Source organism: Drosophila biarmipes, unplaced genomic scaffold (assembly GCF_025231255.1).
Source record: "Drosophila biarmipes strain raj3 unplaced genomic scaffold, RU_DBia_V1.1 ptg000019l, whole genome shotgun sequence".
NCBI classification, from domain to species: Eukaryota; Metazoa; Arthropoda; class Insecta; order Diptera; family Drosophilidae; genus Drosophila; species Drosophila biarmipes.
Window position 1 is genome coordinate 5,645,960 of NW_026114537.1, and position 144,179 is coordinate 5,790,138.

Consider the following 144,179-nt stretch of genomic DNA (forward strand, 5'->3'; position numbering starts at 1 on the left):
TGTTGTAGACGGATTTTCCAAATTCGTTTGGTTATATCCAACGCATTCAGCAGGCAATGACGAATAATTGAACAGGCTGGAAAAACAATTAGTAATTAGCAGAATCCATGCATGGAGAAATAATTGCAATTGTAAATCGCGAAGGCCACTATGGCACTAAGAAGACTCGAGAGCTAGTTGAAAAATGCTATTACATTCAAAACTTTCAAGATAAAGTGGAGAGGTTCGTCAAGAGTTGCGTAGATTGCTTGATAATAGACTCAAAGAGAGGAAAAAAGAAAGGATTTTTGATGCCAATTGACAAAGTCCAAGAACCTCTGGGTATTTACCAAGTTGATCATGTCGGTTCTCTTACGGAAACCAAAAAGAAATACAACCACATTTTAGTTGTTGTAGACGGATTTTTCAAATTCGTTTGATTATATCCAACGCATTCAGCAGGCAATGACGAAGTATTGAACAGGCTGGAAAAACAATTAGTAATTAGCAGAATCTATGCATGGAGAAATAATTGCAGTTGTAAATCGCGAAGGCCACTATGGCACTAAGAAGACTCGAGAGCTAGTTGAAAAATGCTATTACATTCAAAACATTCAAGATAAAGTGGAGAGGTTCGTCAAGAGTTGCGTAGCGTGCTTGATAATAGACTCAAAGAAAGGAAAAAAGAAAGGATTGTTGACGCCAATTGACAAAGTCCAAGAACCTCTGGGTACTTACCACATTGATCATGTCGGTCCTCTTACCGAAACCAAAAAGAAATACAACCACATTTTAGTTGTTGTAGACGGATTTTCCAAATTCGTTTGTTTATATATAACGCATTCAACAGGCAATGACGAAGTATTGAACAGGCTGGAAAAACAATTAGTAATTAGGAGAATCCATGCATGGAGAAATAATTGCAATTGTAAATCGCGAAGGCCACTATGGCACTAAGAAGACTCGAGAGCTAGTTGAAAAATGCTATTACATTCAAAACTTTCAAAATTAAGTGGAGAGGTTCTTCAAGAGTTGCGTAGATTGCTTGATAATAGACTCAAAGAGAGGAAAACAGAAAGGATTGTTGACGCCAATTGACAAAGTCCAAGAACCTCTGGGTACTTATCACATTGATCATGTCGGTCCTCTTACCGAAACCAAAAAGAAATACAACCACATTTTAGTTGTTGTAGACGGATTTTCCAAATTCGTTTGTTTTTATATAACACATTCAACAGGCAATGACGAAGTATTGAACAGGCTGGAAAAACAATTAGCAATTATTACACATAACAACAGGTATGCCGAGAGGTAATGGACAGGTCGAAAGGATCCATAAAATTGTTTTACCCATGCTATGCAAACTTTGTCAGAATAATCAAGCGAACTGGTATTGCCGCGTGGATAAAATCCAACAAATCATTAATGACACACCTCCCAGAACGACAAAATACTCTCCCTTTAAAATCCTTACTGAATTAAATTTGCTAAAAAAGATGACGACATTAGAAAGCTTTTCGACGACATTGGAATCGATGAACTAAACTATGAAAGAGATGAAATAAGAAGAACAGCTCCTTATTTTGAATTTTTATTGCGCTCCTACAGTCCGTTTACTATTTTGTTGTCCAATACTAATAATCGACGAGCAAAGTTGCGGCACCAGAGAGAAGCGGATAGTAGAGGTGGTACCATAGGAATTTGGCTATCAGAGATGCGCTACCAGAGAAGCGCTGCCAGTCGAAACTTTGCAACTTGTCACACCTGTTAAGAGACGGACTACACCAGAAGCACTGCCGAGTGAGCTTCATCAGACGAAGTCCTGCAGTCCTATACGAGAAGGGCTACCAGGGAAGACCAACCAGAGAAGCGGCTCCAATCGGGTCTAACAGAAGGACTTGAGTCTCTCCAGAAGCGGTCCTGCCAGTAGAGATCGTACCGAACCAGAGAAGCATTGCCCTAGAAGAGCTGGAAGAAGATCTGCAAGAGGACGTGATTGCAAGAGCTGTGCCGTCGAGGGCGCACAGAAACAAATGTTCTTTCAAGACGAAGTGCCAACTTGCTGAAGTTGGAACAGCTGACGAAGACCACAGTGCTACCCAGTGCTGCAACGAAATCTTGAGTACTTTCTTTCCATTCATTTTAACTTCTTCACATTTCGACAAAAATTTGTTTATGTAAATTGATTTTGTAGAGAATAAGTATAACGATATCTTATCGTAACCATAGACGCAAGATCTATTTTAGCGCTGAAAGTACCTCTACTGAAAGAAAAGCTGGGTGAGTTGGGCTTGAGTACGGATGGTAGGAAGAGCACATTGCAAGATAGACTTTTAGATCATTTCCATGTGCCAGATACTGTTAATGTTGATGAAGGAAATAATGCAAGCGAGGTTGGTTCACAGAGTACTGAATTCCAAGATGCTGTCAACTCCTCGAGTTCCAGGTGTAACAGTTGGTTGGGATAAGCTACAAAAAAAAAATACGCAAAACTTTTAAGCGGAGTAGCTAAGCTTTTTATTAGAGTTTGACGGGAGTGCGCGGTTGGAATATACTAAAATCTGAGCTACTAAAGGAGTTTGGAAAGCAGTTGTGTTCAGCCGATATTCACAAAATGTTAAGGCATAGAGAGAAGAAAGCAACAGAGACATGCTCGAGTATTTGTACAGTCTGATGGAACTGAGCAAGCCCATTAAGCTAGAGGAAGAGAGTTTGGTGTCTTACTTTATTGAAGGAGCTCCTGACAGCAGATCAAACAACGCTGGCTTGTATAGAGCAAAAAACGGTAAAGGGCTTAAAAGTTGAGATTGAAACCTATGAGAAAGTTAAAGGCAATGCTTTACATAAGGAAGAAAAGAAAGTATATCAGCACAATACCCAAAAGCAAGCAAAGAAGGTTCAAAACACTTCATCAAGAAAGTGCTACAAGTGCGGAAAGGAGGGTCATTTTGCAAAACAATTCGTCGATGAAGTTATTTGCTACAAGTGCCACAAAACTGGGCACATTTCTAAACAGTGCGGTGAAACTCAGCAGTCCTCTTCGGGCAATAAGGAAGCAACGAATGTCCTTGAGAATGTCCCCAAAAGCAGGTCTTATTTACAAAAGCTTCAGCGCTCAGAATATTTCTTTTAGAGCCATGGTAGATTCTGGCAGCGATCTGAGCCTCAGAAGAGAAGATGTGTTCAGAAAATTCGAAGGTCCTAAGCTTACGAAAGATATCAAATATCTTAAAGGCATTGGGAAAGGAGAATTGATTACCATAGGAAGTTTTGACCTTGATGTTTTCGTTGACAATATTAGCTTTACAATAACCTTCCACGTAGCCAAACGGGATGAGTTTGAGTATACAGCTATCGTTGGAAATAATATCCTCCAGAAAGTTGAGATTTTGTTCAGCACAAATGGAATTCGCTTCACTGCAAAAACTACCGAAGCTGAATTTACTGAAACTTTCAAGGCGATGTGCGTCACAAAGATGATTGAGGAGCAAAGCGTAGTTGACAAAATCGGTTTGAGTCATTTGGATAGTCTCAAAAAATAGGATGTAGAAAAAATTATCAGAGGATACGAACCGAAACAGACAATTATGTCTCAAGTCGAGATGAAAATAATATTGGAAGATAATGTACCAATATTTCAACATCCGAGGCGAACATCTTACGAGAATAGAGTTCTAATTGATAAACAAGTTCAGGAATGGCTAGATGCTGGGATCGTTATTCCAAGTTGCTCAGAGTACGCATCATCTGTGGTGTTAGTGTCGAAGGAAGATGGATCGAAACGTTTCTGTTGCGATTATAGGAGTCTCAATCTGACGATAAAAAGGGACAACTTTACGATGGCGTTAATCGATGACGTGCTAGATCGTTTGCAGGGTTCCAAAGTTTTCACCACCCTAGATTTAGTCAACGGATTTTTTCACGTGCCAATCGAAGTTGAGTCCATAAAATGTACTTCCTTCGTAACACATAACGGATAATATGAGTTCACGCACGTCCCATTTGGTATAAGCAACTCCCCCGCAGTATTTTGCCAGTATGTAAGTGCGGTGCTAAGAGACCTGATGCAATCCAACAAAATCGTCGTCTACGTGGATGACATTATCATACCAACAGCAGATGAGGAATCAGGACTATCAGTATTGAAAGAAGTCTTAGAAGTCGCATCTAGGTTGCGCATCAAGTGGAAGAAAGGTTAGTTTTTGAAGCGAAAAATCACATTTCTTGGATACCTAATCGAAAACGGAACGACAGTTTCAACAGACGACAAGGTCAAGGCAGTTGTTAACTACCCGGCCCCGCGAAGCAGAAAGGCACTTTAGCGATTTTTGGGATTAACATCTTATTTGCGTCGTTTCATGAAAGGCTATGCTCTGGAAGCAAAACTCTTAAGTGATCTTAAGTGAGAAACATTCAGCTCGACGATCAGTGCTTAATTAGCTTTGAAAATCTGAAGAGCCTTTCAGTCACTGCCCCAGTTCTTAGACTGTACGATCCTTGTGCAGTAACTGAAGTTCATACGGACGCGAGTAAATTCGGATTCGGTGGAATTCTCATGCAAAAGGACTCACAAGATCAACTACTTCACCCAGTAGAATTTTTGAGCGGAAAGACTACACAGTGCGAAGAAAAATACAGCGCGTACGAGCTTGAAGTATTAGCTGTCATCAACGCTGTTAAGAAGTGGCGCATTTACCTCTTGGGAATAAATTTTACAATTGTCATCGACTGCGTAGCATTTGCGATGACCATGAAAAAAGACGATGTTCCACCAAGAGTCGCCAGATGGGCTATGTACTTACAAGAGTTTAAGTTTACAGTACAGCACAGAGCGGGAAGTCAGATGAAACACGTCGACGCGCTCAGCCGCCTAACTAACTTGCTTTCTTATCGAAGATTCGACAAAATATCGTTTAAAAGAAGCACAGAATAAGGACGAATGGATTAAGGCCGTGAAAATAGTTCTAGATAATGCAGAAAGTTACGAGGATTTTTTCGTTAGAAACAACATTCTGTATAAAGATGTTGCAAAAGAGCTTCTAGTCGTCCCAGAATCCATGCATGGAGAAATAATTGGAATTGTAAATCGCGAAGGCCACTATGGCACTAAGAAGACTCGAGAGCTAGTTGAAAAATGCTATTACATTCAAAACATCCAAGATAAAGTGGAGAGGTTCGTCAAGAGTTGCGTAGAGTGCTTGATAATAGACTCAAAGAGAGGAAAAAAGAAAGGATTTTTGATGCCAATTGACAAAGTCCAAGAACCTCTGGGTATTTACCAAGTTGATCATGTCGGTTCTCTTACGGAAACCAAAAAGAAATACAACCACATTTTAGTTGTTGTAGACGGATTTTTCAAATTCGTTTGATTATATCCAACGCATTCAGTAGGCAATGACGAAGTATTGAACAGGCTGGAAAAACAATTACTAATTAGCAGAATCTATGCATGGAGAAATAATTGCAGTTGTAAATCGCGAAGGCCACTATGGCACTAAGAAGACTCGAGAGCTAGTTGAAAAATGCTATTACATTCAAAACATTCAAGATAATGTGGAGAGGTTCGTCAAGAGTTGCGTAGCGTGCTTGATAATATACTCAAAGAGAGGAAAAAAGAAAGGATTGTTGACGCCAATTGACAAAGTCCAAGAACCTCTGGATATTTACCACATTGATCATGTCGGTCCTCTTACGGAAACCATAAAGAAATACAACCACATTTTAGTTGTTGTAGACGGATTTTCCAAATTCGTTTGGTTATATCCAACGCATTCAGCAGGCAATGACGAATAATTGAACAGGCTGGAAAAACAATTAGTAATTAGCAGAATTCATGCATGGAGAAATAATTGCAATTGTAAATCGCGAAGGCCACTATGGCACTAAGAAGACTCGAGAGCTAGTTGAAAAATGCTATTACATTAAAAACTTTCAAAATAAAGTGGAGAGGTTCTTCAAGAGTTGCGTAGATTGCTTGATAATAGACTCAAAGAGAGGAAAAAAGAAAGGATTGTTGACGCCAATTGACAAAGTCCAAGAACCTCTGGGTACTTACCACATTGATCATGTCGGTCCTCTTACCGAAACCAAAAAGAAATACAACCACATTTTAGTTGTTGTAGACGGATTTTCCAAATTCGTTTGGTTATATCCAACGCATTCAGCAGGCAATGACGAAGTATTGAACAGGCTGGAAAAACAATTAGCAATTATTACACATAACAACAGGTATGCCGAGAGGTAATGGACAGGTCGAAAGGATCCATAAAATTGTTTTACCTATGCTAAGCAAACTTTGTCAGAATAATCAAGCGAACTGGTATTGCCACGTGGATAAAATCCAACAAATCATTAATGGCACACCTCCTAGAACGCCAAAATACTCTCCCTTTAAAATCCTTACTGAATTAAATTTGCTAAAAAAGATGACGACATTAGAAAGCTTTTCGACGACATTGGAATCGATGAACTAAACTATGAAAGAGATGAAATAAGAAGAACAGCTCAGGAGAATATTGAAAAGGTTCAGCATAAGAATAGAAAATCGTTTAATGGAAAAAGAACGATTGAAACAGATTACAACTTAGGTGATCTAGTAGGTATAAATCGCACTCAATATGGAGTAGGCATGAAGCTAAGACCAAAATTTTTCGGACCCTATAAGATCATAAAGAAGATGAAACATGGGCGCTACGAAGTACAAAAAGTCGGCCCCTCGAATTTAACAACTACAGCAGCCGAATTCATGAAGAAATGGAGTTTACTCAGGGGCGAATAAAATTGTAGGATGGCCGAATGTAGGATTGGGGAATTTAGTATTAGTGTATAACCCTTGGCGTAAGAGTAACAGCGACATCAACGGTTTAGGCCCTGTTCCTTATATTTAAAAATAGCGACGCTACCAAGAGAGTGCAGCAAGTCGAAAAGTGAAGAAGTCATCCAGTGCGTGGTTCCGCGAAGAAGTCGGTTTTAAAGACATACATATACATTACATAAAGAAACAATTCGTTCATTAAAGTTTTAAGTAACATTCTGTAACTATTCCCAAAATAAACTAAATTTGTATTATCCCACACTTCTGCATCACCTACGGCTTACAGGAATATGCCTTTGAACGGAAATAATGTTTCTTTGACCAATTGAATCAAAGCTCCCTAAAAGAACATTAAGAGATTTAGGTAGCACTCCGATTGTCCAGTATGCGAATAGTTTTAAAATTGTGTGTAAGAAGCTTTCAAAGTGTAACTACCAAAATGGACTGCTATTTTGAAATGTTTTTTAATACTTTCATATTGTTGCAAATTGTTCTATAAGATAAAATGTAAAGATATGCCTTGTTTATTTTAAGCAATATCATTTTTGCTCTTTATAAGAAGCCTTAAAGTTTTAAAAACTTTACCAAATGTATGTATGGCAATATCGCGAAAATTTAATTTTTCTGACTCATGGATAATTAAATGGTATAAAGCAAAACCTCAAACAAAATACCTCCTAACGAGGTACTAGCTTATATTTCACTAATTTGCATTTTATATTTAAGAAATTTATTTTATTATAACTTTGTTTCGATAGGTAATATATTATAAAAGGACCATTTTGTAGAACTGAAGGTTTTTTTTTTGTTCACTTAAACATTATCATAGAACATTAAGTGAAGCTAGCTACGGCACAATGAAGTTTCTTTATATTGCTTGTAGGTCGTTGCCGTTGGATGTTTGCCAAGTATGAAATATAACGTTATTTCTATAGTTTGACAATCGTTTTTAAGCCTATATAAGTCTTCAGTTTTTTTTTAAATTTTACTCGAAATACTAAAATATTTCATGAATTGTATTCCCAAGAGTTGAATTATAGTTTCTTTTACAGTTTCGTTTTCAAAACATAAATATTTTGGGTTATTCCTATATGCGATGTACGATATATACCGCGTTCTGGCTTTCAGTTCATGAAATGGGCCAGTTCGTATGTTCATTAACTCATTTCATGACAAGACACAAGAGTTGGCTCCCTAAGTAGACTTTATATTTAACAAGATTTTTATTCATTATATGGCAATGAAAGTTAATTTACATGGTTTATTGTGACGATTTAAAAACGTAATCATAGTTTGCAGACACTTGTTTTTTAACTCAAGCAAGCTTAATGTCCCTCAAATTAGCATCGGCCTGTTAGCAACAAATGTTCCAATTTTAATTTTAATTTTCTCGCTATTTCGAAAAATTGGAAATCTTTAATTGTTTAAAATGAAAAGATCTATTGGTTTAGGTGGGTTTAAAATAAATCAAAAGATGTATTTGAAAAACAGTGTCCCCACCTTTTTTCACGGTCCGTTGTCTCTGTCTGCTGCGATTGAATAACAGCATAAATTCGACCGTGTAACATAAACTGAAACAACATTTTGTTTATGCTTTCAAGGAATAATGAAATCCACACGGTTCTTTTGGGAAGCTTTCATATCAATAGATTTAAAAATAGGAAAGAATAATTTTTTAAGAGGAAAAAAATTAAAAAGTAGCTTTTCACACAAGTTTAGATTTTTCAGTAAGTATGCGAAGTATTGTATTAATCAGCCGGCATTTAATTTACCTTTCTATTGATGCCATGATGTACAAGAAGTAATTTCAAATTATGAGTATATTTAACTTTCGTTTCGTCAAAATACTTATGCGAAATAGGAATTCTTTTGAATAGTTAGATTATTAACTTCACGTAATTTCCCGGGTAAATATTGAGTGGGCCGTATAAGTATCGAGTTTCAAATTTATTTCCATTGAGTTAATTTCAACTAAAATAAGGAACACAAAATATTTTTGAATAAATAAACATGACTAAGTAACTTTTTAGCTGAGTAAATGATGATAGTCGAAGCACTCGACTTGGTTGTATTTAAAAAAGCAAGAAAAAACACCTATATCTATTACGCTTATTCACAAAATAAAGAAAATTCACCAAACTTAAAAGGCAAATAGAATTAAATTAAAACAAATACTCTTGCTTACATAAAAGGTCTTAAAAAACATATATTTTCATGTAAAATATAAAAGAAAATAAAGTTAAAAAAGTATTTGTGTAGGACGCAGTCTATCAAGTTACTGCGCCAAAATCGCCGACAGATTTTTATTTCGTTTACTGGCTACATAACTAGGTCTTAGGAAAGTACTTTTAGAACTGAAAAAGTCAATGGTACTATCGATAATATAAATGGTTGGGCCATGATCATCCTTAATCAATTTTCTAGTTCAGATTTGCGTGGTTGCCGCTTTGATATTGTCGAATATCTATTTGCTTTAGCGATTCTCAATGTGAACAGGAGGAATACAAGGCATGGCCCAGTGTAAAAAGATTTTTGGAGTAATCGGGTTAATACGTTGCCATACATATAAAATGTCGAAAATATGACACAAATATAATTATGCGATATTTCGATATTTTAAAAATATAGCGATAATAGTATTTATGATTATGCCTTTGCTGTCTTTACAGAAAAAACAAGGAAGAACGCTATAGTCGAGTGCCTGGACTATCAGATATCCGTTACTCACCTTAAGCGAGCAAAAGGTTAACAAAGGTATACGAGTATAAGCAGAAAAGCGATATTTTAGGGCGCCACCTACCGGCTTTTTCAGTAGATGTAATGTGAGCAGCAGACAGATTTAAGCGTTTCAACTGTTTGTGGGCGTTATAATGGGCGTACCATTTTTTTAGGTCAGTAGATAGGTATTAATAAGACAAATACATTTCAGTAAAAAGTTTGTTTTTATTATAAAAACTGTAGGCGCTACAGGTTTTCGCGGATTGTGGGAGTTAAAGGAGGTTTTCCTCATTCTGTGTCTTATAATTTGCCTACCCTCAGTGCTGAGAGAAAATCTGGGGCCAGTCCTTGCTTTTTTTTTGCGTCTCCGTTATGTTCAGAGAGAAACCAAAAGTAGAAAAAGACTTTGTTCTGTTTGAGTTATGTATGAAAGGAGAAGCAACAGACTGTTGAAGTTGTGCGCTGCGATACATTTTGATTTATTAATAAATGTGATATTTATACCTGTCGACGGTCGAACATTGTAGTCGATAGGTAGAATAAGTATTCTATGGGAAAACTAGTATTTGTTAAGTTATCCGACCTCGATGATTTCTTGGCCCTTGAAGTGCGGGCCTACTAATATCGGTATAGTGAATGCAGCCAAAAATGTGCTTCTCATTGTCTTGTGAATTGTAGGAGGGCACACTGCAGTAAGATTAAGTTAAGCTTGAAATTTATAAGGCTGATTTGAATTGTTCTCAGAATAAAACGTCGACCGCACGACCGCGCGTACGCCAGGCGCACGCCCTTGAAGTAACCCTCTCTTCGGACCTACGCGTGTAGGGTAGTCGTTTAAGGCAACTCCATACGAAGCAAGACAACTCCTTTTATTCGCAGTCCTAGGGAGACTGCAAGGGCAACTTGCGCTGGAGGACGGCTTGGCGACCAGCTAGACAGTTGCCAGGAGCATTTCCTGTACCAGTAGAGGAGTCGCAGACGGCGACATAGAGGAGCGCAGACAGCGCCGAACACTGGGTACGGAGGGAGACGCAGGCAGCGTCAGTTAAGGAGACCGCAGTCCGCGGTCTGGAGGCGCAAGGAGCGCCAAGAACGGTGTGTGAACATAACCGCGAGTGAACATAACCTCGGTGGCGGCCTTTTCTAGCCCAGCCAACTCAGGAGTACTGCTGTCACAGCTGCGAGTTCAGAGCAAGAAATGAGCCAGGCCCTCACGTCGAACCTTTTGAAAAGGATTGCGGAGTTAGAGGAGGAGCTGAAGCAGGTTAAAACCCTGAACAGCACCGCCAATCGTAGTTGGCCCAAGCGCAGATGGCGCCAACAGTGGGTCGTCGGGGCGGCCGGTGAGGCCTCAACTAACGGTCCCACATAGCGGTGTCGGTGCAGTGGGGCCTGCACGAGCAGTGGGGCCTGCACGCTGCCGCCATCTTGGAGTGGACCGCCATTTCTAACGACAAGTAATCATCTTGTGGAGCCACTGTGTGCTATAAAAGTTGCGCAGACAGCGCATGGATTCGTGGGCCAAGGAAGCTTCCGGACCTGCCTGTATTTGGAGGGCAGCCCGAGGAGTGGTCGATCTTTAACTGTGCATTCGTGGAGGCGACCCAAGCATACAACTGCACAGACTTGGAGAACAACCAGAGATTGTTGAAGCCGCTGAAGGATGAAGTACGCGAGACAGTGAAGTCGCTGCTGATTCACCCTGGGAACGTCAGCGCCGTGATGCAGTAGCTGCGCTTTAGGTTTGGCCGACCGGAGCAGCTTATACGCAGCCAGCTGAACAGCGCGCAAGAGGTGCCGCCGATTTTCAGCAGCACCTGGCGAGGATCGTTCCCTTCGCAACCCGAGTGAGTAACCTCACGGCCTTCTTGCAGTCAGCGAAGGCGGAGCAGCACCTGTTGAACCCAACGCTAATGGAGGAGCTTGTATCGAAGCTTCGTACGAGTAAGCGAGTAGACTGGGCCAGGCACTCTGCATCAATCAAATCTTTTCCCACTGTAGCGCACTTCAGCGCGTGGCTACAAGAGTACGCAAACGTCGTGTGTACGGTTTTGGACTTCGGGGGAAAGGAGCCGAGCCGACGAGTTCTGCATGTGAGCGTCGACCAGAACGGATGCGATCAACAGGATGATCGGCATGGAGGTTGTCCCATTTGTGGAGGACAACATGCTGCGACGAGCTGCAGGGAGTTCATTGGAGCTTCGCCACCGGGTATGTGGAGCATGGTGAGGAGGTATCGGCTCTGCTTCACATGCTTACGGAGTGGACATACGACCGGGTCCTGCGATGTACATGGCGAATGCCAGATCAAGGCCGCAGATTGCATCACCGTCTGCTACATGGCGCGGACGAGCAGCGAAGATGGCCGTTGCAGCGAGGTGGCTTCAGGAGCCACAACGGAGGAAACCAGCAGTCAGCAGTTTTCAGGCGTGACCCGGGCAGGAGGTCTGCGCCACGAGGTGGTTACAGGAACCACGAGGGGAGCCAGCAGTCGGCAGTCCCCAGAAACAGCCTGGAAAGAAGGGACCGACCGGCCGATGGAGGCCGACTTTTGTTCCGTATACTGCCAGTAACGCTGTACGGAGCTGGTCGCCAGGTGGACACATATGCGCTCTTGGATGAGGGATCCTCCGTCACGATGATCGATGACGAGCTACGGAGGGATCTAGAAGTGCGAGGCGAACATCGACAGCTGAATATTCAATGGTTTGAAGGAGGGGCCAGCAGCAACATGGTGAGCATGGAAATAAGTGGAGCTGGGAAGCCCACTCGCCACGCTTTGAGGAACGTGTACTCTGTTTCGAACCTGAGTCTGCCGATACAGACGTTAGGTCGAGAGATGTCCAGGGCGTGCATAAAAATGTGCGTCTGCCAGTGAACCCCTACATCAATGAGGTGCCTGAGTTGTAAAGCTCGCGCCACAGGTCGCAGGCAGCGATGACGCGCAGGCACAAAGGATCCTCGAAGACACCACGGTGAAAGAAGGGGGGTCGCTACCAGACGGGGTTACTCTGCAAGATGGCGCACAGACGGCTGATCAATGTCGACAAGAAGTTGAAGCGCAACGGACAGTTGGCGTTGGAATACGATCATCAAGGATTACGTATCCAAAGGATATGCGAGGAAGCTGCAGCACGATGAGGTCGCGGTGACGACCGACGGGCTATGGTATTCGCCACATTTTGGTGTCGAAAACCCGAACAAGCCCGGTAAGGTCCGGCTTATGTTCGATGCTGCAGCCAAGGTTGGAGGAACCTCGCTAAATTTGGCGCTGGACAAGGGGCCTCAGCCATACAAGCGTTTGTCAGCCGTGCTCTTTCACTTCACGAAAGGAGCAGTCGGAGTCTGCGGTGACATTAAGGAGATGTTCCACCAAGTACTGATCCTACCCGAGGATCGGTGTTCCCAACGATTCCTTTGGAGAGATGGCAACGACGATGGATACCCGGATGCGTACGAGATTAACGTAATGACGTTTGGAGCAGCCTGCTCGCCGAGCGCTGCGCATCACGGAAAGACGGTGAATGCCCTGAAGTTTCGGGATTCGGATCCGAGGGCAGTTAAAGCCATCATCGACCACCACTACGTCGATGACTATGTGGACAGTTTCGCTACAGAGAGCGAACCTATCAGTGTATCTACCTGAGTGAAGGAGATATATGCGGAGGCTGGATTCGAATTATGCCAGTTTTCATCCAGCTCACCCATCGTTGAAGCGGCGTTGGGACCACCTGGACAAGTCAAGAGCGTCGGATGGGGTGGGGCTGAGCTGATGATCCTTGGAATGCGCTGGCAGGTAGCCACGGACGACTTCAGATTCAACGTGGAGTATCACCGAGTGCCAAGAAGCGTTCTAAGTGGAGATCGAGTCCCTACAAAGAGGAAGTATTTGAGCTTGCTGATGTCAACGTTCGATCCATCAGCGAAGCTGATGTTAAGAGAGATTTGGTGGCAGAAGATCCAGTGGGACGAACCACTACCGGAGGAGATAGGCCAAGCCTTTGCCGCCTGGCGCAGGGAGATGGACGCTGTGGGACAGTTCCGATGCCCTCGTCACTATTTTGAGCATGGAGCAGTTCGGACCATCGAGCTGCACGGGTTCGTGGATGCAAGTCAATCTGCATTCGCGGCAGTGGCCTATTGGAGGGTCATGTACGAGGTAACAACGTGCTGGTTAACTTCGTGTGAGCAAAAACGACGTGCGCGCCGATGAGAACGATGTCGATCCGAAGGTTGGAGCTGCAGGCAACGGTTCTTGGAACCAGACTTATGTATACAGTCAAGAAGGAACATAGTGTGGACATCAGCGAGACGGTGTTGTGGACGGACTCAAAGACGGTGCTGAGATGGATCGGCAGCACCCACTGCCGGTACAAGCAGTTTGTCGGCAACCGAGTGGCGGAGATCTTGGAGTCGTCGAAGGTTTCCCAGTGGCGATGGATACCTACAGTTAACAACGCAGCGGATGCGGTCTCAGAATAAGGCGGACCTTAGCCCGGAATCACGTTGGCTAAGCGGACCCGCATTTTTGAGGAAGCCAGCGAGCTGCTGGCCGGCGCCTGAGGAGGGAACTAAGCGTGTTCCAGATGCAACTGATGAGATGCCCAGTGAGTTTGCATTGATGGCCGCCAATGAATTTGTCATTCCGTTCCAGAAATTCTCGAGCTTCAGTCGTCTGGTGGGTTCCACAGCCTGGGTCTTGAGGTTTGCGCGTTGGTGTCGCAAGCAGAGAAGCGAGCTTGAGGAGTATGGACTCACTGCGACGGAGTGTGAGGCTGCGGAGACCCTGTTAGTCAGACAGGCCCAATTGGAATCTTTTCCCGACGAGATGAGGTCGGCGGAATGCGAAAAAAACGTCGCGAGCTCGAGTGAGATTCGAGGTCTGGCGTCTTACATGGATGAACACGGAGTTCTGCGAGTTTATGGCAGAGTTGATGCCGCACTGTGCATGCCCTACAGTGCGAGGAGGCCCGTAATACTGTCACACAGGCACAGTCGTACGGAATTAATCGTGAGGCACTTTCACGCCCAGATGAAGCATCAAATCGTGGTTGCGACGATTGCTCAGATAAGGACGAGATTCTGGGTCACGAAGATGAGACCAGTGATGAAGGAAGTAAGCTCGTCGTGCAACGAGTGCAAGTTGCAACGAACGCGGCCGATGTCGTCGATAATGGGACCCCTTCCAGAGGATCGACTGGAAGCGGGGAGATGGCCATTCAAGTACACCAGATTGGATTACTTTGGGCCACTGCTGGTGACTGTATACCGCCACAAAGAGAAGCGTTGGGTTGCCTTGTTCACGTGCTTGACGACAAGGGCGATTCATCTGGAGCTGGCGCATGACCTGTCGACGGGTTCCTGCATAATAGCGATCAGGAACTTCGTCTGCCGTAGAGGTCCAATATTAAGACTGCGGAGTGATAACGGCAAGAACTTCGTGGGAGCTGACAGGGAGGCCAGGCGATTTGGAGACGTGCTCGAGATGGAGAGCTTACAGAGTAAGTTGTCCAGCAGAAGCATTGAATGGGTCTTCAATTGCCCATCGAACCCGTCTGAGGGTGGAGTATGGACCCTGAATACCCTGAAGGAACTCGCGCCGAGGGATCATGTGTTGGACAGTGTTCCTGATCGAGGCGGAGAATGTGGTCAAGGGAGCAGCTAACCTGCCGAATACGCCTGGATTGGATGCGGAGCTGCCCAAGGAGGGTTCTACGCGAAAGCAGTGGAGGATTGCTCGCATGCTGCGAGACCGTTTCTGGAGGAGGTGGGTCCTGGAGTACCTGCCTACGCTTGTGCGACGCGAGAAGTGATGCCGGAGGACGGAGCCCATCCGCCAGGGCGATATGGTCTTCGTCTGCGATCCTGCCTTGCCCAGACGAAAGAGGCGCAAGGGCATCGTGGAGGAGGTTTAAGGCAACTCCATATGAAGCAAAACAATACCCTTGCAGATTGTATAATGATTTCAGTCAGAAGTTTGCAACGCAGTGAAGAGACGTTTCCGACCCCATAATGTATATATATTCTTGATCAGCGTCACTAGACGAGTCGATATAGCATTCTAAGCTTGGATATAACATTTTTAATTTAGTTCTGGATTTCGAATTAAATTTTTCAAAATCGGACGACTGAATTATATAGCTCCCATAGGAACAATCTGAAAATTAGTGGTAAAATAATATTGAAAAATTATATTTTCTGATATTCTTGGACTTTACTAATTGCCAATTGTATATTCCATTATATTTGTTTTTGGCCCGAAACTAATGCCCCGACGATTGCCGATAACAGCCAGAAGATTCTGAGAATACAACTTATCGGCGCGGCAAATGCCGCTTGAATGAACCGAGACGCGCAGCGTCAGTGCGCGGGCTTCCATATAACTGCAAACTTTTCTACGCGCTTAAGACAGCGAAGAGCTGCGCCGTACCGCACCGCCCCAGTGCGCGGAGAACTTAAAGCTTTCATTCTGAGAAGTCCCCCAAAAAATTTTTATTTGCTGGCAACTAATGAATGGAGTAGCGAATTTAGAAATAAGGTGCTGTTCAACACGTATTCTAAGAGTACTTAATGAATTAAATGTGCAAATTTTTGAGTTTTTTAAAGTCTTGGTATGCAAAAAATTCAAAAGATTTTAATTTTTTCATGTATATATAGTAGGCGCTTTGGCACACTTTCATTTGTGGACCGCCATCCTCTTGCCTTCTCCCTTCGGATACGGCATGCTTATGCCGATCAGCTGTTCGCTTTATTCACATCAGCTGAAACCGCTTAAAATTACATAAGCGATTTTAAGCAGCTGTGTGCAGAGGTTGTTACTTATGGTCCGTATCTTATCCGTGTCGTTAACTAGAAAAAGCTTATTACAATCTGTGGATTTTGGTCACTTAATTAATTAGACCAGCCATTTCGTACGTAGCGTTTCGAGAAGTCAATTGTATCGGCAAATTCTTAAAACATGGCTGACTTGAGCACGCAGTGAGTACCTCTGAATATCAAGGCGGCGTACGACTGACTGCCCTGAGCGACTATTACAGGGGCCGCAAGGAAAAACAGCCCGCAGTTAGCATTTTCGATAACAGGCAGATATTTCCCGAATTCCGCTGCGGACCTTTGGACCAGTACCGCCAACGGGCAAGTTTCTGCTACAAGCGCATGAACGTGCTGCTCGAGGGCGAGGATTACATCCGTATGAAGGTTTGTAATGCAGGCAGTGGAGTCAAAGTACAGACTTCTGTGATAATCATTATCGGAACTGCAGCTACTAAGTCTAATCGGTGCTTATAGTCCCATTGAGTAATCTGTTCATGTGCCCATCTGTATTTAGCACAAGGTGTGGCAGTGGATGGAACAGCACCCCGACTTCCAGAGGGAGCCAGAAGTGTCCAGCCTGGAGCGAATCCGCGAGTTGGCAAACAAACGCCAACATCTTTGGCAGCAACAGTTCTATGGCGCGAACGAGGTGGGATGCACACTCTACTGTTGAGGGGCTGTTTGAATGTCTTTTGTTTTTAGTACCTGGTTACGCCGCACCTTCTGCTAGCTTTTGGTCAGGCCATTTTTAGTTACGACTTTAGCACTTCAGTTAAGTTCGGCCTGTCATCGGGCATGTTCCCTACCACCTTGATATCCAACGGATCTGCCCGCCTAGGCAAATATGTCACCAAGATAGCGGACAACCGCATTCTAGGAGCCTTCGCCCTGACTGAAATCTCTCACGGAACCAACGTACTTGGCATGCGCACACGGGCAACATATGATCCTAAAAGGCAGGAGTTTATTATCCATACGCCAGACTTTGAGGCCGCAAAGTGTTGGGTTGGCAACCTTGGCAAAACCTGCACGCATGCTATCGTTTACGCCCAGCTATACGTTCCTGATGACGAGCACCAGGGTCTGGAGGCGTTCCTTGTTCCCATCCGAGACGATCGTACTCTGCTTCCCTTTCCCGGCGTAACAGTAGGCGATATGGGCGAAAAGATCGGCCTTAACGGCATCGACAATGGGTAATTATTTTCTTGTTTCATTAAAGTTTCAACAGAATCTATTAATTCGGTTCTGGGCATTGCAGCTTTGTGATGTTTAACCAGTATCGTATTCCTAAGGCAAACCTCCTGACTAAAACCGGTGATATCGATAAGCTAGGCAACTACACCAGCCAAATTAAGGACGATCGTAAGCGTCTCGGAGCCTCTTTGGGCGCCCTATCCGTGGGACGCGTTAATATTACAGCTATTGCATACGTGGCTCTGAGCAAGGCGGTGACTATCGCCATTCGCTATGCGGCTAGTAGGAGGCAGTTTGGGCCGACGAACAACTTGGTGGAATGGCCAGTTATCGAGTATCAATCACAACAATATCGGCTTATACCGCATTTGGCCACCACTATTGCATTGCGAGTTGCCACGCTTTGGTTAGGCAAAGAGATCGTAAATCTGACCATAAAGGGTTTCAGCGGAGAGGACACATCGCGGGAAGGCACGGAAATCCACGCAATATCTTCAGCTCTCAAGCCTGTCGCAACCTGGGCGGCAAGAGATGGCATCCAGGTAGATTTTTTTAAATATTTATAATAAAATTTTTTAATTTATAATAATGACTTGGCAATGAACACAAATTACCCGAGGTATCGTAGGTTTTTACGAACTTGTTTTTATTTTTAAAATGAAAAATACGAACATTTGTTACTTTTAATAATTGATTTATCACAAGAATGTTTAGTTTTTATCTTTTATGACAAATTACGGAAATATTTTCCTTAAAAAATATATAACGCAAACTCTTCTCATTAAATTAGTGTTGCATGGTTTTGAAATTCAAGTAAGCATGAAAAAAGAAAAAGAATAGAGCATTTGTTATCGCTTAATATTTTCTAAACCGTAGTTTATAAACCAGAAAGTTTGACAAATCTCAAGGACTCTAAAGTTTAAAATTTAAAGAGAAATCGATCTATTCAATTTTGAAATAATAGTTTTAAAGAACTTGGCTATAAATTTATATTTATATTTATATAAATTTATATTTATATTTATATAAATATAAATTTATAGCCAAGTTCTTTAAAACTATTATTTCAAAATTGAATAGAATTGAATGAATTTAAAATTTAAAGAGAAATCGATCTATTCAATTTTGAAATAATAGTTTTAAAGAACTTGGCTATAAATTTATATTTATATTTATATAAATTTATATTTATATTTATATAAATTTATATTTATATTTATATAAATTTATATTTATATTTATATAAATTTATATTTATATAAATATAAATTTATAGCCAAGTTCTTTAAAACTATTATTTCAAAATTGAATAGATCGATTTCTCTTTAAATTTTAAGTATAAGCAGCGCAATTTTTCTAGTGTTTTTCAAAATGTTAGGAGAGTTAATAAGAAGCTACCTAATATATAGAGAATATACCTTCTTAATGTAATGCAATCTTTATCTGTTTTTGTAACATGCTCTTATATTTCTACTGGATCCGACTTAATAATTTGTCCATTTGCAATAAAAACTGTTTTATCTCATTTTTCCGACAGGGATCTGTTAATTGTTTTGGGAGATTTCAAACTCCCTGATATTATACGGTTTCCTTTCACTGACTCACTGGTCTCTAACCCTTTATTTGTCCATGACTTAGTTTACGGTCTGTTAAAATTATCAATACACCAAGTAAGCTTTATACGTAATACACTAAACAGACAGTTAAATCTTGAATTTGTTTTTCATCCGTCTGAAGTTACGGTATGTAGAATTGACTCACCTTTTACGCCAGAAGACCGATATCATTCCACTTTGAAACTAACTATTTGTCTCCCCTGCGTTGATACACTGCCTCCATTACATTCTTTAACAAGTAGATGCTTTCGTAAATGTAACTATAATATTCATGATTTCTCAATATATTTAGACAAATTTATATAATCGCTTGGATATTGAAAGAGGTACGGGACTATTTTATTGTGGCCCTAACTTTTTTTTTTAATGAATGTTTTCATAATAGTCTTCGCCCAAAGTCAGACCTTTTTGGCTTACCAATGAGCTGCAAATACTTAGAAATCTTAAAACAAATTGCTATAAACAGAACAAAAATTCAGGTAGGCCATACGATTTTTTACTAAATGTGGTGGCCTTGACTAATTTTAATGTACTTGACAGTCATTACTATTCCCATGTATTAGAACCGATGTAATTTTCAAAGGATCCGAGGCAGATTTATAACTTTGTTAATGCTAAACGAAAGTCTTCAGCATTGCCATCATCGGTACGATTAAATTCTAACTAACATAATCACTTAAATAGGACAAATTGTATTTTTATACCCTTGAAGAGGGTATAATAATTTCAGTCAGAAGTTTGAAAGGCAGTGAAGGAGACATTTCCGACCCCATAAAGTATATATATATACATTCTTGATCAGCGTCACAAGACGAGTCGATCTAGCCATGTCTGTCTGTCCTTACGTTTCTACGCAAACTAGTCTCTCAGTTTTAAAGCTATCGGGCTGAAACTTTCCCAAAAGTCTTCTTTCTATTGCAGGTAGTATATAAGTCGGAACCAGCCGGATCGGACAACTATATCTTATAGTTCCCATAGGAACAATCGGAAAAAAAATTTAAAAAAAATTATATCTTTGGTGTTTTTTGACATACCTTTCTGAGCTTGGATATAACATTTTTAAATTAGTTCTAAATTTCGAATTAAATTTTATCAAAATCGGACGACTATATCATATAGCTCCCATAGGAACAATCGGAAAATTAGTGGTAAAATAATATACAAAAATTATATCTTCTGTGTTTTTTTTTACTTATGGAAAATAACATTTTTTATTTGGTTTTCAATTTCGAATTAAATTTTATCAAAATCGGACGACTTTATCATATAGCTGCCATAGGAACGATCGAAAAATTAGTAGGAAAACATGAAATAAAAATTATATCTTTTGTGTTTTTTAACATATAACCTTATAAGCTTGAAAATAACATTTTTTAATTAGTTCTGAATTTCGAATTAAATTTTATCAAAATCGGATGACTATATCATATAGCTGCCATGGGAAAATTAGTGGTAAAATAATATTGAAAAATTATATCTTCTGTGTTTTTTTTTTACTTATAACCTCCTACGCTTGGAAATAACATTTTTTATTTGGTTTTGAATTTCGAATTAAATTTTATCAAAATCGGACGACTTTATCATATAGCTGCCATAGGAACGATCGAAAAATTAGTAGGAAAACATGAAATATCGAAATATCGAAATATATCTTTCGTGTTGTTTAACAAGTAACCTTCTAAGCTTGGAAGTAACATTTTTTAATTAGTTCTGAATTTTGAATTAAATTGTATCAAAATCGGACGACTATATCATATAGTTGTCATAGGAACGATTGGTGCGAAAATAATATGAAACAAATTCAAGCTTTGGGCCTCTTTTAGGCTTGCCGAAGTTAACTTCCTTTCTAGTTTCTCCTGTAATTACCGAAAGTTCTCTCTTAAGGGGGTTGTCCCGTTTTCAAGACGTGAAAAATCTAATTTTTTTTATTGCATAAATCATATCTAAAACTTCTGTAGAATATGTGGTTAAAGGTATTTTTCGATATTCGATACCGTTACAACGTTAAAGTGCTGAAAAGGAATACCTTTTTCTTGAAACTACATTAATCTGTCTATCAAGATATCTAAAAAACGACTTGACCGATCGCTTTGAAAATTAAAGGACATGTTAGCACAAGTATGGCTATGGCCGGTTGTAAAATAATTAAAAAGGTGGAGTCGTTTTTTTTACACCACCAAACAGATAAAAAAACATATTTTTCTAGAATTTTAGATTTAAAATAATGTATAAACTGTATCCTTAATATTTTTCAATCTTTTACTATGCGCCATATACCCTTTTATACCCTTTACTCGTAGAGTATCTGTAACGCCTTTAGTTTTTATGATAGAAAAAAAATTTTAACTGAATTTCATTTACCACGCCCCCAAACGGCTAAAAAAAATGCTTAAATCAGTTAGCCGCCCAACATATACCAAAATAGACGGTAGGTGGCGCTTTAGAATATTTTTTTGCTTCTATATAATATCTCCATTTTGAATTTTCTCCCTCAAGCTGAGTAACGTGTATCTGACAGTCGAGGCACTCGACTGCAGCGTTCTTCCTTGTTTCAAATCGAATCACCCGTTTAGTCGGAATCCTGATGGCCAGCGGAGTAATTTTTTTCAAACCCCTATTTCATAGTTTTTTTATTGTTATTCAAAAAAATAAACCATGAACTTACAAAAAAATAACCAAAATATAATTACTTAATTACATTTTAAAAAAAAATTAGAATCAGACTGTCACAGATATGTATAATTATTTATAATCCCTGGAAAAAACTTAAATCAGTTACAGTCCTTTTATTTTTAAAAACATTACGTCAGGAGTGTCGCGAGGCCTGTGGCGGTCATGGCTACTTAAAGTCTTCTGGCTTGGGCGATCTGAGAAACGACAACGATGCTAACTGTACATATGAGGGTGAAAACAACACTCTTATTCAACAAGCATCCAACTGGTTGATCAGTCTACGTTGCAAAAATGCTGACTTTGTAGCCGTATCTCCGCTAGAGACAGTTTCGTTTCTAAAGGATATGGATGAGCTTTTGCAAAGCAAAAGCCAGGAGGGTACGCCTGCCGAAGCTATGGATGTTCGCAGTGAGTATTTAATTATATAAATCAAAAAGAAGATACTAGCTAAAGTCGAGTGCTACTTGAGCCGATCGGGTTACTTTTTGATAAAAAAAAAGGAAATTGCTCTTGTAAGCTGACAAGACCACACTAAATTGCTCATGCGTATTATAGGTTATTTAAAAAAAAATTTTCATGGGCTGTTATAATTTTAGTTATTAGATTGCCACGCAGTAAAAAAGTCGTGTCCGACCCCTTAAAAGTATATTTATTTTTGATCAGCATCACTACAATATTCTAGTCATATCCGCCTGTTCGTCGTTAAAGCTATCGGGATGAACTGTTTCCAACAGTCTTGATACCCTTGCAAAGGGTATAATGATTTCAGTCAGGAGTTTGCAACGCAGTGAGGTAGACGTTTCCGACCTCATAAAGTATATATATTCTTGATCAGCGTCACTAGATGAGTCTATCCGTCTGTCCGTTTCTGCGCAAACTAGTCTCTCAGTTTCAAAGCTATCAGGCTGAAACATTCCCAAAAGTCTTTTTTCTATTGCAGGTAGTATATAAGTCGGAACCAGCCGTATCGCACAACTATATCTTATAGCTCCCATAAAAACTATCGGGGAAAAAATGTAAAAAAAGATTATATATTCGGTGTTTTTTAGCATATAACCTCCTACGCTTAGAAATAACATTTTTATATTAAAAATTATATCATATAGGTGTCATAGAAAAGATGGGAAAATTGGTGGGAAAATAATATGAAACAAATTATAGCTTTGGGGCTGTTTGCATATTATTTAATAATATTAATCGGACTACTCTAACATATAGATTTTTAATATCACTGAAGTTAGCAACAATCCTTAAGAATTTCATATGGTGTTACTAGAGATGATTATTTGTTATAACTGCAAGGGTATACAAACATCGGCTTGCCGAAGTTAACTTCCATTCTTGTTTTTTTTTTGTAGTTAGTATATAAGTCGGAGTGCCTCGACTATCAGTTAACCGTTATAATAGTAAAAGGAACTCTAGGGTGATTGAGATTTGCAAGGAGCAAAACAATTTTTTCAGAGTCTGCAGAGTGCACTTAAGGACGTTTACAATATTTGGTCATAACTTAATGAGATCGTCCGATTTGAAGAATTTATAGGTAGGTATTAAAAAACAAAATTTAATTTATACTTTTATTTAAAAAGTGGGCAGCACAAAGAATATAGACTTTTAGGCGTAGCACTTTGCTTTGCAAGAATCTCAAATAACCTGCATGGTCTATCCCAACATTCTATCTTTTATAGTTTTATAAAATTTTTTTTAGGTATTGAGGAAAGCAATATGTGTCCGTTAAAAATTGTTTTTTAGCATCAAAACTACCGTTTGCAGAGTAATGGGTTTCTCATAGCCGAGGGTAGCAACCATTGCGTTTTTCCTTGTTTTCGTTTAAAGATGCTGTTACTTAAAAATATTTTTTCAATCAAAAAACTTTCGCCAGTTATTTTAGTTTTACTTTTAACAAGAAAGGAAATTAACTTCGGCAAGCCAAAGTTTGTATACCCTTGCAGTTATAAGAAATAATCAACTTTAGAAAATACTTTTTTTCATATTATTTTCCCACTAATTTCCCGATTTTTTCTATAACAGCTATATTATAAGTCGTCCGATTTTGATAAAATTTAATTCGAAATTCAGAACTAATTAAAAAATTTTATTTCCAAGCTAAGAAGGTTATATGTCAAAAAGCAGAAAAGCTATAATTTGATATATATTATTTTCACACCAATTTTCCGATCGTTCCTATGACAGCTATATAATATAGTCATCCGATTTTGATAAAATTTAATTCGAAATTCAGAACTAATTAAAAAATGTTCTTTCCAAGCGTAGAAGGTTATATGTTAAAAGCCACCGAAGATATATATTTTTTTAATTTTTTTTCCGATTGTTCCTATGAGAACTATAAGATATAGTTGTCCGATCCGGCTGGTTCCGACTTATATACTACCTGCAATAGAAAGATGACTTTTGGGAGAGTTTCAGCCCGATAGCTTCAAAACAGAGAGACTAGTATGCCTAGAAACGGACAGACAGACGGACATGGCTAGATCGACACGTCTAGTGATGCTGATCAGGAATATATATACTTTATGGGGTCGGAAACGTCTCCTTCACTGCGTTGCAAACTTCTGACTGAAATTTTTATACCCTCTGCAAGGGTATAAAAATGCAGGAAACAGGAGTACGTTTTGGAAATATGGAAAGAAATTAGTTTTACTATAAAAGCATTCTTATAAAAAGAAAAACGTATCTTTAGCATCTTATTCTTCCATTAACAGAAGTTGGAAACCGTCAGAAGAGCAATTAATATCATATATTATTAATAAGTAAAATATTGCAACAACTTTTGTTTTGAGAAAGGACCACAGTTCGTGCAACATGAAACATTTTGATAAGCACTTTAAACGAAAAGTTTTTCTGAAACACACAAAATTAATGTGGAATCCGGACCACACCTGAATGGCTTTCTTATAGATCTTCTAAAAGCGCTTAACTGGCTTACTGCCTGGCAGCTGGAGACGACTGTTAAACGGGTCGAAGAACAGCAGCGTGATGGAAAGAATGCGTTTGAAACGCGAAACAATATTCAGGTTTTTTATGCCCAAAAGCTTTCTATAATATACGGCGAGGTGAGATTCTTACCTTCCATACGTAGAATAAAACTAATTGTAAAAGACCTTTTATAGCGCACAATTTACCATGTTTTTTACAAGTTTGTAAGCTGCTTACATGATTCTGTCGAAAAAAAGGTGCTTGAGCAGTTGCTATCATTTTACGGAGCTCATCTAATCACCAAGTACGCCTCTGTTTTTTATCGAGGTGGCTACTTTCGCGAAAACTCACACGAACTGAAATTATACGAGAAGGGCATTCTTGGCCTGCTTTCCGACCTTAAGGATGAAGCCATTGCTCTGGTGGATGCCATTGCACCCACAGATTTTATTTTGAACTCTCCCTTGGGCGTGAGTGATGGAAATGTAAGTGACTTTTAATTATACCCGTTAATCGTAGAGTAATAGGGTATATTAGATTCGTTGAAACGTATGTAACTGGTAGGAAGAAGCGTTTCCGACCCATAAAGTATATATATGGCGAGTCGATCTAGCCATGTCCGTCTGTCCGTATGAACGCTGAGATCTCAAAAACTATAAAACCTAGAACAGTCAAACTTTTTTATACAGATTCTTGGGCTTCCTGCGCAGCGCAAGTTTGTTTCAGCGGGGTGCCCGCCCACTCTAACGCCCACAATCCCCGAAAGTCTGTAGCGCCTTCAGTTTTTATGAAAGAAACAAAATTGTAACTGAAGTCTGATTGTCTCATCAATACCTAACGACTGACTTAGAAAAATGGGCGTGGCACATTTTTTAAGCAGCAAAGTGATATTTGAAGGCGCCACCCTTCGGCTATTTCAAACGGACTTAAGCGTTTTAACCGGGCGTTCTAACGCCCAAAACTGGTTAAAACGCTTAAATCTGTCTGCCGCCCACATAGCATCTTCTGAAATAGCAGGTAGGTGGTGCCCTAAAATATCGCTTCGCAGCTCCTTTTTCCTTTTGCTCTCTTAAGTTGAGTAACGGGTATCTGATAGTCGAGACACTCGACTATAGTGTTCTTCCTTGCTTTTAAACTCGATATTTTTCCATCAAATCTATTCATTATGTAGGTCTACCAGCATCTTCAGCGCGCAATTGTTTCCGCTCCGGGTGTCTTCGAGCGACCTCATTGGTGGCGTGACGTGACTTACAAGGATTACCTAAAGGGATCAAATTTGTAGGTTAATTAAATTATGATGTACATTACATATCGATCATCGCTTTTAAAAATAATTATATTTCAATGAAACTATTATTAAAGAATAAGTGTGTTGACATGATCTGATCTTTCTATCTCGACCAACTTAATCCATTGTAACGAACTGATTAATTTGCCTTATGCTCTGTACGAGAATTGTGCAGCTAGCTCAGTAGATTCTGTGTGTTCGTCCCACCAAATTTATACAAACGTGACTGTCCAGTAGTTCAGTGGGAATGCACAGAATTCACAGGTTTGTAGTAGGTTTATTGCGGGTATAACTACAGTCGGCCTTATAATTTGCTTGACCTCGTTGTCTCCGACGGTACGGGCTGTCTCGATGTTCTCTCGCCACGTTGACACGTTGTTCTAGTTTTGTAGCTCCCTGAAGATTCTTGTCCGCTGCTGACGCGTTGACTTGGTGACTGCTTGGCAACGATTCTGTCTCTTTATGGGGTCAGCCGTGCGGGCTTAGGAGATTGTCACCGTTCTCAGACTAGGGTGAACAGACTGACGAGTTCTCCAGGATAACTCCTCTCGACACACGACCGCCTGTCCCTTGCTGTGTCCCGGATGGTCCCACTGGGGTTTCGGCTCAGATCGTTCGGACAGTCAAGGCGAAACGCCAGAAAGCTGCCTCGCTCTTCACTTCACTTCTACGCTTTGTGGCCGGGACACGCCAAAGTAGTGCTTGGGGCGAAGTACACTTGTGTTCGACAGGCTTACCCCCTTACCCCCGGCCATCACTGCTCCAAGTCTGATGGACCGTCCAGGCGTAACGCCAGGACTTCGTTGGCAGGAATAAGCAGACCGTCTTGACTTAGCCGTGTGGTGCCCCTTTAACGTCTCGACGTAGCAATCTTGCTCCCACGGCACTGCTTACGGCGACTCGCCTTGTTGGGGCTCCCAGTTGGTTGGTTTTCAGTTCACTTGGTATCTGATCGACTGCTTGTCTTAACTCTTCGACTCTTCTCGTGATCGACTGACCGTCCTCGACTGATCGTAATCGACTGATCCTGCTGCCAGCGCCTTGCGGGTTTATATAGGGCCTCCGGGAACCGTTCTTCTCTTATGCGCACGGCCCGCCGAAACTCTCCACACCGGGTCCAAAGTCCATGGCTCCTGTTTGACCTTCTTGTCCTTCATGCGCTGCTTTCCGCCGACGTCCAGCCCGATACTGCCGTCCCGTTGATTCCCGTGATGCATATGGCATGCTTGTGTGCCGCTCCGCTGCCGAGATGTGGCACCTTCACTCTTGGTCCAAAGTTCACGGCCGCTTTCAAAGTCCGGCGGCGTACCATTACTTCCTTTTGCTCACGGCACCGTCGACCCGCCCGCTAAGTCTCCTCTCTCTCTTTCTCCATCCTTGATCTCCAAACTCTCTTGGTCTCCAAACCCCCTTGCTCTCCATACTCTCTTGCTCTCCAAACTCCTATGTTCTTCAAACTCTCACGTTCTCCAACTCTCACGTTTTCCGTCCTTGATCTCCAAACTCTCACGTTCTCCAACCGATCTTCGCCGCGCCGTCACTACGCGAATTCGCCGGGTACCTGGTGAACGGCCGGCCATCTGCTGCTGGGATTTGTGAGGAGTTAATCAACTCCTCACATCCCCCCCTTACTTCGGGAAAGATTTAAAAAGGAAACATCGGTCCCACTCTCCGGCGTTCTAAACTTTCGCCAGTTATTTTAGTTTTTCTTTTAAAAATGCAGGAAACAGGACTATATTTTGGAAACATGGAAAGAAATTAGTTTTACTATAAAAGCATTCTTAGCATATTATTCTTCCATTAACAGAAGTTAGAAACCGTTAGAAGAGCAATTAATATCATATATTATTAATAAGTAAAATATTGCAACAACTTTTGTTTTGACAAAGGACCACAGTTCGTGCAACATGAAAGTTTTTCTGAAACACACAAAATTAATGTGGATCTTTTAAAAGCGCTTAACTGGCTTACTGCCTGGCAGCTGAAGACGATTGTTAAACGGGTCGAAGAACAGCAGCGTGATGGAAAGAATGCGTTTGAAAAGCGAAACAATATTCAGGTTTTTTATGCCCAAAAGCTTTCTATAACCTACGGCGAGGTGAGATTCTTATCTCCATACATAGAATAAAACTAACTGTAAAATACCTTTTATAGCGCACAATTTACCATGTTTTTTTTACAAGTTTGTAAGCTGCTTACATGATTCTGTCGAAAAAATGTGCTTGAGCAGTTGTTATCATTTTACGGAGCTCATCTAATCACCAAGTATGCCTCTGTTTTTTATCGAGGTGGCTTCTTTCGCGAAAACTCACACGAACTGAAATTATATGAGAAGGCCTGCTTCCGACCTTAAGGATGAAGCCATTGCTCTGGTGGATGCCATTGGACCCACAGATTTTATTTTGAAATCTCCCTTGGGCGTGAGAGATGGAAATGTGAGTGACTTTTTATTATACCCGTTACTCGTAGAGTAATAGGGTATATTAGATTCGTCGGAACGTATGTAACTGGTAGGAAGAAGCGTTTCCGACCCAAAAAGTATATATATGGCGAGTCAGTCTAGCCATGTCCGTCTGTCCGTATGAACGATGAGATCTCGAAAACTATAAAACCTAGAACAGTCAAACTTTTTCATACAGATTCTTGGGTTTCCTGCGCAGCGCAAGTTTGTTTCAGCGGGGTGCCCGCCCACTATAACGCTCACAATCCGCGAAAGTCTGTAGCGCCTTCAGTTTTTATGAAAGAAACAAAATTGTAACTGAAGTCTGATTGTCTCATCAATACCTAGCGACTGACCTAAAAAAAATGGGCGTGGCACATTTTTTAAGCAGCAAAGTAACACCCTTCGGCTATTTCAAACGGATTTAAGCGTTTTAACCGGGCGTTCTAACGCCCAAAACTGGTTAAAACGCTTAAATCTGTCTGCCGCCCACACAACATCTTCTGAAATAGCATGTAGGTGGTGCCCTAAAAAAACGCTTCGCAGCTCCTTTTTCCTTTTGCTCTCTTAAGCTGAGTAACGGGTATCTGATAGTCGAGACACTCGACTATAGTGTTCTTCCTTGCTTTTAAACTCGATATTTTTCCATCAAATCTATTCATTATGTAGGTCTACCAGCATCTTCAGCGCGCAATTGTTTCCGCTCCGGGTGTCTTCGAGCGACCTCATTGGTGGCGTGACGTGACTTACAAGGATTACCTAAAGGGATAAAATTTGTAGGTTAATTAAATTATGATGTACATTACATATCGATCATCGCTTTTAAAAATAATTATTTTTCAATGAAACTATTATTAAAGAATAAGTGTGTTGACATGATCTGATCTTTCTATCTCGACCAACTTAATCCATTGTAACGAACTGATTAATTTGCCTTATGCTCTCTACGAGAATTGTGCAGCTAGCTCAGTAGATTCTGTGCGTTCGTCCCACCAAATTTATACAAACGTAACTGTCCAGTAGTTCAGTGGGAATGCACAGAATTCACAGGTTTGTAGTAGGTTTATTGCGGGTATAACTACAGTCGGCCTTATAATTTGCTTGACCTCGTTGTCTCCGACGGTACGGGCTGTCTCGATGTTCTCTCGCCACGTTGACACGTTGTTCTAGTTTTGGTCCCACTGGGGTTTCGGCTCAGATCGTTCGGACAGTCAAGGCGAAACGCCAGAAAGCTGCCTCGCTCTTCACTTCACTTCTACGCTTTGTGGCCGGGACACGCCAAAGTAGTGCTTGGGGCGAAGTACACTTGTGTTCGACAGGCTTACCCCCTTACCCCCGGCCATCACTGCTCCAAGTCTGATGGACCGTCCAGGCGTAACGCCAGGACTTCGTTGGCAGGAATAAGCAGACCGTCTTGACTTAGCCGTGTGGTGCCCCTTTAACGTCTCGACGTAGCAATCTTGCTCCCACGGCACTGCTTACGGCGACTCGCCTTGTTGGGGCTCCCAGTTGGTTGGTTTTCAGTTCACTTGGTATCTGATCGACTGCTTGTCTTAACTCTTCGACTCTTCTCGTGATCGACTGACCGTCCTCGACTGATCGTAATCGACTGATCCTGCTGCCAGCGCCCTGCGGGTTTATATAGGGCCTCCGGGAACCGTTCTTCTCTTATGCGCACGGCCCGCCGAAACTCTCCACACCGGGTCCAAAGTCCATGGCTCCTGTTTGACCTTCTTGTCCTTCATGCGCTGCTTTCCGCCGACGTCCAGCCCGATACTGCCGTCCCGTTGATTCCCGTGATGCATATGGCATGCTTGTGTGCCGCTCCGCTGCCGAGATGTGGCACCTTCACTCTTGGTCCAAAGTTCACGGCCGCTTTCAAAGTCCGGCGGCGTACCATTACTTCCTTTTGCTCACGGCACCGTCGACCCGCCCGCTAAGTCTCCTCTCTCTCTTTCTCCATCCTTGATCTCCAAACTCTCTTGGTCTCCAAACCCCCTTGCTCTCCATACTCTCTTGCTCTCCAAACTCCTATGTTCTTCAAACTCTCACGTTCTCCAACTCTCACGTTTTCCGTCCTTGATCTCCAAACTCTCACGTTCTCCAACCGATCTTCGCCGCGCCGTCACTACGCGAATTCGCCGGGTACCTGGTGAACGGCCGGCCATCTGCTGCTGGGATTTGTGAGGAGTTAATCAACTCCTCACATCCCCCCCTTACTTCGGGAAAGATTTAAAAAGGAAACATCGGTCCCACTCTCCGGCGCTCTAAACTTTCGCCAGTTATTTTAGTTTTTCTTTTAAAAATGCAGGAAACAGGACTATATTTTGGAAACATGGAAAGAAATTAGTTTTACTATAAAAGCATTCTTATAAAAAGAAAAACGTATCTAGCATATTATTCTTCCATTAACAGAAGTTAGAAACCGTTAGAAGAGCAATTAATATCATATATTATTAATAAGTAAAATATTGCAACAACTTTTGTTTTGACAAAGGACCACAGTTCGTGCAACATGAAAGTTTTTCTGAAACACACAAAATTAATGAGGATCTTTTAAAAGCGCTTAACTGGCTTACTGCCTGGCAGCTGAAGACGATTGTTAAACGGGTCGAAGAACAGCAGCGTGATGGAAAGAATGCGTTTGAAAAGCGAAACAATATTCAGGTTTTTTATGCCCAAAAGCTTTCTATAACCTACGGCGAGGTGAGATTCTTATCTCCATACATAGAATAAAACTAACTGTAAAATACCTTTTATAGCGCACAATTTACCATGTTTTTTTTACAAGTTTGTAAGCTGCTTACATGATTCTGTCGAAAAAATGTGCTTGAGCAGTTGTTATCATTTTACGGAGCTCATCTAATCACCAAGTATGCCTCTGTTTTTTATCGAGGTGGCTTCTTTCGCGAAAACTCACACGAACTGAAATTATACGAGAAGGCCTGCTTTCCGACCTTAAGGATGAAGCCATTGCTCTGGTGGATGCCATTGGACCCACAGATTTTATTTTGAACTCTCCCTTGGACGTGAGAGATGGAAATGTAAGTGACTTTTTATTATACCCGTTACTCGTAGAGTAATAGGGTATATTAGATTCGTCTGAACGTATGTAACTGGTAGGAAGAAGCGTTTCCGACCCAAAAAGTATATATATGGCGAGTCAGTCTAGCCATGTGCGTCTGTCCGTATGAACGATGAGATCTCGAAAACTATAAAACCTAGAACAGTCAAACTTTTTCATACAGATTCTTGGGTTTCCTGCGCAGCGCAAGTTTGTTTCAGCGGGGTGCCCGCCCACTATAACGCCCACAATCCGCGAAAGTCTGTAGCGCCTTCAGTTTTTATGAAAGAAGTCTGATTGTCTCATCAATACCTAGCGACTGACCTAAAAAAAATGGGCGTGGCACATTTTTTAAGCAGCAAAGTAACACCCTTCGGCTATTTCAAACGGATTTAAGCGTTTTAACCGGGCGTTCTAACGCCCAAAACTGGTTAAAACGCTTAAATCTGTCTGCCGCCCACATAACATCTTCTGAAATAGCAGGTAGGTGGTGCCCTAAAAAAACGCTTCGCAGCTCCTTTTTCCTTTTGCTCTCTTAAGCTGAGTAACGGGTATCTGATAGTCGAGACACTCGACTATAGTGTTCTTCCTTGCTTTTAAACTCGATATTTTTCCATCAAATCTATTCATTATGTAGGACTACCAGCATCTTCAGCGCGCAATTGTTTCCGCTCCGGGTGTCTTCGAGCGACCTCATTGGTGGCGTGACGTGACTTACAAGGATTACCTAAAGGGATAAAATTTGTAGGTTAATTAAATTATGATGTACATTACATATCGATCATCGCTTTTAAAAATAATTATATTTCAATGAAACTATTATTAAAGAATAAGTGTGTTGACATGATCTGATCTTTCTATCTCGACCAACTTAATCCATTGTAACGAACTGATTAATTTGCCTTATGCTCTCTACGAGAATTGTGCAGCTAGCTCAGTAGATTCTGTGCGTTCGTCCCACCAAATTTATACAAACGTAACTGTCCAGTAGTTCAGTGGGAATGCACAGAATTCACAGGTTTGTAGTAGGTTTATTGCGGGTATAACTACAGTCGGCCTTATAATTTGCTTGACCTCGTTGTCTCCGACGGTACGGGCTGTCTCGATGTTCTCTCGCCACGTTGACACGTTGTTCTAGTTTTCTAGCTCCCTGAAGATTCTTGTCCGCTGCTGACGCGTTGACTTGGTGACTGCTTGGCAACGATTCTGTCTCTTTATGGGGTCAGCCGTGCGGGCTTAGGAGATTGTCACCGTTCTCAGACTAGGGTGAACAGACTGACGAGTTCTCCAGGATAACTCCTCTCGACACACGACCGCCTGTCCCTTGCTGTGTCCCGGATGGTCCCACTGGGGTTTCGGCTCAGATCGTTCGGACAGTCAAGGCGAAACGCCAGAAAGCTGCCTCGCTCTTCACTTCACTTCTACGCTTTGTGGCCGGGACACGCCAAAGTAGTGCTTGGGGCGAAGTACACTTGTGTTCGACAGGCTTACCCCCTTACCCCCGGCCATCACTGCTCCAAGTCTGATGGACCGTCCAGGCGTAACGCCAGGACTTCGTTGGCAGGAATAAGCAGACCGTCTTGACTTAGCCGTGTGGTGCCCCTTTAACGTCTCGACGTAGCAATCTTGCTCCCACGGCACTGCTTACGGCGACTCGCCTTGTTGGGGCTCCCAGTTGGTTGGTTTTCAGTTCACTTGGTATCTGATCGACTGCTTGTCTTAACTCTTCGACTCTTCTCGTGATCGACTGACCGTCCTCGACTGATCGTAATCGACTGATCCTGCTGCCAGCGCCCTGCGGTTTTATATAGGGCCTCCGGGAACCGTTCTTCTCTTATGCGCACGGCCCGCCGAAACTCTCCACACCGGGTCCAAAGTCCATGGCTCCTGTTTGACCTTCTTGTCCTTCATGCGCTGCTTTCCGCCGACGTCCAGCCCGATACTGCCGTCCCGTTGATTCCCGTGATGCATATGGCATGCTTGTGTGCCGCTCCGCTGCCGAGATGTGGCACCTTCACTCTTGGTCCAAAGTTCACGGCCGCTTTCAAAGTCCGGCGGCGTACCATTACTTCCTTTTGCTCACGGCACCGTCGACCCGCCCGCTAAGTCTCCTCTCTCTCTTTCTCCATCCTTGATCTCCAAACTCTCTTGGTCTCCAAAATATTGCAACAACTTTTGTTTTGACAAAGGACCACAGTTCGTGCAACATGAAAGTTTTTCTGAAACACACAAAATTAATGTGGATCTTTTAAAAGCGCTTAACTGGCTTACTGCCTGGCAGCTGAAGACGATTGTTAAACGGGTCGAAGAACAGCACCGTGATGGAAAGAATGCGTTTGAAAAGCGAAACAATATTCAGGTTTTTTATGCCCAAAAGCTTTCTATAACCTACGGCGAGGTGAGATTCTTATCTCCATACATAGAATAAAACTAACTGTAAAATACCTTTTATAGCGCACAATTTACCATGTTTTTTTTACAAGTTTGTAAGCTGCTTACATGATTCTGTCGAAAAAATGTGCTTGAGCAGTTGTTATCATTTTACGGAGCTCATCTAATCACCAAGTATGCCTCTGTTTTTTATCGAGGTGGCTTCTTTCGCGAAAACTCACACGAACTGAAATTATACGAGAAGGCCTGCTTTCCGACCTTAAGGATGAAGCCATTGCTCTGGTGGATGCCATTGGACCCACAGATTTTATTTTGAACTCTCCCTTGGGCGTGAGAGATGGAAATGTGAGTGACTTTTTATTATACCCGTTACTCGTAGAGTAATAGGGTATATTAGATTCGTCGGAACGTATGTAACTGGTAGGAAGAAGCGTTTCCGACCCAAAAAGTATATATATGGCGAGTCAGTCTAGCCATGTCCGTCTGTCCGTATGAACGATGAGATCTCGAAAACTATAAAACCTAGAACAGTCAAACTTTTTCATACAGATTCTTGGGTTTCCTGCGCAGCGCAAGTTTGTTTCAGCGGGGTGCCCGCCCACTATAACGCCCACAATCCGCGAAAGTCTGTAGCGCCTTCAGTTTTTATGAAAGAAACAAAATTGTAACTGAAGTCTGATTGTCTCATCAATACCTAGCGACTGACCTAAAAAAAATGGGCGTGGCACATTTTTTAAGCAGCAAAGTAACACCCTTCGGCTATTTCAAACGGATTTAAGCGTTTTAACCGGGCGTTCTAACGCCCAAAACTGGTTAAAACGCTTAAATCTGTCTGCCGCCCACATAACATCTTCTGAAATAGCAGGTAGGTGGTGCCCTAAAAAAACGCTTCGCAGCTCCTTTTTCCTTTTGCTCTCTTAAGCTGAGTAACGGGTATCTGATAGTCGAGACACTCGACTATAGTGTTCTTCCTTGCTTTTAAACTCGATATTTTTCCATCAAATCTATTCATTATGTAGGACTACCAGCATCTTCAGCGCGCAATTGTTTCCGCTCCGGGTGTCTTCGAGCGACCTCATTGGTGGCGTGACGTGACTTACAAGGATTACCTAAAGGGATCAAATTTGTAGGTTAATTAAATTATGATGTACATTACATATCGATCATCGCTTTTAAAAATAATTATATTTCAATGAAACTATTATTAAAGAATAAGTGTGTTGACATGATCTGATCTTTCTATCTCGACCAACTTAATCCATTGTAACGAACTGATTAATTTGCCTTATGCTCTCTACGAGAATTGTGCAGCTAGCTCAGTAGATTCTGTGCGTTCGTCCCACCAAATTTATACAAACGTAACTGTCCAGTAGTTCAGTGGGAATGCACAGAATTCACAGGTTTGTAGTAGGTTTATTGCGGGTATAACTACAGTCGGCCTTATAATTTGCTTGACCTCGTTGTCTCCGACGGTACGGGCTGTCTCGATGTTCTCTCGCCACGTTGACACGTTGTTCTAGTTTTCTAGCTCCCTGAAGATTCTTGTCCGCTGCTGACGCGTTGACTTGGTGACTGCTTGGCAACGATTCTGTCTCTTTATGGGGTCAGCCGTGCGGGCTTAGGAGATTGTCACCGTTCTCAGACTAGGGTGAACAGACTGACGAGTTCTCCAGGATAACTCCTCTCGACACACGACCGCCTGTCCCTTGCTGTGTCCCGGATGGTCCCACTGGGGTTTCGGCTCAGATCGTTCGGACAGTCAAGGCGAAACGCCAGAAAGCTGCCTCGCTCTTCACTTCACTTCTACGCTTTGTGGCCGGGACACGCCAAAGTAGTGCTTGGGGCGAAGTACACTTGTGTTCGACAGGCTTACCCCCGGCCATCACTGCTCCAAGTCTGATGGACCGTCCAGGCGTAACGCCAGGACTTCGTTGGCAGGAATAAGCAGACCGTCTTGACTTAGCCGTGTGGTGCCCCTTTAACGTCTCGACGTAGCAATCTTGCTCCCACGGCACTGCTTACGGCGACTCCCCTTGTTGGGGCTCCCAGTTGGTTGGTTTTCAGTTCACTTGGTATCTGATCGACTGCTTGTCTTAACTCTTCGACTCTTCTCGTGATCGACTGACCGTCCTCGACTGATCGTAATCGACTGATCCTGCTGCCAGCGCCCTGCGGGTTTATATAGGGCCTCCGGGAACCGTTCTTCTCTTATGCGCACGGCCCGCCGAAACTCTCCACACCGAGTCCAAAGTCCAGCTTTCCGCCGACGTCCAGCCCGATACTGCCGTCCCGTTGATTCCCGTGATGCATATGGCATGCTTGTGTGCCGCTCCGCTGCCGAGATGTGGCACCTTCACTCTTGGTCCAAAGTTCACGGCCGCGTCCAAAGTCCGGCGGCGTACCATTACTTCCTTTTGCTCACGGCACCGACGACCCGCCCGCTAAGTCTCCTCTCTCTCTTTCTCCATCCTTGATCTCCAAACTCTCTTGGTCTCCAAACCCCCTTGCTCTCCATACTCTCTTGCTCTCCAAACTCCTATGTTCTTCAAACTCTCACGTTCCCCAACTCTCACGTTTTCCGTCCTTGATCTCCAAACTCTCACGTTCTCCAACCGATCTTCGCCGCGCCGTCACTACGCGAATTCGCCGGGTACCTGGTGAGCGGCCTGCCATCTGCTGCTGGGATTTGTGAGGAGTTAATCAACTCCTCACATCCTCCCCTTACTTCGGGAAAGATTTAAAAAGGAAACATCGCTCCCACTCTCCGGCGCTCTAAACTTTCGCCAGATATTTTAGTTTTTCTTTTAAAAATGCAGGAAACAGGACTAAATTTTGGAAAAATGGAAAGAAATTAGTTTTACTATAAAAGCATTCTTATAAAAAGAAAAACGTATCTAGCATATTATTCTTCCATTAACAGAAGTTAGAAACCGTTAGAAGAGCAATTAATATCATATATTATTAATAAGTAAAATATTGCAACAACTTTTGTTTTGACAAAGGACCACAGTTCACAAACACACAAAATTAATGTGGAATCCGGACCACACCTGAATGGCTTTCTTATAGATCTTTTAAAAGCGCTTAACTGGCTTACTGCCTGGCAGCTGAAGACGACTGTTAAACGGGTCGAAGAACAGCAGCGTGATGGAAAGAATGCGTTTGAAAAGCGAAACAATATTCAGGTTTTTTATGCCCAAAAGCTTTCTATAACCTACGGCGAGGTGAGATTCTTATCTCCATACATAGAATAAAACTAACTGTAAAATACCTTTTATAGCGCACAATTTACCATGTTTTTTTTACAAGTTTCTAAGCTGCTTACATGATTCTGTCGAAAAAATGTGCTTGAGCTTGTGGTTTTTTATGCCCAAAAGCTTTCTATAACCTACGGCGAGGTGAGATTCTTATCTCCATACATAGAATAAAACTAACTGTAAAATACCTTTTATAGCGCACAATTTACCATGTTTTTTTTACAAGTTTGTAAGCTGCTTACATGATTCTGTCGAAAAAATGGGCTTGAGCAGTTGTTATCATTTTACGGAGCTCATCTAATCACCAAGTATGCCTCTGTTTTTTATCGCCTGCTTTCCGACCTTAAGGATGAAGCCATTGCTCTGGTGGATGCCATTGGACCCACAGATTTTATTTTGAACTCTCCCTTGGGCGTGAGAGATGAAAATGTAAGTGACTTTTTATTATACCCGTTACTCGTAGAGTAATAGGGTATATTAGATTCGTCGGAACGTATGTAACTGGTAGGAAGAAGCGTTTCCGACCCAAAAAGTATATATATGGCGAGTCAGTCTAGCCATGTCCGTCTGTCCGTATGAACGATGAGATCTCGAAAACTATAAAACCTAGAACAGTCAAACTTTTTCATACAGATTCTTGGGTTTCCTGCGCAGCGCAAGTTTGTTTCAGCGGGGTGCCCGCCCACTATAACGCCCACAATCCGCGAAAGTCTGTAGCGCCTTCAGTTTTTATGAAAGAAACAAAATTGTAACTGAAGTCTGATTGTCTCATCAATACCTAGCGACTAACCTAAAAAAAATGGGCGTGGCACATTTTTTAAGCAGCAAAGTAACACCCTTCGGCTATTTCAAACGGATTTAAGCGTTTTAAAACTGGTTAAAACGCTTAAATCTGTCTGCCGCCCACATAACATCTTCTGAAATAGCAGGTAGGTGGTGCCCTAAAAAACGCTTCGCAGCTCCTTTTTCCTTTTGCTCTCTTAAGCTGAGTAACGGGTATCTGATAGTCGAGACACTCGACTATAGTGTTCTTCCTTGCTTTTAAACTCGATATTTTTCCATCAAATCTATTCATTATGTAGGACTACCAGCATCTTCAGCGCGCAATTGTTTCCGCTCCGGGTGTCTTCGAGCGACCTCATTGGTGGCGTGACGTGACTTACAAGGATTACCTAAAGGGATCAAATTTGTAGGTTAATTAAATTATGATGTACATTACATATCGATCATCGCTTTTAAAAATAATTATATTTCAATGAAACTATTATTAAAGAATAAGTGTGTTGACATGATCTGATCTTTCTATCTCGACCAACTTAATCCATTGTAACGAACTGATTAATTTGCCTTATGCTCTCTACGAGAATTGTGCAGCTAGCTCAGTAGATTCTGTGTGTTCGTCCCACCAAATTTATACAAACGTAACTGTCCAGTAGTTCAGTGGGAATGCACAGAATTCACAGGTTTGTAGTAGGTTTATTGCGGGTATAACTACAGTCGGCCTTATAATTTGCTTGACCTCGTTGTCTCCGACGGTACGGGCTGTCTCGATGTTCTCTCGCCACGTTGACACGTTGTTCTAGTTTTGTAGCTCCCTGAAGATTCTTGTCCGCTGCTGACGCGTTGACTTGGTGACTGCTTGGCAACGATTCTGTCTCTTTATGGGGTCAGCCGTGCGGGCTTAGGAGATTGTCACCGTTCTCAGACTAGGGTGAACAGATTGACGAGTTCTCCAGGATAACTCCTCTCGACACACGACCGCCTGTCCCTTGCTGTGTCCCGGATGGTCCCACTGGGGTTTCGGCTCAGATCGTTCGGACAGTCAAGGCGAAACGCCAGAAAGCTGCCTCGCTCTTCACTTCACTTCTACGCTTTGTGGCCGGGACACGCCAAAGTAGTGCTTGGGGCGAAGTACACTTGTGTTCGACAGGCTTACCCCCGGCCATCACTGCTCCAAGTCTGATGGACCGTCCAGGCGTAACGCCAGGACTTCGTTGGCAGGAATAAGCAGACCGTCTTGACTTAGCCGTGTGGTGCCCCTTTAACGTCTCGACGTAGCAATCTTGCTCCCACGGCACTGCTTACGGCGACTCGCCTTGTTGGGGCTCCCAGTTGGTTGGTTTTCAGTTCACTTGGTATCTGATCGACTGCTTGTCTTAACTCTTCGACTCTTCTCGTGATCGACTGACCGTCCTCGACTGATCGTAATCGACTGATCCTGCTGCCAGCGCCCTGCGGGTTTATATAGGGCCTCCGGGAACCGTTCTCCTCTTATGCGCACGGCCCGCCGAAACTCTCCACACCGGGTCCAAAGTCCAGCTTTCCGCCGACGTCCAGCCCGATACTGCCGTCCCGTTGATTCCCGTGATGCATATGGCATGCTTGTGTGCCGCTCCGCTGCCGAGATGTGGCACCTTCACTCTTGGTCCAAAGTTCACGGCCGCGTCCAAAGTCCGGCGGCGTCCCATTACTTCCTTTTGCTCACGGCACCGTCGACCCGCCCGCTAAGTCTCCTCTCTCTCTTTCTCCATCCTTGATCTCCAAACTCTCTTGGTCTCCAAACCCCCTTGCTCTCCATACTCTCTTGCTCTCCAAACTCCTATGTTCTTCAAACTCTCACGTTCTCCAACTCTCACGTTTTCCGTCCTTGATCTCCAAACTCTCACGTTCTCCAACCGATCTTCGCCGCGCCGTTACTACGCGAATTCGCCGGGTACCTGGTGAGCGGCCTGCCATCTGCTGCTGGGATTTGTGAGGAGTTAATCAACTCCTCACATCCCCCCCTTACTTCGGGAAAGATTTAAAAAGGAAACATCGCTCCCACTCTCCGGCGCTCTAAACTTTCGCCAGATATTTTAGTTTTTCTTTTAAAAATGCAGGAAACAGGACTACATTTTGGAAACATGGAAAGAAATTAGTTTTACTATAAAAGCATTCTTATAAAAAGAAAAACGTATCTAGCATATTATTCTTCCATTAACAGAAGTTAGAAACCGTTAGAAGAGCAATTAATATCATATATTATTAATAAGTAAAATATTGCAACAACTTTTGTTTTGACAAAGGACCACAGTTCACAAACACACAAAATTAATGTGGAATCCGGACCACACCTGAATGGCTTTCTTATAGATCTTTTAAAAGCGCTTAACTGGCTTACTGCCTGGCAGCTGAAGACGACTGTTAAACGGGTCGGCGTGATGGAAAGAATGCGTTTGAAAAGCGAAACAATATTCAGGTTTTTTATGCCCAAAAGCTTTCTATAACCTACGGCGAGGTGAGATTCTTATCTCCATACATAGAATAAAACTAACTGTAAAATACCTTTTATAGCGCACAATTTACCATGTTTTTTTACAAGTTTGTAAGCTGCTTACATGATTCTGTCGAAAAAATGTGCTTGAGCTTGTGGTTTTTTATGCCCAAAAGCTTTCTATAACCTACGGCGAGGTGAGATTCTTATCTCCATACATAGAATAAAACTAACTGTAAAATACCTTTTATAGCGCACAATTTACCATGTTTTTTTTACAAGTTTGTAAGCTGCTTACATGATTCTGTCGAAAAAATGGGCTTGAGCAGTTGTTATCATTTTACGGAGCTCATCTAATCACCAAGTATGCCTCTGTTTTTTATCGCCTGCTTTCCGACCTTAAGGATGAAGCCATTGCTCTGGTGGATGCCATTGGACCCACAGATTTTATTTTGAACTCTCCCTTGGGCGTGAGAGATGGAAATGTAAGTGACTTTTTATTATACCCGTTACTCGTAGAGTAATATGGTATATTAGATTCGTCGGAACGTATGTAACTGGTAGGAAGAAGCGTTTCCGACCCAAAAAGTATATATATGGCGAGTCGATCTAGCCATGTCCGTCTGTCCGTATGAACGCTAAGATCTCAAAAACTATAAAACCTAGAACAGTCAAACTTTTTCATACAGATTCTTGGGTTTCCTGCGCAGCGCAAGTTTGTTTCAGCGGGGTGCCCGCCCACTATAACGCCCACAATCCGCGAAAGTCTGTAGCGCCTTCAGTTTTTATGAAAGAAACAAAATTGTAACTGAAGTCTGATTGTCTCATCAATACCTAGCGACTGACCTAAAAAAATGGGCGTGGCACATTTTTTAAGCAGCAAAGTAACACCCTTCGGCTATTTCAAACGGATTTAAGCGTTTTAACCGGGCGTTCTAACGCCCAAAACTGGTTAAAACGCTTAAATCTGTCTGCCGCCCACATAACATCTTCTGAAATAGCAGGTAGGTGGTGCCCTAAAAAAACGCTTCGCAGCTCCTTTTTCCTTTTGCTCTCTTAAGCTGAGTAACGGGTATCTGATAGTCGAGACACTCGACTATAGTGTTCTTCCTTGCTTTTAAACTCGATATTTTTCCATCAAATCTATTCATTATGTAGGTCTACCAGCATCTTCAGCGCGCAATTGTTTCCGATCCGGGTGTCTTCGAGCGACCGCATTGGTGGCGTGACGTGACTTACAAGGATAACCTAAAGGGATCAAATTTGTAGGTTAATTAAATTATGATGTACATTACATATCGATCATCGCTTTTAAAAATAATTATATTTCAATGAAACTATTATTAAAGACATGATCTTATCTTTCTATCTCGACCAATTTTATCCATTGTAACGAACTGATTAATTTGCCTTATGCTCTCTACGAGAATTGTGCAGCTAGCTCAGTAGATTCTGTGTGTTCGTCCCACCAAATTTATACAAACGTGACTGTCCAGTAGTTCAGTGGGAAAGCACAGAATTCACAGGTTTGTAGTAGGTTTATTGCGGGTATAACTACAGTCTGCCTTATAATTTGCTTGTCCTCGTTGTCTCCGACGGTACGGGCTGTCTCGATGTTCTCTCGCCTCGTTGGCACGTTGTTCTAGTTTTGTAGCTCCCTGATTCTTGTCCGCTGCTGACGCGTTGACTTGGTGACTGCTTGGCAACGATTCTGTCTCGCTATGGGGTCAGCCGTGCGGGCTTAGGGAAGCGTCACCGTTCTCAGACTAGGGTGAACAGACTGTCGAGTTCTCCAGGATAACTCCTCTCGACACACGACCGCCTGTCCCTTGCTGTGTCCCGGATGGTCCCACTGGGGTTTCCGCTCAGATCGTGCGGTCAGTCAAGGCGAAACGCCAGGAAGCTTGTGTAAACGAACGGTCCACCTCACCCTTTCGCTTATTGTCCGTACCGTCCCTATGGGCTCGACTTTCCTTGCGGGGCTGTTGCGGTGTGGCGTCCTGCTTGCTGATGGCGGTGTCCTGCGAACTGCTCCTGACTGGGTGGCTCTACGTAGCGTGACTTTTGGTGTTGGGTTCTCGGGCATACGCCGATCCGGGAGTTCTCTGGCTCGTTACTCTCGGGGTTCGGTCTCGCCGCTCCGGGACTTCACAAATCGGAACCGTAGGTCGTAGGTCTCCTGGAAAATTCCATTCGAGACCGTAATGGTCGACCGTTCTCCCTTCTGGCTGACCGCGCCAGGATATGCTCAACTCCACTTGGCGCACGGGGCTAACGCCGGGACACGCCAATGTATTGCTTGGAGCGAAGTACACTTGGGTTCGACAGGCTTACCCACGGCCTTCACTGCTCAAAGTCTGATGGGCCGTCCAGAAGAAACGCCAGGACTTCGTTGGCAGGAATAAGCAGACATAGCCATGCGGTGCCCCTTTAACGTCTCGACGTAGCAATTTTTCTCCCACGGCGCTGCTTACGGCGACTCGCTTTGTTGGGGCTCCCTCGTAGTTTACTTGGTTGGCCGTATTCGACTGATCGTAATCGACTGATCCTGCTGCCAGCGCCCTGCGTGTTTATATAGGGCCTCCGGGAATCGTTCTTCTCCTTATGCGCACGTCCCGGCGAAACTCTCCACACCGGGTCCAAAGTCCATGGCTCCTGTTTGACCTTCTTGTCCTGCTTTCCGCCGACGTCCAGCCCGATACTGCCGTCCCGCTGATACCCGTGATGCATATGGTATGCTTGTGTGCCGCTCCGCTGCCGAGATGTGGCACCTTCACTCTTGGTCCAAAGTTCACGGCCGCGTCCAAAGTCCGGCGGCGTACCGTTACTTCATTTTGCTCACGAAACCTCGCTCCGCCCGCTAAGTCTCCGCTCTCTCTTTCTCTATCCTTGGTCTCCAAACTCTCTTGGTCTCCAAACCCTCTTCCTGAAGGAAACAGGACTACATTTTGGAAACATGGAAAGAAATTAGTTTTACTATAAAAGCATTCTTATAAAAAGAAAAACGTATCTAGCATATTATTCTTCCATTAACAGAAGTTGGAAACCGTCAGAAGAGCAATTAATAGCATATATTATTAATAAGTAAAATATTGCAACAACTTTTGTTTTGACAAAGGACCACAGTTCGTGCAACATGAAACATTTTGATAGGCACTTTAAACGAAAAGTTTTTCTGAAACACACAAAATTAATGTGGAATCCGAACCACACCTGAATGGCTTACTGGCTTACTGCCTGGCAGCTGGAGACGACTGTTAAACGGGTCGAAGAACAGCAGAGTGATGGAAAGGATGCGTTTGAAAAGCGAAACAATATTCACGATTTTTACGCCCAAGAGCTTTCTATAATATACGGCAAGGTGAGATTCTTACCTGTCGAAAAAATGTGCTTGGGCAGTTGTTATCATTTTACGGAGCTCATCTAATCACCAAGTATGCCTCTGTTTTTTAATCGAGGTGGCTTCTTTCGCGAAAGCTCACATGAACTGAAACTAAACGAGAAGGGCATTCTTGGCCTGCTTTCCGACCTTGCTTTTAAACTCGATATTTTTCCATGAAATCTATTCATTATGTAGGGGTACCAGCATCTTCAGCGCGCAATTGTCTCCGCTCCGGTTGTCTACGAGCGACCGCATTGGTGGCGTGACGTGACTTACAAGGATTACCTATAGCGATCAAATTTGTAGGTTAATTGAATTATGATGTACATTACATATCGATCATCGCTTTTAAAAATAATTATTTTTCAATGAAACTATTATTAAAGAAAAAGTGTGTTGACATGATCTGATCTTTGTATCTCGACCAACTTAATCCATTGTAACGAACTGATTAATTTGCTTTTTGCTCTCTACGAGATTTGTGCAGCTAGCTCAGTAGATTCTGTGTGTTCGTCCCACCAAATTTATACAAACGTGTCTGTCTAGTAGTTCAAAGAGAAAGCACAGAATTCACAGGTTTGTAGTAGGTTTATTGCGGGTATAACTACAGTCTGCCTTATAATTTGCTTGTCCTCGCCTCGTTGACACGTTGTTCTGGTTTTGTAGCTCCCTGAAGATTCTTGTCCGCTGCCGACGCGTTGACTTGGTGACTGCTTGGCAACGATTCAGTCTTGCTATGGGGTCAGCCGTGCGCGCTTAGGGAAGCGTCACCGTTCTTAGACTAGGGTGAACAGACTGACGAATGGTCCCACTGGGGTTTCCGCTCAGATCGTGCGGACAGTCAAGGCGAAGGAAGCTGCCTCGCTCTTCACTTCACTTCTACGTTTTGTGTAAACGAACGGTCCACCTCACCCATTCGCTTATTGTCCGTGCCGTCCCTATGGGCTCGACTTTCCTTGCGGGGCTGTTGCGGTGTGGCGTCCTGCTTGCTGATGGCGGCGTGACTTTTGGTGTTGGGTTCTCGGGCATACGCCGATCCGGGAGTTCTCTCCCTTCCGGCTCGTTACTCTCAGGGTTCGGTCTCGCCGCTCCGGGACTTCACAAATCGGAACCGTAGGCTCTCCTGGAAAATTCCATTCGAGACCGTAATGGTCGACCGTTCTCCCTTCTGGCTGATCGCGCCAGGATATGCTCAACTCCACTTGGCGCACGGGGCTCATGCCGGGACACGCCAAAGTAGTGCTTGGAGCGAAGTACACTTGGGTTCGACAGGCTTACCCCCGGCCTTCACTGCTCCAAGTCTGATGGGCCATCCAGGCGTAACGCCAGGACTTCGTTGGCAGGAATAAGCAGACTATCTTGACTTAGCCCCTTTAACGTCTCGACGTAGCAATCTTGCTCCCACGTCGCTGCTTACGGCGACTCGCTTTGTTGGGGCTCCCTCGGAGTTTACTTGGTTGGTTTTCAGTTCACTTGGTATCTGATCGACTGCTTGCCTTAACTCTTCGACTCTTCTCCTCGTGATCGACTGACCTTATTCGACTGATCGTAATCGACTGATCCTGCTGCCAGTGCCCTGCGGGTTTATATAGGGCTTCCGGAAACCGTTCTTCTCCTTATGCGCACGGCCCGCCGAAACTATCCACACCGGGTCCAAAGTCCATGGCTCCTGTTTGACCTTCTTGTCCTTCATGCGCTGCTTTCCGCCGACGTCAAGCCCGATACTGCCGTCCCGCTGATTCCCGTGATGCATATGGCATGCTTGTGTGCCGCTCCGCTGCCGAGATGTAGCACCTTCACTCTTGGTCCAAAGTTCACGGCCGCGTCCAAAGTCCGGCGGCGTACCGTTACTTCCTTTTGCTCACGAAACCTCGCTCCGCTCGCTAAGTCTCCGCTCTCTCTTTCTCTATCCTTGGTCTCCAAACTCTCTTGGTCTCCAAACCCTCTTCCTGCAGGAAACAGGACTACATTTTGGAAACATGGAAAGAAATTAGTTTTACTATAAAAGCATTCTTATAAAAAGAAAAACGTATCTAGCTTATTATTCTTTCATTAACAGAAGTTGGAAACCGTCAAAAGAGCAATATAAATATTATTAATATATTATTAATAAGTAAAATATTGCAACAACTTTTGTTTCGACAAAGGACCACAGTTCGTGCAACATGAAACATTTTGATAGGCTCTTTAAACGAAAAGTTTTTCTGAAACACACAAAATTAATGTGGAATCCGAACCACACCTGAATGGCTTACTGGCTTACTGCCTGGCAGCTGGAGACGACTGTTAAACGGGTCGAAGAACAGCAGAGTGATGGAAAGGATGCGTTTGAAAAGCGAAACAATATTCACGATTTTTACGCCCAAGAGCTTTCTATAATATACGGCAAGGTGAGATTCTTACCTGTCGAAAAAATGTGCTTGAGCAGTTGTTATCATTTTACGGAGCTCATCTAATCACCAAGTATGCCTCTGTTTTTTAATCGAGGTGGCTTCTTTCGCGAAAACTCACACGAACTGAAACTAAACGAGAAGGGCATTCTTGGCCTGCTTTCCGACCTTGCTTTTAAACTCGATATTTTTCCATGAAATCTATTTATTATGTAGGGGTACCAGCATCTTCAGCGCGCAATTGTCTCCGCTCCGGTTGTCTACGAGCGACCGCATTGGTGGCGTGACGTGACTTACAAGGACTACCTATAGCGATCAAATTTGTAGGTTAATTGAATTATGATGTACATTACATATCGATCATCGCTTTTAAAAATAATTATATTTCAATGAAACTATTATTAAAGAAAAAGTGTGTTGACATGATCTGATCTTTGTATCTCGACCAACTTAATCCATTGTAACGAACTGATTAATTTGCTTTTTGCTCTCTACGAGATTTGTGCAGCTAGCTCAGTAGATTCTGTGTGTTCGTCCCACCAAATTTATACAAACGTGTCTGTCTAGTAGTTCAAAGAGAAAGCACAGAATTCACAGGTTTGTAGTAGGTTTATTGCGGGTATAACTACAGTCTGCCTTATAATTTGCTTGTCCTCGCCTCGTTGACACGTTGTTCTGGTTTTGTAGCTCCCTGAAGATTCTTGTCCGCTGCCGACGCGTTGACTTGGTGACTGCTTGGCAACGATTCAGTCTTGCTATGGGGTCAGCCGTGAGCGCTTAGGGAAGCGTCACCGTTCTTAGACTAGGGTGAACAGACTGACGAGTTCTCCAGGATAACTCCTCTCGACACACGACCGCCTATCCCTTGCCCGGATGGTCCCACTGGGGTTTCCGCTCAGATCGTGCGGACAGTCAAGGCGAAGGAAGCTGCTTCACTTCACTTCTACGTTTTGTGTAAACGAACGGTCCACCTCACCCATTCGCTTATTGTCCGTGCCGTCCCTATGGGCTCGACTTTCCTTGCGGGGCTGTTGCGGTGTGGCGTCCTGCTTGCTGATGGCGGCGTGACTTTTGGTGTTGGGTTCTCGGGCATACGCCGATCCGGGAGTTCTCTCCCTTCCGGCTCGTTACTCTCGGGGTTCGGTCTCGCCGCTCCGGGACTTCACAAATCGGAACCGTAGGCTCTCCAGGAAAATTCCATTCGAGACCGTAATGGTCGACCGTTCTCCCTTCTGGCTGATCGCGCCAGGATATGCTCAACTCCACTTGGCGCACGGGGCTCATGCCGGAACACGCCAAAGTAGTGCTTGGAGCAAAGTACACTTGGGTTCGACAGGCTTACCCCCGGCCTTCACTGCTCCAAGTCTGATGGGCCATCCAGGCGTAACGCCAGGACTTCGTTGGCAGGAATAAGCAGACTATCTTGACTTAGCCCCTTTAACGTCTCGACGTAGCAATCTTGCTCCCACGTCGCTGCTTACGGCGACTCGCTTTGTTGGGGCTCCCTCGGAGTTTACTTGGTTGGTTTTCAGTTCACTTGGTATCTGATCGACTGCTTGCCTTAACTCTTCGACTCTTCTCCTCGTGATCGACTGACCTTATTCGACTGATCGTAATCGACTGATCCTGCTGCCAGTGCCCTGCGGGTTTATATAGGGCTTCCGGAAACCGTTCTTCTCCTTATGCGCACGGCCCGCCGAAACTATCCACACCGGGTCCAAAGTCCATGGCTCCTGTTTGACCTTCTTGTCCTTCATGCGCTGCTTTCCGCCGACGTCAAGCCCGATACTGCCGTCCCGCTGATTCCCGTGATGCATATGGCATGCTTGTGTGCCGCTCCGCTGCCGAGATGTGGCACCTTCACTCTTGGTCCAAAGTTCACGGCCGCGTCCAAAGTCCGGCGGCGTACCGTTACTTCCTTTTGCTCACGAAACCTCGCTCCGCTCGCTAAGTCTCCGCTCTCTCTTTCTCTATCCTTGGTCTCCAAACTCTCTTGGTCTCCAAACCCTCTTCCTGCAGGAAACAGGACTACATTTTGGAAACATGGAAAGAAATTAGTTTTACTATAAAAGCATTCTTATAAAAAGAAAAACGTATCTAGCTTATTATTCTTCCATTAACAGAAGTTGGAAACCGTCAGAAGAGCAATATAAATATTATTAATATATTATTAATAAGTAAAATATTGCAACAACTTTTGTTTCGACAAAGGACCACAGTTCGTGCAACATGAAACATTTTGATAGGCTCTTTAAACGAAAAGTTTTTCTGAAACACACAAAATTAATGTGGAATCCGAACCACACCTGAATGGCTTACTGGCTTACTGCCTGGCAGCTGGAGACGACTGTTAAACGGGTCGAAGAACAGCAGAGTGATGGAAAGGATGCGTTTGAAAAGCGAAACAATATTCACGATTTTTACGCCCAAGAGCTTTCTATAATATACGGCAAGGTGAGATTCTTACCTGTCGAAAAAATGTGCTTGAGCAGTTGTTATCATTTTACGGAGCTCATCTAATCACCAAGTATGCCTCTGTTTTTTAATCGAGGTGGCTTCTTTCGCAAAAACTCACACGAACTGAAACTAAACGAGAAGGGCATTCTTGGCCTGCTTTCCGACCTTGCTTTTAAACTCGATATTTTTCCATGAAATCTATTTATTATGTAGGGGTACCAGCATCTTCAGCGCGCAATTGTCTCCGCTCCGGTTGTCTACGAGCGACCGCATTGGTGGCGTGACGTGACTTACAAGGATTACCTATAGCGATCAAATTTGTAGGTTAATTGAATTATGATGTACATTACATATCGATCATCGCTTTTAAAAATAATTATATTTCAATGAAACTATTATTAAAGAAAAAGTGTGTTGACATGATCTGATCTTTGTATCTCGACCAACTTAATCCATTGTAACGAACTGATTAATTTGCTTTTTGCTCTCTACGAGATTTGTGCAGCTAGCTCAGTAGATTCTGTGTGTTCGTCCCACCAAATTTATACAAACGTGTCTGTCTAGTAGTTCAAAGAGAAAGCACAGAATTCACAGGTTTGTAGTAGGTTTATTGCGGGTATAACTACAGTCTGCCTTATAATTTGCGTGTCCTCGCCTCGTTGACACGTTGTTCTGGTTTTGTAGCTCCCTGAAGATTCTTGTCCGCTGCCGACGCGTTGACTTGGTGACTGCTTGGCAACGATTCAGTCTTGCTATGGGGTCAGCCGTGCGCGCTTAGGGAAGCGTCACCGTTCTTAGACTAGGGTGAACAGACTGACGAGTTCTCCAGGATAACTCCTCTCGACACACGACCGCCTATCCCTTGCCCGGATGGTCCCACTGGGGTTTCCGCTCAGATCGTGCGGACAGTCAAGGCGAAGGAAGCTGCCTCGCTCTTCACTTTACTTCTACGTTTTGTGTAAACGAACGGTCCACCTCACCCATTCGCTTATTGTCCGTGCCGTCCCTATGGGCTCGACTTTCCTTGCGGGGCTGTTGCGGTGTGGCGTCCTGCTTGCTGATGGCGGCGTGACTTTTGGTGTTGGGTTCTCGGGCATACGCCGATCCGGGAGTTCTCTCCCTTCCGGCTCGTTACTCTCGGGGTTCGGTCTCGCCGCTCCGGGACTTCACAAATCGGAACCGTAGGCTCTCCAGGAAAATTCCATTCGAGACCGTAATGGTCGACCGTTCTCCCTTCTGGCTGATCGCGCCAGGATATGCTCAACTCCACTTGGCGCACGGGGCTCATGCCGGGACACGCCAAAGTAGTGCTTGGAGCAAAGTACACTTGGGTTCGACAGGCTTACCCCCGGCCTTCACTGCTCCAAGTCTGATGGGCCATCCAGGCGTAACGCCAGGACTTCGTTGGCAGGAATAAGCAGACTATCTTGACTTAGCCCCTTTAACGTCTCGACGTAGCAATCTTGCTCCCACGTCGCTGCTTACGGCGACTCGCTTTGTTGGGGCTCCCTCGGAGTTTACTTGGTTGGTTTTCAGTTCACTTGGTATCTGATCGACTGCTTGCCTTAACTCTTCGACTCTTCTCCTCGTGATCGACTGACCTTATTCGACTGATCGTAATCGACTGCTCCTGCTGCCAGTGCCCTGCGGGTTTAAATATTATTTATTATTATGAAACTAAACGAGAAGGGCATTCTTGGCCTGCTTTCCGACCTTGCTTTTAAACTCGATATTTTTCCATGAAATCTATTCATTATGTAGGGGTACCAGCATCTTCAGCGCGCAATTGTCTCCGCTCCGGTTGTCTACGAGCGACCGCATTGGTGGCGTGACGTGACTTACAAGGATTACCTATAGCGATCAAGTTTGTAGGTTAATTGAATTATGATGTACATTACATATTGATCATCGCTTTTAAAAATAATTATATTTCAATGAAACTATTATTAAAGAAAAAGTGTGTTGACATGATCTGATCTTTGTATCTCGACCAACTTAATCCATTGTAACGAACTGATTAATTTGCTTTTTGCTCTCTACGAGATTTGTGCAGCTAGCTCAGTAGATTCTGTGTGTTCGTCCCACCAAATTTATACAAACGTGTCTGTCTAGTAGTTCAAAGAGAAAGCACAGAATTCACAGGTTTGTAGTAGGTTTATTGCGGGTATAACTACAGTCTGCCTTATAATTTGCTTGTCCTCGCCTCGTTGACACGTTGTTCTGGTTTTGTAGCTCCCTGAAGATTCTTGTCCGCTGCCGACGCGTTGACTTGGTGACTGCTTGGCAACGATTCAGTCTTGCTATGGGGTCAGCCGTGCGCGCTTAGGGAAGCGTCACCGTTCTTAGACTAGGGTGAACAGACTGACGAGTTCTCCAGGATAACTCCTCTCGACACACGACCGCCTATCCCTTGCCCGGATGGTCCCACTGGGGTTTCCGCTCAGATCGTGCGGACAGTCAAGGCGAAGGAAGCTGCCTCGCTCTTCACTTCACTTCTACGCCTTGTGTAAACGAACGGTCCACCTCACCCATTCGCTTATTGTCCGTGCCGTCCCTATGGGCTCGACTTTCCTTGCGGGGCTGTTGCGGTGTGGCGTCCTGCTTGCTGATGGCGGCGTGACTTCTGGTGTTGGGTTCTCGGGCATACGCCGATCCGGGAGTTCTCTCCCTTCCGGCTCGTTACTCTCGGGGTTCGGTCTCGCCGCTCCGGGACTTCACAAATCGGAACCGTAGGCTCTCCTGGAAAATTCCATTCGAGACCGTAATGGTCGACCGTTCTCCCTTCTGGCTGATCGCGCCAGGATATGCTCAACTCCACTTGGCGCACGGGGCTCATGCCGGGACACGCCAAAGTAGTGCTTGGAGCGAAGTACACTTGGGTTCGACAGGCTTACCCCCGGCCTTCACTGCTCCAAGTCTGATGGGCCATCCAGGCGTAACGCCAGGACTTCGTTGGCAGGAATAAGCAGACTATCTTGACTTAGCCCCTTTAACGTCTCGACGTAGCAATCTTGCTCCCACGTCGCTGCTTACGGCGACTCGCTTTGTTGGGGCTCCCTCGGAGTTTACTTGGTTGGTTTTCAGTTCACTTGGTACATGATCGACTGCTTGCCTTAACTCTTCGACTCTTCTCCTCGTGATCGACTGACCTTATTCGACTGATCGTAATCGACTGATCCTGCTGCCAGTGCCCTGCGGGTTTATATAGGGCTTCCGGAAACCGTTCTTCTCCTTATGCGCACGGCCCGCCGAAACTATCCACACCGGGTCCAAAGTCCATGGCTCCTGTTTGACCTTCTTGTCCTTCATGCGCTGCTTTCCGCCGACGTCAAGCCCGATACTGCCGTCCCGCTGATTCCCGTGATGCATATGGCATGCTTGTGTGCCGCTCCGCTGCCGAGATGTGGCACCTTCACTCTTGGTCCAAAGTTCACGGCCGCGTCCAAAGTCCGGCGGCGTACCGTTACTTCCTTTTGCTCACGAAACCTCGCTCCGCTCGCTAAGTCTCCGCTCTCTCTTTCTCTATCCTTGGTCTCCAAACTCTCTTGGTCTCCAAACCCTCTTCCTGCAGGAAACAGGACTACATTTTGGAAACATGGAAAGAAATTAGTTTTACTATAAAAGCATTCTTATAAAAAGAAAAACGTATCTAGCTTATTATTCTTCCATTAACAGAAGTTGGAAACCGTCAGAAGAGCAATATAAATATTATTAATATATTATTAATAAGTAAAATATTGCAACAACTTTTGTTTCGACAAAGGACCACAGTTCGTGCAACATGAAACATTTTGATAGGCTCTTTAAACGAAAAGTTTTTCTGAAACACACAAAATTAATGTGGAATCCGAACCACACCTGAATGGCTTACTGGCTTACTGCCTGGCAGCTGGAGACGACTGTTAAACGGGTCGAAGAACAGCAGAGTGATGGAAAGGATGCGTTTGAAAAGCGAAACAATATTCACGATTTTTACGCCCAAGAGCTTTCTATAATATACGGCAAGGTGAGATTCTTACCTGTCGAAAAAATGTGCTTGAGCAGTTGTTATCATTTTACGGAGCTCATCTAATCACCAAGTATGCCTCTGTTTTTTAATCGAGGTGGCTTCTTTCGCGAAAACTCACACGAACTGAAACTAAACGAGAAGGGCATTCTTGGCCTGCTTTCCGACCTTGCTTTTAAACTCGATATTTTTCCATGAAATCTATTTATTATGTAGGGGTACCAGCATCTTCAGCGCGCAATTGTCTCCGCTCCGGTTGTCTACGAGCGACCGCATTGGTGGCGTGACGTGACTTACAAGGATTACCTATAGCGATCAAATTTGTAGGTTAATTGAATTATGATGTACATTACATATCGATCATCGCTTTTAAAAATAATTATATTTCAATGAAACTATTATTAAAGAAAAAGTGTGTTGACATGATCTGATCTTTGTATCTCGACCAACTTAATCCATTGTAACGAACTGATTAATTTGCTTTTTGCTCTCTACGAGATTTGTGCAGCTAGCTCAGTAGATTCTGTGTGTTCGTCCCACCAAATTTATACAAACGTGTCTGTCTAGTAGTTCAAAGAGAAAGCACAGAATTCACAGGTTTGTAGTAGGTTTATTGCGGGTATAACTACAGTCTGCCTTATAATTTGCTTGTCCTCGCCTCGTTGACACGTTGTTCTGGTTTTGTAGCTCCCTGAAGATTCTTGTCCGCTGCCGACGCGTTGACTTGGTGACTGCTTGGCAACGATTCAGTCTTGCTATGGGGTCAGACGTGCGCGCTTAGGGAAGCGTCACCGTTCTTAGACTAGGGTGAACAGACTGACGAGTTCTCCAGGATAACTCCTCTCGACACACGACCGCCTATCCCTTGCCCGGATGGTCCCACTGGGGTTTCCGCTCAGATCGTGCGGACAGTCAAGGCGAAGGAAGCTGCCTCGCTCTTCACTTCACTTCTACGTTTTGTGTAAACGAACGGTCCACCTCACCCATTCGCTTATTGTCCGTGCCGTCCCTATGGGCTCGACTTTCCTTGCGGGGCTGTTGCGGTGTGGCGTCCTGCTTGCTGATGGCGGCGTGACTTCTGGTGTTGGGTTCTCGGGCATACGCCGATCCGGGAGTTCTCTCCCTTCCGGCTCGTTACTCTCGGGGTTCGGTCTCGCCGCTCCGGGACTTCACAAATCGGAACCGTAGGCTCTCCTGGAAAATTCCATTCGAGACCGTAATGGTCGACCGTTCTCCCTTCTGGCTGATCGCGCCAGGATATGCTCAACTCCACTTGGCGCACGGGGCTCATGCCGGGACACGCCAAAGTAGTGCTTGGAGCGAAGTACACTTGGGTTCCACAGGCTTACCCCCGGCCTTCACTGCTCCAAGTCTGATGGGCCATCCAGGCGTAACGCCAGGACTTCGTTGGCAGGAATAAGCAGACTATCTTGACTTAGCCCCTTTAACGTCTCGACGTAGCAATCTTGCTCCCACGTCGCTGCTTACGGCGACTCGCTTTGTTGGGGCTCCCTCGGAGTTTACTTGGTTGGTTTTCAGTTCACTTGGTATCTGATCGACTGCTTGCCTTAACTCTTCGACTCTTCTCCTCGTGATCGACTGACCTTATTCGACTGATCGTAATCGACTGATCCTGCTGCCAGTGCCCTGCGGGTTTATATAGGGCTTCCGGAAACCGTTCTTCTCCTTATGCGCACGGCCCGCCGAAACTATCCACACCGGGTCCAAAGTCCATGGCTCCTGTTTGACCTTCTTGTCCTTCATGCGCTGCTTTCCGCCGACGTCAAGCCCGATACTGCCGTCCCGCTGATTCCCGTGATGCATATGGCATGCTTGTGTGCCGCTCCGCTGCCGAGATGTGGCACCTTCACTCTTGGTCCAAAGTTCACGGCCGCGTCCAAAGTCCAGCGGCGTACCGTTACTTCCTTTTGCTCACGAAACCTCGCTCCGCTCGCTAAGTCTCCGCTCTCTCTTTCTCTATCCTTGGTCTCCAAACCCTCTTGGTCTCCAAACCCTCTTCCTGCAGGAAACAGGACTACATTTTGGAAACATGGAAAGAAATTAGTTTTACTATAAAAGCATTATTATAAAAAGAAAAACGTATCTAGCTTATTATTCTTCCATTAACAGAAGTTGGAAACCGTCAGAAGAGCAATATAAATATTATTAATATATTATTAATAAGTAAAATATTGCAACAACTTTTGTTTCGACAAAGGACCACAGTTCGTGCAACATGAAACATTTTGATAGGCTCTTTAAACGAAAAGTTTTTCTGAAACACACAAAATTAATGTGGAATCCGAACCACACCTGAATGGCTTACTGGCTTACTGCCTGGCAGCTGGAGACGACTGTTAAACGGGTCGAAGAACAGCAGAGTGATGGAAAGGATGCGTTTGAAAAGCGAAACAATATTCACGATTTTTATGCCCAAGAGCTTTCTATAATATACGGCAAGGTGAGATTCTTACCTGTCGAAAAAATGTGCTTGAGCAGTTGTTATCATTTTACGGAGCTCATCTAATCACCAAGTATGCCTCTGTTTTTTAATCGAGGTGGCTTCTTTCGCGAAAACTCACACGAACTGAAACTAAACGAGAAGGGCATTCTTGGCCTGCTTTCCGACCTTGCTTTTAAACTCGATATTTTTCCATGAAATCTATTCATTATGTAGGGGTACCAGCATCTTCAGCGCGCAATTGTCTCCGCTCCGGTTGTCTACGAGCGACCGCATTGGTGGCGTGACGTGACTTACAAGGATTACCTATAGCGATCAAATTTGTAGGTTAATTAATTAATTAATAATTTGCTTGAGCAGTTGTTATCATTTTACGGAGCTCATCTAATCACCAAGTATGCCTCTGTTTTTTAATCGAGGTGGCTTCTTTCGCGAAAACTCACACGAACTGAAACTAAACGAGAAGGGCATTCTTGGCCTGCTTTCCGACCTTGCTTTTAAACTCGATATTTTTCCATGAAATCTATTCATTATGTAGGGGTACCAGCATCTTCAGCGCGCAATTGTCTCCGCTCCGGTTGTCTACGAGCGACCGCATTGGTGGCGTGACGTGACTTACAAGGATTACCTATAGCGATCAAATTTGTAGGTTAATTGAATTATGATGTACATTACATATCGATCATCGCTTTTAAAAATAATTATATTTCAATGAAACTATTATTAAAGAAAAAGTGTGTTGACATGATCTGATCTTTGTATCTCGACCAACTTAATCCATTGTAACGAACTGATTAATTTGCTTTTTGCTCTCTACGAGATTTGTGCAGCTAGCTCAGTAGATTCTGTGTGTTCGTCCCACCAAATTTATACAAACGTGTCTGTCTAGTAGTTCAAAGAGAAAGCACAGAATTCACAGGTTTGTAGTAGGTTTATTGCGGGTATAACTACAGTCTGCCTTATAATTTGCTTGTCCTCGTTGTCTCCGATGGTACTGGCTGTCTCGATGTTCCCTCGCCTCGTTGACACGTTGTTCTGGTTTTGTAGCTCCCTGAAGATTCTTGTCCGCTGCCGACGCGTTGACTTGGTGACTGCTTGGCAACGATTCAGTCTTGCTATGGGGTCAGACGTGCGCGCTTAGGGAAGCGTCACCGTTCTTAGACTAGGGTGAACAGACTGACGAGTTCTCCAGGATAACTCCTCTCGACACACGACCGCCTATCCCTTGCCCGGATGGTCCCACTGGGGTTTCCGCTCAGATCGTGCGGACAGTCAAGGCGAAGGAAGCTGCCTCGCTCTTCACTTCACTTCTACGTTTTGTGTAAACGAACGGTCCACCTCACCCATTCGCTTATTGTCCGTGCCGTCCCTATGGGCTCGACTTTCCTTGCGGGGCTGTTGCGGTGTGGCGTCCTGCTTGCTGATGGCGGCGTGACTTCTGGTGTTGGGTTCTCGGGCATACGCCGATCCGGGAGTTCTCTCCCTTCCGGCTCGTTACTCTCGGGGTTCGGTCTCGCCGCTCCGGGACTTCACAAATCGGAACCGTAGGCTCTCCTGGAAAATTCCATTCGAGACCGTAATGGTCGACCGTTCTCCCTTCTGGCTGATCGCGCCAGGATATGCTCAACTCCACTTGGCGCACGGGGCTCATGCCGGGACACGCCAAAGTAGTGCTTGGAGCGAAGTACACTTGGGTTCGACAGGCTTACCCCCGGCCTTCACTGCTCCAAGTCTGATGGGCCATCCAGGCGTAACGCCAGGACTTCGTTGGCAGGAATAAGCAGACTATCTTGACTTAGCCCCTTTAACGTCTCGACGTAGCAATCTTGCTCCCACGTCGCTGCTTACGGCGACTCGCTTTGTTGGGGCTCCCTCGGAGTTAACTTGGTTGGTTTTCAGTTCACTTGGTATCTGATCGACTGCTTGCCTTAACTCTTCGACTCTTCTCCTCGTGATCGACTGACCTTATTCGACTGATCGTAATCGACTGATCCTGCTGCCAGTGCCCTGCGGGTTTATATAGGGCTTCCGGAAACCGTTCTTCTCCTTATGCGCACGGCCCGCCGAAACTATCCACACCGGGTCCAAAGTCCATGGCTCCTGTTTGACCTTCTTGTCCTTCATGCGCTGCTTTCCGCCGACGTCAAGCCCGATACTGCCGTCCCGCTGATTCCCGTGATGCATATGGCATGCTTGTGTGCCGCTCCGCTGCCGAGATGTGGCACCTTCACTCTTGGTCCAAAGTTCACGGCCGCGTCCAAAGTCCGGCGGCGTACCGTTACTTCCTTTTGCTCACGAAACCTCGCTCCGCTCGCTAAGTCTCCGCTCTCTCTTTCTCTATCCTTGGTCTCCAAACTCTCTTGGTCTCCAAACCCTCTTCCTGCAGGAAACAGGACTACATTTTGGAAACATGGAAAGAAATTAGTTTTACTATAAAAGCATTCTTATAAAAAGAAAAACGTATCTAGCTTATTATTCTTCCATTAACAGAAGTTGGAAACCGTCAGAAGAGCAATATAAATATTATTAATATATTATTAATAAGTAAAATATTGCAACAACTTTTGTTTCGACAAAGGACCACAGTTCGTGCAACATGAAACATTTTGATAGGCTCTTTAAACGAAAAGTTTTTCTGAAACACACAAAATTAATGTGGAATCCGAACCACACCTGAATGGCTTACTGGCTTACTGCCTGGCAGCTGGAGACGACTGTTAAACGGGTCGAAGAACAGCAGAGTGATGGAAAGGATGCGTTTGAAAAGCGAAACAATATTCACGATTTTTACGCCCAAGAGCTTTCTGTAATATACGGCAAGGTGAGATTCTTACCTGTCGAAAAAATGTGCTTGAGCAGTTGTTATCATTTTACGGAGCTCATCTAATCACCAAGTATGCCTCTGTTTTTTAATCGAGGTGGCTTCTTTCGCGAAAACTCACACGAACTGAAACTAAACGAGAAGGGCATTCTTGGCCTGCTTTCCGACCTTGCTTTTAAACTCGATATTTTTCCATGAAATCTATTTATTATGTAGGGGTACCAGCATCTTCAGCGCGCAATTGTCTCCGCTCCGGTTGTCTACGAGCGACCGCATTGGTGGCGTGACGTGACTTACAAGGATTACCTATAGCGATCAAATTTGTAGGTTAATTGAATTATGATGTACATTACATATCGATCATCGCTTTTAAAAATAATTATATTTCAATGAAACTATTATTAAAGAAAAAGTGTGTTGACATGATCTGATCTTTGTATCTCGACCAACTTAATCCATTGTAACGAACTGATTAATTTGCTTTTTGCTCTCTACGAGATTTGTGCAGCTAGCTCAGTAGATTCTGTGTGTTCGTCCCACCAAATTTATACAAACGTGTCTGTCTAGTAGTTCAAAGAGAAAGCACTGAATTCACAGGTTTGTAGTAGGTTTATTGCGGGTATAACTACAGTCTGCCTTATAATTTGCTTGTCCTCGCCTCGTTGACACGTTGTTCTGGTTTTGTAGCTCCCTGAAGATTCTTGTCCGCTGCCGACGCGTTGACTTGGTGACTGCTTGGCAACGATTCAGTCTTGCTATGGGGTCAGACGTGCGCGCTTAGGGAAGCGTCACCGTTCTTAGACTAGGGTGAACAGACTGACGAGTTCTCCAGGATAACTCCTCTCGACACACGACCGCCTATCCCTTGCCCGGATGGTCCCACTGGGGTTTCCGCTCAGATCGTGCGGACAGTCAAGGCGAAGGAAGCTGCCTCGCTCTTCACTTCACTTCTACGTTTTGTGTAAACGAACGGTCCACCTCACCCATTCGCTTATTGTCCGTGCCGTCCCTATGGGCTCGACTTTCCTTGCGGGGCTGTTGCGGTGTGGCGTCCTGCTTGCTGATGGCGGCGTGACTTCTGGTGTTGGGTTCTCGGGCATACGCCGATCCGGGAGTTCTCTCCCTTCCGGCTCGTTACTCTCGGGGTTCGGTCTCGCCGCTCCGGGACTTCACAAATCGGAACCGTAGGCTCTCCTGGAAAATTCCATTCGAGACCGTAATGGTCGACCGTTCTCCCTTCTGGCTGATCGCGCCAGGATATGCTCAACTCCACTTGGCGCACGGGGCTCATGCCGGGACACGCCAAAGTAGTGCTTGGAGCGAAGTACACTTGGGTTCCACAGGCTTACCCCCGGCCTTCACTGCTCCAAGTCTGATGGGCCATCCAGGCGTAACGCCAGGACTTCGTTGGCAGGAATAAGCAGACTATCTTGACTTAGCCCCTTTAACGTCTCGACGTAGCAATCTTGCTCCCACGTCGCTGCTTACGGCGACTCGCTTTGTTGGGGCTCCCTCGGAGTTTACTTGGTTGGTTTTCAGTTCACTTGGTATCTGATCGACTGCTTGCCTTAACTCTTCGACTCTTCTCCTTGTGATCGACTGACCTTATTCGACTGATCGTAATCGACTGATCCTGCTGCCAGTGCCCTGCGGGTTTATATAGGGCTTCCGGAAACCGTTCTTCTCCTTATGCGCACGGCCCGCCGAAACTATCCACACCGGGTCCAAAGTCCATGGCTCCTGTTTGACCTTCTTGTCCTTCATGCGCTGCTTTCCGCCGACGTCAAGCCCGATACTGCCGTCCCGCTGATTCCCGTGATGCATATGGCATGCTTGTGTGCCGCTCCGCTGCCGAGATGTGGCACCTTCACTCTTGGTCCAAAGTTCACGGCCGCGTCCAAAGTCCGGCGGCGTACCGTTACTTCCTTTTGCTCACGAAACCTCGCTCCGCTCGCTAAGTCTCCGCTCTCTCTTTCTCTATCCTTGGTCTCCAAACCCTCTTGGTCTCCAACCCCTCTACCTGCAGGAAACAGGACTACATTTTGGAAACATGGAAAGAAATTAGTTTTACTATAAAAGCATTATTATAAAAAGAAAAACGTATCTAGCTTATTATTCTTCCATTAACAGAAGTTGGAAACCGTCAGAAGAGCAATATAAATATTATTAATATATTATTAATAAGTAAAATATTGCAACAACTTTTGTTTCGACAAAGGACCACAGTTCGTGCAACATGAAACATTTTGATAGGCTCTTTAAACGAAAAGTTTTTCTGAAACACACAAAATTAATGTGGAATCCGAACCACACCTGAATGGCTTACTGGCTTACTGCCTGGCAGCTGGAGACGACTGTTAAACGGGTCGGAGAACAGCAGAGTGATGGAAAGGATGCGTTTGAAAAGCGAAACAATATTCACGATTTTTATGCCCAAGAGCTTTCTATAATATACGGCAAGGTGAGATTCTTACCTGTCGAAAAAATGTGCTTGGGCAGTTGTTATCATTTTACGGAGCTCATCTAATCACCAAGTATGCCTCTGTTTTTTAATCGAGGTGGCTTCTTTCGCGAAAACTCACACGAACTGAAACTAAACGAGAAGGGCATTCTTGGCCTGCTTTCCGACCTTGCTTTTAAACTCGATATTTTTCCATGAAATCTATTCATTATGTAGGGGTACCAGCATCTTCAGCGCGCAATTGTCTCCGCTCCGGTTGTCTACGAGCGACCGCATTGGTGGCGTGACGTGACTTACAAGGATTACCTATAGCGATCAAATTTGTAGGTTAATTAATTAATTAATAATTTGCTTGAGCAGTTGTTATCATTTTACGGAGCTCATCTAATCACCAAGTATGCCTCTGTTTTTTAATCGAGGTGGCTTCTTTCGCGAAAACTCACACGAACTGAAACTAAACGAGAAGGGCATTCTTGGCCTGCTTTCCGACCTTGCTTTTAAACTCGATATTTTTCCATGAAATCTATTCATTATGTAGGGGTACCAGCATCTTCAGCGCGCAATTGTCTCCGCTCCGGTTGTCTACGAGCGACCGCATTGGTGGCGTGACGTGACTTACAAGGATTACCTATAGCGATCAAATTTGTAGGTTAATTAATTAATTAATAATTTGCTTGAGCAGTTGTTATCATTTTACGGAGCTCATCTAATCACCAAGTATGCCTCTGTTTTTTAATCGAGGTGGCTTCTTTCGCGAAAACTCACACGAACTGAAACTAAACGAGAAGGGCATTCTTGGCCTGCTTTCCGATCTTGCTTTTAAACTCGATATTTTTCCATGAAATCTATTCATTAGACCTTATTCGACTGATCGTAATCGACTGATCCTGCTGCCAGTGCCCTGCGGGTTTATATAGGGCTTCCGGAAACCGTTCTTCTCCTTATGCGCACGGCCCGCCGAAACTATCCACACCGGGTCCAAAGTCCATGGCTCCTGTTTGACCTTCTTGTCCTTCATGCGCTGCTTTCCGCCGACGTCAAGCCCGATACTGCCGTCCCGCTGATTCCCGTGATGCATATGGCATGCTTGTGTGCCGCTCCGCTGCCGAGATGTGGCACCTTCACTCTTGGTCCAAAGTTCACGGCCGCGTCCAAAGTCCGGCGGCGTACCGTTACTTCCTTTTGCTCACGAAACCTCGCTCCGCTCGCTAAGTCTCCGCTCTCTCTTTCTCTATCCTTGGTCTCCAAACCCTCTTGGTCTCCAAACCCTCTTCCTGCAGGAAACAGGACTACATTTTGGAAACATGGAAAGAAATTAGTTTTACTATAAAAGCATTATTATAAAAAGAAAAACGTATCTAGCTTATTATTCTTCCATTAACAGAAGTTGGAAACCGTCAGAAGAGCAATATAAATATTATTAATATATTATTAATAAGTAAAATATTGCAACAACTTTTGTTTCGACAAAGGACCACAGTTCGTGCAACATGAAACATTTTGATAGGCTCTTTAAACGAAAAGTTTTTCTGAAACACACAAAATTAATGTGGAATCCGAACCACACCTGAATGGCTTACTGGCTTACTGCCTGGCAGCTGGAGACGACTGTTAAACGGGTCGAAGAACAGCAGAGTGATGGAAAGGATGCGTTTGAAAAGCGTAACAATATTCACGATTTTTATGCCCAAGAGCTTTCTATAATATACGGCAAGGTGAAATTCTTACCTGTCGAAAAAATGTGCTTGGGCAGTTGTTATCATTTTACGGAGCTCATCTAATCACCAAGTATGCCTCTGTTTTTTAATCGAGGTGGCTTCTTTCGCGAAAACTCACACGAACTGAAACTAAACGAGAAGGGCATTCTTGGCCTGCTTTCCGACCTTGCTTTTAAACTCGATATTTTTCCATGAAATCTATTCATTATGTAGGGGTACCAGCATCTTCAGCGCGCAATTGTCTCCGCTCCGGTTGTCTACGAGCGACCGCATTGGTGGCGTGACGTGACTTACAAGGATTACCTATAGCGATCAAATTTGTAGGTTAATTAATTAATTAATAATTTGCTTGAGCAGTTGTTATCATTTTACGGAGCTCATCTAATCACCAAGTATGCCTCTGTTTTTTAATCGAGGTGGCTTCTTTCGCGAAAACTCACACGAACTGAAACTAAACGAGAAGGGCATTCTTGGCCTGCTTTCCGATCTTGCTTTTAAACTCGATATTTTTCCATGAAATCTATTCATTATGTAGGGGTACCAGCATCTTCAGCGCGCAATTGTCTCCGCTCCGGTTGTCTACGAGCGACCGCATTGGTGGCGTGACGTGACTTACAAGGATTACCTATAGCGATCAAATTTGTAGGTTAATTGAATTATGATGTACATTACATATCGATCATCGCTTTTAAAAATAATTATATTTCAATGAAACTATTATTAAAGAAAAAGTGTGTTGACATGATCTGATCTTTGTATCTCGACCAACTTAATCCATTGTAACGAACTGATTAATTTGCTTTTTGCTCTCTACGAGATTTGTGCAGCTAGCTCAGTAGATTCTGTGTGTTCGTCCCACCAAATTTATACAAACGTGTCTGTCTAGTAGTTCAAAGAGAAAGCACTGAATTCACAGGTTTGTAGTAGGTTTATTGCGGGTATAACTACAGTCTGCCTTATAATTTGCTTGTCCTCGCCTCGTTGACACGTTGTTCTGGTTTTGTAGCTCCCTGAAGATTCTTGTCCGCTGCCGACGCGTTGACTTGGTGACTGCTTGGCAACGATTCAGTCTTGCTATGGGGTCAGACGTGCGCGCTTAGGGAAGCGTCACCGTTCTTAGACTAGGGTGAACAGACTGACGAGTTCTCCAGGATAACTCCTCTCGACACACGACCGCCTATCCCTTGCCCGGATGGTCCCACTGGGGTTTCCGCTCAGATCGTGCGGACAGTCAAGGCGAAGGAAGCTGCCTCGCTCTTCACTTCACTTCTACGTTTTGTGTAAACGAACGGTCCACCTCACCCATTCGCTTATTGTCCGTGCCGTCCCTATGGGCTCGACTTTCCTTGCGGGGCTGTTGCGGTGTGGCGTCCTGCTTGCTGATGGCGGCGTGACTTCTGGTGTTGGGTTCTCGGGCATACGCCGATCCGGGAGTTCTCTCCCTTCCGGCTCGTTACTCTCGGGGTTCGGTCTCGCCGCTCCGGGACTTCACAAATCGGAACCGTAGGCTCTCCTGGAAAATTCCATTCGAGACCGTAATGGTCGACCGTTCTCCCTTCTGGCTGATCGCGCCAGGATATGCTCAACTCCACTTGGCGCACGGGGCTCATGCCGGGACACGCCAAAGTAGTGCTTGGAGCGAAGTACACTTGGGTTCCACAGGCTTACCCCCGGCCTTCACTGCTCCAAGTCTGATGGGCCATCCAGGCGTAACGCCAGGACTTCGTTGGCAGGAATAAGCAGACTATCTTGACTTAGCCCCTTTAACGTCTCGACGTAGCAATCTTGCTCCCACGTCGCTGCTTACGGCGACTCGCTTTGTTGGGGCTCCCTCGGAGTTTACTTGGTTGGTTTTCAGTTCACTTGGTATCTGATCGACTGCTTGCCTTAACTCTTCGACTCTTCTCCTTGTGATCGACTGACCTTATTCGACTGATCGTAATCGACTGATCCTGCTGCCAGTGCCCTGCGGGTTTATATAGGGCTTCCGGAAACCGTTCTTCTCCTTATGCGCACGGCCCGCCGAAACTATCCACACCGGGTCCAAAGTCCATGGCTCCTGTTTGACCTTCTTGTCCTTCATGCGCTGCTTTCCGCCGACGTCAAGCCCGATACTGCCGTCCCGCTGATTCCCGTGATGCATATGGCATGCTTGTGTGCCGCTCCGCTGCCGAGATGTGGCACCTTCACTCTTGGTCCAAAGTTCACGGCCGCGTCCAAAGTCCGGCGGCGTACCGTTACTTCCTTTTGCTCACGAAACCTCGCTCCGCTCGCTAAGTCTCCGCTCTCTCTTTCTCTATCCTTGGTCTCCAAACCCTCTTGGTCTCCAAACCCTCTTCCTGCAGGAAACAGGACTACATTTTGGAAACATGGAAAGAAATTAGTTTTACTATAAAAGCATTATTATAAAAAGAAAAACGTATCTAGCTTATTATTCTTCCATTAACAGAAGTTGGAAACCGTCAGAAGAGCAATATAAATATTATTAATATATTATTAATAAGTAAAATATTGCAACAACTTTTGTTTCGACAAAGGACCACAGTTCGTGCAACATGAAACATTTTGATAGGCTCTTTAAACGAAAAGTTTTTCTGAAACACACAAAATTAATGTGGAATCCGAACCACACCTGAATGGCTTACTGGCTTACTGCCTGGCAGCTGGAGACGACTGTTAAACGGGTCGAAGAACAGCAGAGTGATGGAAAGGATGCGTTTGAAAAGCGTAACAATATTCACGATTTTTATGCCCAAGAGCTTTCTATAATATACGGCAAGGTGAGATTCTTACCTGTCGAAAAAATGTGCTTGGGCAGTTGTTATCATTTTACGGAGCTCATCTAATCACCAAGTATGCCTCTGTTTTTTAATCGAGGTGGCTTCTTTCGCGAAAACTCACACGAACTGAAACTAAACGAGAAGGGCATTCTTGGCCTGCTTTCCGACCTTGCTTTTAAACTCGATATTTTTCCATGAAATCTATTCATTATGTAGGGGTACCAGCATCTTCAGCGCGCAATTGTCTCCGCTCCGGTTGTCTACGAGCGACCGCATTGGTGGCGTGACGTGACTTACAAGGATTACCTATAGCGATCAAATTTGTAGGTTAATTAATTAATTAATAATTTGCTTGAGCAGTTGTTATCATTTTACGGAGCTCATCTAATCACCAAGTATGCCTCTGTTTTTTAATCGAGGTGGCTTCTTTCGCGAAAACTCACACGAACTGAAACTAAACGAGAAGGGCATTCTTGGCCTGCTTTCCGATCTTGCTTTTAAACTCGATATTTTTCCATGAAATCTATTCATTATGTAGGGGTACCAGCATCTTCAGCGCGCAATTGTCTCCGCTCCGGTTGTCTACGAGCGACCGCATTGGTGGCGTGACGTGACTTACAAGGATTACCTATAGCGATCAAATTTGTAGGTTAATTGAATTATGATGTACATTACATATCGATCATCGCTTTTAAAAATAATTATATTTCAATGAAACTATTATTAAAGAAAAAGTGTGTTGACATGATCTGATCTTTGTATCTCGACCAACTTAATCCATTGTAACGAACTGATTAATTTGCTTTTTGCTCTCTACGAGATTTGTGCAGCTAGCTCAGTAGATTCTGTGTGTTCGTCCCACCAAATTTATACAAACGTGTCTGTCTAGTAGTTCAAAGAGAAAGCACTGAATTCACAGGTTTGTAGTAGGTTTATTGCGGGTATAACTACAGTCTGCCTTATAATTTGCTTGTCCTCGTTGTCTCCGATGGTACGGGCTGTCTCGATGTTCCCTCGCCTCGTTGACACGTTGTTCTGGTTTTGTAGCTCCCTGAAGATTCTTGTCCGCTGCCGACGCGTTGACTTGGTGACTGCTTGGCAACGATTCAGTCTTGCTATGGGGTCAGCCGTGCGCGCTTAGGGAAGCGTCACCGTTCTTAGACTAGGGTGAACAGACTGACGAGTTCTCCAGGATAACTCCTCTCGACACACGACCGCCTATCCCTTGCCCGGATGGTCCCACTGGGGTTTCCGCTCAGATCGTGCGGACAGTCAAGGCGAAGGAAGCTGCCTCGCTCTTCACTTCACTTCTACGCCTTGTGTAAACGAACGGTCCACCTCACCCATTCGCTTATTGTCCGTGCCGTCCCTATGGGCTCGACTTTCCTTGCGGGGCTGTTGCGGTGTGGCGTCCTGCTTGCTGATGGCGTCGTGACTTTTGGTGTTGGGTTCTCGGGCATACGCCGATCCGGGAGTTCTCTCCCTTCCGGCTCGTTACTCTCGGGGTTCGGTCTCGCCGCTCCGGGACTTCACAAATCGGAACCGTAGGCTCTCCTGGAAAATTCCATTCGAGACCGTAATGGTCGACCGTTCTCCCTTCTGGCTGATCGCGCCAGGATATGCTCAACTCCACTTGGCGCACGGGGCTCATGCCGGGACACGCCAAAGTAGTGCTTGGAGCGAAGTACACTTGGGTTCCACAGGCTTACCCCCGGCCTTCACTGCTCCAAGTCTGATGGGCCATCCAGGCGTAACGCCAGGACTTCGTTGGCAGGAATAAGCAGACTATCTTGACTTAGCCCCTTTAACGTCTCGACGTAGCAATCTTGCTCCCACGTCGCTGCTTACGGCGACTCGCTTTGTTGGGGCTCCCTCGGAGTTTACTTGGTTGGTTTTCAGTTCACTTGGTATCTGATCGACTGCTTGCCTTAACTCTTCGACTCTTCTCCTCGTGATCGACTGACCTTATTCGACTGATCGTAATCGACTGATCCTGCTGCCAGTGCCCTGCGGGTTTATATAGGGCTTCCGGAAACCGTTCTTCTCCTTATGCGCACGGCCCGCCGAAACTATCCACACCGGGTCCAAAGTCCATGGCTCCTGTTTGACCTTCTTGTCCTTCATGCGCTGCTTTCCGCCGACGTCAAGCCCGATACTGCCGTCCCGCTGATTCCCGTGATGCATATGGCATGCTTGTGTGCCGCTCCGCTGCCGAGATGTGGCACCTTCACTCTTGGTCCAAAGTTCACGGCCGCGTCCAAAGTCCGGCGGCGTACCGTTACTTCCTTTTGCTCACGAAACCTCGCTCCGCTCGCTAAGTCTCCGCTCTCTCTTTCTCTATCCTTGGTCTCCAAACCCTCTTGGTCTCCAAACCCTCTTCCTGCAGGAAACAGGACTACATTTTGGAAACATGGAAAGAAATTAGTTTTACTATAAAAGCATTATTATAAAAAGAAAAACGTATCTAGCTTATTATTCTTCCATTAACAGAAGTTGGAAACCGTCAGAAGAGCAATATAAATATTATTAATATATTATTAATAAGTAAAATATTGCAACAACTTTTGTTTCGACAAAGGACCACAGTTCGTGCAACATGAAACATTTTGATAGGCTCTTTAAACGAAAAGTTTTTCTGAAACACACAAAATTAATGTGGAATCCGAACCACACCTGAATGGCTTACTGGCTTACTGCCTGGCAGCTGGAGACGACTGTTAAACGGGTCGAAGAACAGCAGAGTGATGGAAAGGATGCGTTTGAAAAGCGAAACAATATTCACGATTTTTATGCCCAAGAGCTTTCTATAATATACGGCAAGGTGAGATTCTTACCTGTCGAAAAAATGTGCTTGGGCAGTTGTTATCATTTTACGGAGCTCATCTAATCACCAAGTATGCCTCTGTTTTTTAATCGAGGTGGCTTCTTTCGCGAAAACTCACACGAACTGAAACTAAACGAGAAGGGCATTCTTGGCCTGCTTTCCGACCTTGCTTTTAAACTCGATATTTTTCCATGAAATCTATTCATTATGTAGGGGTACCAGCATCTTCAGCGCGCAATTGTCTCCGCTCCGGTTGTCTACGAGCGACCGCATTGGTGGCGTGACGTGACTTACAAGGATTACCTATAGCGATCAAATTTGTAGGTTAATTGAATTATGATGTACATTACATATCGATCATCGCTTTTAAAAATAATTATATTTCAATGAAACTATTATTAAAGAAAAAGTGTGTTGACATGATCTGATCTTTGTATCTCGACCAACTTAATCCATTGTAACGAACTGATTAATTTGCTTTTTGCTCTCTACGAGATTTGTGCAGCTAGCTCAGTAGATTCTGTGTGTTCGTCCCACCAAATTTATACAAACGTGTCTGTCTAGTAGTTCAAAGAGAAAGCACAGAATTCACAGGTTTGTAGTAGGTTTATTGCGGGTATAACTACAGTCTGCCTTATAATTTGCTTGTCCTCGCCTCGTTGACACGTTGTTCTGGTTTTGTAGCTCCCTGAAGATTCTTGTCCGCTGCCGACGCGTTGACTTGGTGACTGCTTGGCAACGATTCAGTCTTGCTATGGGGTCAGACGTGCGCGCTTAGGGAAGCGTCACCGTTCTTAGACTAGGGTGAACAGACTGACGAGTTCTCCAGGATAACTCCTCTCGACACACGACCGCCTATCCCTTGCCCGGATGGTCCCACTGGGGTTTCCGCTCAGATCGTGCGGACAGTCAAGGCGAAGGAAGCTGCCTCGCTCTTCACTTCACTTCTACGTTTTGTGTAAACGAACGGTCCACCTCACCCATTCGCTTATTGTCCGTGCCGTCCCTATGGGCTCGACTTTCCTTGCGGGGCTGTTGCGGTGTGGCGTTCTGCTTGCTGATGGCGGCGTGACTTCTGGTGTTGGGTTCTCGGGCATACGCCGATCCGGGAGTTCTCTCCCTTCCGGCTCGTTACTCTCGGGGTTCGGTCTCGCCGCTCCGGGACTTCACAAATCGGAACCGTAGGCTCTCCTGGAAAATTCCATTCGAGACCGTAATGGTCGACCGTTCTCCCTTCTGGCTGATCGCGCCAGGATATGCTCAACTCCACTTGGCGCACGGGGCTCATGCCGGGACACGCCAAAGTAGTGCTTGGAGCGAAGTACACTTGGGTTCCACAGGCTTACCCCCGGCCTTCACTGCTCCAAGTCTGATGGGCCATCCAGGCGTAACGCCAGGACTTCGTTGGCAGGAATAAGCAGACTATCTTACTTAGCCCCTTTAACGTCTCGACGTAGCAATCTTGCTCCCACGTCGCTGCTTACGGCGACTCGCTTTGTTGGGGCTCCCTCGGAGTTTACTTGGTTGGTTTTCAGTTCACTTGGTATCTGATCGACTGCTTGCCTTAACTCTTCGACTCTTCTCCTCGTGATCGACTGACCTTATTCGACTGATCGTAATCGACTGATCCTGCTGCCAGGGCCCTGCGTGTTTATATAGGGCCTCCGGGAATCGTTCTTCTCCTTATGCGCACGTCCCGCCGAAACTCTCCACACCGTGTCCAAAGTCCATGGCTCCTGTTTGACCTTCTTGTCCTGCTTTCCGCCGACGTCCAGCCCGATACTGCCGTCCCGCTGATTCCCGTGATGCATATGGCATGCTTGTGTGCCGCTCCGCTGCCGAGATGTGGCACCTTCACTCTTGGTCCAAAGTTCACGGCCGCGTCCAAAGTCCGGCGGCGTACCGTTACTTCATTTTGCTCACGAAACCTCGCTCCGCCCGCTAAGTCTCCGCTCTCTCTTTCTCTATCCTTGGTCTCCAAACTCTCTTGGTCTCCAAACCCTCTTCCTGCAGGAAACAGGACTACATTTTGGAAACATGGAAAGAAATTAGTTTTACTATTAAAGCATTCTTATAAAAAGAAAAACGTATCTAGCATATTATTCTTCCATTAACAAAAGTTGGAAACCGTCAGAAGAGCAATTAATAGCATATATTATTAATACGTAAAATATTGCAACAACTTTTGTTTCGACAAAGGACCACAGTTCGTGCAACATGAAACATTTTGATAGGCACTTTAAACGAAAAGTTTTTCTGAAACACACAAAATTAATGTGGAATCCGGACCACACCTGAATGGCTTACGGGCTTACTGCCTGGCAGCTGGAGACGACTGTTAAATGGGTCGAAGAACAGCAGAGTGATGGAAAGGATGCGTTTGAAAAGCGAAACAATATTCAGGTTTTTATGCCTTTATAGCGCACAATTTACCATGTTTTTTTACAAGTTTGTAAGCTGCTTACATGATTCTGTCGAAAAAATGTGCTTGAGCAGTTGTTATTATTTTACGGAGCTCATCTAATCAGGTGGCTTCTTTCGCGAAAACTCACACGAACTGAAATTATACGAGAAGGGCATTCTTGGCCTGCTTTCGGACCTTAAGGATTGCACCCACAGATTTTATTTTGAACTCTCCCTTGGGCGTGCGTGATGGAAATGTAAGTGACTTTTAATTATACCCGTTACTCGTAGAGTAATAGGGTATATTAGATTCGTCGGAACGTATATAACTGGTAGGAGGAAGCGTTTCCGACCCAAAAAGTATATATATGGCGAGTCAATCTAGCCATGTCCGTCTGTCCGTATGAACGCTGAGATCTCGAAAACTATAAAACCTAGAACAGTCAAACTTTTTCATACAGATTCTTGGGCTTCCTGCGCAGCGCAAGCTTGTTTCAGAGGGGTGCCCGCCCACTCTAATGCCCACAATCCACAAACAAAATTATAACTGAAGTCTGATTGTCTCATCAATACTTAGCGACTGACCTAAAGAAAATGGGCGTGGCACATTTTTAAGCAGCAAAGTGATATTTTAGGGCGCCACCCTTCGGGACGGACTTAAACGTTTTAACCGGGCGTTCTATCGCCCAAAACTGGTTAAAACGCTTAAATCTGTCTGCCGCCCACATAACATCTTCTGAAATAGCAGGTAGGTGGTGCCCTAAAATATCACTTCGCAGCTCCATTTTCCTTTTGCTCTCTTAAGCTGAGTAACGGGTATCTGAAAGTCGAGACACTCGACTATAGCGTTCTTCCTTGCTTTTAAACTCGATATTTTGCCATCAAATCTATTCATCTTCCAGCATCTTCAGCGCGCAATTGTCTCCGCTCCGGGTGTCTACGAGCGACCGCATTGGTGGCGTGACGTGACTTACAAGGATTACCTATAGCGATCAAATTTGTAGGTTAATTGAATTATAATGTACATTACATATCGATCATCGCTTTTAAAAATAATTATATTTCAATGAAACTATTATTAAAGAAAAAGTGGGTTGACATGATCTGATCTTTCTATCTCGACCAACTTAATCCATTGTAACGAACTGATTAATTTGCTTTTTGCTCTCTACGAGATTTGTGCAGCTAGCTCAGTAGATTCTGTGTGTTCGTCCTACCAAATTTATACAAACGTGACCGCCCAGTAGATCAGTGAGGATGCACAGAGTTGACAGGTTTGTAGTAGGTTTATTGCGGGTATAACAACAGTCGGCCTTATAATTTGCTGGTCCTCGTTGTCTCCGACGGTACGGGCCGTCTCGATGTTCTCTCGGCTCGTTGAAAGGTTGTTTTAGTTTTGTAGCTCCCTGAAGATTCTTGTCCGCTGCTGACGCGTTGACTTGGTGACTGCTTGGCAACGATTCAGTCTTGCTATGGTGTCAGCCGTGCGGGCTTAGGGAAGCGTCACCGCTCGCAGACTAGGGTGAACAGACTGACGAGTTCTCCAGGATAACTCCTCTCGACACACGACCGCCTATCCCTTGCTCTATCCCGGATGGTCCCACTGGGGTTTCCGCTCAGATCGTTCGGACAGTCAAGGCGAAACGCCAGGAAGCTGCCTCGCTCTTCACTTCACTTCTACGCCTTGTGTAAACGAACAGTCCACCTCACCCTTTCGCTTATTGTCCGTGCCGTCCCAATGGGATCGACTCTCCTTGCGGGGCTGTTGCGGTGTGGCGTCCTGCTTGCTGATGGCGGCGTGACTTCTGGTGTTGGGTTCTCGGGCATACGCCGATCCGGGAGTTCTCTCCCTTCCGGCTCGTTACTCTCGGGGTTCGGTCTCGACGCTCCGGGACTTCACAAATCGGAACCGTAGGCTCTCCTGGAAAATTCCATTCGAGACCGTAATGGTCGACCGTTCTCCCTTCTGGCTGATCGCGCCAGGATATGCTCAACTCCACTTGGCGCACGGGGCTCATGCCGGGACACGCCAAAGTAGTGCTTGGAGCGAAGTACACTTGGGTTCGACAGGCATACCCCCGGCCTTCACTGCTCCAAGTCTGATGGGCCGTCCAGGCGTAACGCCAGGACTTCGTTGGCAGGAATAAGCATACCGTCTTGACTTAGCCGTGTGGTGCCCCTTTAACGTCTCAACGTAGCAATCTTGCTCCCGCGGAGCTGCTTACGGCGACTCGCTTTGTTGGGGCTCCCTCGTAGTTTACTTGGTTGGTTTTCAGTTCACTTGGTATCTGATCGACTGCTTGTCTTAACTCTTTGACTCTTCTCCTCGTGATCGACTGACCGTATTCGACTGATCGTAATCGACTGATCCTGCTGCCAGGGCCCTGCGTGTTTATATAGGGCCTTCGGGAACCGTTCTTCTCTTATGCGTACGGCCCGTCGAAACTCTCCACACCTGGCTCCTGTTTGACCTTCTTGTCCTTCATGCGCTGCTTTCCGCCGACGTCAAGCCCGATACTGCCGTCCCGCTGATTCCCGTGATGCATATGGCATGCTTGTGTGCCGCTCCGCTGCCGAGATGTGGCACCTTCACTCTTGGTCCATAGTTCACGGCCGCGTCCAAAGTCCGGCGGCGCACCGTTACTTCCTTTTGCTCACGAAACCTCGCTCCGTCCGCTAAATCTCCGCTCTCTCTTTCTCTACCCTTGGTCTCCAAACTCTCTTGGTCTCCAAACCCTCTTGCTCTCCAAACTCTCTTGCTCTCCAAAGTCCTACTTTCTCCAAACTCTCACGTTCTCCAACTCTCACGTTCTCCGTCCTTGATCTCCAAACTCTCACGTTCTCCAACCGCTCTTCGCCGCGCCGTCACTACGCGAATTCGCCGCGTACCTGGTGAGCTGCCGGCCATCTGCTGCTGGGATTTGTGAGGAGTTAATCAACTCCTCACATCCCCCCCTTATTTCGGGAAAGATTTAAAAAGGAAACATCGCTCCCACTGTCCGGCTTTCTAAACATTCGCCAGTTATTTTAGTTTTTCTTTTAAAAATGCAAGAAACAGGACTATATTTTGGAAACATGGAAAGAAATTAGTCTTACTTTAAAAGCATTCTTATAAAAAGAAAAAAGTATCTGCATATTATTCTTCCATTAACAGAAGTTGGAAAACGTCAGAAGAGCAATTAATAGCATATATTATTAATAAGTAAAATATTGCGACAAGTTTTGTTTTGACAAAGGACCACAGTTCGTGCATCATGAAACATTTTGATAAGCACTTTAAACGAAAAGTTTTTCTGAAACACACAAAATTAATGTGGAATCCGGACCACACCTGAATGGCTTTCTTATAGATCTTCTAAAAGCGCTTAACTGGCTTACTGCCTGGCAGCTGGAGACGACTGTTAAACGGGTCGAAGAACAGCAGCGTGATGGAAAGGATGCGTTTGAAACGCGAAACAATATTAATTTTTTTATGCCCAAAAGCTTTCTATAATATACGGCGAGGTGATATTCTTATCTTCTATACATAAAATAAAACTAATTGTAAAAGACCTCTTATAGCGCACAATTTACCATGTTTTTTACAAGTTTGTAAGCTGCTTACATGATTCTGTCGAAAAAAATATGCTTGAGCAGTTGTTATCATTTTACGGAGCTCATCTAATCACCAAGTACGCCTCTGTTTTTTTTATCGAGGTGGCTTCTTTCGCGAAAACTCACACGAACTGAAATTATACGAGAAGGGCATTCTTGGCCTGCTTTCCGACCTTAAGGATGAAGCCATTGCTCTGGTGGATGCCATTACAGCCACAGATTTTATTTTGAACTCTCCCTTGGGCGTGAGAGATGGAAATGTAAGTGACTTTTAATTATACCCGTTACCCGTAGAGTAATAGGGTATGTTAGATTCGTCGGAACGTATGTAACTGGTAGGAGGAAGCGTTTCCGACCCAAAAAGTATATATATGGCGAGTCAATCTAGCCATGTCTGTCTGTCCGTATGAACGCTGAGATCTCGAAAACTATAAAACCTAGAACAGTCAAACTTTTTCTTACAGATTCTTGGGCTTCCTGTGCAGCGCAAGTTTGTTTCAGCGGGGTGCCCGCCCACTCTAACGCCCACAATCCGCGAAAGTCTGTAGCGCCTTCAGTTTTTATGAAATAAACAAAATTGTAACTGAAATGTGATTGTCTCATCAATATCTAGCGACTGACCTAAAAAAAAATGGGCGTGGCACATTTTTTAAGCAGCAAAGTAACACCCTTCGGCTATTTCAAACGGATTTAAGCGTTTTAACAGGGCGTTCTAACGCCCAAAACTGGTTAAAACGCTTAAATCTGTTTGCCGCCCACATACCATCTTCTGAAATAGCAGGTAGGTGGTGCCCTACAATATCGCTTTGCAGCTCCATTTTCCTTTTGCTCTCTTAAGATGAGTAACGGGTATCTGATAGTCGAGACACTCGACTATAGCGTTCTGCCTTGCTTTTAAACTCGATATTTTTCCATCAAATCTATTCATTATGTAGGTCTACCAGCATGTTCAGCGCGCAATTGTCCCCGCTCTGGGTGTCTACGAGAGACCGCATTGGTGGCGTGACGTGACTTACAAGGATTACCTAAAGGGATCAAATTTGTAGGTTAATTAAATTATGATGTACATTACATATCGATCATCGCTTTTAAAAATAATTATATTTCAATGAAACTATTATTAAAGAATAAGTGTGTTGACATGATCTGATCTTTCTATCTCGACCAACTTAATCCATTGTAACGAACTGATTAATTTGCCTTATGCTCTCTACGAGAATTGTGCAGCTAGCTCAGTAGATTCTGTGTGTTCGTCCCACCAAATTTATACAAACGTGTCTGTCTAGTAGTTCAGTGAGAAAGCACAGAATTCACAGGTTTGTAGTAGGTTTATTGCGGGTATAACTACAGTCTGCCTTATAATTTGCTTGTCCTCGTTGTCTCCGACGGTACGGGCTTTCTCGATGTTCTCTCGCCTCGTTGACACGTTGTTCTAGTTTTGTAGCTTCCTGAGGGATTCTTGTTCGCTGCTGACGCGTTGACTTGGTGACTGCTTGGCAACGATTCAGTCTCGCTATGGTGTCAGCCGTGCGGGCTTCGGAAAGCGTCACCGTTCTTAGACTAGGGTGAACAGACTGACGAGTTCTCCAGGATAACTCCTCTCGACACACGACCGCCTATCCCTTGCTCTGTCCCGGATGGTCCCACTGGGGTTTCCGCTCAGATAGTGCGGACAGTCAAGGCGAAGGAAGCTGCCTCGCTCTTCACTTCACTTCTACGCCTTGTGTAGACGAACGGTCCACCTCACCCTTTCGCTTATTGTCCGTGCCGTCCCTATGGGCTCGACTTTCCTTGCGGGGCTGTTGCGGTGTGGCGTCCTGCTTGCTGATGGCGGTGTCCTGCGAACTGCTCCTGACTGGGTGGCTCTACGTAGCGTGAATTCTGGTGTTGGGTTCTCGGGCATACGTCAGTCCGGGAGTTCTCTCCCTTCCGGCTCGTTACTCTCGGGGTTCGGTCTCGCCGCTTCGGGACTTCACAAATTGGAACCGTGGGATCTTCTGGAAAGTTCCATTCGAGATGGTCGACCGTTCTCCCTTCTGGCTGACCGCGCCAGGATATGCTCAACACCAATTGGCGCACGGGGCTCACGCCAAAGTAGTGCTTGGAGCGAAGTACACTTGGGTTTGACAGGCTTACCCCCGGCCTTCACTTCTCCAAGTCTGATGGGCCGTCCAGGCGTAACGCCAGGACTTCGTTGGCAGGAATAAGCAGACCATCTTGACTTATCCGTGTGGTGCCCCTTTAACGTCTCGACGTAGCAATCTTGCTCCCAAGTCGCTGCTTACGGCGACTCGCTTTGTTGGGGCTCCCTCGGAGTTTACTTGGTTGGTTTTCAGTTCACTTGGTATCTGATCGACTGCTTGCCTTAACTCTTCGACTCTTCTCCTCGTGATCGACTGACCTTATTCGACTGATCGTAATCGACTGATCCTGCTGCCAGTGCCCTGCGGGTTTATATAGGGCCTCCGGAAACCGTTCTTCTCCTTATGCGCACGGCCCGCCGAAACTATCCACACCGGGTCCAAAGTTTATGGCTCCTGTTTGACCTTCTTGTCCTTCATGCGCTGCTCTCCGCCGACGTCAAGCCCGATACTGCCGTCCCGGTGATTCCCGTGATGCATATGGCATGCTTGTGTGCCGCTCCGCTGCCGAGATGCGGCACCTTCACTCTTGGTCCAAAGTTCACGGCCGCGTCCAAAGTCCGGCGGCGTACCGTTACTTCCTTTTGCTCACGAAACCTCGCTCCGCCCGCTAAGTCTCCGCTCTCTCTTTCTCTATCCTTGGTCTCCAAACTCTCTTGGTCTTCCAACCCTCTTGCTCTCCAAACTCTCTTGCTCTCCAAAGTCCTACGTTCTCCAAACTCTCACGTCCTCCAACTCTCACGTTCTCCGTCCTTGATCTCCAAACTCTCACGTTCTCCAACCGCTCTTTGCCGCGCCGTCAATACGCAAATTCGCCGCGTACCGGGTGAACGGCCGGCCATCTGCTGCTGGGATTTGTGAGGAGTTAATCAACTCCTCACATCCCCCCTTACTTCGGGAAAGATTTAAAAAGGAAACATCGCTTCCACTCTCCGGCGTTCCAAACTTTCGCCAGTTATTTTAGTTTTTCTTTTAAAAATGCAGGAAACAGGACTACATTTTGGAAACATGGAAAGAAATTAGTTTTACTATATAAGCATTCTCAAAAAAAGAAAAACGTATCTTGCATGTTATTCTTCCATTAACAGAAGTTGGAAACCGTCAGAAGAGCAATTAATAGCATATATTATTAATAAGCAAAATATTGCAACAACTTTTGTTTTGACAAAGGACCACAGTTCGTACAACATGAAACATTTTGATAAGCACTTTAAACGAAAAGTTTTTCTGAAACAAAATTAATGTGGAATCCGGACCACACCTGAATGGCTTTCTTATAGATCTTCTAAAAGCGCTTAACTGGCTTACTGCCTGGCAGATGGAGACGACTGTTAAACGGGTCGAAGAAAAGCAGCGTGATGGAAAGGATGCGTTTGAGAGCGAAACAATATTCAGGTTTTTTATGCCCAAAAGCTTTCTTTAATATACGGCGAGGTGAGATTCTTACCTTCCATACATAGAATAAAACTAACTCAAAAAGACCTTTTATAGCGCACAATTTACCATGTTTTTTTACAAGTATGTAAGCTGCTTACATGATTCTGTCGAAAGAAATGTGCTTGAGCAGTTGTTATCATTTTACGGAGCTCATCTATTCAGGTGGCTTCTTTCGCGAAAACTCACACGAACTGAAATTGTACGAGAAGGGCATTCTTGGCCTGCTTTCCGACCTTAAGGATGAAGCCATTGCTCTGGTGGATGCCATTACAGCCACAGATTTTATTTTGAACTCTCCCTTGGGCGTGCGTGATGGAAATGTAAGTGACTTTTAATTATACCCTTTACTCGTAGAGTAATAGGTATAATTCGTCGGAACGTATGTAACTGGTAGGAGGAAGCGTTTCCGACCCAAAAAGTATATGTATGGCAAGTCGATATAGCCATGATACGGACTGACGGACATGGCTATATCGAACGCTGAAATCTCGGAAACTATAAAACCTAGAACAGTCAAACTTTTTCATATAAATTCTTAGACTTCCTGCGCAGCGCAAGTTTGTTTAAGCAGTTTGTTAAAACGCTTAAATAAGTCTGCCGCCCACATAACGTCTTCTAAAATAGCAGGTAGGTGGTGCCCTAAAATATCGCTTTGCCCCTCCATTTTGCTCTCTTAAGCTGAGTAACGGGTATCTGATAGTCGAGACACTCGACTATAGCGTTCTTCCTTGCTTTTAAACTCGATATTTTGTCATCAAATCTATTCATTATGTAGGTCTACCAGCATCTTCAGCGCGCAATTGTCTCCGCCTCGGGTGTCTACGAGCGACCTCATTGGTGGCGTGACGTGACTTACAAGGATTACCTAAAGCGATCGAATTTGTAGGTTAATTTAATTATGATTTACATTACATATCGACCATCGCTTTTAAAAATAATTATATTTCAATGAAACTATTATTAAAGAAAATGTGTGTTGACATGATCTGATCTTTCTATCTCGACCAACTTAATCCATTGTAACGAACTGATTAATTTGCTTTATGCTCTCTACGTGATTTGTGCAGCTAGCTCAGTAGATTCTGTGTGTTCCTCTCACCAAATTTATACAAACGTGACCGTATGCTCTCCTGGAAAATTCCATTCGAGACCGTAATGGTCGACCGCTCTCCCTTCTGGCTTACCGCGCCAGGACCTGCTCAACTCCACTTGACGCACGGGGCTCACGCCGGGACACGCCAAAGTAGTGCTTGGGGCGAAGTACACTGGGGTTCGACAGGCTAACCCCCGGCCTTCACTGCTCCAAGTCTGATGGACCCTCCAGGCGTAACGCCAGGACTTCGCCTTGACTTAGCCGCATGGTGCCCCTTTAACGTCTCGACGTAGCAATCTTGCTCCCGCGGCGCTGCTTACGGCGATTCGCTTTGTTGGGGCTCCCTCGGAGTTTACTTGGTTGGTTTTCAGTTCACTTGGTATATGATCGACTGCTCGTCTTAACTCTTCGACTCTTCTCCTCGTGATCGACTGAACGTATTCAACTGATCGTAATCGACTGATCCTGCTGCCAGTGCCCTGCGGGTTTATATAGGGCTTCCGGGAACCGTTCTTCTCCTTACGCGCACGGCCCGCCGAAACTCTCCACACCGGGTGCAAAGTCCATGGCTTCTGTTTGACCGTGACGCATATGGCATGCTTGTGTGCCGCTCCGCTGCCGAGATGTGGCACCTTCACTCTTGGTCCAAAGTTCACGGCCGCGTCCAAAGTCCGGCGGCGTACCGTTACTTCCTTTTGCTCACGAAACCTCGCTCCGCCCGCTAAGTCTCCGCTCTCTCTTTCACTATCCTTGGTCTCCAAACTCTCTTGGTCTCCAAACCCTCTTGCTCTCCAAACTCTCTTGCTCTCCAAACTCCTACGTTCTTCAAACTCTCACGTCCTCCAACTCTCACGTTCTCCGTCCTTGATCTCCAAACTCTCACGTTCTCCAACCGCTCTTCGCCGCGCCGTCACTACGCAAATTCGCCGCGTACCGGGTGAGCGGCCGGCCATCTGCTGCTAAGTCTGCGCTCTTTCTTTCTCCGTCCTTGGTCTCCATGCTCTCTTGGTCTCCAAACCCTATTGCTCTCCAAACTCTCTTGCTCTCCAAACTCCTCACGCTTCTCCAAACTCTCACGTTCTCTAACTCTCCCGTTCTCCAACCGCTTTTCGCCGCGCCGTCACTACGTGTACCTGCTGAGCGGCCGGCCATCTGCTGCTGGGATTTTTGAGGAGTTAATCAACTCCTTACATCCCCCCTTTCTTCAGGAAAGATTTAAAAAGGAAACATCGCTTCCACTCTCCGGCGTTCCAAACTTTCGCCAGTTATTTTAATCTTTCTTTTAAAAATGCAGGAAACAGGACTACATTTTGGAAACATGGAAAGAAATTAGTTTTACTATAAAAGCATTCTTATAAAAAGAAAAACGTATCTAGCATATTATTCTTTCATTAACAGAAGTTGGAAACCGTCAGAAGAGCAATTAATAGCATATATTATTAATAAGTAATATATTGCAACAACTTTTGTTTTAACATAGGAACACAGTTTGTGCAACATGAAACATTTTGATAAGCACTTTAAACGAAAAGTTTTTCTGAAACACACAAAATTAATGTGGAATCCGGACCACACCTGAATGGCTTTCTTATAGATCTTCTAAAAGCGCTTAACTGGTTTACTGCCTGGCAGATGGAGACGACTGTTAAACGGGTCGAAGAACAGCAGCGTGATGGAAAGGATGCGTTTGAGAGCGAAACAATATTCAGGTTTTTTATGCCCAAAAGCTTTCTTTAATATACGGCGAGGTGAGATTCTTACCTTCCATACATAGAATAAAACTAACTGAAAAAGACCTTTTATAGCGCACAATTTACCATGTTTGTTTTACAAGTATGTAAGCTGCTTACATGATTCTGTCGAAAGAAAATGTGCTTGAGCAGTTGCTATCATTTTACGGAGCTCATCTAATCACCAAGTACGCCTCTGTTTTTTATCGAGGTGCCTTCTTTCGCGAAAACTCACACGAACTGAAATTAAACGAGAAGGGCATTCTTGGCCTGTTTTCCGACCTCAAGGATGAAGCCATTGCTCTGGTGGATGCCATTGCACCCACAGATTTTATTTTGATCTCTCCCTTGGGCGTGAGTGATGGAAATGTAAGTGACTTTTAATTATACCCGTTACTCGTAGAGTAATAGGGTATATTAGATTCGTCGGAACGTATGTAACTGGTAGGAGGAAGCGTTTCCGACCCAATAAAGTATATATATGGCTAGTCGATCAAGCCATGTCCGTCTGTCTGTATGAACGCTGAGATCTCGGAAACTATAAAACCTAGAAAAGTCAAACTTTTTTAACGTTTCAGGCCCAAAAATGGTTAAAACGCTTAAATAAGTCTGCCGCCCACATAACGTCTTCTAAAATAGCAGGTAGGTGGTGCCCTAAAATATCGCTTTGCCCCTCCATTTTGCTCTCTTAAGCTGAGTAACGGGTATCTGATAGTCGAGACACTCGACTATAGCGTTCTTCCTTGCTTTTAAACTCGATATTTTGTCATCAAATCTATTCATTATGTAGGTCTACCAGCATCTTCAGCGCGCAATTGTCTCCGCCTCGGGTGTCTACGAGCGACCGCATTGGTGGCGTGACGTGACTTACAAGGATTACCTAAAGCGATCGAATTTGTAGGTTATGATGTACATTACATATCGATCATCGCTTTTAAAAATAATTATATTTCAATGAAACTATTATTAAAGAAAAAGTGTGTTGACATGATCTGATCTTTCTATCTCGACCAACTTAATCCATTGTAACGAACTGATTAATTTGCTTTATGCTCTCTACGTGATTTGTGCAGCTAGCTCAGTAGATTCTGTGTGTTCCTCTCACCAAATTTATACAAACGTGACCGTAGGCTCTCCTGGAAAATTCCATTCGAGACCGTAATGGTCGAACGCTCTCCCTTCTGGCTTACCGCGCCAGGACCTGCTCAACTCCACTTGACGCACGGGGCTCACGCCCTTACACGCCAAAGTAGTGCTTGGAGCGAAGTACACTTGGGTTCGACAGGCTTACCCCCGGCCTTCACTTCTCCAAGTCTGATGGGCCGTCCAGGCGTAACGCCATGACTTCGTTGGCAGGAATAAGCAGACCGTCTTGACTTAGCCGTGTGGTGCCCCTTTAACGTCTCGACGTAGCAATCTTGCTCCCACGGCGCTGCTTACGGCGACTCGCCTTGTTGGGGCTCCCTCGGAGTTTACTTGGTTGGTTTTCAGTTCACTTGGTATCTGATCGACTGCTTGTATTTGACTGATCGTAATCGACTGATCCTGCTGCCAGGGCCCTGCGTGTTTATATAGGGCCTCCGGGAATCGTTCTTCTCCTTATGCGCACGTCCCACCGAAACTCTCCACACCGGGTACAAAGTCCATGGCTCCTGTTTGACCTTCTTGTCCTTCATGCGCTGCTTTCCGCCGACGTCCAGCCCGATACTGCAGTCCCGCTGATTCCCGTGATGCATATGGCATGCTTGTGTGCCGCTCCGCTGCCGAGATGTGGCACCTTCACTCTTGGTCCAAAGTTCACGGCCGCGTCCAAAGTCCGGCGGCGTACCGTTACTTCCTTTTGCTCACGAAACCTCGCTCCGCCCGCTAAGTCTCCGCTCTCTCTTTCACTATCCTTGGTCTCCAAACTCTCTTGGTCTCCAAACCCTCTTGCTCTCCAAACTCTCTTGCTCTCCAAACTCCTACGTTCTTCAAACTCTCACGTCCTCCAGCTCTCACGTTCTCCGTCCTTGATCTTCAAACTCTCACGTTCTCCAACCGCTCTTCGCCGCGCCGTCGCTACGCAAATTCGCGCGTACCGGGTGAGCGGCCGGCCATCTGCTGCTGGGATTTGTGAGGTTAATCAACTCCTCACATCCCCCCCTTACTTCGGGAAAGATTTAAAAAGGAAACATCGCTTCCACTCTCCGGCGTTCCAAACTTTCGCCAGTTATTTTAATCTTTCTTTTAAAAATGCAGGAAACAGGACTACATTTTGGAAACATGGAAAGAAATTAGTTTTACTATAAAAGCATTCTTATAAAAAGAAAAACGTATCTAGCATATTATTCTTCCATTAACAGAAGTTGGAAACCGTCAGAAGAGCAATTAATAGCATATATTATTAATAAGTAATATATTGCAACAACTTTTGTTTTAACATAGGAACACAGTTTGTGCAACATGAAACATTTTGATAAGCACTTTAAACGAAAAGTTTTTCTGAAACACACAAAATTAATGTGGAATCCGGACCACACCTGAATGGCTTTCTTATAGATCTTCTAAAAGCGCTTAACTGGTTTACTGCCTGGCAGATGGAGACGACTGTTAAACGGGTCGAAGAACAGCAGCGTGATGGAAAGGATGCGTTTGAGAGCGAAACAATATTCAGGTTTTTTATGCCCAAAAGCTTTCTTTAATATACGGCGAGGTGAGATTCTTACCTTCCATACATAGAATAAAACTAACTGAAAAAGACCTTTTATAGCGCACAATTTACCATGTTTGTTTTACAAGTATGTAAGCTGCTTACATGATTCTGTCGAAAGAAAATGTGCTTGAGCAGTTGCTATCATTTTACGGAGCTCATCTAATCACCAAGTACGCCTCTGTTTTTTATCGAGGTGCCTTCTTTCGCGAAAACTCACACGAACTGAAATTAAACGAGAAGGGCATTCTTGGCCTGTTTTCCGACCTCAAGGATGAAGCCATTGCTCTGGTGGATGCCATTGCACCCACAGATTTTATTTTGATCTCTCCCTTGGGCGTGAGTGATGGAAATGTAAGTGACTTTTAATTATACCCGTTACTCGTAGAGTAATAGGGTATATTAGATTCGTCGGAACGTATGTAACTGGTAGGAGGAAGCGTTTCCGACCCAATAAAGTATACATATGGCTAGTCGATCAAGCCATGTCCGTCTGTCTGTATGAACGCTGAGATCTCGGAAACTATAAAACCTAGAAAAGTCAAACTTTTTTAACGTTTCAGGCCCAAAAATGGTTAAAACGCTTAAATAAGTCTGCCGCCCACATAACGTCTTCTAAAATAGCAGGTAGGTGGTGCCCTAAAATATCGCTTTGCCCCTCCATTTTGCTCTCTTAAGCTGAGTAACGGGTATCTGATAGTCGAGACACTCGACTATAGCGTTCTTCCTTGCTTTTAAACTCGATATTTTGTCATCAAATCTATTCATTATGTAGGTCTACCAGCATCTTCAGCGCGCAATTGTCTCCGCCTCGGGTGTCTACGAGCGACCGCATTGGTGGCGTGACGTGACTTACAAGGATTACCTAAAGCGATCGAATTTGTAGGTTATGATGTACATTACATATCGATCATCGCTTTTAAAAATAATTATATTTCAATGAAACTATTATTAAAGAAAAAGTGTGTTGACATGATCTGATCTTTCTATCTCGACCAACTTAATCCATTGTAACGAACTGATTAATTTGCTTTATGCTCTCTACGTGATTTGTGCAGCTAGCTCAGTAGATTCTGTGTGTTCCTCTCACCAAATTTATACAAACGTGACCGTAGGCTCTCCTGGAAAATTCCATTCGAGACCGTAATGGTCGAACGCTCTCCCTTCTGGATTACCGCGCCAGGACCTGCTCAACTCCACTTGACGCACGGGGCTCACGCCCTTACACGCCAAAGTAGTGCTTGGAGCGAAGTACACTTGGGTTCGACAGGCTTACCCCCGGCCTTCACTTCTCCAAGTCTGATGGGCCGTCCAGGCGTAACGCCAGGACTTCGTTGGCAGGAATAAGCAGACCGTCTTGACTTAGCCGTGTGGTGCCCCTTTAACGTCTCGACGTAGCAATCTTGCTCCCACGGCGCTGCTTACGGCGACTCGCCTTGTTGGGGCTCCCTCGGAGTTTACTTGGTTGGTTTTCAGTTCACTTGGTATCTGATCGACTGCTTGTATTTGACTGATCGTAATCGACTGATCCTGCTGCCAGGGCCCTGCGTGTTTATATAGGGCCTCCGGGAATCGTTCATCTCCTTATGCGCACGTCCCACCGAAACTCTCCACACCGGGTACAAAGTCCATGGCTCCTGTTTGACCTTCTTGTCCTTCATGCGCTGCTTTCCGCCGACGTCCAGCCCGATACTGCCGTCCCGCTGATTCCAGTGATGCATATGGCATGCTTGTGTGCCGCTCCGCTGCCGAGATGTGGCACCTTCACCCTTGGTCCAAAGTTCACGGCCGCGTCCAAAGTCCGGAGGCGTACCGTTACTTCCTTTTGCTCACGGCACCTTCGCTCCGCCTGCTAAGTCTCCGCTCTCTCTTTCTCTATCTTTGGTCTCCAAACACTTTTGTCTCCAAACCCTCTTGCTCTCCAAACTCTCTTGCTCTCCAAACTCCTACGTTCTTCAAACTCTCACGTCCTCCAGCTCTCACGTTCTCCGTCCTTGATCTTCAAACTCTCACGTTCTCCAACCGCTCTTCGCCGCGCCGTCACCACGCAAATTCGCGCGTACCGGGTGAGCGGCCGGCCATCTGCTGCTGGGATTTGTGAGGTTAATCAACTCCTCACATCCCCCCCTTACTTCGGGAAAGATTTAAAAAGAAAACATCGCTTCCACTCTCCGGCGTTCCAAACTTTCGCTAGTTATTTTAGTTTTTCTTTTAAAAATGCAGGAAACAGGACTACATTTTGGAAACATGGAAAGAAATTAGTTTTACTATAAAAGCATTTTTACAAAAAGAAAAACGTATCTAGCATATTATTCTTCCATTAACAGAAGTTGGAAACCGTCAGAAGAGCAATTAATAGCATATATTATTAATAAGTAATATATTGCAACGCCTCTGTTTTTTATCGAGGTGCCTTCTTTCGCGAAAACTCACACGAACTGAAATTAAACGAGAAGGGCATTCTTGGCCTGTTTTCCGACCTGCTCTGGTGGATGCCATTGCACCCACAGATTTTATTTTAATCTCTCCCTTGGGCGTGAGTAATGGAAATGTAAGTGACTTTTAATTATACCCGTTACTCGTAGAGTAATAGGGTATATTAGATTCGTCGGAACGTATGTAACTGGTAGGAGGAAGCGTTTCCGACCCAATAAAGTATATATATGGCTAGTCGATCAAGCCATGTCCGTCTGTCTGTATGAACGCTGAGATCTCGGAAACTATAAAACCTAGAAAAGTCAAACTTTTTTAACGTTTCAGGCCCAAAAATGGTTAAAACGCTTAAATAAGTCTGCCGCCCACATAACGTCTTCTAAAATAGCAGGTAGGTGGTGCCCTAAAATATCGCTTTGCCCCTCCATTTTGCTCTCTTAAGCTGAGTAACGGGTATCTGATAGTCGAGACACTCGACTATAGCGTTCTTCCTTGCTTTTAAACTCGATATTTTGTCATCAAATCTATTCATTATGTAGGTCTACCAGCATCTTCAGCGCGCAATTGTCTCCGCCTCGGGTGTCTACGAGCGACCGCATTGGTGGCGTGACGTGACTTACAAGGATTACCTAAAGCGATCGAATTTGTAGGTTATGATGTACATTACATATCGATCATCGCTTTTAAAAATAATTATATTTCAATGAAACTATTATTAAAGAAAAAGTGTGTTGACATGATCTGACCTTTCTATCTCGACCAACTTAATCCATTGTAACGAACTGATTAATTTGCTTTATGCTCTCTACGTGATTTGTGCAGCTAGCTCAGTAGATTCTGTGTGTTCCTCTCACCAAATTTATACAAACGTGACCGTAGGCTCTCCTGGAAAATTCCATTCGAGACCGTAATGGTCGAACGCTCTCCCTTCTGGCTTACCGCGCCAGGACCTGCTCAACTCCACTTGACGCACGGGGCTCACGCCCTTACACGCCAAAGTAGTGCTTGGAGCGAAGTACACTTGGGTTCGACAGGCTTACCCCCGGCCTTCACTTCTCCAAGTCTGATGGGCCGTCCAGGCGTAACGCCAGGACTTCGTTGGCAGGAATAAGCAGACCGTCTTGACTTAGCCGTGTGGTGCCCCTTTAACGTCTCGACGTAGCAATCTTGCTCCCACGGCGCTGCTTACGGCGACTCGCCTTGTTGGGGCTCCCTCGGAGTTTACTTGGTTGGTTTTCATCGGTTGGTTTCTGATCGACTGCTTGTATTTGACTGATCGTAATCGACTGATCCTGCTGCCAGGGCCCTGCGTGTTTATATAGGGCCTCCGGGAATCGTTCATCTCCTTATGCGCACGTCCCACCGAAACTCTCCACACCGGGTACAAAGTCCATGGCTCCTGTTTGACCTTCTTGTCCTTCATGCGCTGCTTTCCGCCGACGTCCAGCCTGATACTGCCGTCCCGCTGATTCCAGTGATGCATATGGCATGCTTGTGTGCCGCTCCGCTGCCGAGATGTGGCACCTTCACCCTTGGTCCAAAGTTCACGGCCGCGTCCAAAGTCCGGAGGCGTACCGTTACTTCCTTTTGCTCACGGCACCTTCGCTCCGCCTGCTAAGTCTCCGCTCTCTCTTTCTCTATCTTTGGTCTCCAAACACTTTTGTCTCCAAACCCTCTTGCTCTCCAAACTCTCTTGCTCTCCAAACTCCTACGTTCTTCAAACTCTCACGTCCTCCAGCTCTCACGTTCTCCGTCCTTGATCTTCAAACTCTCACGTTCTCCAACCGCTCTTCGCCGCGCCGTCACCACGCAAATTCGCGCGTACCGGGTGAGCGGCCGGCCATCTGCTGCTGGGATTTGTGAGGTTAATCAACTCCTCACATCCCCCCCTTACTTCGGGAAAGATTTAAAAAGAAAACATCGCTTCCACTCTCCGGCGTTCCAAACTTTCGCTAGTTATTTTAGTTTTTCTTTTAAAAATGCAGGAAACAGGACTACATTTTGGAAACATGGAAAGAAATTAGTTTTACTATAAAAGCATTTTTACAAAAAGAAAAACGTATCTAGCATATTATTCTTCCATTAACAGAAGTTGGAAACCGTCAGAAGAGCAATTAATAGCATATATTATTAATAAGTAATATATTGCAACGCCTCTGTTTTTTATCGAGGTGCCTTCTTTCGCGAAAACTCACACGAACTGAAATTAAACGAGAAGGGCATTCTTGGCCTGTTTTCCGACCTGCTCTGGTGGATGCCATTGCACCCACAGATTTTATTTTAATCTCTCCCTTGGGCGTGAGTAATGGAAATGTAAGTGACTTTTAATTATACCCGTTACTCGTAGAGTAATAGGGTATATTAGATTCGTCGGAACGTATGTAACTGGTAGGAGGAAGCGTTTCCGACCCAATAAAGTATATATATGGCTAGTCGATCAAGCCATGTCCGTCTGTCTGTATGAACGCTGAGATCTCGGAAACTATAAGACCTAGAAAAGTCAAACTTTTTTAACGTTTCAGGCCCAAAAATGGTTAAAACGCTTAAATAAGTCTGCCGCCCACATAACGTCTTCTAAAATAGCAGGTAGGTGGTGCCCTAAAATATCGCTTTGCCCCTCCATTTTGCTCTCTAAAGCTGAGTAACGGGTATCTGATAGTCGAGACACTCGACTATAGCGTTCTTCCTTGCTTTTAAACTCGATATTTTGTCATCAAATCTATTCATTATGTAGGTCTACCAGCATCTTCAGCGCGCAATTGTCTCCGCCTCGGGTGTCTACGAGCGACCGCATTGGTGGCGTGACGTGACTTACAAGGATTACCTAAAGCGATCGAATTTGTAGGTTATGATGTACATTACATATCGATCATCGCTTTTAAAAATAATTATATTTCAATGAAACTATTATTAAAGAAAAAGTGTGTTGACATGATCTGACCTTTCTATCTCGACCAACTTAATCCATTGTAACGAACTGATTAATTTGCTTTATGCTCTCTACGTGATTTGTGCAGCTAGCTCAGTAGATTCTGTGTGTTCCTCTCACCAAATTTATACAAACGTGACCGTAGGCTCTCCTGGAAAATTCCATTCGAGACCGTAATGGTCGAACGCTCTCCCTTCTGGCTTACCGCGCCAGGACCTGCTCAACTCCACTTGACGCACGGGGCTCACGCCCTTACACGCCAAAGTAGTGCTTGGAGCGAAGTACACTTGGGTTCGACAGGCTTACCCCCGGCCTTCACTTCTCCAAGTCTGATGGGCCGTCCAGGCGTAACGCCAGGACTTCGTTGGCAGGAATAAGCAGACCGTCTTGACTTAGCCGTGTGGTGCCCCTTTAACGTCTCGACGTAGCAATCTTGCTCCCACGGCGCTGCTTACGGCGACTCGCCTTGTTGGGGCTCCCTCGGAGTTTACTTGGTTGGTTTTCAGTTCACTTGGTATCTGATCGACTGCTTGTATTTGACTGATCGTAATCGACTGATCCTGCTGCCAGGGCGCTGCGTGTTTATATAGGGCCTCCGGGAATCGTTCTTCTCCTTATGCGCACGTCCCACCGAAACTCTCCACACCGGGTACAAAGTCCATGGCTCCTGTTTGACCTTCTTGTCCTTCATGCGCTGCTTTCCGCCGACGTCCAGCCCGATACTGCCGTCCCGCTGATTCCAGTGATGCATATGGCATGCTTGTGTGCCGCTCCGCTGCCGAGATGTGGCACCTTCACCCTTGGTCCAAAGTTCACGGCCGCGTCCAAAGTCCGGATGCGTACCGTTACTTCCTTTTGCTCACGGCACCTTCGCTCCGCCTGCTAAGTCTCCGCTCTCTCTTTCTCAATCTTTGGTCTCCGCACTCTTTTGTCTCCAAACCCTCTTGCTCTCCAAACTCTCTTGCTCTCCAAACTCCTACGTTCTTCAAACTCTCACGTCCTCCAGCTCTCACGTTCTCCGTCCTTGATCTTCAAACTCTCACGTTCTCCAACCGCTCTTCGCCGCGCCGTCGCTACGCAAATTCGCGCGTACCGGGTGAGCGGCCGGCCATCTGCTGCTGGGATTTGTGAGGTTAATCAACTCCTCACATCCCCCCCTTACTTCGGGAAAGATTTAAAAAGGAAACATCGCTTCCACTCTCCGGCGTTCCAAACTTTCGCCAGTTATTTTAATCTTTCTTTTAAAAATGCAGGAAACAGGACTACATTTTGGAAATATGGAAAGAAATTAGTTTTACTATAAAAGCATTCTTATAAAAAGAAAAACGTATCTAGCATATTATTCTTCCATTAACAGAAGTTGGAAACCGTCAGAAGAGCAATTAATAGCATATATTATTAATAAGTAATATATTGCAACAACTTTTGTTTTAACATAGGAACACAGTTTGTGCAACATGAAACATTTTGATAAGCACTTTAAACGAAAAGTTTTTCTGAAACACACAAAATTAATGTGGAATCCGGACCACACCTGAATGGCTTTCTTATAGATCTTCTAAAAGCGCTTAACTGGTTTACTGCCTGGCAGATGGAGACGACTGTTAAACGGGTCGAAGAACAGCAGCGTGATGGAAAGGATGCGTTTGAGAGCGAAACAATATTCAGGTTTTTTATGCCCAAAAGCTTTCTTTAATATACGGCGAGGTGAGATTCTTACCTTCCATACATAGAATAAAACTAACTGAAAAAGACCTTTTATAGCGCAAAATTTACCATGTTTGTTTTACAAGTATGTAAGCTGCTTACATGATTCTGTCGAAAGAAAATGTGCTTGAGCAGTTGCTATCATTTTACGGAGCTCATCTAATCACCAAGTACGCCTCTGTTTTTTATCGAGGTGCCTTCTTTCGCGAAAACTCACACGAACTGAAATTAAACGAGAAGGGCATTCTTGGCCTGTTTTCCGACCTCAAGGATGAAGCCATTGCTCTGGTGGATGCCATTGCACCCACAGATTTTATTTTAATCTCTCCCTTGGGCGTGAGTAATGGAAATGTAAGTGACTTTTAATTATACCCGTTACTCGTAGAGTAATAGGGTATATTAGATTCGTCGGAACGTATGTAACTGGTAGGAGGAAGCGTTTCCGACCCAATAAAGTATATATATGGCTAGTCGATCAAGCCATGTCCGTCTGTCTGTATGAACGCTGAGATCTCGGAAACTATAAAACCTAGAAAAGTCAAACTTTTTTAACGTTTCAGGCCCAAAAATGGTTAAAACGCTTAAATAAGTCTGCCGCCCACATAACGTCTTCTAAAATAGCAGGTAGGTGGTGCCCTAAAATATCGCTTTGCCCCTCCATTTTGCTCTCTTAAGCTGAGTAACGGGTATCTGATAGTCGAGACACTCGACTATAGCGTTCTTCCTTGCTTTTAAACTCGATATTTTGTCATCAAATCTATTCATTATGTAGGTCTACCAGCATCTTCAGCGCGCAATTGTCTCCGCCTCGGGTGTCTACGAGCGACCGCATTGGTGGCGTGACGTGACTTACAAGGATTACCTAAAGCGATCGAATTTGTAGGTTATGATGTACATTACATATCGATCATCGCTTTTAAAAATAATTATATTTCAATGAAACTATTATTAAAGAAAAAGTGTGTTGACATGATCTGATCTTTCTATCTCGACCAACTTAATCCATTGTAACGAACTGATTAATTTGCTTTATGCTCTCTACGTGATTTGTGCAGCTAGCTCAGTAGATTCTGTGTGTTCCTCTCACCAAATTTATACAAACGTGACCGTAGGCTCTCCTGGAAAATTCCATTCGAGACCGTAATGGTCGAACGCTCTCCCTTCTGGCTTACCGCGCCAGGACCTGCTCAACTCCACTTGACGCACGGGGCTCACGCCCTTACACGCCAAAGTAGTGCTTGGAGCGAAGTACACTTGGGTTCGACAGGCTTACCCCCGGCCTTCACTTCTCCAAGTCTGATGGGCCGTCCAGGCGTAACGCCATGACTTCGTTGGCAGGAATAAGCAGACCGTCTTGACTTAGCCGTGTGGTGCCCCTTTAACGTCTCGACGTAGCAATCTTGCTCCCACGGCGCTGCTTACGGCGACTCGCCTTGTTGGGGCTCCCTCGGAGTTTACTTGGTTGGTTTTCAGTTCACTTGGTATCTGATCGACTGCTTGTATTTGACTGATCGTAATCGACTGATCCTGCTGCCAGGGCCCTGCGTGTTTATATAGGGCCTCCGGGAATCGTTCTTCTCCTTATGCGCACGTCCCACCGAAACTCTCCACACCGGGTACAAAGTCCATGGCTCCTGTTTGACCTTCTTGTCCTTCATGCGCTGCTTTCCGCCGACGTCCAGCCCGATACTGCCGTCCCGCTGATTCCAGTGATGCATATGGCATGCTTGTATGCCGCTCCGCTGCCGAGATGTGGCACCTTCACCCTTGGTCCAAAGTTCACGGCCGCGTCCAAAGTCCGGAGGCGTACCGTTACTTCCTTTTGCTCACGGCACCTTCGCTCCGCCTGCTAAGTCTCCGCTCTCTCTTTCTCTATCTTTGGTCTCCACACTCTTTTGTCTCCAAACCCTCTTGCTCTCCAAACTCTCTTGCTCTCCAAACTCCTACGTTATTCAAACTCTCACGTCCTCCAGCTCTCACGTTCTCCGTCCTTGATCTTCAAACTCTCACGTTCTCCAACCGCTCTTCGCCGCGCCGTCGCTACGCAAATTCGCGCGTACCGGGTGAGCGGCCGGCCATCTGCTGCTGGGATTTGGGGTTAATCAACTCCTCACATCCCCCCCTTACTTCGGGAAAGATTTAAAAAGGAAACATCGCTTCCACTCTCCGGCGTTCCAAACTTTCGCCAGTTATTTTAATCTTTCTTTTAAAAATGCAGGAAACAGGACTACATTTTGGAAACATGGAAAGAAATTAGTTTTACTATAAAAGCATTTTTACAAAAAGAAAAACGTATCTAGCATATTATTCTTCCATTAACAGAAGTTGGAAACCGTCAGAAGAGCAATTAATAGCATATATTATTAATAAGTAATATATTGCAACAACTTTTGTTTTAACATAGGAACACAGTTTGTGCAACATGAAACATTTTGATAAGCACTTTAAACGAAAAGTTTTTCTGAAACACACAAAATTAATGTGGAATCCGGACCACACCTGAATGGCTTTCTTATAGATCTTCTAAAAGCGCTTAACTGGTTTACTGCCTGGCAGATGGAGACGACTGTTAAACGGGTCGAAGAACAGCAGCGTGATGGAAAGGATGCGTTTGAGAGCGAAACAATATTCAGGTTTTTTATGCCCAAAAGCTTTCTTTAATATACGGCGAGGTGAGATTCTTACCTTCCATACATAGAATAAAACTAACTGAAAAAGACCTTTTATAGCGCACAATTTACCATGTTTGTTTTACAAGTATGTAAGCTGCTTACATGATTCTGTCGAAAGAAAATGTGCTTGAGCAGTTGCTATCATTTTACGGAGCTCATCTAATCACCAAGTACGCCTCTGTTTTTTATCGAGGTGCCTTCTTTCGCGAAAACTCACACGAACTGAAATTAAACGAGAAGGGCATTCTTGGCCTGTTTTCCGACCTCAAGGATGAAGCCATTGCTCTGGTGGATGCCATTGCACCCACAGATTTTATTTTAATCTCTCCCTTGGGCGTGAGTAATGGAAATGTAAGTGACTTTTAATTATAGCCGTTACTCGTAGAGTAATAGGGTATATTAGATTCGTCGGAACGTATGTAACTGGTAGGAGGAAGCGTTTCCGACCCAATAAAGTATATATATGGCTAGTCGATCAAGCCATGTCCGTCTGTCTGTATGAACGCTGAGATCTCGGAAACTATAAAACCTAGAAAAGTCAAACTTTTTTAACGTTTCAGGCGCAAAAATGGTTAAAACGCTTAAATAAGTCTGCCGCCCACATAACGTCTTCTAAAATAGCAGGTAGGTGGTGCCCTAAAATATCGCTTTGCCCCTCCATTTTGCTCTCTTAAGCTGAGTAACGGGTATCTGATAGTCGAGACACTCGACTATAGCGTTCTTCCTTGCTTTTAAACTCGATATTTTGTCATCAAATCTATTCATTATGTAGGTCTACCAGCATCTTCAGCGCGCAATTGTCTCCGCCTCGGGTGTCTACGAGCGACCGCATTGGTGGCGTGACGTGACTTACAAGGATTACCTAAAGCGATCGAATTTGTAGGTTATGATGTACATTACATATCGATCATCGCTTTTAAAAATAATTATATTTCAATGAAACTATTATTAAAGAAAAAGTGTGTTGACATGATCTGATCTTTCTATCTCGACCAACTTAATCCATTGTAACGAACTGATTAATTTGCTTTATGCTCTCTACGTGATTTGTGCAGCTAGCTCAGTAGATTCTGTGTGTTCCTCTCACCAAATTTATACAAACGTGACCGTAGGCTCTCCTGGAAAATTCCATTCGAGACCGTAATGGTCGAACGCTCTCCCTTCTGGCTTACCGCGCCAGGACCTGCTCAACTCCACTTGACGCACGGGGCTCACGCCCTTACACGCCAAAGTAGTGCTTGGAGCGAAGTACACTTGGGTTCGACAGGCTTACCCCCGGCCTTCACTTCTCCAAGTCTGATGGGCCGTCCAGGCGTAACGCCATGACTTCGTTGGCAGGAATAAGCAGACCGTCTTGACTTAGCCGTGTGGTGCCCCTTTAACGTCTCGACGTAGCAATCTTGCTCCCACGGCGCTGCTTACGGCGACTCGCCTTGTTGGGGCTCCCTCGGAGTTTACTTGGTTGGTTTTCAGTTCACTTGGTATCTGATCGACTGCTTGTATTTGACTGATCGTAATCGACTGATCCTGCTGCCAGGGCCCTGCGTGTTTATATAGGGCCTCCGGGAATCGTTCTTCTCCTTATGCGCACGTCCCACCGAAACTCTCCACACCGGGTACAAAGTCCATGGCTCCTGTTTGACCTTCTTGTCCTTCATGCGCTGCTTTCCGCCGACGTCCAGCCCGATACTGCCGTCCCGCTGATTCCAGTGATGCATATGGCATGCTTGTATGCCGCTCCGCTGCCGAGATGTGGCACCTTCACCCTTGGTCCAAAGTTCACGGCCGCGTCCAAAGTCCGGAGGCGTACCGTTACTTCCTTTTGCTCACGGCACCTTCGCTCCGCCTGCTAAGTCTCCGCTCTCTCTTTCTCTATCTTTGGTCTCCACACTCTTTTGTCTCCAAACCCTCTTGCTCTCCAAACTCTCTTGCTCTCCAAACTCCTACGTTATTCAAACTCTCACGTCCTCCAGCTCTCACGTTCTCCGTCCTTGATCTTCAAACTCTCACGTTCTCCAACCGCTCTTCGCCGCGCCGTCGCTACGCAAATTCGCGCGTACCGGGTGAGCGGCCGGCCATCTGCTGCTGGGATTTGGGGTTAATCAACTCCTCACATCCCCCCCTTACTTCGGGAAAGATTTAAAAAGGAAACATCGCTTCCACTCTCCGGCGTTCCAAACTTTCGCCAGTTATTTTAATCTTTCTTTTAAAAATGCAGGAAACAGGACTACATTTTGGAAACATGGAAAGAAATTAGTTTTACTATAAAAGCATTCTTATAAAAAGAAAAACGTATCTAGCATATTATTCTTCCATTAACAGAAGTTGGAAACCGTCAGAAGAGCAATTAATAGCATATATTATTAATAAGTAATATATTGCAACAACTTTTGTTTTAACATAGGAACACAGTTTGTGCAACATGAAACATTTTGATAAGCACTTTAAACGAAAAGTTTTTCTGAAACACACAAAATTAATGTGGAATCCGGACCACACCTGAATGGCTTTCTTATAGATCTTCTAAAAGCGCTTAACTGGTTTACTGCCTGGCAGATGGAGACGACTGTTAAACGGGTCGAAGAACAGCAGCGTGATGGAAAGGATGCGTTTGAGAGCGAAACAATATTCAGGTTTTTTATGCCCAAAAGCTTTCTTTAATATACGGCGAGGTGAGATTCTTACCTTCCATACATAGAATAAAACTAACTGAAAAAGACCTTTTATAGCGCACAATTTACCATGTTTGTTTTACAAGTATGTAAGCTGCTTACATGATTCTGTCGAAAGAAAATGTGCTTGAGCAGTTGCTATCATTTTACGGAGCTCATCTAATCACCAAGTACGCCTCTGTTTTTTATCGAGGTGCCTTCTTTCGCGAAAACTCACACGAACTGAAATTAAACGAGAAGGGCATTCTTGGCCTGTTTTCCGACCTCAAGGATGAAGCCATTGCTCTGGTGGATGCCATTGCACCCACAGATTTTATTTTAATCTCTCCCTTGGGCGTGAGTAATGGAAATGTAAGTGACTTTTAATTATACCCGTTACTCGTAGAGTAATAGGGTATATTAGATTCGTCGGAACGTATGTAACTGGTAGGAGGAAGCGTTTCCGACCCAATAAAGTATATATATGGCTAGTCGATCAAGCCATGTCCGTCTGTCTGTATGAACGCTGAGATCTCGGAAACTATAAAACCTAGAAAAGTCAAACTTTTTTAACGTTTCAGGCGCAAAAATGGTTAAAACGCTTAAATAAGTCTGCCGCCCACATAACGTCTTCTAAAATAGCAGGTAGGTGGTGCCCTAAAATATCGCTTTGCCCCTCCATTTTGCTCTCTTAAGCTGAGTAACGGGTATCTGATAGTCGAGACACTCGACTATAGCGTTCTTCCTTGCTTTTAAACTCGATATTTTGTCATCAAATCTATTCATTATGTAGGTCTACCAGCATCTTCAGCGCGCAATTGTCTCCGCCTCGGGTGTCTACGAGCGACCGCATTGGTGGCGTGACGTGACTTACAAGGATTACCTAAAGCGATCGAATTTGTAGGTTATGATGTACATTACATATCGATCATCGCTTTTAAAAATAATTATATTTCAATGAAACTATTATTAAAGAAAAAGTGTGTTGACATGATCTGATCTTTCTATCTCGACCAACTTAATCCATTGTAACGAACTGATTAATTTGCTTTATGCTCTCTACGTGATTTGTGCAGCTAGCTCAGTAGATTCTGTGTGTTCCTCTCACCAAATTTATACAAACGTGACCGTAGGCTCTCCTGGAAAATTCCATTCGAGACCGTAATGGTCGAACGCTCTCCCTTCTGGCTTACCGCGCCAGGACCTGCTCAACTCCACTTGACGCACGGGGCTCACGCCCTTACACGCCAAAGTAGTGCTTGGAGCGAAGTACACTTGGGTTCGACAGGCTTACCCCCGGCCTTCACTTCTCCAAGTCTGATGGGCCGTCCAGGCGTAACGCCAGGACTTCGTTGGCAGGAATAAGCAGACCGTCTTGACTTAGCCGTGTGGTGCCCCTTTAACGTCTCGACGTAGCAATCTTGCTCCCACGGCGCTGCTTACGGCGACTCGCCTTGTTGGGGCTCCCTCGGAGTTTACTTGGTTGGTTTTCAGTTCACTTGGTATCTGATCGACTGCTTGTATTTGACTGATCGTAATCGACTGATCCTGCTGCCAGGGCCCTGCGTGTTTATATAGGGCCTCCGGGAATCGTTCTTCTCCTTATGCGCACGTCCCACCGAAACTCTCCACACCGGGTACAAAGTCCATGGCTCCTGTTTGACCTTCTTGTCCTTCATGCGCTGCTTTCCGCCGACGTCCAGCCCGATACTGCCGTCCCGCTGATTCCAGTGATGCATATGGCATGCTTGTGTGCCGCTCCGCTGCCGAGATGTGGCACCTTCACCCTTGGTCCAAAGTTCACGGCCGCGTCCAAAGTCCGGAGGCGTACCGTTACTTCCTTTTGCTCACGGCACCTTCGCTCCGCCTGCTAAGTCTCCGCTCTCTCTTTCTCTATCTTTGGTCTCCACACTCTTTTGTCTCCAAACCCTCTTGCTCTCCAAACTCTCTTGCTCTCCAAACTCCTACGTTCTTCAAACTCTCACGTCCTCCAGCTCTCACGTTCTCCGTCCTTGATCTTCAAACTCTCACGTTCTCCAACCGCTCTTCGCCGCGCCGTCGCTACGCAAATTCGCGCGTACCGGGTGAGCGGCCGGCCATCTGCTGCTGGGATTTGTGAGGTTAATCAACTCCTCACATCCCCCCCTTACTTCGGGAAAGATTTAAAAAGGAAACATCGCTTCCACTCTCCGGCGTTCCAAACTTTCGCCAGTTATTTTAATCTTTCTTTTAAAAATGCAGGAAACAGGACTACATTTTGGAAACATGGAAAGAAATTAGTTTTACTATAAAAGCATTCTTATAAAAAGAAAAACGTATCTAGCATATTATTCTTCCATTAACAGAAGTTGGAAACCGTCAGAAGAGCAATTAATAGCATATATTATTAATAAGTAATATATTGCAACAACTTTTGTTTTAACATAGGAACACAGTTTGTGCAACATGAAACATTTTGATAAGCACTTTAAACGAAAAGTTTTTCTGAAACACACAAAATTAATGTGGAATCCGGACCACACCTGAATGGCTTTCTTATAGATCTTCTAAAAGCGCTTAACTGGTTTACTGCCTGGCAGATGGAGACGACTGTTAAACGGGTCGAAGAACAGCAGCGTGATGGAAAGGATGCGTTTGAGAGCGAAACAATATTCAGGTTTTTTATGCCCAAAAGCTTTCTTTAATATACGGCGAGGTGAGATTCTTACCTTCCATACATAGAATAAAACTAACTGAAAAAGACCTTTTATAGCGCACAATTTACCATGTTTGTTTTACAAGTATGTAAGCTGCTTACATGATTCTGTCGAAAGAAAATGTGCTTGAGCAGTTGCTATCATTTTACGGAGCTCATCTAATCACCAAGTACGCCTCTGTTTTTTATCGAGGTGCCTTCTTTCGCGAAAACTCACACGAACTGAAATTAAACGAGAAGGGCATTCTTGGCCTGTTTTCCGACCTCAAGGATGAAGCCATTGCTCTGGTGGATGCCATTGCACCCACAGATTTTATTTTAATCTCTCCCTTGGGCGTGAGTAATGGAAATGTAAGTGACTTTTAATTATACCCGTTACTCGTAGAGTAATAGGGTATATTAGATTCGTCGGAACGTATGTAACTGGTAGGAGGAAGCGTTTCCGACCCAATAAAGTATATATATGGCTAGTCGATCAAGCCATGTCCGTCTGTCTGTATGAACGCTGAGATCTCGGAAACTATAAAACCTAGAAAAGTCAAACTTTTTTAACGTTTCAGGCGCAAAAATGGTTAAAACGCTTAAATAAGTCTGCCGCCCACATAACGTCTTCTAAAATAGCAGGTAGGTGGTGCCCTAAAATATCGCTTTGCCCCTCCATTTTGCTCTCTTAAGCTGAGTAACGGGTATCTGATAGTCGAGACACTCGACTATAGCGTTCTTCCTTGCTTTTAAACTCGATATTTTGTCATCAAATCTATTCATTATGTAGGTCTACCAGCATCTTCAGCGCGCAATTGTCTCCGCCTCGGGTGTCTACGAGCGACCGCATTGGTGGCGTGACGTGACTTACAAGGATTACCTAAAGCGATCGAATTTGTAGGTTATGATGTACATTACATATCGATCATCGCTTTTAAAAATAATTATATTTCAATGAAACTATTATTAAAGAAAAAGTGTGTTGACATGATCTGATCTTTCTATCTCGACCAACTTAATCCATTGTAACGAACTGATTAATTTGCTTTATGCTCTCTACGTGATTTGTGCAGCTAGCTCAGTAGATTCTGTGTGTTCCTCTCACCAAATTTATACAAACGTGACCGTAGGCTCTCCTGGAAAATTCCATTCGAGACCGTAATGGTCGAACGCTCTCCCTTCTGGCTTACCGCGCCAGGACCTGCTCAACTCCACTTGACGCACGGGGCTCACGCCCTTACACGCCAAAGTAGTGCTTGGAGCGAAGTACACTTGGGTTCGACAGGCTTACCCCCGGCCTTCACTTCTCCAAGTCTGATGGGCCGTCCAGGCGTAACGCCAGGACTTCGTTGGCAGGAATAAGCAGACCGTCTTGACTTAGCCGTGTGGTGCCCCTTTAACGTCTCGACGTAGCAATCTTGCTCCCACGGCGCTGCTTACGGCGACTCGCCTTGTTGGGGCTCCCTCGGAGTTTACTTGGTTGGTTTTCAGTTCACTTGGTATCTGATCGACTGCTTGTATTTGACTGATCGTAATCGACTGATCCTGCTGCCAGGGCCCTGCGTGTTTATATAGGGCCTCCGGGAATCGTTCTTCTCCTTATGCGCACGTCCCACCGAAACTCTCCACACCGGGTACAAAGTCCATGGCTCCTGTTTGACCTTCTTGTCCTTCATGCGCTGCTTTCCGCCGACGTCCAGCCCGATACTGCCGTCCCGCTGATTCCAGTGATGCATATGGCATGCTTGTGTGCCGCTCCGCTGCCGAGATGTGGCACCTTCACCCTTGGTCCAAAGTTCACGGCCGCGTCCAAAGTCCGGAGGCGTACCGTTACTTCCTTTTGCTCACGGCACCTTCGCTCCGCCTGCTAAGTCTCCGCTCTCTCTTTCTCTATCTTTGGTCTCCACACTCTTTTGTCTCCAAACCCTCTTGCTCTCCAAACTCTCTTGCTCTCCAAACTCCTACGTTCTTCAAACTCTCACGTCCTCCAGCTCTCACGTTCTCCGTCCTTGATCTTCAAACTCTCACGTTCTCCAACCGCTCTTCGCCGCGCCGTCGCTACGCAAATTCGCGCGTACCGGGTGAGCGGCCGGCCATCTGCTGCTGGGATTTGTGAGGTTAATCAACTCCTCACATCCCCCCCTTACTTCGGGAAAGATTTAAAAAGGAAACATCGCTTCCACTCTCCGGCGTTCCAAACTTTCGCCAGTTATTTTAATCTTTCTTTTAAAAATGCAGGAAACAGGACTACATTTTGGAAACATGGAAAGAAATTAGTTTTACTATAAAAGCATTCTTATAAAAAGAAAAACGTATCTAGCATATTATTCTTCCATTAACAGAAGTTGGAAACCGTCAGAAGAGCAATTAATAGCATATATTATTAATAAGTAATATATTGCAACAACTTTTGTTTTAACATAGGAACACAGTTTGTGCAACATGAAACATTTTGATAAGCACTTTAAACGAAAAGTTTTTCTGAAACACACAAAATTAATGTGGAATCCGGACCACACCTGAATGGCTTTCTTGTAGATCTTCTAAAAGCGCTTAACTGGTTTACTGCCTGGCAGATGGAGACGACTGTTAAACGGGTCGAAGAACAGCAGCGTGATGGAAAGGATGCGTTTGAGAGCGAAACAATATTCAGGTTTTTTATGCCCAAAAGCTTTCTTTAATATACGGCGAGGTGAGATTCTTACCTTCCATACATAGAATAAAACTAACTGAAAAAGACCTTTTATAGCGCACAATTTACCATGTTTGTTTTACAAGTATGTAAGCTGCTTACATGATTCTGTCGAAAGAAAATGTGCTTGAGCAGTTGCTATCATTTTACGGAGCTCATCTAATCACCAAGTACGCCTCTGTTTTTTATCGAGGTGCCTTCTTTCGCGAAAACTCACACGAACTGAAATTAAACGAGAAGGGCATTCTTGGCCTGTTTTCCGACCTCAAGGATGAAGCCATTGCTCTGGTGGATGCCATTGCACCCACAGATTTTATTTTAATCTCTCCCTTGGGCGTGAGTAATGGAAATGTAAGTGACTTTTAATTATACCCGTTACTCGTAGAGTAATAGGGTATATTAGATTCGTCGGAACGTATGTAACTGGTAGGAGGAAGCGTTTCCGACCCAATAAAGTATATATATGGCTAGTCGATCAAGCCATGTCCGTCTGTCTGTATGAACGCTGAGATCTCGGAAACTATAAAACCTAGAAAAGTCAAACTTTTTTAACGTTTCAGGCGCAAAAATGGTTAAAACGCTTAAATAAGTCTGCCGCCCACATAACGTCTTCTAAAATAGCAGGTAGGTGGTGCCCTAAAATATCGCTTTGCCCCTCCATTTTGCTCTCTTAAGCTGAGTAACGGGTATCTGATAGTCGAGACACTCGACTATAGCGTTCTTCCTTGCTTTTAAACTCGATATTTTGTCATCAAATCTATTCATTATGTAGGTCTACCAGCATCTTCAGCGCGCAATTGTCTCCGCCTCGGGTGTCTACGAGCGACCGCATTGGTGGCGTGACGTGACTTACAAGGATTACCTAAAGCGATCGAATTTGTAGGTTATGATGTACATTACATATCGATCATCGCTTTTAAAAATAATTATATTTCAATGAAACTATTATTAAAGAAAAAGTGTGTTGACATGATCTGATCTTTCTATCTCGACCAACTTAATCCATTGTAACGAACTGATTAATTTGCTTTATGCTCTCTACGTGATTTGTGCAGCTAGCTCAGTAGATTCTGTGTGTTCGTCTCACCAAATTTATACAAACGTGACCGTAGGCTCTCCTGGAAAATTCCATTCGAGACCGTAATGGTCGACCGCTCTCCCTTCTGGCTTACCGCGCCAGGACCTGCTCAACTCCACTTGACGCACGGGGCTCACGCCGTTACACGCCAATGTAGTGCTTGGAGCGAAGTACACTGGGGTTCGACAGGCTTACCCCCGGCCTTCACTTCTCCAAGTCTGATGGGCCGTCCAGGCGTAACGCCAGGACTTCGTTGGCAGGAATAAGCAGACCGTCTTGACTTAGCCGTGTGGTGCCCCTTTAACGTCTCGACGTAGCAATCTTGCTCCCACGGCGCTGCTTACGGCGACTCGCCTTGTTGGGGCTCCCTCGGAGTTTACTTGGTTGGTTTTCAGTTCACTTGGTATCTGATCGACTGCTTGTATTTGACTGATCGTAATCGACTGATCCTGCTGCCAGGGCCCTGCGTGTTTATATAGGGCCTCCGGGAATCGTTCTTCTCCTTATGCGCACGTCCCACCGAAACTCTCCACACCGGGTACAAAGTCCATGGCTCCTGTTTGACCTTCTTGTCCTTCATGCGCTGCTTTCCGCCGACGTCCAGCCCGATACTGCCGTCCCGCTGATTCCAGTGATGCATATGGCATGCTTGTGTGCCGCTCCGCTGCCGAGATGTGGCACCTTCACCCTTGGTCCAAAGTTCACGGCCGCGTCCAAAGTCCGGAGGCGTACCGTTACTTCCTTTTGCTCACGGCACCTTCGCTCCGCCTGCTAAGTCTCCGCTCTCTCTTTCTCTATCTTTGGTCTCCACACTCTTTTGTCTCCAAACCCTCTTGCTCTCCAAACTCTCTTGCTCTCCAAACTCCTACGTTCTTCAAACTCTCACGTTCTCCAGCTCTCACGTTCTCCGTCCTTGATCTTCAAACTCTCACGTTCTCCAACCGCTCTTCGCCGCGCCGTCGCTACGCAAATTCGCGCGTACCGGGTGAGCGGCCGGCCATCTGCTGCTGGGATTTGTGAGGTTAATCAACTCCTCACATCCCCCCCTTACTTCGGGAAAGATTTAAAAAGGAAACATCGCTTCCACTCTCCGGCGTTCCAAACTTTCGCCAGTTATTTTAGTTTTTCTTTTAAAAATGCAGGAAACAGGACTACATTTTGGAAACATGGAAAGAAATTAGTTTTACTATAAAAGCATTCTTATAAAAAGAAAAACGTATCTAGCATATTATTCTTCCATTAACAGAAGTTGGAAACCGTCAGAAGAGCAATTAATAGCATATATTATTAATAAGTAATATATTGCAACAACTTTTGTTTTAACATAGGAACACAGTTTGTGCAACATGAAACATTTTGATAAGCACTTTAAACGAAAAGTTTTTCTGAAACACACAAAATTAATGTGGAATCCGGACCACACCTGAATGGCTTTCTTATAGATCTTCTAAAAGCGCTTAACTGGTTTACTGCCTGGCAGATGGAGACGACTGTTAAACGGGTCGAAGAACAGCAGCGTGATGGAAAGGATGCGTTTGAGAGCGAACAATATTCAGGTTTTTTATGCCCAAAAGCTTTCTTTAATATACGGCGAGGTGAGATTCTTACCTTCCATACATAGAATAAAACTAACTGAAAAAGACCTTTTATAGCGCACAATTTACCATGTTTGTTTTACAAGTATGTAAGCTGCTTATATGATTCTGTCGAAAGAAAATGTGCTTGAGCAGTTGCTATCATTTTACGGAGCTCATCTAATCACCAAGTACGCCTCTGTTTTTTATCGAGGTGCCTTCTTTCGCGAAAACTCACACGAACTGAAATTAAACGAGAAGGGCATTCTTGGCCTGTTTTCCGACCTCAAGGATGAAGCCATTGCTCTGGTGGATGCCATTGCACCCACAGATTTTATTTTAATCTCTCCCTTGGGCGTGAGTAATGGAAATGTAAGTGACTTTTAATTATACCCGTTACTCGTAGAGTAATAGGGTATATTAGATTCGTCGGAACGTATGTAACTGGTAGGAGGAAGCGTTTCCGACCCAATAAAGTATATATATGGCTAGTCGATCAAGCCATGTCCGTCTGTCTGTATGAACGCTGAGATCTCGGAAACTATAAAACCTAGAAAAGTCAAACTTTTTTAACGTTTCAGGCGCAAAAATGGTTAAAACGCTTAAATAAGTCTGCCGCCCACATAACGTCTTCTAAAATAGCAGGTAGGTGGTGCCCTAAAATATCGCTTTGCCCCTCCATTTTGCTCTCTTAAGCTGAGTAACGGGTATCTGATAGTCGAGACACTCGACTATAGCGTTCTTCCTTGCTTTTAAACTCGATATTTTGTCATCAAATCTATTCATTATGTAGGTCTACCAGCATCTTCAGCGCGCAATTGTCTCCGCCTCGGGTGTCTACGAGCGACCGCATTGGTGGCGTGACGTGACTTACAAGGATTACCTAAAGCGATCGAATTTGTAGGTTATGATGTACATTACATATCGATCATCGCTTTTAAAAATAATTATATTTCAATGAAACTATTATTAAAGAAAAAGTGTGTTGACATGATCTGATCTTTCTATCTCGACCAACTTAATCCATTGTAACGAACTGATTAATTTGCTTTATGCTCTCTACGTGATTTGTGCAGCTAGCTCAGTAGATTCTGTGTGTTCGTCTCACCAAATTTATACAAACGTGACCGTAGGCTCTCCTGGAAAATTCCATTCGAGACCGTAATGGTCGACCGCTCTCCCTTCTGGCTTACCGCGCCAGGACCTGCTCAACTCCACTTGACGCACGGGGCTCACGCCGTTACACGCCAATGTAGTGCTTGGAGCGAAGTACACTGGGGTTCGACAGGCTTACCCCCGGCCTTCACTTCTCCAAGTCTGATGGGCCGTCCAGGCGTAACGCCAGGACTTCGTTGGCAGGAATAAGCAGACCGTCTTGACTTAGCCGTGTGGTGCCCCTTTAACGTCTCGACGTAGCAATCTTGCTCCCACGGCGCTGCTTACGGCGACTCGCCTTGTTGGGGCTCCCTCGGAGTTTACTTGGTTGGTTTTCAGTTCACTTGGTATCTGATCGACTGCTTGTATTTGACTGATCGTAATCGACTGATCCTGCTGCCAGGGCCCTGCGTGTTTATATAGGGCCTCCGGGAATCGTTCTTCTCCTTATGCGCACGTCCCACCGAAACTCTCCACACCGGGTACAAAGTCCATGGCTCCTGTTTGACCTTCTTGTCCTTCATGCGCTGCTTTCCGCCGACGTCCAGCCCGATACTGCCGTCCCGCTGATTCCAGTGATGCATATGGCATGCTTGTGTGCCGCTCCGCTGCCGAGATGTGGCACCTTCACCCTTGGTCCAAAGTTCACGGCCGCGTCCAAAGTCCGGAGGCGTACCGTTACTTCCTTTTGCTCACGGCACCTTCGCTCCGCCTGCTAAGTCTCCGCTCTCTCTTTCTCTATCTTTGGTCTCCACACTCTTTTGTCTCCAAACCCTCTTGCTCTCCAAACTCTCTTGCTCTCCAAACTCCTACGTTCTTCAAACTCTCACGTTCTCCAGCTCTCACGTTCTCCGTCCTTGATCTTCAAACTCTCACGTTCTCCAACCGCTCTTCGCCGCGCCGTCGCTACGCAAATTCGCGCGTACCGGGTGAGCGGCCGGCCATCTGCTGCTGGGATTTGTGAGGTTAATCAACTCCTCACATCCCCCCCTTACTTCGGGAAAGATTTAAAAAGGAAACATCGCTTCCACTCTCCGGCGTTCCAAACTTTCGCCAGTTATTTTAGTTTTTCTTTTAAAAATGCAGGAAACAGGACTACATTTTGGAAACATGGAAAGAAATTAGTTTTACTATAAAAGCATTCTTATAAAAAGAAAAACGTATCTAGCATATTATTCTTCCATTAACAGAAGTTGGAAACCGTCAGAAGAGCAATTAATAGCATATATTATTAATAAGTAATATATTGCAACAACTTTTGTTTTAACATAGGAACACAGTTTGTGCAACATGAAACATTTTGATAAGCACTTTAAACGAAAAGTTTTTCTGAAACACACAAAATTAATGTGGAATCCGGACCACACCTGAATGGCTTTCTTATAGATCTTCTAAAAGCGCTTAACTGGTTTACTGCCTGGCAGATGGAGACGACTGTTAAACGGGTCGAAGAACAGCAGCGTGATGGAAAGGATGCGTTTGAGAGCGAACAATATTCAGGTTTTTTATGCCCAAAAGCTTTCTTTAATATACGGCGAGGTGAGATTCTTACCTTCCATACATAGAATAAAACTAACTGAAAAAGACCTTTTATAGCGCACAATTTACCATGTTTGTTTTACAAGTATGTAAGCTGCTTATATGATTCTGTCGAAAGAAAATGTGCTTGAGCAGTTGCTATCATTTTACGGAGCTCATCTAATCACCAAGTACGCCTCTGTTTTTTATCGAGGTGCCTTCTTTCGCGAAAACTCACACGAACTGAAATTAAACGAGAAGGGCATTCTTGGCCTGTTTTCCGACCTCAAGGATGAAGCCATTGCTCTGGTGGATGCCATTGCACCCACAGATTTTATTTTAATCTCTCCCTTGGGCGTGAGTAATGGAAATGTAAGTGACTTTTAATTATACCCGTTACTCGTAGAGTAATAGGGTATATTAGATTCGTCGGAACGTATGTAACTGGTAGGAGGAAGCGTTTCCGACCCAATAAAGTATATATATGGCTAGTCGATCAAGCCATGTCCGTCTGTCTGTATGAACGCTGAGATCTCGGAAACTATAAAACCTAGAAAAGTCAAACTTTTTTAACGTTTCAGGCCCAAAAATGGTTAAAACGCTTAAATAAGTCTGCCGCCCACATAACGTCTTCTAAAATAGCAGGTAGGTGGTGCCCTAAAATATCGCTTTGCCCCTCCATTTTGCTCTCTTAAGCTGAGTAACGGGTATCTGATAGTCGAGACACTCGACTATAGCGTTCTTCCTTGCTTTTAAACTCGATATTTTGTCATCAAATCTATTCATTATGTAGGTCTACCAGCATCTTCAGCGCGCAATTGTCTCCGCCTCGGGTGTCTACGAGCGACCGCATTGGTGGCGTGACGTGACTTACAAGGATTACCTAAAGCGATCGAATTTGTAGGTTATGATGTACATTACATATCGATCATCGCTTTTAAATATAATTATATTTCAATGAAACTATTATTAAAGAAAAAGTGTGTTGACATGATCTGATCTTTCTATCTCGACCAACTTAATCCATTGTAACGAACTGATTAATTTGCTTTATGCTCTCTACGTGATTTGTGCAGCTAGCTCAGTAGATTCTGTGTGTTCGTCTCACCAAATTTATACAAACGTGACCGTAGGCTCTCCTGGAAAATTCCATTCGAGACCGTAATGGTCGACCGCTCTCCCTTCTGGCTTACCGCGCCAGGACCTGCTCAACTCCACTTGACGCACGGGGCTCACGCCGTTACACGCCAATGTAGTGCTTGGAGCGAAGTACACTGGGGTTCGACAGGCTTACCCCCGGCCTTCACTTCTCCAAGTCTGATGGGCCGTCCAGGCGTAACGCCAGGACTTCGTTGGCAGGAATAAGCAGACCGTCTTGACTTAGCCGTGTGGTGCCCCTTTAACGTCTCGTTGTAGCAATCTTGCTCCCACGGCGCTGCTTACGGCGACTCGCCTTGTTGGGGCTCCCTCGGAGTTTACTTGGTTGGTTTTCAGTTCACTTGGTATCTGATCGACTGCTTGTATTTGACTGATCGTAATCGACTGATCCTGCTGCCAGGGCACTGCGTGTTTATATAGGGCCTCCGGGAATCGTTCTTCTCCTTATGCGCACGTCCCACCGAAACTCTCCACACCGGGTACAAAGTCCATGGCTCCTGTTTGACCTTCTTGTCCTTCATGCGCTGCTTTCCGCCGACGTCCAGCCCGATACTGCCGTCCCGCTGATTCCAGTGATGCATATGGCATGCTTGTGTGCCGCTCCGCTGCCGAGATGTGGCACCTTCACCCTTGGTCCAAAGTTCACGGCCGCGTCCAAAGTCCGGAGGCGTACCGTTACTTCCTTTTGCTCACGGCACCTTCGCTCCGCCTGCTAAGTCTCCGCTCTCTCTTTCTCTATCTTTGGTCTCCACACTCTTTTGTCTCCAAACCCTCTTGCTCTCCAAACTCTCTTGCTCTCCAAACTCCTACGTTTTTCAAACTCTCACGTTCTCCAGCTCTCACGTTCTCCGTCCTTGATCTTCAAACTCTCACGTTCTCCAACCGCTCTTCGCCGCGCCGTCGCTACGCAAATTCGCGCGTACCGGGTGAGCGGCCGGCCATCTGCTGCTGGGATTTGTGAGGTTAATCAACTCCTCACATCCCCCCCTTACTTCGGGAAAGATTTAAAAAGGAAACATCGCTTCCACTCTCCGGCGTTCCAAACTTTCGCCAGTTATTTTAGTTTTTCTTTTAAAAATGCAGGAAACAGGACTACATTTTGGAAACATGGAAAGAAATTAGTTTTACTATAAAAGCATTCTTATAAAAAGAAAAACGTATCTAGCATATTATTCTTCCATTAACAGAAGTTGGAAACCGTCAGAAGAGCAATTAATAGCATATATTATTAATAAGTAATATATTGCAACAACTTTTGTTTTAACATAGGAACACAGTTTGTGCAACATGAAACATTTTGATAAGCACTTTAAACGAAAAGTTTTTCTGAAACACACAAAATTAATGTGGAATCCGGACCACACCTGAATGGCTTTCTTATAGATCTTCTAAAAGCGCTTAACTGGTTTACTGCCTGGCAGATGGAGACGACTGTTAAACGGGTCGAAGAACAGCAGCGTGATGGAAAGGATGCGTTTGAGAGCGAACAATATTCAGGTTTTTTATGCCCAAAAGCTTTCTTTAATATACGGCGAGGTGAGATTCTTACCTTCCATACATAGAATAAAACTAACTGAAAAAGACCTTTTATAGCGCACAATTTACCATGTTTGTTTTACAAGTATGTAAGCTGCTTATATGATTCTGTCGAAAGAAAATGTGCTTGAGCAGTTGCTATCATTTTACGGAGCTCATCTAATCACCAAGTACGCCTCTGTTTTTTATCGAGGTGCCTTCTTTCGCGAAAACTCACACGAACTGAAATTAAACGAGAAGGGCATTCTTGGCCTGTTTTCCGACCTCAAGGATGAAGCCATTGCTCTGGTGGATGCCATTGCACCCACAGATTTTATTTTAATCTCTCCCTTGGGCGTGAGTAATGGAAATGTAAGTGACTTTTAATTATACCCGTTACTCGTAGAGTAATAGGGTATATTAGATTCGTCGGAACGTATGTAACTGGTAGGAGGAAGCGTTTCCGACCCAATAAAGTATATATATGGCTAGTCGATCAAGCCATGTCCGTCTGTCTGTATGAACGCTGAGATCTCGGAAACTATAAAACCTAGAAAAGTCAAACTTTTTTAACGTTTCAGGCCCAAAAATGGTTAAAACGCTTAAATAAGTCTGCCGCCCACATAACGTCTTCTAAAATAGCAGGTAGGTGGTGCCCTAAAATATCGCTTTGCCCCTCCATTTTGCTCTCTTAAGCTGAGTAACGGGTATCTGATAGTCGAGACACTCGACTATAGCGTTCTTCCTTGCTTTTAAACTCGATATTTTGTCATCAAATCTATTCATTATGTAGGTCTACCAGCATCTTCAGCGCGCAATTGTCTCCGCCTCGGGTGTCTACGAGCGACCGCATTGGTGGCGTGACGTGACTTACAAGGATTACCTAAAGCGATCGAATTTGTAGGTTATGATGTACATTACATATCGATCATCGCTTTTAAATATAATTATATTTCAATGAAACTATTATTAAAGAAAAAGTGTGTTGACATGATCTGATCTTTCTATCTCGACCAACTTAATCCATTGTAACGAACTGATTAATTTGCTTTATGCTCTCTACGTGATTTGTGCAGCTAGCTCAGTAGATTCTGTGTGTTCGTCTCACCAAATTTATACAAACGTGACCGTAGGCTCTCCTGGAAAATTCCATTCGAGACCGTAATGGTCGACCGCTCTCCCTTCTGGCTTACCGCGCCAGGACCTGCTCAACTCCACTTGACGCACGGGGCTCACGCCGTTACACGCCAATGTAGTGCTTGGAGCGAAGTACACTGGGGTTCGACAGGCTTACCCCCGGCCTTCACTTCTCCAAGTCTGATGGGCCGTCCAGGCGTAACGCCAGGACTTCGTTGGCAGGAATAAGCAGACCGTCTTGACTTAGCCGTGTGGTGCCCCTTTAACGTCTCGATGTAGCAATCTTGCTCCCACGGCGCTGCTTACGGCGACTCGCCTTGTTGGGGCTCCCTCGGAGTTTACTTGGTTGGTTTTCAGTTCACTTGGTATCTGATCGACTGCTTGTATTTGACTGATCGTAATCGACTGATCCTGCTGCCAGGGCACTGCGTGTTTATATAGGGCCTCCGGGAATCGTTCTTCTCCTTATGCGCACGTCCCACCGAAACTCTCCACACCGGGTACAAAGTCCATGGCTCCTGTTTGACCTTCTTGTCCTTCATGCGCTGCTTTCCGCCGACGTCCAGCCCGATACTGCCGTCCCGTTGATTCCAGTGATGCATATGGCATGCTTGTGTGCCGCTCCGCTGCCGAGATGTGGCACCTTCACCCTTGGTCCAAAGTTCACGGCCGCGTCCAAAGTCCGGAGGCGTACCGTTACTTCCTTTTGCTCACGGCACCTTCGCTCCGCCTGCTAAGTCTCCGCTCTCTCTTTCTCTATCTTTGGTCTCCACACTCTTTTGTCTCCAAACCCTCTTGCTCTCCAAACTCTCTTGCTCTCCAAACTCCTACGTTCTTCAAACTCTCACGTCCTCCAGCTCTCACGTTCTCCGTCCTTGATCTTCAAACTCTCACGTTCTCCAACCGCTCTTCGCCGCGCCGTCACCACGCAAATTCGCGCGTACCGGGTGAGCGGCCGGCCATCTGCTGCTGGGATTTGTGAGGTTAATCAACTCCTCACATCCCCCCCTTACTTCGGGAAAGATTTAAAAAGGAAACATCGCTTCCACTCTCCGGCGTTCCAAACTTTCGCCAGTTATTTTAGTTTTTCTTTTAAAAATGCAGGAAACAGGACTACATTTTTGAAACATGGAAAGAAATTAGTTTTACTATAAAAGCATTCTTATAAAAAGAAAAACGTATCTAGCATATTATTCTTCCATTAACAGAAGTTGGAAACCGTCAGAAGAGCAATTAATAGCATATATTATTAATAAGTAATATATTGCAACAACTTTTGTTTTAACATAGGAACACAGTTTGTGCAACATGAAACATTTTGATAAGCACTTTAAACGAAAAGTTTTTCTGAAACACACAAAATTAATGTGGAATCCGGACCACACCTGAATGGCTTTCTTGTAGATCTTCTAAAAGCGCTTAACTGGTTTACTGCCTGGCAGATGGAGACGACTGTTAAACGGGTCGAAGAACAGCAGCGTGATGGAAAGGATGCGTTTGAGAGCGAAACAATATTCAGGTTTTTTATGCCCAAAAGCTTTCTTTAATATACGGCGAGGTGAGATTCTTACCTTCCATACATAGAATAAAACTAACTGAAAAAGACCTTTTATAGCGCACAATTTACCATGTTTGTTTTACAAGTATGTAAGCTGCTTATATGATTCTGTCGAAAGAAAATGTGCTTGAGCAGTTGCTATCATTTTACGGAGCTCATCTAATCACCAAGTACGCCTCTGTTTTTTATCGAGGTGCCTTCTTTCGCGAAAACTCACACGAACTGAAATTAAACGAGAAGGGCATTCTTGGCCTGTTTTCCGACCTCAAGGATGAAGCCATTGCTCTGGTGGATGCCATTGCACCCACAGATTTTATTTTAATCTCTCCCTTGGGCGTGAGTAATGGAAATGTAAGTGACTTTTAATTATACCCGTTACTCGTAGAGTAATAGGGTATATTAGATTCGTCGGAACGTATGTAACTGGTAGGAGGAAGCGTTTCCGACCCAATAAAGTATATATATGGCTAGTCGATCAAGCCATGTCCGTCTGTCTGTATGAACGCTGAGATCTCGGAAACTATAAAACCTAGAAAAGTCAAACTTTTTTAACGTTTCAGGCCCAAAAATGGTTAAAACGCTTAAATAAGTCTGCCGCCCACATAACGTCTTCTAAAATAGCAGGTAGGTGGTGCCCTAAAATATCGCTTTGCCCCTCCATTTTGCTCTCTTAAGCTGAGTAACGGGTATCTGATAGTCGAGACACTCGACTATAGCGTTCTTCCTTGCTTTTAAACTCGATATTTTGTCATCAAATCTATTCATTATGTAGGTCTACCAGCATCTTCAGCGCGCAATTGTCTCCGCCTCGGGTGTCTACGAGCGACCGCATTGGTGGCGTGACGTGACTTACAAGGATTACCTAAAGCGATCGAATTTGTAGGTTATGATGTACATTACATATCGATCATCGCTTTTAAAAATAATTATATTTCAATGAAACTATTATTAAAGAAAAAGTGTGTTGACATGATCTGATCTTTCTATCTCGACCAACTTAATCCATTGTAACGAACTGATTAATTTGCTTTATGCTCTCTACGTGATTTGTGCAGCTAGCTCAGTAAATTCTGTGTGTTCCTCTCACCAAATGTATACAAACGTGACCGTAGGCTCTCCTGGAAAATTCCATTCGAGACCGTAATGGTCGAACGCTCTCCCTTCTGGCTTACCGCGCCAGGACCTGCTCAACTCCACTTGACGCACGGGGCTCACGCCCTTACACGCCAAAGTAGTGCTTGGAGCGAAGTACACTTGGGTTCGACAGGCTTACCCCCGGCCTTCACTTCTCCAAGTCTGATGGGCCGTCCAGGCGTAACGCCAGGACTTCGTTGGCAGGAATAAGCAGACCGCCTTGACTTAGCCGTGTGGTGCCCCTTTAACGTCTCGACGTAGCAATCTTGCTCCCACGGCGCTGCTTACGGCGACTCGCCTTGTTGGGGCTCCCTCGGAGTTTACTTGGTTGGTTTTCAGTTCACTTGGTATCTGATCGACTGCTTGTATTTGACTGATCGTAATCGACTGATCCTGCTGCCAGGGCCCTGCGTGTTTATATAGGGCCTCCGGGAATCGTTCTTCTCCTTATGCGCACGTCCCACCGAAACTCTCCACACCGGGTACAAAGTCCATGGCTCCTGTTTGACCTTCTTGTCCTTCATGCGCTGCTTTCCGCCGACGTCCAGCCCGATACTGCCGTCCCGCTGATTCCAGTGATGCATATGGCATGCTTGTGTGCCGCTCCGCTGCCGAGATGTGGCACCTTCACCCTTGGTCCAAAGTTCACGGCCGCGTCCAAAGTCCGGAGGCGTACCGTTACTTCCTTTTGCTCACGGCACCTTCGCTCCGCCTGCTAAGTCTCCGCTCTCTCTTTCTCTATCTTTGGTCTCCACACTCTTTTGTCTCCAAACCCTCTTGCTCTCCAAACTCTCTTGCTCTCCAAACTCCTACGTTCTTCAAACTCTCACGTTCTCCAGCTCTCACGTTCTCCGTCCTTGATCTTCAAACTCTCACGTTCTCCAACCGCTCTTCGCCGCGCCGTCGCTACGCAAATTCGCGCGTACCGGGTGAGCGGCCGGCCATCTGCTGCTGGGATTTGTGAGGTTAATCAACTCCTCACATCCCCCCCTTACTTCGGGAAAGATTTAAAAAGGAAACATCGCTTCCACTCTCCGGCGTTCCAAACTTTCGCCAGTTATTTTAGTTTTTCTTTTAAAAATGCAGGAAACAGGACTACATTTTGGAAACATGGAAAGAAATTAGTTTTACTATAAAAGCATTCTTATAAAAAGAAAAACTTATCTAGCATATTATTCTTCCATTAACAGAAGTTGGAAACCGTCAGAAGAGCAATTAATAGCATATATTATTAATAAGTAATATATTGCAACAACTTTTGTTTTAACATAGGAACACAGTTTGTGCAACATGAAACATTTTGATAAGCACTTTAAACGAAAAGTTTTTCTGAAACACACAAAATTAATGTGGAATCCGGACCACACCTGAATGGCTTTCTTATAGATCTTCTAAAAGCGCTTAACTGGTTTACTGCCTGGCAGATGGAGACGACTGTTAAACGGGTCGAAGAACAGCAGCGTGATGGAAAGGATGCGTTTGAGAGCGAAACAATATTCAGGTTTTTTATGCCCAAAAGCTTTCTTTAATATACGGCGAGGTGAGATTCTTACCTTCCATACATAGAATAAAACTAACTGAAAAAGACCTTTTATAGCGCACAATTTACCATGTTTGTTTTACAAGTATGTAAGCTGCTTATATGATTCTGTCGAAAGAAAATGTGCTTGAGCAGTTGCTATCATTTTACGGAGCTCATCTAATCACCAAGTACGCCTCTGTTTTTTATCGAGGTGCCTTCTTTCGCGAAAACTCACACGAACTGAAATTAAACGAGAAGGGCATTCTTGGCCTGTTTTCCGACCTCAAGGATGAAGCCATTGCTCTGGTGGATGCCATTGCACCCACAGATTTTATTTTAATCTCTCCCTTGGGCGTGAGTAATGGAAATGTAAGTGACTTTTAATTATACCCGTTACTCGTAGAGTAATAGGGTATATTAGATTCGTCGGAACGTATGTAACTGGTAGGAGGAAGCGTTTCCGACCCAATAAAGTATATATATGGCTAGTCGATCAAGCCATGTCCGTCTGTCTGTATGAACGCTGAGATCTCGGAAACTATAAAACCTAGAAAAGTCAAACTTTTTTAACGTTTCAGGCCCAAAAATGGTTAAAACGCTTAAATAAGTCTGCCGCCCACATAACGTCTTCTAAAATAGCAGGTAGGTGGTGCCCTAAAATATCGCTTTGCCCCTCCATTTTGCTCTCTTAAGCTGAGTAACGGGTATCTGATAGTCGAGACACTCGACTATAGCGTTCTTCCTTGCTTTTAAACTCGATATTTTGTCATCAAATCTATTCATTATGTAGGTCTACCAGCATCTTCAGCGCGCAATTGTCTCCGCCTCGGGTGTCTACGAGCGACCGCATTGGTGGCGTGACGTGACTTACAAGGATTACCTAAAGCGATCGAATTTGTAGGTTATGATGTACATTACATATCGATCATCGCTTTTAAAAATAATTATATTTCAATGAAACTATTATTAAAGAAAAAGTGTGTTGACATGATCTGATCTTTCTATCTCGACCAACTTAATCCATTGTAACGAACTGATTAATTTGCTTTATGCTCTCTACGTGATTTGTGCAGCTAGCTCAGTAGATTCTGTGTGTTCCTCTCACCAAATTTATACAAACGTGACCGTAGGCTCTCCTGGAAAATTCCATTCGAGACCGTAATGGTCGAACGCTCTCCCTTCTGGCTTACCGCGCCAGGACCTGCTCAACTCCACTTGACGCACGGGGCTCACGCCCTTACACGCCAAAGTAGTGCTTGGAGCGAAGTACACTTGGGTTCGACAGGCTTACCCCCGGCCTTCACTTCTCCAAGTCTGATGGGCCGTCCAGGCGTAACGCCAGGACTTCGTTGGCAGGAATAAGCAGACCGTCTTGACTTAGCCGTGTGGTGCCCCTTTAACGTCTCGACGTAGCAATCTTGCTCCCACGGCGCTGCTTACGGCGACTCGCCTTGTTGGGGCTCCCTCGGAGTTTACTTGGTTGGTTTTCAGTTCACTTGGTATCTGATCGACTGCTTGTATTTGACTGATCGTAATCGACTGATCCTGCTGCCAGGGCCCTGCGTGTTTATATAGGGCCTCCGGGAATCGTTCTTCTCCTTATGCGCACGTCCCACCGAAACTCTCCACACCGGGTACAAAGTCCATGGCTCCTGTTTGACCTTCTTGTCCTTCATGCGCTGCTTTCCGCCGACGTCCAGCCCGATACTGCCGTCCCGTTGATTCCAGTGATGCATATGGCATGCTTGTGTGCCGCTCCGCTGCCGAGATGTGGCACCTTCACCCTTGGTCCAAAGTTCACGGCCGCGTCCAAAGTCCGGAGGCGTACCGTTACTTCCTTTTGCTCACGGCACCTTCGCTCCGCCTGCTAAGTCTCCGCTCTCTCTTTCTCTATCTTTGGTCTCCACACTCTTTTGTCTCCAAACCCTCTTGCTCTCCAAACTCTCTTGCTCTCCAAACTCTCTTGCTCTCCAAACTCCTACGTTCTTCAAACTCTCACGTTCTCCAGCTCTCACGTTCTCCGTCCTTGATCTTCAAACTCTCACGTTCTCCAACCGCTCTTCGCCGCGCCGTCGCTACGCAAATTCGCGCGTACCGGGTGAGCGGCCGGCCATCTGCTGCTGGGATTTGTGAGGTTAATCAACTCCTCACATCCCCCCCTTACTTCGGGAAAGATTTAAAAAGGAAACATCGCTTCCACTCTCCGGCGTTCCAAACTTTCGCCAGTTATTTTAATCTTTCTTTTAAAAATGCAGGAAACAGGACTACATTTTGGAAACATGGAAAGAAATTAGTTTTACTATAAAAGCATTCTTATAAAAAGAAAAACGTATCTAGCATATTATTCTTTCATTAACAGAAGTTGGAAACCGTCAGAAGAGCAATTAATAGCATATATTATTAATAAGTAATATATTGCAACAACTTTTGTTTTAACATAGGAACACAGTTTGTGCAACATGAAACATTTTGATAAGCACTTTAAACGAAAAGTTTTTCTGAAACACACAAAATTAATGTGGAATCCGGACCACACCTGAATGGCTTTCTTATAGATCTTCTAAAAGCGCTTAACTGGTTTACTGCCTGGCAGATGGAGACGACTGTTAAACGGGTCGAAGAACAGCAGCGTGATGGAAAGGATGCGTTTGAGAGCGAAACAATATTCAGGTTTTTTATGCCCAAAAGATTTCTTTAATATACGGCGAGGTGAGATTCTTACCTTCCATACATAGAATAAAACTAACTGAAAAAGACCTTTTATAGCGCACAATTTACCATGTTTGTTTTACAAGTATGTAAGCTGCTTACATGATTCTGTCGAAAGAAAATGTGCTTGAGCAGTTGCTATCATTTTACGGAGCTCATCTAATCACCAAGTACGCCTCTGTTTTTTATCGAGGTGCCTTCTTTCGCGAAAACTCACACGAACTGAAATTAAACGAGAAGAGCATTCTTGGCCTGTTTTCCGACCTCAAGGATGAAGCCATTGCTCTGGTGGATGCCATTGCACCCACAGATTTTATTTTGATCTCTCCCTTGGGCGTGAGTGATGGAAATGTAAGTGACTTTTAATTATACCCGTTACTCGTAGAGTAATAGGGTATATTAGATTCGTCGGAACGTATGTAACTGGTAGGAGGAAGCGTTTCCGACCCAATAAAGTATATATATGGCTAGTCGATCAAGCCATGTCCGTCTGTCTGTATGAACGCTGAGATCTCGGAAAAGTCAAACTTTTTTAACGTTTCAGGCCCAAAAATGGTTAAAACGCTTAAATAAGTCTGCCGCCCACATAACGTCTTCTAAAATAGCAGGTAGGTGGTGCCCTAAAATATCGCTTTGCCGCTCCATTTTGCTCTCTTAAGCTGAGTAACGGGTATCTGATAGTCGAGACACTCGACAATAGCGTTCTTCCTTGCTTTTAAACTCGATATTTTGTCATCAAATCTATTCATTATGTAGGTCTACCAGCATCTTCAGCGCGCAATTGTCTCCGGCTCGGGTGTCTACGAGCGACCGCATTGGTGGCGTGACGTGACTTACAAGGATTACCTAAAGCGATCGAATTTGTAGGTTATGATGTACATTACATATCGATCATCGCTTTTAAAAATAATTATATTTCAATGAAACTATTATTAAAGAAAAAGTGTGTTGACATGATCTGATCTTTCTATCTCGACCAACTTAATCCATTGTAACGAACTGATTAATTTGCTTTATGCTCTCTACGTGATTTGTGCAGCTAGCTCAGTAGATTCTGTGTGTTCGTCTCACCAAATTTATACAAACGTGACCGTAGGCTCTCCTGGAAAATTCCATTCGAGACCGTAATGGTCGACCGCTCTCCCTTCTGGCTTACCGCGCCAGGACCTGCTCAACTCCACTTGACGCACGGGGCTCACGCCGTTACACGCCAATGTAGTGCTTGGAGCGAAGTACACTGGGGTTCGACAGGCTTACCCCCGGCCTTCACTTCTCCAAGTCTGATGGGCCGTCCAGGCGTAACGCCAGGACTTCGTTGGCAGGAATAAGCAGACCGTCTTGACTTAGCCGTGTGGTGCCCCTTTAACGTCTCGACGTAGCAATCTTGCTCCCACGGCGCTGCTTACGGCGACTCGCCTTGTTGGGGCTCCCTCGGAGTTTACTTGGTTGGTTTTCAGTTCACTTGGTATCTGATCGACTGCTTGTATTTGACTGATCGTAATCGACTGATCCTGCTGCCAGGGCACTGCGTGTTTATATAGGGCCTCCGGGAATCGTTCTTCTCCTTATGCGCACGTCCCACCGAAACTCTCCACACCGGGTACAAAGTCCATGGCTCCTGTTTGACCTTCTTGTCCTTCATGCGCTGCTTTCCGCCGACGTCCAGCCCGATACTGCCGTCCCGTTGATTCCAGTGATGCATATGGCATGCTTGTGTGCCGCTCCGCTGCCGAGATGTGGCACCTTCACCCTTGGTCCAAAGTTCACGGCCGCGTCCAAAGTCCGGAGGCGTACCGTTACTTCCTTTTGCTCACGGCACCTTCGCTCCGCCTGCTAAGTCTCCGCTCTCTCTTTCTCTATCTTTGGTCTCCACACTCTTTTGTCTCCAAACCCTCTTGCTCTCCAAACTCTCTTGCTCTCCAAACTCCTACGTTCTTCAAACTCTCACGTCCTCCAGCTCTCACGTTCTCCGTCCTTGATCTTCAAACTCTCACGTTCTCCAACCGCTCTTCGCCGCGCCGTCACTACGCAAATTCGCGCGTACCGGGTGAGCGGCCGGCCATCTGCTGCTGGGATTTGTGAGGTTAATCAACTCCTCACATCCCCCCCTTACTTCGGGAAAGATTTAAAAAGGAAACATCGCTTCCACTCTCCGGCGTTCCAAACTTTCGCCAGTTATTTTAGTTTTTCTTTTAAAAATGCAGGAAACAGGACTACATTTTGGAAACATGGAAAGAAATTAGTTTTACTATATAAGCATTCTCAAAAAAAGAAAAACGTATCTTGCATGTTATTCTTCCATTAACAGAAGTTGGAAACCGTCAGAAGAGCAATTAATAGCATATATTATTAATAAGCAAAATATTGCAACAACTTTTGTTTTGACAAAGGACCACAGTTCGTACAACATGAAACATTTTGATAAGCACTTTAAACGAAAAGTTTTTCTGAAACACACAAAATTAATGTAGAATCCGGACCACACCTGAATGGCTTTCTTATAGATCTTCTAAAAGCGCTTAACTGGCTTACTGCCTGGCAGATGGAGACGACTGTTAAACGGGTCGAAGAACAGCAGCGTGATGGAAAGGATGCGTTTGAGAGCGAAACAATATTCAGGTTTTTTATGCCCAAAAGCTTTCTTTAATATACGGCGAGGTGAGATTCTTACCTTCCATACATAGAATAAAACTAACTGAAAAAGACCTTTTATAGCGCACAATTTACCATGTTTGTTTTACAAGTATGTAAGCTGCTTACATGATTCTGTCGAAAGAAAATGTGCTTGAGCAGTTGCTATCATTTTACGGAGCTCATCTAATCACCAAGTACGCCTCTGTTTTTTATCGAGGTGCCTTCTTTCGCGAAAACTCACACGAACTGAAATTAAACGAGAAGGGCATTCTTGGCCTGTTTTCCGACCTCAAGGATGAAGCCATTGCTCTGGTGGATGCCATTGCACCCACAGATTTTATTTTAATCTCTCCCTTGGGCGTGAGTAATGGAAATGTAAGTGACTTTTAATTATACCCGTTACTCGTAGAGTAATAGGGTATATTAGATTCGTCGGAACGTATGTAACTGGTAGGAGGAAGCGTTTCCGACCCAATAAAGTATATATATGGCTAGTCGATCAAGCCATGTCCGTCTGTCTGTATGAACGCTGAGATCTCGGAAACTATAAAACCTAGAAAAGTCAAACTTTTTTAACGTTTCAGGCCCAAAAATGGTTAAAACGCTTAAATAAGTCTGCCGCCCACATAACGTCTTCTAAAATAGCAGGTAGGTGGTGCCCTAAAATATCGCTTTGCCCCTCCATTTTGCTCTCTTAAGCTGAGTAACGGGTATCTGATAGTCGAGACACTCGACTATAGCGTTCTTCCTTGCTTTTAAACTCGATATTTTGTCATCAAATCTATTCATTATGTAGGTCTACCAGCATCTTCAGCGCGCAATTGTCTCCGCCTCGGGTGTCTACGAGCGACCGCATTGGTGGCGTGACGTGACTTACAAGGATTACCTAAAGCGATCGAATTTGTAGGTTATGATGTACATTACATATCGATCATCGCTTTTAAATATAATTATATTTCAATGAAACTATTATTAAAGAAAAAGTGTGTTGACATGATCTGATCTTTCTATCTCGACCAACTTAATCCATTGTAACGAACTGATTAATTTGCTTTATGCTCTCTACGTGATTTGTGCAGCTAGCTCAGTAGATTCTGTGTGTTCGTCTCACCAAATTTATACAAACGTGACCGTAGGCTCTCCTGGAAAATTCCATTCGAGACCGTAATGGTCGACCGCTCTCCCTTCTGGCTTACCGCGCCAGGACCTGCTCAACTCCACTTGACGCACGGGGCTCACGCCGTTACACGCCAATGTAGTGCTTGGAGCGAAGTACACTGGGGTTCGACAGGCTTACCCCCGGCCTTCACTTCTCCAAGTCTGATGGGCCGTCCAGGCGTAACGCCAGGACTTCGTTGGCAGGAATAAGCAGACCGTCTTGACTTAGCCGTGTGGTGCCCCTTTAACGTCTCGATGTAGCAATCTTGCTCCCACGGCGCTGCTTACGGCGACTCGCCTTGTTGGGGCTCCCTCGGAGTTTACTTGGTTGGTTTTCAGTTCACTTGGTATCTGATCGACTGCTTGTATTTGACTGATCGTAATCGACTGATCCTGCTGCCAGGGCACTGCGTGTTTATATAGGGCCTCCGGGAATCGTTCTTCTCCTTATGCGCACGTCCCACCGAAACTCTCCACACCGGGTACAAAGTCCATGGCTCCTGTTTGACCTTCTTGTCCTTCATGCGCTGCTTTCCGCCGACGTCCAGCCCGATACTGCCGTCCCGTTGATTCCAGTGATGCATATGGCATGCTTGTGTGCCGCTCCGCTGCCGAGATGTGGCACCTTCACCCTTGGTCCAAAGTTCACGGCCGCGTCCAAAGTCCGGAGGCGTACCGTTACTTCCTTTTGCTCACGGCACCTTCGCTCCGCCTGCTAAGTCTCCGCTCTCTCTTTCTCTATCTTTGGTCTCCACACTCTTTTGTCTCCAAACCCTCTTGCTCTCCAAACTCTCTTGCTCTCCAAACTCCTACGTTCTTCAAACTCTCACGTCCTCCAGCTCTCACGTTCTCCGTCCTTGATCTTCAAACTCTCACGTTCTCCAACCGCTCTTCGCCGCGCCGTCACTACGCAAATTCGCGCGTACCGGGTGAGCGGCCGGCCATCTGCTGCTGGGATTTGTGAGGTTAATCAACTCCTCACATCCCCCCCTTACTTCGGGAAAGATTTAAAAAGGAAACATCGCTTCCACTCTCCGGCGTTCCAAACTTTCGCCAGTTATTTTAGTTTTTCTTTTAAAAATGCAGGAAACAGGACTACATTTTGGAAACATGGAAAGAAATTAGTTTTACTATATAAGCATTCTCAAAAAAAGAAAAACGTATCTTGCATGTTATTCTTCCATTAACAGAAGTTGGAAACCGTCAGAAGAGCAATTAATAGCATATATTATTAATAAGCAAAATATTGCAACAACTTTTGTTTTGACAAAGGACCACAGTTCGTACAACATGAAACATTTTGATAAGCACTTTAAACGAAAAGTTTTTCTGAAACACACAAAATTAATGTGGAATCCGGACCACACCTGAATGGCTTTCTTATAGATCTTCTAAAAGCGCTTAACTGGCTTACTGCCTGGCAGATGGAGACGACTGTTAAACGGGTCGAAGAACAGCAGCGTGATGGAAAGGATGCGTTTGAGAGCGAAACAATATTCAGGTTTTTTATGCCCAAAAGCTTTCTTTAATATACGGCGAGGTGAGATTCTTACCTTCCATACATAGAATAAAACTAACTCAAAAAGACCTTTTATAGCGCACAATTTACCATGTTTGTTTTACAAGTATGTAAGCTGCTTACATGATTCTGTCGAAAGAAAATGTGCTTGAGCAGTTGCTATCATTTTACGGAGCTCATCTAATCACCAAGTACGCCTCTGTTTTTTATCGAGGTGCCTTCTTTCGCGAAAACTCACACGAACTGAAATTAAACGAGAAGGGCATTCTTGGCCTGTTTTCCGACCTCAAGGATGAAGCCATTGCTCTGGTGGATGCCATTGCACCCACAGATTTTATTTTAATCTCTCCCTTGGGCGTGAGTAATGGAAATGTAAGTGACTTTTAATTATACCCGTTACTCGTAGAGTAATAGGGTATATTAGATTCGTCGGAACGTATGTAACTGGTAGGAGGAAGCGTTTCCGACCCAATAAAGTATATATATGGCTAGTCGATCAAGCCATGTCCGTCTGTCTGTATGAACGCTGAGATCTCGGAAACTATAAAACCTAGAAAAGTCAAACTTTTTTAACGTTTCAGGCCCAAAAATGGTTAAAACGCTTAAATAAGTCTGCCGCCCACATAACGTCTTCTAAAATAGCAGGTAGGTGGTGCCCTAAAATATCGCTTTGCCCCTCCATTTTGCTCTCTTAAGCTGAGTAACGGGTATCTGATAGTCGAGACACTCGACTATAGCGTTCTTCCTTGCTTTTAAACTCGATATTTTGTCATCAAATCTATTCATTATGTAGGTCTACCAGCATCTTCAGCGCGCAATTGTCTCCGCCTCGGGTGTCTACGAGCGACCGCATTGGTGGCGTGACGTGACTTACAAGGATTACCTAAAGCGATCGAATTTGTAGGTTATGATGTACATTACATATCGATCATCGCTTTTAAAAATAATTATATTTCAATGAAACTATTATTAAAGAAAAAGTGTGTTGACATGATCTGATCTTTCTATCTCGACAAACTTAATCCATTGTAACGAACTGATTAATTTGCTTTATGCTCTCTACGTGATTTGTGCAGCTAGCTCAGTAGATTCTGTGTGTTCCTCTCACCAAATTTATACAAACGTGACCGTAGGCTCTCCTGGAAAATTCCATTCGAGACCGTAATGGTCGAACGCTCTCCCTTCTGGCTTACCGCGCCAGGACCTGCTCAACTCCACTTGACGCACGGGGCTCACGCCCTTACACGCCAAAGTAGTGCTTGGAGCGAAGTACACTTGGGTTCGACAGGCTTACCCCCGGGCTTCACTTCTCCAAGTCTGATGGGCCGTCCAGGCGTAACGCCAGGACTTCGTTGGCAGGAATAAGCAGACCGTCTTGACTTAGCCGTGTGGTGCCCCTTTAACGTCTCGACGTAGCAATCTTGCTCCCACGGCGCTGCTTACGGCGACTCGCCTTGTTAGGGCTCCCTCGGAGTTTACTTGGTTGGTTTTCAGTTCACTTGGTATCTGATCGACTGCTTGTATTTGACTGATCGTAATCGACTGATCCTGCTGCCAGGGCCCTGCGTGTTTATATAGGGCCTCCGGGAATCGTTCTTCTCCTTATGCGCACGTCCCACCGAAACTCTCCACACCGGGTACAAAGTCCATGGCTCCTGTTTGACCTTCTTGTCCTTCATGCGCTGCTTTCCGCCGACGTCCAGCCCGATACTGCCGTCCCGCTGATTCCAGTGATGCATATGGCATGCTTGTGTGCCGCTCCGCTGCCGAGATGTGGCACCTTCACCCTTGGTCCAAAGTTCACGGCCGCGTCCAAAGTCCGGAGGCGTACCGTTACTTCCTTTTGCTCACGGCACCTTCGCTCCGCCTGCTAAGTCTCCGCTCTCTCTTTCTCTATCTTTGGTCTCCACACTCTTTTGTCTCCAAACCCTCTTGCTCTCCAAACTCTCTTGCTCTCCAAACTCTCTTGCTCTCCAAACTCCTACGTTCTTCAAACTCTCACGTTCTCCAGCTCTCACGTTCTCCGTCCTTGATCTTCAAACTCTCACGTTCTCCAACCGCTCTTCGCCGCGCCGTCGCTACGCAAATTCGCGCGTACCGGGTGAGCGGCCGGCCATCTGCTGCTGGGATTTGTGAGGTTAATCAACTCCTCACATCCCCCCCTTACTTCGGGAAAGATTTAAAAAGGAAACATCGCTTCCACTCTCCGGCGTTCCAAACTTTCGCCAGTTATTTTAATCTTTCTTTTAAAAATGCAGGAAACAGGACTACATTTTGGAAACATGGAAAGAAATTAGTTTTACTATAAAAGCATTCTTATAAAAAGAAAAACGTATCTAGCATATTATTCTTTCATTAACAGAAGTTGGAAACCGTCAGAAGAGCAATTAATAGCATATATTATTAATAAGTAATATATTGCAACAACTTTTGTTTTAACATAGGAACACAGTTTGTGCAACATGAAACATTTTGATAAGCACTTTAAACGAAAAGTTTTTCTGAAACACACAAAATTAATGTGGAATCCGGACCACACCTGAATGGCTTTCTTATAGATCTTCTAAAAGCGCTTAACTGGTTTACTGCCTGGCAGATGGAGACGACTGTTAAACGGGTCGAAGAACAGCAGCGTGATGGAAAGGATGCGTTTGAGAGCGAAACAATATTCAGGTTTTTTATGCCCAAAAGATTTCTTTAATATACGGCGAGGTGAGATTCTTACCTTCCATACATAGAATAAAACTAACTGAAAAAGACCTTTTATAGCGCACAATTTACCATGTTTGTTTTACAAGTATGTAAGCTGCCTACATGATTCTGTCGAAAGAAAATGTGCTTGAGCAGTTGCTATCATTTTACGGAGCTCATCTAATCACCAAGTACGCCTCTGTTTTTTATCGAGGTGCCTTCTTTCGCGAAAACTCACACGAACTGAAATTAAACGAGAAGAGCATTCTTGGCCTGTTTTCCGACCTCAAGGATGAAGCCATTGCTCTGGTGGATGCCATTGCACCCACAGATTTTATTTTGATCTCTCCCTTGGGCGTGAGTGATGGAAATGTAAGTGACTTTTAATTATACCCGTTACTCGTAGAGTAATAGGGTATATTAGATTCGTCGGAACGTATGTAACTGGTAGGAGGAAGCGTTTCCGACCCAATAAAGTATATATATGGCTAGTCGATCAAGCCATGTCCGTCTGTCTGTATGAACGCTGAGATCTCGGAAACTATAAAACCTAGAAAAGTCAAACTTTTTTAACGTTTCAGGCCCAAAAATGGTTAAAACGCTTAAATAAGTCTGCCGCCCACATAACGTCTTCTAAAATAGCAGGTAGGTGGTGCCCTAAAATATCGCTTTGCCGCTCCATTTTGCTCTCTTAAGCTGAGTAACGGGTATCTGATAGTCGAGACACTCGACTATAGCGTTCTTCCTTGCTTTTAAACTCGATATTTTGTCATCAAATCTATTCATTATGTAGGTCTACCAGCATCTTCAGCGCGCAATTGTCTCCGGCTCGGGTGTCTACGAGCGACCGCATTGGTGGCGTGACGTGACTTACAAGGATTACCTAAAGCGATCGAATTTGTAGGTTATGATGTACATTACATATCGATCATCGCTTTTAAAAATAATTATATTTCAATGAAACTATTATTAAAGAAAAAGTGTGTTGACATGATTTGATCTTTCTATCTCGACCAACTTAATCCATTGTAACGAACTGATTAATTTGCTTTATGCTCTCTACGTGATTTGTGCAGCTAGCTCAGTAGATTCTGTGTGTTCGTCTCACCAAATTTATACAAACGTGACCGTAGGCTCTCCTGGAAAATTCCATTCGAGACCGTAATGGTCGACCGCTCTCCCTTCTGGCTTACCGCGCCAGGACCTGCTCAACTCCACTTGACGCACGGGGCTCACGCCGTTACACGCCAATGTAGTGCTTGGAGCGAAGTACACTGGGGTTCGACAGGCTTACCCCCGGCCTTCACTTCTAAAAGTCTGATGGGCCGTCCAGGCGTAACGCCAGGACTTCGTTGGCGGGAATAAGCAGACCGTCTTGACTTAGCCGTGTGGTGCCCCTTTAACGTCTCGACGTAGCAATCTTGCTCCCACGGCGCTGCTTACGGCGACTCGCCTTGTTGGGGCTCCCTCGGAGTTTACTTGGTTGGTTTTCAGTTCACTTGGTATCTGATCGACTGCTTGTATTTGACTGATCGTAATCGACTGATCCTGCTGCCAGGGCACTGCGTGTTTATATAGGGCCTCCGGGAATCGTTCTTCTCCTTATGCGCACGTCCCACCGAAACTCTCCACACCGGGTACAAAGTCCATGGCTCCTGTTTGACCTTCTTGTCCTTCATGCGCTGCTTTCCGCCGACGTCCAGCCCGATACTGCCGTCCCGTTGATTCCAGTGATGCATATGGCATGCTTGTGTGCCGCTCCGCTGCCGAGATGTGGCACCTTCACCCTTGGTCCAAAGTTCACGGCCGCGTCCAAAGTCCGGAGGCGTACCGTTACTTCCTTTTGCTCACGGCACCTTCGCTCCGCCTGCTAAGTCTCCGCTCTCTCTTTCTCTATCTTTGGTCTCCACACTCTTTTGTCTCCAAACCCTCTTGCTCTCCAAACTCTCTTGCTCTCCAAACTCCTACGTTCTTCAAACTCTCACGTCCTCCAGCTCTCACGTTCTCCGTCCTTGATCTTCAAACTCTCACGTTCTCCAACCGCTCTTCGCCGCGCCGTCACTACGCAAATTCGCGCGTACCGGGTGAGCGGCCGGCCATCTGCTGCTGGGATTTGTGAGGTTAATCAACTCCTCACATCCCCCCCTTATTTCGGGAAAGATTTAAAAAGGAAACATCGCTTCCACTCTCCGGCGTTCCAAACTTTCGCCAGTTATTTTAGTTTTTCTTTTAAAAATGCAGGAAACAGGACTACATTTTGGAAACATGGAAAGAAATTAGTTTTACTATATAAGCATTCTCAAAAAAAGAAAAACGTATCTTGCATGTTATTCTTCCATTAACAGAAGTTGGAAACCGTCAGAAGAGCAATTAATAGCATATATTATTAATAAGCAAAATATTGCAACAACTTTTGTTTTGACAAAGGACCACAGTTCGTACAACATGAAACATTTTGTTAAGCACTTTAAACGAAAAGTTTTTCTGAAACACACAAAATTAATGTGGAATCCGGACCACACCTGAATGGCTTTCTTATAGATCTTCTAAAAGCGCTTAACTGGCTTACTGCCTGGCAGATGGAGACGACTGTTAAACGGGTCGAAAAACAGCAGCGTGATGGAAAGGATGCGTTTGAGAGCGAAACAATATTCAGGTTTTTTATGCCCAAAAGCTTTCTTTAATATACGGCGAGGTGAGATTCTTACCTTCCATACATAGAATAAAACTAACTGAAAAAGACCTTTTATAGCGCACAATTTACCATGTTTGTTTTACAAGTATGTAAGCTGCTTACATGATTCTGTCGAAAGAAAATGTGCTTGAGCAGTTGCTATCATTTTACGGAGCTCATCTAATCACCAAGTACGCCTCTGTTTTTTATCGAGGTGCCTTCTTTCGCGAAAACTCACACGAACTGAAATTAAACGAGAAGGGCATTCTTGGCCTGTTTTCCGACCTCAAGGATGAAGCCATTGCTCTGGTGGATGCCATTGCACCCACAGATTTTATTTTAATCTCTCCCTTGGGCGTGAGTAATGGAAATGTAAGTGACTTTTAATTATACCCGTTACTCGTAGAGTAATAGGGTATATTAGATTCGTCGGAACGTATGTAACTGGTAGGAGGAAGCGTTTCCGACCCAATAAAGTATATATATGGCTAGTCGATCAAGCCATGTCCGTCTGTCTGTATGAACGCTGAGATCTCGGAAACTATAAAACCTAGAAAAGTCAAACTTTTTTAACGTTTCAGGCCCAAAAATGGTTAAAACGCTTAAATAAGTCTGCCGCCCACATAACGTCTTCTAAAATAGCAGGTAGGTGGTGCCCTAAAATATCGCTTTGCCCCTCCATTTTGCTCTCTTAAGCTGAGTAACGGGTATCTGATAGTCGAGACACTCGACTATAGCGTTCTTCCTTGCTTTTAAACTCGATATTTTGTCATCAAATCTATTCATTATGTAGGTCTACCAGCATCTTCAGCGCGCAATTGTCTCCGCCTCGGGTGTCTACGAGCGACCGCATTGGTGGCGTGACGTGACTTACAAGGATTACCTAAAGCGATCGAATTTGTAGGTTATGATGTACATTACATATCGATCATCGCTTTTAAAAATAATTATATTTCAATGAAACTATTATTAAAGAAAAAGTGTGTTGACATGATCTGATCTTTCTATCTCGACCAACTTAATCCATTGTAACGAACTGATTAATTTGCTTTATGCTCTCTACGTGATTTGTGCAGCTAGCTCAGTAGATTCTGTGTGTTCCTCTCACCAAATTTATACAAACGTGACCGTAGGCTCTCCTGGAAAATTCCATTCGAGACCGTAATGGTCGAACGCTCTCCCTTCTGGCTTACCGCGCCAGGACCTGCTCAACTCCACTTGACGCACGGGGCTCACGCCCTTACACGCCAAAGTAGTGCTTGGAGCGAAGTACACTTGGGTTCGACAGGCTTACCCCCGGGCTTCACTTCTCCAAGTCTGATGGGCCGTCCAGGCGTAACGCCAGGACTTCGTTGGCAGGAATAAGCAGACCATCTTGACTTAGCCGTGTGGTGCCCCTTTAACGTCTCGACGTAGCAATCTTGCTCCCACGGCGCTGCTTACGGCGACTCTCCTTGTTGGGGCTCCCTCGGAGTTTACTTGGTTGGTTTTCAGTTCACTTGGTATCTGATCGACTGCTTGTATTTGACTGATCGTAATCGACTGATCCTGCTGCCAGGGCCCTGCGTGTTTATATAGGGCCTCCGGGAATCGTTCTTCTCCTTATGCGCACGTCCCACCGAAACTCTCCACACCGGGTACAAAGTCCATGGCTCCTGTTTGACCTTCTTGTCCTTCATGCGCTGCTTTCCGCCGACGTCCAGCCCGATACTGCCGTCCCGCTGATTCCAGTGATGCATATGGCATGCTTGTGTGCCGCTCCGCTGCCGAGATGTGGCACCTTCACCCTTGGTCCAAAGTTCACGGCCGCGTCCAAAGTCCGGAGGCGTACCGTTACTTCCTTTTGCTCACGGCACCTTCGCTCCGCCTGCTAAGTCTCCGCTCTCTCTTTCTCTATCTTTGGTCTCCACACTCTTTTGTCTCCAAACCCTCTTGCTCTCCAAACTCTCTTGCTCTCCAAACTCCTACGTTCTTCAAACTCTCACGTCCTCCAGCTCTCACGTTCTCCGTCCTTGATCTTCAAACTCTCACGTTCTCCAACCGCTCTTCGCCGCGCCGTCGCTACGCAAATTCGCGCGTACCGGGTGAGCGGCCGGCCATCTGCTGCTGGGATTTGTGAGGTTAATCAACTCCTCACATCCCCCCCTTACTTCGGGAAAGATTTAAAAAGGAAACATCGCTTCCACTCTCCGGCGTTCCAAACTTTCGCCAGTTATTTTAATCTTTCTTTTAAAAATGCAGGAAACAGGACTACATTTTGGAAACATGGAAAGAAATTAGTTTTACTATAAAAGCATTCTTATAAAAAGAAAAACGTATCTAGCATATTATTCTTTCATTAACAGAAGTTGGAAACCGTCAGAAGAGCAATTAATAGCATATATTATTAATAAGTAATATATTGCAACAACTTTTGTTTGAACATAGGAACACAGTTTGTGCAACATGAAACATTTTGATAAGCACTTTAAACGAAAAGTTTTTCTGAAACACACAAAATTAATGTGGAATCCGGACCACACCTGAATGGCTTTCTTATAGATCTTCTAAAAGCGCTTAACTGGTTTACTGCCTGGCAGATGGAGACGACTGTTAAACGGGTCGAAGAACAGCAGCGTGATGGAAAGGATGCGTTTGAGAGCGAAACAATATTCAGGTTTTTTATGCCCAAAAGATTTCTTTAATATACGGCGAGGTGAGATTCTTACCTTCCATACATAGAATAAAACTAACTGAAAAAGACCTTTTATAGCGCACAATTTACCATGTTTGTTTTACAAGTATGTAAGCTGCTTACATGATTCTGTCGAAAGAAAATGTGCTTGAGCAGTTGCTATCATTTTACGGAGCTCATCTAATCACCAAGTACGCCTCTGTTTTTTATCGAGGTGCCTTCTTTCGCGAAAACTCACACGAACTGAAATTAAACGAGAAGAGCATTCTTGGCCTGTTTTCCGACCTCAAGGATGAAGCCATTGCTCTGGTGGATGCCATTGCACCCACAGATTTTATTTTGATCTCTCCCTTGGGCGTGAGTGATGGAAATGTAAGTGACTTTTAATTATACCCGTTACTCGTAGAGTAATAGGGTATATTAGATTCGTCGGAACGTATGTAACTGGTAGGAGGAAGCGTTTCCGACCCAATAAAGTATATATATGGCTAGTCGATCAAGCCATGTCCGTCTGTCTGTATGAACGCTGAGATCTCGGAAACTATAAAACCTAGAAAAGTCAAACTTTTTTAACGTTTCAGGCCCAAAAATGGTTAAAACGCTTAAATAAGTCTGCCGCCCACATAACGTCTTCTAAAATAGCAGGTAGGTGGTGCCCTAAAATATCGCTTTGCCCCTCCATTTTGCTCTCTTAAGCTGAGTAACGGGTATCTGATAGTCGAGACACTCGACTATAGCGTTCTTCCTTGCTTTTAAACTCGATATTTTGTCATCAAATCTATTCATTATGTAGGTCTACCAGCATCTTCAGCGCGCAATTGTCTCCGCCTCGGGTGTCTACGAGCGACCGCATTGGTGGCGTGACGTGACTTACAAGGATTACCTAAAGCGATCGAATTTGTAGGTTATGATGTACATTACATATCGATCATCGCTTTTAAAAATAATTATATTTCAATGAAACTATTATTAAAGAAAAAGTGTGTTGACATGATCTGATCTTTCTATCTCGACCAACTTAATCCATTGTAACGAACTGATTAATTTGCTTTATGCTCTCTACGTGATTTGTGCAGCTAGCTCAGTAGATTCTGTGTGTTCCTCTCACCAAATTTATACAAACGTGACCGTAGGCTCTCCTGGAAAATTCCATTCGAGACCGTAATGGTCGAACGCTCTCCCTTCTGGCTTACCGCGCCAGGACCTGCTCAACTCCACTTGACGCACGGGGCTCACGCCCTTACACGCCAAAGTAGTGCTTGGAGCGAAGTACACTTGGGTTCGACAGGCTTACCCCCGGCCTTCACTTCTCCAAGTCTGATGGGCCGTCCAGGCGTAACGCCAGGACTTCGTTGGCAGGAATAAGCAGACCGTCTTGACTTAGCCGTGTGGTGCCCCTTTAACGTCTCGACGTAGCAATCTTGCTCCCACGGCGCTGCTTACGGCGACTCGCCTTGTTGGGGCTCCCTCGGAGTTTACTTGGTTGGTTTTCAGTTCACTTGGTATCTGATCGACTGCTTGTATTTGACTGATCGTAATCGACTGATCCTGCTGCCAGGGCCCTGCGTGTTTATATAGGGCCTCCGGGAATCGTTCTTCTCCTTATGCGCACGTCCCACCGAAACTCTCCACACCGGGTACAAAGTCCATGGCTCCTGTTTGACCTTCTTGTCCTTCATGCGCTGCTTTCCGCCGACGTCCAGCCCGATACTGCCGTCCCGTTGATTCCAGTGATGCATATGGCATGCTTGTGTGCCGCTCCGCTGCCGAGATGTGGCACCTTCACCCTTGGTCCAAAGTTCACGGCCGCGTCCAAAGTCCGGAGGCGTACCGTTACTTCCTTTTGCTCACGGCACCTTCGCTCCGCCTGCTAAGTCTCCGCTCTCTCTTTCTCTATCTTTGGTCTCCACACTCTTTTGTCTCCAAACCCTCTTGCTCTCCAAACTCTCTTGCTCTCCAAACTCTCTTGCTCTCCAAACTCCTACGTTCTTCAAACTCTCACGTTCTCCAGCTCTCACGTTCTCCGTCCTTGATCTTCAAACTCTCACGTTCTCCAACCGCTCTTCGCCGCGCCGTCGCTACGCAAATTCGCGCGTACCGGGTGAGCGGCCGGCCATCTGCTGCTGGGATTTGTGAGGTTAATCAACTCCTCACATCCCCCCCTTACTTCGGGAAGGATTTAAAAAGGAAACATCGCTTCCACTCTCCGGCGTTCCAAACTTTCGCCAGTTATTTTAATCTTTCTTTTAAAAATGCAGGAAACAGGACTACATTTTGGAAACATGGAAAGAAATTAGTTTTACTATAAAAGCATTCTTATAAAAAGAAAAACGTATCTAGCATATTATTCTTTCATTAACAGAAGTTGGAAACCGTCAGAAGAGCAATTAATAGCATATATTATTAATAAGTAATATATTGCAACAACTTTTTTTTTAACATAGGAACACAGTTTGTGCAACATGAAACATTTTGATAAGCACTTTAAACGAAAAGTTTTTCTGAAACACACAAAATTAATGTGGAATCCGGACCACACCTGAATGGCTTTCTTATAGATCTTCTAAAAGCGCTTAACTGGTTTACTGCCTGGCAGATGGAGACGACTGTTAAACGGGTCGAAGAACAGCAGCGTGATGGAAAGGATGCGTTTGAGAGCGAAACAATATTCAGGTTTTTTATGCCCAAAAGATTTCTTTAATATACGGCGAGGTGAGATTCTTACCTTCCATACATAGAATAAAACTAACTCAAAAAGACCTTTTATAGCGCACAATTTACCATGTTTGTTTTACAAGTATGTAAGCTGCTTACATGATTCTGTCGAAAGAAAATGTGCTTGAGCAGTTGCTATCATTTTACGGAGCTCATCTAATCACCAAGTACGCCTCTGTTTTTTATCGAGGTGCCTTCTTTCGCGAAAACTCACACGAACTGAAATTAAACGAGAAGAGCATTCTTGGCCTGTTTTCCGACCTCAAGGATGAAGCCATTGCTCTGGTGGATGCCATTGCACCCACAGATTTTATTTTGATCTCTCCCTTGGGCGTGAGTGATGGAAATGTAAGTGACTTTTAATTATACCCGTTACTCGTAGAGTAATAGGGTATATTAGATTCGTCGGAACGTATGTAACTGGTAGGAGGAAGCGTTTCCGACCCAATAAAGTATATATATGGCTAGTCGATCAAGCCATGTCCGTCTGTCTGTATGAACGCTGAGATCTCGGAAACTATAAAACCTAGAAAAGTCAAACTTTTTTAACGTTTCAGGCCCAAAAATGGTTAAAACGCTTAAATAAGTCTGCCGCCCACATAACGTCTTCTAAAATAGCAGGTAGGTGGTGCCCAAAAATATCGCTTTGCCGCTCCATTTTGCTCTCTTAAGCTGAGTAACGGGTATCTGATAGTCGAGACACTCGACTATAGCGTTCTTCCTTGCTTTTAAACTCGATATTTTGTCATCAAATCTATTCATTATGTAGGTCTACCAGCATCTTCAGCGCGCAATTGTCTCCGCCTCGGGTGTCTACGAGCGACCGCATTGGTGGCGTGACGTGACTTACAAGGATTACCTAAAGCGATCGAATTTGTAGGTTATGATGTACATTACATATCGATCATCGCTTTTAAAAATAATTATATTTCAATGAAACTATTATTAAAGAAAAAGTGTGTTGACATGATCTGATCTTTCTATCTCGACCAACTTAATCCATTGTAACGAACTGATTAATTTGCTTTATGCTCTCTACGTGATTTGTGCAGCTAGCTCAGTAGATTCTGTGTGTTCCTCTCACCAAATTTATACAAACGTGACCGTAGGCTCTCCTGGAAAATTCCATTCGAGACCGTAATGGTCGAACGCTCTCCCTTCTGGCTTACCGCGCCAGGACCTGCTCAACTCCACTTGACGCACGGGGCTCACGCCCTTACACGCCAAAGTAGTGCTTGGAGCGAAGTACACTTGGGTTCGACAGGCTTACCCCCGGGCTTCACTTCTCCAAGTCTGATGGGCCGTCCAGGCGTAACGCCAGGACTTCGTTGGCAGGAATAAGCAGACCATCTTGACTTAGCCGTGTGGTGCCCCTTTAACGTCTCGACGTAGCAATCTTGCTCCCACGGCGCTGCTTACGGCGACTCTCCTTGTTGGGGCTCCCTCGGAGTTTACTTGGTTGGTTTTCAGTTCACTTGGTATCTGATCGACTGCTTGTATTTGACTGATCGTAATCGACTGATCCTGCTGCCAGGGCCCTGCGTGTTTATATAGGGCCTCCGGGAATCGTTCTTCTCCTTATGCGCACGTCCCACCGAAACTCTCCACACCGGGTACAAAGTCCATGGCTCCTGTTTGACCTTCTTGTCCTTCATGCGCTGCTTTCCGCCGACGTCCAGCCCGATACTGCCGTCCCGCTGATTCCAGTGATGCATATGGCATGCTTGTGTGCCGCTCCGCTGCCGAGATGTGGCACCTTCACCCTTGGTCCAAAGTTCACGGCCGCGTCCAAAGTCCGGAGGCGTACCGTTACTTCCTTTTGCTCACGGCACCTTCGCTCCGCCTGCTAAGTCTCCGCTCTCTCTTTCTCTATCTTTGGTCTCCACACTCTTTTGTCTCCAAACCCTCTTGCTCTCCAAACTCTCTTGCTCTCCAAACTCCTACGTTCTTCAAACTCTCACGTCCTCCAGCTCTCACGTTCTCCGTCCTTGATCTTCAAACTCTCACGTTCTCCAACCGCTCTTCGCCGCGCCGTCGCTACGCAAATTCGCGCGTACCGGGTGAGCGGCCGGCCATCTGCTGCTGGGATTTGTGAGGTTAATCAACTCCTCACATCCCCCCCTTACTTCGGGAAAGATTTAAAAAGGAAACATCGCTTCCACTCTCCGGCGTTCCAAACTTTCGCCAGTTATTTTAATCTTTCTTTTAAAAATGCAGGAAACAGGACTACATTTTGGAAACATGGAAAGAAATTAGTTTTACTATAAAAGCATTCTTATAAAAAGAAAAACGTATCTAGCATATTATTCTTTCATTAACAGAAGTTGGAAACCGTCAGAAGAGCAATTAATAGCATATATTATTAATAAGTAATATATTGCAACAACTTTTGTTTGAACATAGGAACACAGTTTGTGCAACATGAAACATTTTGATAAGCACTTTAAACGAAAAGTTTTTCTGAAACACACAAAATTAATGTGGAATCCGGACCACACCTGAATGGCTTTCTTATAGATCTTCTAAAAGCGCTTAACTGGTTTACTGCCTGGCAGATGGAGACGACTGTTAAACGGGTCGAAGAACAGCAGCGTGATGGAAAGGATGCGTTTGAGAGCGAAACAATATTCAGGTTTTTTATGCCCAAAAGATTTCTTTAATATACGGCGAGGTGAGATTCTTACCTTCCATACATAGAATAAAACTAACTGAAAAAGACCTTTTATAGCGCACAATTTACCATGTTTGTTTTACAAGTATGTAAGCTGCTTACATGATTCTGTCGAAAGAAAATGTGCTTGAGCAGTTGCTATCATTTTACGGAGCTCATCTAATCACCAAGTACGCCTCTGTTTTTTATCGAGGTGCCTTCTTTCGCGAAAACTCACACGAACTGAAATTAAACGAGAAGAGCATTCTTGGCCTGTTTTCCGACCTCAAGGATGAAGCCATTGCTCTGGTGGATGCCATTGCACCCACAGATTTTATTTTGATCTCTCCCTTGGGCGTGAGTGATGGAAATGTAAGTGACTTTTAATTATACCCGTTACTCGTAGAGTAATAGGGTATATTAGATTCGTCGGAACGTATGTAACTGGTAGGAGGAAGCGTTTCCGACCCAATAAAGTATATATATGGCTAGTCGATCAAGCCATGTCCGTCTGTCTGTATGAACGCTGAGATCTCGGAAACTATAAAACCTAGAAAAGTCAAACTTTTTTAACGTTTCAGGCCCAAAAATGGTTAAAACGCTTAAATAAGTCTGCCGCCCACATAACGTCTTCTAAAATAGCAGGTAGGTGGTGCCCTAAAATATCGCTTTGCCCCTCCATTTTGCTCTCTTAAGCTGAGTAACGGGTATCTGATAGTCGAGACACTCGACTATAGCGTTCTTCCTTGCTTTTAAACTCGATATTTTGTCATCAAATCTATTCATTATGTAGGTCTACCAGCATCTTCAGCGCGCAATTGTCTCCGCCTCGGGTGTCTACGAGCGACCGCATTGGTGGCGTGACGTGACTTACAAGGATTACCTAAAGCGATCGAATTTGTAGGTTATGATGTACATTACATATCGATCATCGCTTTTAAAAATAATTATATTTCAATGAAACTATTATTAAAGAAAAAGTGTGTTGACATGATCTGATCTTTCTATCTCGACCAACTTAATCCATTGTAACGAACTGATTAATTTGCTTTATGCTCTCTACGTGATTTGTGCAGCTAGCTCAGTAGATTCTGTGTATTCCTCTCACCAAATTTATACAAACGTGACCGTAGGCTCTCCTGGAAAATTCCATTCGAGACCGTAATGGTCGAACGCTCTCCCTTCTGGCTTACCGCGCCAGGACCTGCTCAACTCCACTTGACGCACGGGGCTCACGCCCTTACACGCCAAAGTAGTGCTTGGAGCGAAGTACACTTGGGTTCGACAGGCTTACCCCCGGCCTTCACTTCTCCAAGTCTGATGGGCCGTCCAGGCGTAACGCCAGGACTTCGTTGGCAGGAATAAGCAGACCGTCTTGACTTAGCCGTGTGGTGCCCCTTTAACGTCTCGACGTAGCAATCTTGCTCCCACGGCGCTGCTTACGGCGACTCGCCTTGTTGGGGCTCCCTCGGAGTTTACTTGGTTGGTTTTCAGTTCACTTGGTATCTGATCGACTGCTTGTATTTGACTGATCGTAATCGACTGATCCTGCTGCCAGGGCCCTGCGTGTTTATATAGGGCCTCCGGGAATCGTTCTTCTCCTTATGCGCACGTCCCACCGAAACTCTCCACACCGGGTACAAAGTCCATGGCTCCTGTTTGACCTTCTTGTCCTTCATGCGCTGCTTTCCGCCGACGTCCAGCCCGATACTGCCGTCCCGTTGATTCCAGTGATGCATATGGCATGCTTGTGTGCCGCTCCGCTGCCGAGATGTGGCACCTTCACCCTTGGTCCAAAGTTCACGGCCGCGTCCAAAGTCCGGAGGCGTACCGTTACTTCCTTTTGCTCACGGCACCTTCGCTCCGCCTGCTAAGTCTCCGCTCTCTCTTTCTCTATCTTTGGTCTCCACACTCTTTTGTCTCCAAACCCTCTTGCTCTCCAAACTCTCTTGCTCTCCAAACTCTCTTGCTCTCCAAACTCCTACGTTCTTCAAACTCTCACGTTCTCCAGCTCTCACGTTCTCCGTCCTTGATCTTCAAACTCTCACGTTCTCCAACCGCTCTTCGCCGCGCCGTCGCTACGCAAATTCGCGCGTACCGGGTGAGCGGCCGGCCATCTGCTGCTGGGATTTGTGAGGTTAATCAACTCCTCACATCCCCCCCTTACTTCGGGAAGGATTTAAAAAGGAAACATCGCTTCCACTCTCCGGCGTTCCAAACTTTCGCCAGTTATTTTAATCTTTCTTTTAAAAATGCAGGAAACAGGACTACATTTTGGAAACATGGAAAGAAATTAGTTTTACTATAAAAGCATTCTTATAAAAAGAAAAACGTATCTAGCATATTATTCTTTCATTAACAGAAGTTGGAAACCGTCAGAAGAGCAATTAATAGCATATATTATTAATAAGTAATATATTGCAACAACTTTTTTTTTAACATAGGAACACAGTTTGTGCAACATGAAACATTTTGATAAGCACTTTAAACGAAAAGTTTTTCTGAAACACACAAAATTAATGTGGAATCCGGACCACACCTGAATGGCTTTCTTATAGATCTTCTAAAAGCGCTTAACTGGTTTACTGCCTGGCAGATGGAGACGACTGTTAAACGGGTCGAAGAACAGCAGCGTGATGGAAAGGATGCGTTTGAGAGCGAAACAATATTCAGGTTTTTTATGCCCAAAAGATTTCTTTAATATACGGCGAGGTGAGATTCTTACCTTCCATACATAGAATAAAACTAACTCAAAAAGACCTTTTATAGCGCACAATTTACCATGTTTGTTTTACAAGTATGTAAGCTGCTTACATGATTCTGTCGAAAGAAAATGTGCTTGAGCAGTTGCTATCATTTTACGGAGCTCATCTAATCACCAAGTACGCCTCTGTTTTTTATCGAGGTGCCTTCTTTCGCGAAAACTCACACGAACTGAAATTAAACGAGAAGAGCATTCTTGGCCTGTTTTCCGACCTCAAGGATGAAGCCATTGCTCTGGTGGATGCCATTGCACCCACAGATTTTATTTTGATCTCTCCCTTGGGCGTGAGTGATGGAAATGTAAGTGACTTTTAATTATACCCGTTACTCGTAGAGTAATAGGGTATATTAGATTCGTCGGAACGTATGTAACTGGTAGGAGGAAGCGTTTCCGACCCAATAAAGTATATATATGGCTAGTCGATCAAGCCATGTCCGTCTGTCTGTATGAACGCTGAGATCTCGGAAACTATAAAACCTAGAAAAGTCAAACTTTTTTAACGTTTCAGGCCCAAAAATGGTTAAAACGCTTAAATAAGTCTGCCGCCCACATAACGTCTTCTAAAATAGCAGGTAGGTGGTGCCCAAAAATATCGCTTTGCCGCTCCATTTTGCTCTCTTAAGCTGAGTAACGGGTATCTGATAGTCGAGACACTCGACTATAGCGTTCTTCCTTGCTTTTAAACTCGATATTTTGTCATCAAATCTATTCATTATGTAGGTCTACCAGCATCTTCAGCGCGCAATTGTCTCCGCCTCGGGTGTCTACGAGCGACCGCATTGGTGGCGTGACGTGACTTACAAGGATTACCTAAAGCGATCGAATTTGTAGGTTATGATGTACATTACATATCGATCATCGCTTTTAAAAATAATTATATTTCAATGAAACTATTATTAAAGAAAAAGTGTGTTGACATGATCTGATCTTTCTATCTCGACCAACTTAATCCATTGTAACGAACTGATTAATTTGCTTTATGCTCTCTACGTGATTTGTGCAGCTAGCTCAGTAAATTCTGTGTGTTCCTCCCACCAAATGTATACAAACGTGACCGTAGGCTCTCCTGGAAAATTCCATTCGAGACCGTAATGGTCGAACGCTCTCCCTTCTGGCTTACCGCGCCAGGACCTGCTCAACTCCACTTGGCGCACGGGGCTCACGCCCTTACACGCCAAAGTAGTGCTTGGAGCGAAGTACACTTGGGTTCGACAGGCTTACCCCCGGGCTTCACTTCTCCAAGTCTGATGGGCCGTCCAGGCGTAACGCCAGGACTTCGTTGGCAGGAATAAGCAGACCGTCTTGACTTAGCCGTGTGGTGCCCCTTTAACGTCTCGACGTAGCAATCTTGCTCCCACGGCGCTGCTTACGGCGACTCGCCTTGTTGGGGCTCCCTCGGAGTTTACTTGGTTGGTTTTCAGTTCACTTGGTATCTGATCGACTGCTTGTATTTGACTGATCGTAATCGACTGATCCTGCTGCCAAAGCCCTGCGTGTTTATATAGGGCCTCCGGGAATCGTTCTTCTCCTTATGCGCACGTCCCACCGAAACTCTCCACACCGGGTACAAAGTCCATGGCTCCTGTTTGACCTTCTTGTCCTTCATGCGCTGCTTTCCGCCGACGTCCAGCCCGATACTGCCGTCCCGCTGATTCCAGTGATGCATATGGCATGCTTGTGTGCCGCTCCGCTGCCGAGATGTGGCACCTTCACCCTTGGTCCAAAGTTCACGGCCGCGTCCAAAGTCCGGAGGCGTACCGTTACTTCCTTTTGCTCACGGCACCTTCGCTCCGCCTGCTAAGTCTCCGCTCTCTCTTTCTCTATCTTTGGTCTCCACACTCTTTTGTCTCCAAACCCTCTTGCTCTCCAAACTCTCTTGCTCTCCAAACTCCTACGTTCTTCAAACTCTCACGTCCTCCAGCTCTCACGTTCTCCGTCCTTGATCTTCAAACTCTCACGTTCTCCAACCGCTCTTCGCCGCGCCGTCACTACGCAAATTCGCGCGTACCGGGTGAGCGGCCGGCCATCTGCTGCTGGGATTTGTGAGGTTAATCAACTCCTCACATCCCCCCCTTACTTCGGGAAAGATTTAAAAAGGAAACATCGCTTCCACTCTCCGGCGTTCCAAACTTTCGCCAGTTATTTTAGTTTTTCTTTTAAAAATGCAGGAAACAGGACTACATTTTGGAAACATGGAAAGAAATTAGTTTTACTATATAAGCATTCTCAAAAAAAGAAAAACGTATCTTGCATGTTATTCTTCCATTAACAGAAGTTGGAAACCGTCAGAAGAGCAATTAATAGCATATATTATTAATAAGCAAAATATTGCAACAACTTTTGTTTTGACAAAGGACCACAGTTCGTACAACATGAAACATTTTGATAAGCACTTTAAACGAAAAGTTTTTCTGAAACACACAAAATTAATGTGGAATCCGGACCACACCTGAATGGCTTTCTTATAGATCTTCTAAAAGCGCTTAACTGGCTTACTGCCTGGCAGATGGAGACGACTGTTAAACGGGTCGAAGAACAGCAGCGTGATGGAAAGGATGCGTTTGAGAGCGAAACAATATTCAGGTTTTTTATGCCCAAAAGCTTTCTTTAATATACGGCGAGGTGAGATTCTTACCTTCCATACATAGAATAAAACTAACTGAAAAAGACCTTTTATAGCGCACAATTTACCATGTTTGTTTTACAAGTATGTAAGCTGCTTACATGATTCTGTCGAAAGAAAATGTGCTTGAGCAGTTGCTATCATTTTACGGAGCTCATCTAATCACCAAGTACGCCTCTGTTTTTTATCGAGGTGCCTTCTTTCGCGAAAACTCACACGAACTGAAATTAAACGAGAAGGGCATTCTTGGCCTGTTTTCCGACCTCAAGGATGAAGCCATTGCTCTGGTGGATGCCATTGCACCCACAGATTTTATTTTAATCTCTCCCTTGGGCGTGAGTAATGGAAATGTAAGTGACTTTTAATTATACCCGTTACTCGTAGAGTAATAGGGTATATTAGATTCGTCGGAACGTATGTAACTGGTAGGAGGAAGCGTTTCCGACCCAATAAAGTATATATATGGCTAGTCGATCAAGCCATGTCCGTCTGTCTGTATGAACGCTGAGATCTCGGAAACTATAAAACCTAGAAAAGTCAAACTTTTTTAACGTTTCAGGCCCAAAAATGGTTAAAACGCTTAAATAAGTCTGCCGCCCACATAACGTCTTCTAAAATAGCAGGTAGGTGGTGCCCTAAAATATCGCTTTGCCCCTCCATTTTGCTCTCTTAAGCTGAGTAACGGGTATCTGATAGTCGAGACACTCGACTATAGCGTTCTTCCTTGCTTTTAAACTCGATATTTTGTCATCAAATCTATTCATTATGTAGGTCTACCAGCATCTTCAGCGCGCAATTGTCTCCGCCTCGGGTGTCTACGAGCGACCGCATTGGTGGCGTGACGTGACTTACAAGGATTACCTAAAGCGATCGAATTTGTAGGTTATGATGTACATTACATATCGATCATCGCTTTTAAAAATAATTATATTTCAATGAAACTATTATTAAAGAAAAAGTGTGTTGACATGATCTGATCTTTCTATCTCGACCAACTTAATCCATTGTAACGAACTGATTAATTTGCTTTATGCTCTCTACGTGATTTGTGCAGCTAGCTCAGTAAATTCTGTGTGTTCCTCCCACCAAATGTATACAAACGTGACCGTAGGCTCTCCTGGAAAATTCCATTCGAGACCGTAATGGTCGAACGCTCTCCCTTCTGGCTTACCGCGCCAGGACCTGCTCAACTCCACTTGACGCACGGGGCTCACGCCCTTACACGCCAAAGTAGTGCTTGGAGCGAAGTACACTTGGGTTCGACAGGCTTACCCCCGGCCTTCACTTCTCCAAGTCTGATGGGCCGTCCAGGCGTAACGCCAGGACTTCGTTGGCAGGAATAAGCAGACCGTCTTGACTTAGCCGTGTGGTGCCCCTTTAACGTCTCGACGTAGCAATCTTGCTCCCACGGCGCTGCTTACGGCGACTCGCCTTGTTGGGGCTCCCTCGGAGTTTACTTGGTTGGTTTTCAGTTCACTTGGTATCTGATCGACTGCTTGTATTTGACTGATCGTAATCGACTGATCCTGCTGCCAGGGCCCTGCGTGTTTATATAGGGCCTCCGGGAATCGTTCTTCTCCTTATGCGCACGTCCCACCGAAACTCTCCACACCGGGTACAAAGTCCATGGCTCCTGTTTGACCTTCTTGTCCTTCATGCGCTGCTTTCCGCCGACGTCCAGCCCGATACTGCCGTCCCGCTGATTCCAGTGATGCATATGGCATGCTTGTGTGCCGCTCCGCTGCCGAGATGTGGCACCTTCACCCTTGGTCCAAAGTTCACGGCCGCGTCCAAAGTCCGGAGGCGTACCGTTACTTCCTTTTGCTCACGGCACCTTCGCTCCGCCTGCTAAGTCTCCGCTCTCTCTTTCTCTATCTTTGGTCTCCACACTCTTTTGTCTCCAAACCCTCTTGCTCTCCAAACTCTCTTGCTCTCCAAACTCCTACGTTCTTCAAACTCTCACGTCCTCCAGCTCTCACGTTCTCCGTCCTTGATCTTCAAACTCTCACGTTCTCCAACCGCTCTTCGCCGCGCCGTCGCTACGCAAATTCGCGCGTACCGGGTGAGCGGCCGGCCATCTGCTGCTGGGATTTGTGAGGTTAATCAACTCCTCACATCCCCCCCTTACTTCGGGAAAGATTTAAAAAGGAAACATCGCTTCCACTCTCCGGCGTTCCAAAATTTCGCCAGTTATTTTAATCTTTCTTTTAAAAATGCAGGAAACAGGACTACATTTTGGAAACATGGAAAGAAATTAGTTTTACTATAAAAGCATTCTTATAAAAACAAAAACGTATCTAGCATATTATTCTTCCATTAACAGAAGTTGGAAACCGTCAGAAGAGCAATTAATAGCATATATTATTAATAAGTAATATATTGCAACAACTTTTGTTTTAACATAGGAACACAGTTTGTGCAACATGAAACATTTTGATAAGCACTTTAAACGAAAAGTTTTTCTGAAACACACAAAATTAATGTGAAATCCGGACCACACCTGAATGGCTTTCTTATAGATCTTCTAAAAGCACTTAACTGGTTTACTGCCTGGCAGATGGAGACGACTGTTAAACGGGTCGAAGAACAGCAGCGTGATGGAAAGGATGCGTTTGAGAGCGAAACAATATTCAGGTTTTTTATGCCCAAAAGCTTTCTTTAATATACGGCGAGGTGAGATTCTTACCTTCCATACATAGAATAAAACTAACTGAAAAAGACCTTTTATAGCGCACAATTTACCATGTTTGTTTTACAAGTATGTAAGCTGCTTATATGATTCTGTCGAAAGAAAATGTGCTTGAGCAGTTGCTATCATTTTACGGAGCTCATCTAATCACCAAGTACGCCTCTGTTTTTTATCGAGGTGCCTTCTTTCGCGAAAACTCACACGAACTGAAATTAAACGAGAAGGGCATTCTTGGCCTGTTTTCCAACCTCAAGGATGAAGCCATTGCTCTGGTGGATGCCATTGCACCCACAGATTTTATTTTAATCTCTCCCTTGGGCGTGAGTAATGGAAATGTAAGTGACTTTTAATTATACCCGTTACTCGTAGAGTAATAGGGTATATTAGATTCGTCGGAACGTATGTAACTGGTAGGAGGAAGCGTTTCCGACCCAATAAAGTATATATATGGCTAGTCGATCAAGCCATGTCCGTCTGTCTGTATGAACGCTGAGATCTCGGAAACTATAAAACCTAGAAAAGTCAAACTTTTTTAACGTTTCAGGCCCAAAAATGGTTAAAACTCGATATTTTGTCATCAAATCTATTCATTATGTAGGTCTACCAGCATCTTCAGCGCGCAATTGTCTCCGCCTCGGGTGTCTACGAGCGACCGCATTGGTGGCGTGACGTGACTTACAAGGATTACCTAAAGCGATCGAATTTGTAGGTTATGATGTACATTACATATCGATCATCGCTTTTAAAA

The 144,179-nt window shown here is 44.7% G+C and overlaps 3 protein-coding genes across 23 annotated transcripts; all 3 read left to right on the top strand.

The window, feature by feature from the left end:
- Positions 1–11,424: 11,424 nt before the first annotated feature.
- On the top strand, positions 11,425–13,724 carry LOC122818101 (uncharacterized). Its single transcript, XM_050890322.1, has 6 exons — positions 11,425–11,455; positions 11,513–12,001; positions 12,082–12,373; positions 12,436–12,486; positions 12,584–13,145; positions 13,200–13,724. Exons 1-6 carry the CDS (start codon positions 11,425–11,427, stop codon positions 13,722–13,724), a joined length of 1,950 nt encoding a protein of 649 aa, XP_050746279.1.
- A 252-nt stretch (positions 13,725–13,976) lies between these two features.
- Positions 13,977–16,116, top strand: LOC108021863 (uncharacterized). Its single transcript, XM_050890352.1, has 2 exons — positions 13,977–15,681; positions 15,803–16,116. The coding sequence occupies exon 1, from the start codon at positions 13,977–13,979 to the stop codon at positions 15,174–15,176; it is 1,200 nt and encodes a 399-aa protein (XP_050746309.1). The 3' UTR covers positions 15,177–15,681; positions 15,803–16,116.
- Positions 16,117–16,366: 250 nt separating this feature from the next.
- On the top strand, positions 16,367–70,217 carry LOC108021864 (peroxisomal acyl-coenzyme A oxidase 3). Of its 21 annotated transcripts, none has more exons than XM_050890342.1 (10): positions 16,370–16,489; positions 16,549–16,708; positions 16,839–16,973; positions 17,027–17,517; positions 17,583–18,060; positions 21,945–22,215; positions 24,724–24,878; positions 24,936–25,226; positions 29,139–29,228; positions 41,683–41,744. In XM_050890342.1, the coding sequence occupies exons 1-10, from the start codon at positions 16,470–16,472 to the stop codon at positions 41,701–41,703; spliced, it is 2,112 nt and encodes a 703-aa protein (XP_050746299.1). In that variant the 5' UTR covers positions 16,370–16,469; the 3' UTR covers positions 41,704–41,744. The 21 variants fall into 21 exon arrangements, 18 of the variants coding, with proteins under 18 accessions (XP_050746305.1, XP_050746299.1, XP_050746298.1 ...); XM_050890341.1 differs by lacking the exons at positions 29,139–29,228; positions 41,683–41,744 and adding exons at positions 25,913–26,019; positions 40,314–40,361 and having other exon boundaries at positions 16,371–16,489; XM_050890340.1 differs by lacking the exons at positions 29,139–29,228; positions 41,683–41,744 and adding exons at positions 25,913–26,019; positions 36,994–37,041 and having other exon boundaries at positions 16,371–16,489.
- The last annotated feature ends 73,962 nt before the right edge of the window (positions 70,218–144,179 follow it).

What these genes read in the sequence shown, in the direction of transcription:
- LOC122818101 (XM_050890322.1), top strand. Translation starts at nt 11,425, where the DNA reads ATGGAGGAGCTTGTATCGAAGCTTCGTACGA. An exon ending in TGTATCGAAGCTTCGTACGA is followed by an intron (nt 11,456 to 11,512) that starts GTAAGCGAGTAG and finishes TTCCCACTGTAG; the next exon opens with CGCACTTCAGCGCGTGGCTA. An exon ending in CAGAGAGCGAACCTATCAGT is followed by an intron (nt 13,146 to 13,199) that starts GTATCTACCTGA and finishes GAATTATGCCAG; the next exon opens with TTTTCATCCAGCTCACCCAT.
- LOC108021863 (XM_050890352.1), top strand. Translation starts at nt 13,977, where the DNA reads ATGCGGTCTCAGAATAAGGCGGACCTTAGCCCGGAATCACGTTGGCTA.
- LOC108021864 (XM_050890339.1), top strand. Translation starts at nt 16,470, where the DNA reads ATGGCTGACTTGAGCACGCA. An exon ending in ATGGCTGACTTGAGCACGCA is followed by an intron (nt 16,490 to 16,548) that starts GTGAGTACCTCT and finishes CGACTATTACAG; the next exon opens with GGGCCGCAAGGAAAAACAGC. An exon ending in AGGATTACATCCGTATGAAG is followed by an intron (nt 16,709 to 16,838) that starts GTTTGTAATGCA and finishes ATCTGTATTTAG; the next exon opens with CACAAGGTGTGGCAGTGGAT.